The sequence below is a fragment of the Amborella trichopoda genome, chromosome 2 (genome assembly GCF_054954075.1).
Source record: "Amborella trichopoda isolate Santa Cruz 75 chromosome 2, AtrichopodaSantaCruz75HAP2 v2.0, whole genome shotgun sequence".
Classification (NCBI taxonomy): Eukaryota; Viridiplantae; Streptophyta; class Magnoliopsida; order Amborellales; family Amborellaceae; genus Amborella; species Amborella trichopoda.
In genome coordinates this window covers 58,701,491-58,845,669 of record NC_142337.1, presented here as the reverse complement: position 1 = coordinate 58,845,669, position 144,179 = coordinate 58,701,491, and the positions used below count along the sequence as shown (strand labels likewise).

General features: G+C 36.9%; 6 protein-coding genes across 19 annotated transcripts in view; 1 reads left to right on the top strand and 5 right to left on the bottom strand.

The window, feature by feature from the left end:
• The window catches only part of POP1 (ribonuclease Ps), a 7,325-nt gene extending 721 nt beyond the window's left edge, over positions 1 to 6,604 (bottom strand). The window contains exons 1-9 of one of the 2 annotated variants that reach the window (XM_020665663.2): positions 6,403 to 6,604; positions 4,011 to 4,458; positions 3,752 to 3,852; positions 3,409 to 3,516; positions 2,941 to 3,159; positions 1,794 to 1,912; positions 1,139 to 1,690; positions 905 to 1,013; positions 97 to 806 (exon numbers count right to left, since the gene is read on the bottom strand). In XM_020665663.2, coding sequence (XP_020521322.2) covers positions 97 to 806; positions 905 to 1,013; positions 1,139 to 1,690; positions 1,794 to 1,912; positions 2,941 to 3,159; positions 3,409 to 3,492 — 1,793 coding nt within the window. In that variant the 5' untranslated portion in view covers positions 3,493 to 3,516; positions 3,752 to 3,852; positions 4,011 to 4,458; positions 6,403 to 6,604. The remainder of the gene's footprint in view (positions 1 to 96; positions 807 to 904; positions 1,014 to 1,138; positions 1,691 to 1,793; positions 1,913 to 2,940; positions 3,160 to 3,408; positions 3,517 to 3,751; positions 3,853 to 4,010; positions 4,459 to 6,402) is intronic. The other variant, XM_006841367.3, reaches the window with a different exon arrangement.
• Positions 6,605 to 13,614: 7,010 nt separating this feature from the next.
• LOC18431240 (uncharacterized) lies at positions 13,615 to 18,295 on the bottom strand. 4 transcript variants are annotated; one of them, XM_020665652.2, is made up of 4 exons: positions 17,882 to 18,143; positions 17,510 to 17,663; positions 15,605 to 16,654; positions 13,615 to 14,268 (listed from the first exon to the last, which is right to left on the bottom strand). In XM_020665652.2, the coding sequence occupies exons 3-4, from the start codon at positions 16,566 to 16,568 to the stop codon at positions 13,739 to 13,741; spliced, it is 1,494 nt and encodes a 497-aa protein (XP_020521311.2). In that variant the 5' UTR covers positions 16,569 to 16,654; positions 17,510 to 17,663; positions 17,882 to 18,143; the 3' UTR covers positions 13,615 to 13,738. The 4 variants fall into 4 exon arrangements, with proteins under 4 accessions (XP_020521311.2, XP_020521310.2, XP_011622205.2 ...); XM_020665651.2 differs by having other exon boundaries at positions 15,605 to 16,820; positions 17,882 to 18,141; XM_011623903.3 differs by lacking the exon at positions 17,510 to 17,663 and having other exon boundaries at positions 17,882 to 18,295.
• A 3,551-nt stretch (positions 18,296 to 21,846) lies between these two features.
• Positions 21,847 to 30,059, bottom strand: HCF107 (high chlorophyll fluorescent 107). 6 transcript variants are annotated; one of them, XR_016049804.1, is made up of 8 exons: positions 29,404 to 30,059; positions 28,476 to 28,619; positions 27,040 to 27,387; positions 26,835 to 26,894; positions 26,179 to 26,480; positions 24,525 to 24,635; positions 22,981 to 23,157; positions 21,847 to 22,467 (listed from the first exon to the last, which is right to left on the bottom strand). XR_016049804.1 is itself a non-coding variant. In XM_020665653.2 (8 exons), the coding sequence occupies exons 1-8, from the start codon at positions 30,013 to 30,015 to the stop codon at positions 22,072 to 22,074; spliced, it is 2,094 nt and encodes a 697-aa protein (XP_020521312.1). In that variant the 5' UTR covers positions 30,016 to 30,059; the 3' UTR covers positions 21,847 to 22,071. The 6 variants fall into 6 exon arrangements, 4 of the variants coding, with proteins under 4 accessions (XP_020521312.1, XP_006841432.3, XP_088715061.1 ...); XR_016049805.1 differs by having other exon boundaries at positions 27,040 to 27,345; XM_020665653.2 differs by having other exon boundaries at positions 26,179 to 26,424.
• Positions 30,060 to 34,663: 4,604 nt separating this feature from the next.
• On the bottom strand, positions 34,664 to 63,012 carry LOC18431242 (uncharacterized). Of its 2 annotated transcripts, XM_006841370.4 has the most exons (10): positions 61,717 to 63,012; positions 59,270 to 59,523; positions 58,474 to 58,600; positions 58,259 to 58,327; positions 58,035 to 58,139; positions 57,274 to 57,375; positions 57,075 to 57,183; positions 56,859 to 56,901; positions 49,739 to 51,245; positions 34,664 to 35,687 (listed from the first exon to the last, which is right to left on the bottom strand). In XM_006841370.4, the coding sequence occupies exons 1-10, from the start codon at positions 62,395 to 62,397 to the stop codon at positions 35,073 to 35,075; spliced, it is 3,612 nt and encodes a 1,203-aa protein (XP_006841433.1). In that variant the 5' UTR covers positions 62,398 to 63,012; the 3' UTR covers positions 34,664 to 35,072. The 2 variants fall into 2 exon arrangements, with proteins under 2 accessions (XP_006841433.1, XP_088715060.1); XM_088858934.1 differs by lacking the exon at positions 58,035 to 58,139.
• Positions 63,013 to 71,915: 8,903 nt separating this feature from the next.
• Positions 71,916 to 124,780, bottom strand: LOC18431244 (Carbohydrate-binding-like fold). 2 transcript variants are annotated; one of them, XR_016049803.1, is made up of 28 exons: positions 124,516 to 124,780; positions 123,641 to 123,706; positions 123,157 to 123,243; positions 118,553 to 118,609; positions 118,350 to 118,414; positions 118,053 to 118,222; positions 112,460 to 112,521; positions 112,299 to 112,382; positions 111,056 to 111,215; positions 104,345 to 104,460; positions 102,127 to 102,255; positions 96,032 to 96,103; positions 95,787 to 95,882; positions 95,533 to 95,610; positions 93,499 to 93,627; positions 93,090 to 93,266; positions 92,589 to 92,792; positions 92,337 to 92,450; positions 91,958 to 92,208; positions 91,064 to 91,109; positions 90,671 to 90,919; positions 84,031 to 84,261; positions 82,392 to 82,483; positions 77,565 to 77,712; positions 74,193 to 74,421; positions 72,770 to 73,126; positions 72,428 to 72,501; positions 71,916 to 72,331 (listed from the first exon to the last, which is right to left on the bottom strand). XR_016049803.1 is itself a non-coding variant. In XM_011623904.3 (27 exons), exons 1-27 carry the CDS (start codon positions 124,609 to 124,611, stop codon positions 72,223 to 72,225), a joined length of 3,600 nt encoding a protein of 1,199 aa, XP_011622206.1. In that variant the 5' UTR covers positions 124,612 to 124,780; the 3' UTR covers positions 71,916 to 72,222. The 2 variants fall into 2 exon arrangements, 1 of the variants encoding a protein (XP_011622206.1); XM_011623904.3 differs by lacking the exon at positions 77,565 to 77,712.
• Positions 124,781 to 138,403: 13,623 nt separating this feature from the next.
• LOC18431245 (uncharacterized) overlaps positions 138,404 to 144,179 on the top strand; it is a 6,127-nt gene continuing 351 nt past the window's right edge. Inside the window, exons 1-9 of one of the 3 annotated variants that reach the window (XM_006841373.4) lie at positions 138,404 to 139,170; positions 140,159 to 140,686; positions 141,103 to 141,168; positions 141,298 to 141,464; positions 141,792 to 141,984; positions 142,139 to 142,214; positions 142,500 to 142,876; positions 143,086 to 143,190; positions 143,603 to 144,179. The exon at positions 143,603 to 144,179 is cut by the window's right edge and continues 351 nt beyond it. In XM_006841373.4, coding sequence (XP_006841436.1) covers positions 139,051 to 139,170; positions 140,159 to 140,686; positions 141,103 to 141,168; positions 141,298 to 141,464; positions 141,792 to 141,984; positions 142,139 to 142,214; positions 142,500 to 142,876; positions 143,086 to 143,190; positions 143,603 to 143,884 — 1,914 coding nt within the window. In that variant the 5' untranslated portion in view covers positions 138,404 to 139,050 and the 3' untranslated portion in view covers positions 143,885 to 144,179. Of the gene's footprint in view, positions 139,791 to 140,158; positions 140,687 to 140,971; positions 141,169 to 141,297; positions 141,465 to 141,791; positions 141,985 to 142,138; positions 142,215 to 142,499; positions 142,877 to 143,085; positions 143,191 to 143,602 lie in introns of all 3 variants that reach the window. The other 2 variants (XM_088858933.1, XM_088858932.1) reach the window with 2 other exon arrangements.

Below are 144,179 nucleotides of genomic sequence, written 5' to 3'. Positions count from 1 at the left end.
AATTAGAATATAAGGTATCCAAATAAACCAAAATTCCTTAGAAGTTTCTCATTATCAGATGACCGAAATTCAATGCTGATTAACGAGCCAGCTAACCTGGGAGTCCAAAGTGTCAAATCAGTAAGAGTAGGAGCACATACAACAGCTCCATCTTCAAAAGCCCCTTCCTTATGGGCATGGAGAAGAACTCTTAAGAAGAAAGGCTTGCACTTTTTTACTACATCACTAACACCTTTCAACCTCCATCCAAGTTTTCCTCTGCCCATCATATCCAAATACCCCCTCTTACTAATGAAGCTATTTGGATATAGAAGCAAATGACCCCCTTCATTTCTTTTCAAGTGCTCAGCCAACATTCCTGGAGTTCTTGCTGTCACATCTTGAATACAAGAGCTTACTTCTTCAGTTAAAACTGATTCACATAACCCAGAACTAGCAGCTTCTGGGGAGTTGCAAGTGATTGTTTCTTCAGTGTGGGTTTGTATGACAATGGGTCTCTCAGTTTCGCTCTCCAAAAGGGGTCCACTTACTAATGAAACTGATGCACAAGACCCAGAATTTGTAGCTTTTGAGGACTCCCTATAGAATTCTTCGCTGTGTTTTTTAGCCATAGTGGGTCTCTCAGTTTCTCTCTCTTCAAACTGTGCACTTATGCAATCCCATGGAGGAGGTATGGGAACCCTTGGAGCTCTCTTTGAAGGAGGGCGGCGTGAATCTCTCTCCTCACGAGCTTCCGCTTCTTCAGCCATGTAACGCGCGTATGACCCACAATCAGGGAAGTCATAGGGAAAAGATGGTAACCCAACCTGCGAGAAACATAGCAATTCATCATCAAGAACTTATGATTTGAACAGATCCTATTCTTGAAAAACTTGATTGTAGAAACTGATAAGTCATAACTTACATCGCCTGCAATCCAATGTCTCTCTCTTAAGCCAATGGCACGAGCACCGTGAGAAATGAGGGCGATCCAGAAAGCCTTAATCCAACTCAGAGGAAGAATGATTGTCCAACTTCAAGCAATCAACATGTGAAATAGTGAAACCCCATAAGTTGGATACTGAGAGTGTGTGTGTGTGTGTGTGTGTGAGAGAGAGAGAGAGAGAGAGAGAGAGAGAAACTTCTCTCTATGACTTACCCCAAACAAGAACTACCCTGACTGCCATTCTTCAAAAGCAAAATGGGGCAAGATCTTGCGGGTCCAATCTCAGTCTTAGCTCCTCCTAAATTTCTCTGATCAAGACAATAATAACCTAAACGCCTGTTATGCTTTTCTTTGCATAGAAGGCTCTCCTCAACTGGGGGCTCTATTCGAGCATTGTAAGAACCCCAAAGCTCCTTGCTATCTGAAAAAGACAGAGAAGCACATTTTTCCTCAGCCTTCAACCATGGGAGAAAAAGAGCTTCTATATCCTCATTCATGGCTACTTCACTCAAGGCAATGTGTTCTTTGGAATTGGGATTGACCTCTTCCATTTCATGATCTTTCTGAATTGAAGGAAGGACCTCACATATATCTTTGTTTTTCTTAGTAGGTAAATCACGAGGATCACTGACCACCAAAGACAAAATTGAATGCGACGGAATGTGCTCAGCATGTTTAAGAGCAAAAGCCTTTGAAATACGGGATTTGATGGCCCCATCCTTTGAGCATGCTTTCAGTTCAAACCCATTATGACTGTTGTGTGGCCTGTGAGCAACAAAGTTCAAAGTTCAGTGGTGAAATTCTGTGAAAGGTCGCAGTTTCTGAAGATTTTATCTACTAGAAAGAGCTTAAGATATAGTTAACTCACTCTGATACTGCATGCAGTATTTTCTGTAGAACTTGAAGGGCATTGCAACCCATGACGTCCAATCTGCCAAGCTTCCCCTCAAGGTCAAAGCATTTGATAAAAATGCCAGTTTCATCCATCTGTCATGTAAAGAACCAAGAAATCAAATAACTTAATAAATAATAGAATGAAATCCATAAAGAATTTTTTGTTGATGATCAAGAAAAGTAAGACTGGATGCTTTGAAGATAATAATTACCAGGGAACTATATGACAGCTAAGCATAAATGACACCACAGAATCCTCAAGAACACTAAGAAGACTTGATTGCAAACACTGACTGTTACTGGTCCCACAAAGTCACAAACATTTCTTCTTTTTTACTTTATTGAGGATAATTGGTACTGAACCATTTCGCACTACACTCAGGCATACCACCAATGTGTAGTGAGAATTAATCAAGATAACACTAAGAGGGTTTTACAATTAAAGAGAACACAAGGGACCTAAATGCGTTTCAAAAGTAGTAGGGACTTCCATGTCACATGAATTACAAAATATTTTTTGGATAAAAAAATTATTTACAAGAAAAACTTAACACTTGCATGGAGTATTTATGTATATTGTATCACATTTTTCTGGTGACTGCCCTCTCGCCCTCCCTCCCTTCCTCCCTCCCTCCCTTTAACATCCCCACCCCCCAACCCACCCCCCCCCCCCCTTTCCCCCCCCAAACAAAAAAAAAGCCCCTCTCCACTTTTTCCTTTTTTCTTTTTTTTTTTCCTTCTCAACCACTCCCTCTCTGCCCCTTCACCCCCTCCCCCCCACCGAAAAAAAAAACCCACCACCCAAAAGAAATTCATTTACAAAGAAAACTAGGCAAAGTAGGTAATACTAATTAGCTTGGAGCCAGGGAAGCCTCAATAATGTAAAAGCAAAGTAACCAATGAAACATTCCACAAACTCAACTTTAGAAAGGGAAAAACATTAGGGCCTCCACAGCATAATATAAAAATGATGATAACATAAATAACGAAACAGGTGTAATAGACCAAACTATTCTAATATCTAGAAGAAAATTTCAGAATGACATGCTTCATAAAATGATTCAGCATTGAATCTTTTTTGACATACAAAATGATAGAGCATTGACTTGACATGCACAAACCAGTTTTTGGCAAGCAGATGTCAACACATTCAATCCTTCATCAAATGCAGCAGGATGAATTAATATCCAGAGCTGACGGTACTCCTTAAAGCAGTCATTTTCTCCACTGCTCAAATTTGCATCAGATTCTCTACTACTCATGCCCTCTGCCAGGGAGGGGCGCCACATGTAGGTTACTGGTGCAATTGGACGCGAGGTAGGTGTTTCAAAATGATGAAGCTGCAAAAGATGATCTCAAATGAATCAAAGTCTCACAAACGTGTTAAAGAACAAGGATCGATAACTCAATCTCCTCAGCCAATAACCTCAAGCAAGTATCTGCTAATCCAATTGGGTCATCACAGCGAGGAAGAAAGTTAAACAATCAAACATGACATGATCCATCCCTTCCCTCCCTCCCTCCCACCCTCCCCATGGATGGTGATAAAATATTGGATTGTCGAATATTTTCGCTAAAACTAAACTTACCATAGCACTTCCATAAGAAACTCCATGTATAGAAGCTTGAGATGGTTCAGCTGAAGATATTGAAGGGGGTGGAATCATAACCATCGCAAGGACTGTGAAAATAAATTTCTGGCACAAATGATCACAAGGATTGTGAAAATAAATTTCTGGCACAAATGATCACATAATAATTTAGGCAGAGACACTTCCAATAGCAAACAAAAGATAATGATGCATCAAGAATTCATCACAGAGGGAAAAAAAAAAAACCATAAAATATATCAATGAAAATTGCATATGGTTGCACACATTAAATGGCATTTATAACTTTTCAGGTGAACAATTCATGAGAAAATGCTGATACCCGCCTGTGGACCCTCTAATTGGACAACACTATAGTAACTTGCATCATGTACAAGTGCGTTATGCTTCATCCATTTCAAAACCGCTCTTGATCCCCTTCCACTGCATCACAAGTAAAAACTTCTTCCAATGATTTTCAGGTTTTGGAAATAGAAATTTAAACTTGGAAAGATAAAAAAAACCATGACCCTTCCACTGTAACTCTTAATTTATTGACAAAACTGGAAAAGAAAAGGTAATAACCTCAATCTCTCACTTACCCCCCTGCTAATCCTTGAGGAAGATGAAACCCCCACCTCTTCACCATAGAAAATCTTTTCGCATACCATCGATGTGTTCTGAGCCTCTTCGTTCCATCTCCAGAACATCCAAACCCTAACTCTTCATTCCCCTTAAACTCCATGCTCCTCCTTATTCTCCTGCAACTCTTCTTTCCTCCCTCCACTTCCAAAGAAGAATCTCTCTTCCTTTTCTTCGAAGATCGACCAGGGTTAGGGTTGCAGTTTGAAAAGCTAGTGGTTCTGCGCCGTAGATTCCTCAGGCTTCGGAAGTCCAAGCCCACGCGAGCTGAGATAATGGAGTGAAGTGCTTTGAGTTCTGGTTCTCTTGCCTCTGCAAACTTTCGAATGTTTAGAGTTCGAGGAGGGGGTCGAGGCTTAGCAGAAGCTCCGGTTCTTTTCTCTGACATCATTGCTGTAGTAGTCCGGCCTGTTTGGGTAAAAACAAATCGAATAGGTATTATCATGTTTAAGATCAGTATATTTGGATATATACTGTTAGTGGTTTGGCCGACACCATCAAATTCAGAAGCTTAATATTACGTGTTGTTTGGCAGAGGCTTTCACCAAATATACATAAGCCTATTTATACTATAGATGATATATAATCATAAATTATGTTAAACAGGAAATATAAGAACTACCAAGAGTGAAAAAGACCACTAACAAGTAAATTGCAATTAAATAAATAAATAAATCCACAAGAAATTCTAAAGAGATATTAAATAAATTTTAACAGAATGAAGCAACAAGAACATCTGAAAAATATGGTATTTCAATTTGTCCTAGAATGAAAACTTTACTCAAATTCAAAATTCCAACAAAAAAGCAAAAAGATACTCTAAAGATAAAAGGGACCACATTTAATTCTGGAGGAGAAAAAAATTCACATGAAATTAAATGAAAGATAACAACAAACTATAAAGAAAAAACTAAATGAAACTCTAGAGAGAGGTCGCAGACAAAAACCATCATAAATGCTAGAGTCATATACAACATAATGTCATAACCACCAAGTAAAAGCCACCAAGAATACTGAAGTGGCCCCTGTGTCAAGATAAACCAAACGGCTTGCAGGAGTGCAATATATAAGCCTAAAAATCATACTCCAAAACATGTCATGTTTGTTGAATTTTAACATGGACATTTCCAAAGAGAGAGAAACAACCAAAAGTTGCACAGAGCTACAAAATCTATTATAAAATTTCAAGAGGTGAACTTCTCAAGATATCGCTTGAGCTCAACATGGATATTTCCAAAAGCCACACAAAGAGAGAACTGCATATTGTACAAGGTAATTTTAAACTGTATATGCCAATAGAAGATGTTGCATTATTAGAAGACCACAAAAGAATACATTTCAGATAAAGTACACTACACAAGATTACTACAAAGGCAGAACTTGAAGTTTTCTCTCATTGTCAAAATTTTACTATTCAGCAGAAAGAAAAGGTAGAAGAAAGTTAATTCCCTGGAATTTGATAACAAAGGGCATGAAATTATTCTTAAGAATTATAGCCTTAGAAACCGACCACTAAAACTGGTAGCTGGCAGTGCTTTAGTGCTTTAACTAATAACCTTACCATGGTGAGTCATGATACCACTTACATTATAACAGGACCATTGTGGTGCAAATTAGTATAACAGTACAATGTATATGGTACGTGCATGCAAATTGTATAAAAATTTATTGATATATCACGAAGTTTAATGATTGTGCTAACCAAAGTATTATTTATAGAACAATATTATTGTATAGGCACTATTACTGATAACTCAGGAAAAAAACTTACTCAAAAAATTAGTAAATTCTTAACAAAAATGTACTGCTAACAGAAAATTTCTGGTTAACAGTAAATTTTCACAGATGTTCTTTCTAGATGTGTAAAAAATATTTACAGATAAATCAGTAAATGTTTAAGTATTACAGATAAATCAAAATTACTGATTTTTCATTATAACTGAAAACTCAAAAAAAAAACAAACTCACTAAAAAATCTGTAAATTGTGTAATAGAAATATACTGATTAATCAGTAAAAAATTCACTGGCAAATCAATAAATTTAATGATAACAATGAAAAATCAGTATTACAGACAAATCAATGGCCCTGATACTCGACTGATAAATTATCAAGCACTTACGCCAAAAAAAAACCATATATCATTGTCTAACTTAAATTCAGAAATTCAACCTAAATACCATTTATTGCTTTAATCAAAATTTAACTTAACTCAAATCCAATTGATTACTTAAAAATCAGCCATGGTGCCTGAGATAAAGCTAAAGCAATTAAATCTTCAATGCATGGACAAAGTGTTCTGAGCAGGTTAAAAGGAATGAAAAAAGAGGAAAAAAGAAAGGAAACAACATACCAGTAAATTGGGGAGGGTTGATGTACACAGGCAGCTGACACAGAGGACCATGAAATTTGCGAAAGTTGGCCTATTAGTGAGAGAGAGCTCTCCTTTCGGTTGAGAGAGAGGGGCAAGGGTTTGGGTGAGGAGAGGGGCTCCCCTTTATGTTGAGCGAGAGAGAGAGAGCGCTAGGGTTCAGGGGAGGAGAAAGAGAGAGTCACACAGAGATCAGAGGGACTAGGGTTTGGCCATCTGATAGAGAGAGTGAAAGGGGGCTTAGGTGGTCCGAGCGGTGAAAAAGATTGTGATTTTATAGGGTTTATTGGGTGGGGTGGCGGGAGCGACTCCATTCCCCCTGGTTTTTCTTGCACCGTCAATTTGAAATTTTGACTTATATATATGAAAATGAAGGACTATATTATATATATGGGATTTCATATCAAGAGGCCGTTTATTTTTAGGTACAGCCATAATTACTATTTTGTAAAATCCTATTGATTTGGGAGTACATCACCATATTTTTTTACTTTGTGCCCAATTAACACCAGTTCTCAACCGCCCGATTTCACATGTAATAGTCTATAACGAATGTGACCTCGTTATATACAAAAGGAAATAGTCTTATATTGACATTCCTTATTTATTTATCTTATCCAAATTTCATTTCCTTATATATTTATGAAAAATTTTATATAAGGTGTCAATATATATTATTCAAATAAGGTGCACCATCAAAAATCATTTAGGAGAGAGTGTTTTGATTTTTGCAAACCCTCTAATTGATTATTTCAATCCCGAGATATATAAATACGGTAAAAAAGAATTTTAAGTCTAAAAATAGTACATCTTATAACAAGTTATTTGGACTGTTTATTTTCAAATGTTTATAGATTTGTTTGGTCCATACTATTTTTTATATTTTCAAGCCACCATCAACTTTCTCACACCAAAACTACTTCTCCCGATAAAATTTAAAAGTACACATTCCCTCACCCGCAATTATTTGTCAAAAAAATACGATAACTAAGGTAGATGGATAGCCTTCCCTTTTATCCCCCTTTAGATTAAAAGGGAAAGCTCGAAACGTTTTCGAATGGACACATTAAATGCACTTTCCCATTAAAAAAAAGGAAAAGTTCATATAAATATGAGGTTCTAAATAATCAAATTTAAGCCTATATCAAAAATTTCACTAGAAGAGGTTGTTTTGATGCTCAAATATCTTCAAATTGATCATCACGACATAAAGATGCATGGACATGAGAAAAAAATGGATTTCAAGTTTTGAAGATAGTGTATTTTGCAACGCATTTTTAAACCGTCAATTTTCAAGATTTTCAAATGTTCATGGATCTTTCGATCTACACTGTTTTTTAAGCTTTAAACTTTATAAATAAATATAAAAATATATTTTAAGGCTGTCACAAAGATTTCCAATATTGAAACCACATTTCTCGATACTATTTGAAGGTAGGCTCTAATTTGATTGTTTAAAGCCTAGGCTTTATACAATCCGTGCCCTTAAAAAAACCCCTAGGGTGGGTTTGACTACCTCAGCAGTTTTTTTTTGGACTCTCGACTTTCGTCGGATCTGACAAAAAGTGAAAATTGATAGCCATAAAGTTGGGAATCCTATTTGAAAAACTGTGTGGTGCTGCTAATTTTGCCTGTTTGGTAATGTTGATACTGGAAAAGTAGGAAACAATGTCTTTTAACCGTTCATTATGAATTTCCACGATTTGATGTGTGCAATATATATTTTTTAATAAGATTTTCTTGCTGTTACCTATTTAATGCATTTCTTATAATGTATGGTTACGATTGAAATTTAATCTCACATCTATGTAACTTAAAACATAGCCTCAATAAAATTGCAACAAATATAAAGAACCAGAGAGGTGGAGTTAATTACACGGAACCAAGTGAAACTAAAAGTAAGTTCTTAGTCATGATATTTTTGCAATTTTTATGTTATGAGAAATCAACGAGCAAGAGACATAAAAACAAAATGTCGACACTAACAGACCTAAATTGCCTATGAATATTACAAACAAAGAAAAATAACAATTATATGAACTGAGAGGGTCAAAATCATAGGCGCATCACAAATAATTTTACTGCAAGAACAACATCAATAAATTGTATAGCTAAATATACTAATCTCAAAACTTTGAATTCTAGGTGTACAAGCATAACACAACATTGTATGCACCGCATGAGTATTAATAAAGAGAAAATTTCAAAACCAAATCTCAAACAAAACTAAACTAAAACAAACCAAAGCCAGTAAAATGAATTCTATGACAAAAATCCCAATTCAATCTAGAATGATCTTGTCAAATACATAATGAAATAAATATAGTTAAAATTTTCAATTTCATAGCTTTAGCTTTCTATTATCCGGTGAGAGATAATGCCATTTCAACAACAGCTTAACAAAATTAAACCCCAAACCTTGGCAAAGGTAACCAGAAAAACCTAAGAGTATATTATTCTGCAAAGGATATTCCTCCATAAATGTCAAAAACCAAATAACAGAAAACCCACTAGATTATATAAGCAAATGACAATAGAGTGGAACCTAGCTTTATAGATATCAAATCCTATTGCATAATACAACCTTCTAAATAAGGTTTCATCAATAAATAAAAATAATAAAATAATACTTGGATTATTAACTTATAAAACCAAATGAAAATTAATTCATTGACACACCACAAAAAAACACAAGCATTGATAGCTACAATAATCAATTAATCAAACATCTAAAGTCCAAAAGATTTTACATAATAGACACAAAATCAAATTAATCAAACTCTTGAGCCTCAAATAGTAATTTCAATAAACAGAAAACTCACATCAAAATTGATGTGACAAACTGCAAAAAATAAAACGTAAATAATTAAATTTGTGAATATGTGGGTTTTCTTCTTTGTGCATAACCACGAAAAAAAAAACAAAAAATCAAATAAAAAAGCTCTCTGTAGACTTAGGGTTAACCTTGTTTGAGCTTAATAATAATAATAAATAAATAAATAACCTAAATCAAAAATCAAATCTCATTTATATATGGGATTATCTTTTTTGAGCTCTAAAAAATAAATTTTTTTTAGAAAGACTCATTGTAGCTTTCGCTAAGCTCTTAGCTAGGAGCAATGGGGGCGATGAGGGGAAGTAGGGTCCTGCCTTGATTAGTTTTTGCTTTTCTAGCCCCGATGAGTTTTTGCCAGTTAACTTTCCGTGAAAGTAAATTTTCAGAAAAAAAAATTTCTGTGAAAGTTGTAGATCGACTTTTTCAGCAAAACAGTGTTTCAGGGAATGTGGTGGTTCCGACTTTCATCTTTTACTGTTTCCAAACTAGGGGCAGGAGAAAGTTGGGGACTTTCCCAGACATTCACTGATATCAAACGCCCCTCTAAATTTGTATATATCCTTAGAAAAAGATTACTACGGATTTTTCAAGAATAATTTTCATTTATGTAATTTGGACTGGGTTGTTTTTCTGGCATAAAGCATTTTCTCTATTTTGTATCCTTTAGTGTGCATTCAAATGCGATTCAGATAGCAAAGCCTAGTTTTTAGAAAATATTTTTCACAATAAATGTATTATACAGGAAATGGACTTTTCAAACCATGTTTGTGTAGAGAGAGATATTAACGGAATAGGAGAGAGAATATATGATTTATGATGCATTTTTACATTGAAAAAAATACTAAGTATTATTTGAAAATAATAACCTTCAAAATCATGTCCTTCAACGAAAAAAATCTTACCGTCTTGTTGTACAGAGAGAGGTAGTACGTTCAAAAAAGACAGAGGTAGTAGTTTTTATTTGTTCCACATCGAGAATAGAAACCCGAAAGTCGTGTTGAGCTCTTAAAGATGAAAATGACATTTAAATATGATAATACCTTTTACGTTGTCTTATTGTAAATAGCCTGACCCTATGTTAATATGTTGTCGTATTGCAGATAACTTGACCCTAATTAACATTGAAGGTGTTAAATCATCTTATTTAATATTAGGAATCTTATATTTAAATTTCATTTTCCTAAGATACCTTATGAAAATATTTAGTAAAAAAGTAACCAAATTGCTCATGTTTAGGTTGGACAATTGTCAAATCTATACGACCCAACTAAAACAGATGGTATAGAACGTCACAACTTTCTATAAACTAAATTGCCACCTCATACAAACTCCATCTTCCTCCTCAACCGGGTTATGAATGGAAATTGATCCATATTCAATGGGTAATTAAACCTTAGATTAGGGGTGGGAAATGGATTGGGTTGACCCGACCAGGTCCATGACTAGACCCAATGGGTCGGGTCTGGGTCCACTTGGCCTTGATCTGACTTGGGTCGGGACGGGGTCCGAGTCCAACATGGATCCTATCAAGGCAAGTGGTTTGGGTGGGAGTCAACCCAATGAAATTCGACCCAATATATACTAGCATACATTACATATAAACAATATTAAATATGAATTATATAATATATGAAGCCAAAAGATATTATGCTCCCACATGTGGGAGTAAAATTCCCATTTATTCCCTCGAGTAAAACTTCTCTTGGAACTAATTTTAGGCCATATTTTGGATATATAACTCCTTCAATCCCATTTATTAAAATTAATAAAAAATGAGTAATGATCTTATAAGACCCTCCTCCACCCATGTATTTTGGATATATAACTCCTTCAATCCCATTTATTAAGATTAATAAAAAATAAGTAATGATCCTATAAGACCCTCCTCCACCCATGTATTTTGGATATATAACTCCTTCAATCCCATTTATTAAGATTAATAAAAAATGAGTAATGATCCTATAAAACCCTCCTCCACCCATGTGTGTAAGACCCTAAATGATCACCATTAAAGTCGACATGGATTTCTAGAAAAGTTATTACATGGGTGTGGGATTTGACTTTTTCATAAATCCGTACCAAATTTAATGGTGATCCTTTGGGGTCCTACACACATGAGTGGGGGAGGGTCCTATAGGATCATTTCTCATAAAAAAAATCCCTGATTGTACCACTTTTTTCTTCTTTTTTTTTGTTTAAAAAATAATTAAGTTTCATTGAGATAATGAAGAAGTACAACAATAAAAGAAAGAGAAAAAAAAGAATTAAAAAAAAAAGCAAACGTGCTCCCCTAGGAAAAGAGGAAATCAGAGGGAGAATAGAGGAGATAGGTGAGAAGGGAGGAAATGAAAGAGAGCAAGGGTCTAGGATGTTGTGGCCTCCTTGGCTAGTCGACCTGCTTCTCCATTTTGCTCCATGTTTATATATCTGAATATAAATTATCTCCCCCGCAACCCATGTATAATCTTATCCATAATGGAGGTCCAAAACCAAGGCAGGTGTTTAGGATCAATGCAACATACCATGTTCGCATAGTCGCATTCTATAATAAAATGCAAGTGGTTAGGATCTAGCTTGGATACTCAGACCTTTAAAGCCCATAACTCAGCTTCATTAATCCCACAAAAGTGCATATAAGACCACAAAGTAGCTCCATTTGAATCTCACAAGAGGCCACCATAGCCCGCTACTTGCTCCTCCAATCTAACACTGCATCAAATGTTAGCCAAACCCAACTTTCGTGGTGATTTCCAAAAACTTGTTCGAACATGTTCGCCTTCTTTTGAAGAAGAGGATTTCCTTAAAATGAGTAAAGAGAATTTATTTGAGGATAGTCCGGAAAAGAGGTAGAACCTATGTGCAAATTGTGATAGCGTGAAAAACCTAAGCGACATCTCTCATTTTGCCCACAAAAGTTACTAGGTTCCTTTCTTTCCAGAAGACTGCTTTTAGTGGGATCCTCCATATAATTAATCCAGTAGCCATGAAATTATGGGTCCAAATCTGTTCTAGCATTTGGTCTATGCAGCTGGGTTGAATCCAAATCCACCCAGATAAACCACATACCCATCTTAATTGTACTCTCTATACACTTGAAAAGACAATGTCTCGAGATTGTATAGGCACCATCTAATTTTCAGATGGTGAGATCCAAGCATTTGAAAAATCAATTTCATTTGTTTTTTTGAGAATAAACATTTAAGAATGGTAAGTGGTTCCCAAAGTTTCATATTGAAAAAATCCTCCCAAGTGAGTCCTTTGACTGAGGGAGTAGAAGTAAACTATGCCGTTGAGGGAGCATAGTATACATGCCCATATATAAATTAATGTTCTACAATGTTTTATATATTGACAACGACCCCATCGGACTCGGTGGGTAGGAACGATCGATCCAGGTATGTAACTTAGACCTAGTTGGGCAGGGTCAACGACCCCATCGGACGGGGTGGGTAGAAACGATCGATCCAGGTATGTAACTTAGACCTAGTTGGGCAGCGTCCATTCCGGACCCTGCCCAACCCATCCCTAACCTAGCGTGTTGGACCCGGCCCTACCCATCCCCAACCTTGCCTTAGGACCTTAGATAACGAAAGAGAACTCTCAACATAACACTCAAAAAGGTAAAGCCATAAGGGGATACGACAAATCAACAAAAAAGTTCACGCTCCAGACCAATTTTGTGGCAAATGCCTGTGCAAGATAGATTTGAATTCCTTCTCAATAACTCTCGACACCTTAGTTTTGTTTTTATCGATTTATGTAATTTTAATTTTCACATAAATTTGTCCAATCTCCCAAAATCTCTCTCTCGAACTCAAAAAACATTTACAGCCATGTACTGATAAAGATGATCCACTACGCACTCACTCAAAAGCGTTTTTGATAACATGAAGTTAGGGATGAAGTTAGGGGAGGAAGGCAACTCCCGCGTTTGATAAACATAACTTATACAGTAAAGAAGTTCCGCCCAGAACTTCCTAATAAAGAAGTTCCCCGGTACTTCCTAACTCCCTTGTGCTTAAGAAAAAAATTCCATCTATAACAATGGCACTTAAAATATGAACTTTGACCTCGAAGAGGACTTCCTCCTCAAACCTTCTTATGCCTCCCTCCTTATATTTATATAATAGATATTTACAACATTATATATAGTACAAACATATATTAATAATATAAATATAAAATACATTATGTTATATATTATATTATATTATCTTATATATATGTTATATATTTATATTTGTCTTATAAATATATATCTGTATTATATAACATATATTTATGTAATATCCCTACAGGTTGTCAAACACAAGTACCTAGAACCTCTTTAACATTCTAACAAGTTATGACACCCAAACTTCCCAGCAAAGAAGAATTTCCGATTTCAAGGGAATGTTTAGCTTCCAGTTATCAAATGGGTCCTAAGAGGAGCCAATCACAAAAAGAGGACCCAATGCCCCCAGCTCCAAGATAAGCACAGTCTTAACACTCATTAATACAATATGTTCCTTTACCTTCAATTCTAGGCGTTGCGGTCTCGGTAATGTGATGCAGCAAATTTATCTTCTCTTTCTGCCTCTGCAAGCTCCTTAATAGCAACTCAAATTCAGAAAGAGAACCATCATTATAACAATTCAATCCATTAAGGCATCCAAGCATCGTCCCAAACTCTGCCATTTCATTGTTATATGCCATTTCCCAAGCTTCTAACCTTCTGTTTCTGTGAGATTCACTCCTATAAAAAGCCTCCATTAATTCTAAGTTGTTTTTCATTTCATCAGAAGCCAATGAAGAGAGCTCTGCGAGGTTTTTCCTTTGTTCGAGTTCCTCCTCAGCCATCTTCAGATCCTCTTGTACTCTAGCTAACGTCTCCTTTAAAGATAGAACTCGATTTCTTGTGGCTTTATATGTGTTCATATCAGTGTTTGCAGTGTCTTGAGTTTGCATAACTCTGGTGAGAAGTTCCCTCAGGTCTGATTCTCCCACTTCAAAATCCGGGTGCTGCTGAATTTCTGCACAAATGATCAAGATAATGCTTATTGGTGATGGCATGGTTAGAAATTTCAGATTCAAGTGGATTTGAGAGAAAATTCAAGCAAATTTCCTTCACTTAGGTACCTCCTCAACTATTTGTCAAAAATATCAACCTGCCCTATTCAAGATTAGAACCCAGAACAACCAGGGGCATTTAGTAACTTGGTCCAACTTAACTGACCTAGACCAAGTGAAAAACTACCGCAGCTTGTTTAGGGTACCAAACTCCGAACGTGTTTGCATTGCAAGATCTTGTATCAGGCTCCTAAACTTGAACGTACTTTTGTCATTTAGCACAACTTTCTAACCCCCACTTGTTGAGTAGTAGAAACATGGAGCACATTTTCTTTCATTTGAAAAATCTTGCTCCCAGTTCTTAACCCTGAAAAAGACGAGGCAGTTTCCTCATTTGGCTTAGGTGACCTGAGCCAAATTATGAGTCTATACCCCTACGTATACAGGGCTAGGAACACTGAACAAGAGATTTAAAAAAAAAGCATGTTCGGGATCTAAAATCCCAAACCAGAGAGGTAGTCTTGTCATTAGCACAGGCCAATTAAGTTGGGTCAAAATACTATAGTGCCCTTGCTTGTTCCAGATTCCAAATCTTGAACAAGGTAAGTTCAGGCATATCTTATGAAGATAATTGAAGAGGTACCTGAAGGAACTTTATAAAGTAAGCACTTTAGAGTTGACATGCTTATTTTAACTGCCAAAGTGATTTTTTTAGATGGTTTCACCATTTTAATAATATTTTTCCAAATTGAGACACAAGATTTCTTTTCTTTTTAATTATGCATTTCCAGCCTCATTTCACATCACCGAATAACATTGTTCTCCTGCAGCATAATATTTCCTTGTAAAGTTGTTATAATAAGTGAGTAAAAGAATGAGACAGAATCAAGTAATTTCTTTTAAATTTCATGCATGGTGCCTCAAGAGAGAGCAAGGGATGGGGATAGAGGCATTTTAATCATCACTGTCCATTGAATTATGTACAAGGTTGTGCAATATAAGAGATTATTGAACTGTGCTGCATGTGAACTAACTTATAGCAACACTTTTTCTTTTTTTCTGAGTAATGCAACATACAAACCACTAATCTTGTGGAATAGAAGAATATGGTAAAGGATCCTCCCACAAAGCCTTTTTTTGAGGGGTTCTCAGATGGCATAATTTGAAACATGGGTACATAAAAAAAAGAATAATTCTAAGAACCATCATCCATCCTCAACCTAAAATGATTAAAAGAAAAACAAAAAACACCAAAGATAATGCACAAAAGAAGTGGGTCACCATGGATATAGGGGTTACCTTTACAGCTTTTCAACATCTTGTTAAGCTTACAATCTTCCAAGACATGACCTAACCGCTGCTGCAAAGTGGACAAAGGAGTATGCTTACGCGAATGATAGATGTCCAAAACCTCCTTCTGCAACTTCCTAAACCTCTTTCTCTGAGTACCATCCATTACTGCTCTAGCTGACTTAAGATGCATCCTAAACATGCCGGTATCTTTAGAGTTGAAAGCGTCATTTAGTCTCTGACCCCAAAACAAGTCTAAATCATACCTAACACAGCATATTGGGCAGTAGAACTCCCCATCTATGCCGCATTCCTTCACAACCCCGCCGAATCTTCCCTTCTTGATGCATTTTAAATGAAAAATATGATTGCACGAGCATAGCAGATAGAGCCATGTTTTTCTTGGAAAAATTGGAGACTGACAGATGAAGCACATGCAACCTTTACAAAATGGCTCCTTCGTGGTAGTGTGAAAACTTGCACTATGTGATGCTTGTCCTGATGTGGTTTCTCTCTCATCACAAGCACGGTTTTCTTGCTGATCAAACCATTCAATTTTTTTCTCATCAAGCGTTGGTGTAGTGACATTCAAATCAAGACAGTTTATAATATGTTCTCTACCAGTTTCTACCCTGTGATCAGCAAACTCAAGTGTAGAAGATGAAGCCCCAGGTCCATGTATAACCATGGGGCATGGCTCATTGAGGGGGGAAATTTCAGCATTACCATCATTGTTTTGATCGTATTTGAAATGATAGTCTACTCGTATGGATTCTATTGCCTTGCGCACATGCTTCCGAATGACTAAAGAAACTCTGTGCTCCTCAGAAAGGCACCAGAACCTCTTGTTTTTGCACCGCCATTTTGTGCAGAGTTTTATTAGCTCCTTTCTTCCTAGAGCCAGAGGAACATCCTCATTTCTCAATAGAAAAACCAGAGCCTTTAAGATGTTTTCTGGACATTTCTTAACCATTTCTTTTGTTAGTGACTTCAATAGAAACCCACGAATTTCTTCGATTCTGATGTTCGCATTACCACAACTTGCCTTCTGAAGAAAACCTGCATCACCCATCAACCCTCTCAAAAATTCTAATACCCCATTGATTTGGATCTGCTTATCTCCACTGAGGCTATCAACAACTTGACATGGTTCAGGCCCAATTTTTCGCTTGTTTGAAAGTGAATGTCGTAAATGTTCGTCTACATTAGATTCCAACGAATGATCCTTTGACAAAATAAAAGCAGCATGCAATAGTCACCAGCATCAGCATTCTAAATCCGAATACAATCTAACATATCAAAACACCCAATTTCAAGTGTCAATGCATCCTTATTGCAGTGTTCATAGAATTGGACCACACTAGTCATTCTTTCTATATCTCTCATACTCTTGTCAATTGTACATAATCGATCTCATTCATAAATGATTGATCATCCATCATTGATTCTAATGAGTTAAACTAACTGTTTAATGCGTTAGAAAAACCACACGCTTATGTTGATGACTTGATGTTCTTAAGGATCTATAGAAACAATCAAACCCATTTTCCAGGTGAACCAAATCTCCTAATCAAAATACTTATTTTCTATCTTTTGAAAGTTCACAATTATTACTTTACTGATTCGTTTTAGCATCTAATCAAACATGGTATAACCACCTCTAATCAAAAAGGAGGTTGAGAAACTAATATAGAAAAGTCGTAAAATCTAGGCAACTCACGAAGAGAGGGCCCGAATCACCCAACCCTAGGATATAGAGCAGGGATACAAATAAAACCTACATAAAAGGACGGGGATATGCAAAACTAAAGTGCTCTTACAATGATGCACTTCGAATTTTATAGTTAGTTTTTATTCTAAACGAACAAATTCCATACAATTTATGCTTAAGTTCTAAGCAGTAGGAAAGGGTACCCAGTTCCAAGCCCACAATTCGCGGAAACGAACAGCTAACCCGTAGACACTAAATTCCAAGCAAAAGAAAGACGAAGAAGAAGAAATCTAAACCACCGTGATGAGATCCAGCGTGGAACATCCAATCCCAGGATAAATCACCCAAACGAAGAAGCTGAAATCCAAGCAATGGAAACAGTAGATAAAATATGGGGAAAAAAACAGTGGTGCATTTTGTCATCTCAGCATATATAAATAACGTTTTTCTTGTAAACCAAATAAACTACATGAAAAATGAAACATTAAAGCCATAATCATCAGATCAATGGAGCCATTGAAGCGCATGATAGGTATGATGGAGGCATAAACATATTGTGAAGGAACAAAGCTCACCAGATTTTGCATCATCGTTTCAGAAGTCAACTATTAAACAGATCGCCAGGGGAATGAAAAATCCCTGAAAACAAAAGGAATCAGAAAGCGACTGCATGGGAATCGAATCGAGGCAGATAAAGTAATGGACATTTGATCATTAAATATTAGAAAGAGAGCACTAAATAAATGGGCGGGAAGAGGGGGTTACAGAACATGAGAGAGAGAGAGAGAGAACAAGAGAAGGAAAGCGGATCATGGAATAGGACTTTTTGGTGGACGCGTGGCACTGTTACAGTGGGCATCTATTTCAAAACAAATGCGGATTTCTCACACGTCGAGGCGAAATTTCGGATTTGAAATATTCTGTCTTTAAAAATTTCCAATTGGGATTAAAATGAACCCAATGCGAATCAGTTTTCAGAGAACCGGTCCTGTTCCCTCTAAATATCAAGAACTTTTAAGAACCACAAGGTTCCCTTACTACCAACATGCATTCGCCCGTAAACACAACAATTTGCCTATTCCATGTAATTTTGTTTTTTTGTTATAAATCTTATTTGTTATTTTAAAATTTATTTACAAGAGGCCCCATATTTTTCATGTAAATTTTTTATGGGAAAGCTCCCGTTACGACATAGAAGTTCTCTTTGATCAAAAATAAAATATTTTGAGACGTCGGATCTAAAATCAAATGGTGAGTAGCTCTTTTGATAAAAAATAGACGGCTGGATGGTAGGGGGAACATAGAATGCTTTCTCATTTCTTATTTATTATAAATATTTATATTTACTTTTTAAATTTTTATTGCTTAGTGGTTGTGGGGCCATCCACATGAAAATATGAGCCTATGTTATCATCAACATAGCCTTTTGTTAACTAAATGGGGTCGGCTATATGAATCTTGATCCGTTATTTTTTTCTATTATGGGTCATACTCTCAGTGAGGTAAGACTCTCAATATCTTTTCTTACAACTTCCAACCATGTCCTTTTGCCTATAAGCTTTATTCTTTTTTAGCCTTCTATTTAAACTAACTCGTGAAGGGTGTTGCATTGGGTCTGTGTTACATATAGCCGGCCCACCTAAATTAACTTTTTCTCATTTTGCCACCGATTATTGCAACACCTAAATTCTCCCAAATGTACTCATTTCAAAAATAAAAAACTAGAGTTTAAAAGAATTTTAGTAATTTTTTTAATATTTTTTTAAGACAAGATCCAACTGATTCAGTTATCTAGATCACCGATATGACAATCCAAATTAGTTTTCTAGATGGCCGATCTAAGTTGTAGAACCATGTTTTCAAACATTACATTTGAGCAATATTTTCATTCAAATTTAGTGCTAATCCTTCAGATAAATATTTGGACAGATGAGATTACAAAAGCATTATTACTCCCCTAAGGCAAAGGGAAAATTGTTTGATGTGGGCTAGACCACATTTCTACAATATGCGACCCACAGGTATAAGCCATCTATCTTAGAGATGGACGCAAATAGGTGGTCCATTTAAAAACAATGATAACCAACTGTCCAAATATTTTTTAAATACAATTATTATCTTTAATTTTTTATTTTTTTCATATTCATGATCTCCATTTTAAAGATTATATATTCTTTAAAAATTAAGATTAAATTATATTTAAAATATATATTTATTACCAAGCCCGCATTTCTACACTATCGGGCTCCTCATAGAAACGGTCTCCCAAGGCAAAATATCTACTTAACGACGATTGTTTTGTTAGGAACCAAAATATCTACTTAACGACGATTGTTTTGTTAGGAACCAAAGATTGGACATGACAATAAAAATCAAAAACTGAAAACTGTTACGTGCTTACGGGTGGACGCTTATACAAAGCAAAACCTTATATGGGGACTTTTTAGCAATGTTATCGAAATCGTTTTGCTTTGGGGAGGCCGAGATCTTCCGATTTTTGGCTTACATCGAAGCGAAGCGAAGCTCAGCTCCGGTGCATCAGCTTCATGCTGCTTCGGCTCGTTTTGATTGATTCGAACTCTTCGTCTAAAGCACAAAATCGTCTCTTTTAAATACAATTTTGTACTTCAATTAGCTTTGGTCTGATTCAGAATTTTTGACTGAAGCCCATAGTTGTCTTTTTTTTAATTTTAATGTTTTAATATTTTAATATATTTTATATATAAATATGTATTTTATTTATATATATTTAAAAAAAAATTCTGAAGTCCTCCAAATCACACCAAAACCCCACATTGTTTCGTTCTTTCCACCAAACTGAAAAAAGCTTCGAAGTGAATCTAACAATATTGCTTTTTAGACCTCACTATATTTAAGTGTTAAAATCATTATCCTATTTCTAAAATCAATCAATCAAAATTGATCCTCATGATTTCAGGTCAAACAAATCCCACTAAACCGTTAAATTTTTGGGAAAATTGTTAAACCCCTCAAGATGAACGTTTTACCCGCTTTATACCCCACCCAACTTTTTCGAACAACTCCTCCCCAAAAAATGATGTTTTCTAGCTAATACCCTTACACAAAAAGTTTACTTATTTTGGATGAAAATACCCTTTCTTCATGTAACAAATTATTTTCGTTAGAGAGGGCAGTCCGGCAGGCATTTTGAACAACCGGTCTGGATATTTTCTTTTTACTAGGACGTTTCATGGTGGCGGTCCGGAGATTATTTTTTTTCTGAATTGGGAGGTTTGGCATTTGGAAGTTACTGTCCGACATTTTCAACTTGTAGTCCGGCATTTTGAAAGGGCAGTCTGTCGTTTTGATATGGCAGTCCGGAATTTTGTAGGGGCAGTCCGACGTTTTGAAGTACGCCAGACTTAGCAGTCTGGCGATGTACAAATGCGGTTTGACGTTTCTTTTTATTGGGATCGAAAAATGATTTGTCATGTGAAGGGATGGTATTTTCATCAAAAAAGATGTAACCTTTTGAGTTGGGGGTATTAGTTATAAAAGATAGTTTTTGAGAAAAATAAGTAAAATATTTAGAATGTAGGTAGAGTGTCTAAAAAGTATATTTTTGAGAGATTTTAACAACTTTCTTTAAAAAAATTTCATCACACGTATCTCAGCAAGCACGAGGGAGTCGAGCGTAGTTTTTGCTCATGAAACAATATGCTTTAAGCTCCCATATCTCAATGCATGCATTTTGAAATATGCTACTTCTCTTGAACAACAATCCTAGGCCATCATATTTTCACAACGAAATCCTCTGGTTTCCAACCATAGCTCCACTTGAAGGTACTTACGTTATCATATTCTTACAACATAATCTTCCGGTTTCAACTATAGCTCCACTTGAAAGGATTTACGTTGAAAATTTGAATTGGTCAGTTGGGTTCATATTAGTGATTTAAAAAACACTAGGTCCACACGGAATTGTTTGGTCCAATTTGAGAATCAGTGTTCATGCTAGTGATTTAAAAAATGCTAAGTCGGCACGGAATTGTTTGGTCCAATTTGGGCATCAATCACCCATTATGATATTGTGTATGTGTAGGAAAATGAGCAGGTCTCGAAAGGAACCGACGGTTCCACACAATAAAACAGCGATACGAACTGCCGATTCACCAATCCGGCTTTTTGACCGGTTCATTATTTTTTAATGTGTTTTTTCGCTAGTTCACTGTTTTTTCCACACGGTACAACAGCGATTCAGACCACTGATACACCGTTCCAGATTGGTCATTGCTGTGTCCGATCCAGGTCACCGATCTATTTTTTAAATCATACTTCATACCCATTTCAAATAAACAAGTGCCCTTAATCCACAGTTAGTGGGGAATCAGATACCTCGTTTTTTGCCAACTCTATAATACAAAATTAACCATATGGTATGGATTGCGCAGCAACCCCTGCGAAGAAATCCATCTAAACAGTAACATTTGTAACCAAAGACGTGTTGCTAAAATCCAGCTCAAGCTTAATTCTAAAGAAAACTGCCTGAACTCTGCGGTCTCAAAAATGACAAGAGAAGGACCTAAAAACCAAGGAATTGGATTCCCTGACGCTTAATGAGCATGTAATTACAAGTTACATATTCAGAATTTAAAATTGACCCAATTTTCAGGATCATCAAAAAGAAAGTGCAGAAATCGAAATAATCATTCCAGTGTAGCTATTGTACATGTACACTATACATCCAAGTGAAACTGGTAATGATGCACAACCCACCTTCTCTTTATCTCCAGCTTCCATTAGATCATGGTCTCATTAGTTGGTTAGCAACGGTACGCTCTGGTCTGAATATCTTTCTATAATGCTTGGTTTTCTTGGGTTCAAAAGCCACTAACTGATCATCAAGTTTTAATGCATCAAGCGAGAGATTCTCTTTAATGAAGGAATCTAGATCAAAATCATCGCCAATTTTGGATACTCTTTCATCACGTCCTCTAGAGCCATCAACCAGGTTTAAAGGAGGGCTACTCTTTCCCATGGCATCACTATTTCTCATTTCAATGAGTTTCTTGACATCTTCCAGGCTTCTTGGAGAGGGGTTTGGAACAAATTTCAATAGCCTCTTTATGCTGGCCAGTGCTGGGTCGATAATGCCAAGGAAACCCATGACCCATGAGGCGTCATCAACAACTTCAGTTCGCTGCAACAAATAGGGATTTCATGAGTTGATGTCATGCAAAATCACTTTGTGATTCATTCTTACAGTATATGCATGATTAGATAGCACAAGAATACACAAATTTCAGAGTCTTGAGAGAGGAAATGGAGTATTTGTTCTACTGGGAAACAATCCAGCCCGGTGATTCAAGAAATTCAGCAACCAGAAGTCCATTTTTTGCAGAGAATTTTCACAAAAAGAGATGATATTCTTCCTCTAAGCATAGTTCAATTTCCACCTTGCACAAATCAATGTGGTTATATACAAGAACAATCTCTAGGGAAAAAATATATGTAAAAGAACAATCCTCCAATAATTTGAGAGATTAATACAAGGGTTTATAAACTTTAGTCAGAATTTTTTTTTTTTCTTTAAATGGTAGATTCTGTTTTAACTATTGCAAAAATCAAGATAGTTAAGGTGCAAAGCACATAAATGCAGCAAGCTACCAATGAATTTCAAAAACTAGACCGTGTACAGTAACGATGATGTTACCTGTTGGAAATAGAGGTTTCGGATTTCCTCAGCCCTCACAGCATTCCCTTGCTGTTCCTCCAATGACGCCCATGTCATCCACGTAACATAACTTTGAGAATTTATGTTTAGAGATGATCTAAATAGCCTCCTAGCAGCAGATAGATTACCATTCCTCTGTTCTAAAACACCCCATGCCTACAATAAATAATGGGCAAATCAATCCACAAGTTTCTTCAACAAGAAAACAATATTTCACGCCTTCACATGATAATTTCATTTGAAAAGTAGAAAAGGAAACAAATATTCACAACAAGGATTAGATGTGCATGCCCCAAGTTTATTTGACTCCTTAGGTCTTTTAACAAGATAATGAACTTTTGTGTCATTCAAGTGAAACTTCCATTCAAAGGTCAAAAAATAAAACAAAGATGCAATGCAACAATACAAGAGCAGATAGGCACAACTCATAGTATCTATTTCTATTTCTTTTTCTTTTTTATTGTATAAGCCCAGTTTAGGCATTGAATCTAAGATGCTCTTGTCGTTCAAAAAGGTTGTTATGGTTTTAGAGATACATAGGAAAATTCTTCCAAGGCATATTTTATAGAGTTACTAGGCCTTTTGGCTGTTTTTAAAGCTATGAGTAGCTCCTTTTATTTGCTTCATATTCTTGTTTGGCTGCCCAATTCAACTTAACTGAAACTCCTACCACTCTTGCTGCTACTATTACACCTACAGCCATTGCTGCTAGAGTGACAAAAAGCTGCCGCCTCCATAACACACTCCAATTTGTGCTATTTTAAGTCCACTATCAATAGAAACTCCATCCAATTTGTTATCAGAAGCTTGGTTTAGTCCTTGGGGTTCTGGAACAATGTTCGCTGATACAGCCACTGCAATAACATAATAGATTTCCTCTCGATTCAGGGGTTTTGAACAACGATCCTGTATTCACTTACAGATCCATTTTTTTGCAAAATTCCATTGAGCTCAGCACCTTCACTGATTTCGTTGTCTTCTGATTCCAGGGTTTTCAAACTCTTTCCCTCGTTATTTCAAACTTCCATTGTTACACTCTCAATGGAGAGAGAGAGAGAGAGAGAGAGAGAGAGAGGAAGGGAGGGAGGGAGGGACAGAGGGAAAAATGGGTCTGGGGATTAGGATTAGAGCTAGGGTCGTGATAATAATTTGAGTAAGCATGGAGGGACAGGGGAAGAGGGAGGGGTGGGGGAGAGAAGGTGAAAGAAAAGCCCGATAATAAGAAATACTCTTCATCCCAAAGTAATTGAGTTTGTCTTGATTTTTTATGCCGTCTTTGACCCTAACATAGAACTTTTTAAATGGTCACTAAAAACATTTCATTGTCCAAACTGCTTTTAACCATTTTGGTGGAGTTTTCCTACTGATCATTTTGAAAAACTGTGGAGTTTGGGTACACCCAAATGAGTCCGTAGTATCCATTTTAGCATCTGTTCATTGCTTCTTTTTTTTGTCTTTATTATCTATTTCTTTTTCAGGGTCCAAATGCTTTCTATCTATACCCTGAGATAGATGATAAATACCTGAAGGCAGCGTGCAGCACTTTCACTTATCGAGTCAATTGATAATGCTTTCTGGTAGAGTTCTCGTGCTTTGGATATGTTCCCCTCTTTCCACTCCATCCAACCCCAAGCCTGCAATGAAACTACTGCATCATATGATATCAAGACATATAAAAAGGGAAATGTAGCACCCATATAATTGATACCTCCTACACAGAAACAAGTAAATTTCAAAGCATAATATAGAAACTGTAGAAAGCTTTTAACAGTTTCAACATCAGAGATTGCAATCAATCATGGCCTTATCGATTATCTTGTGGCATATAGGACAGTAATCTAAAGAAAACTAATTAGAGACCCCAGCAATATGAAACTAAAACTGCCAAACCAGCGGTAATAAATTCCATGACAAAGAGAGGGAAGAAACCCTGAACCCCTTGAGTTGAAATGAATATCAATCCAGTTCTTGAGCTCTCAATGCAGATTACCCTTGATGACACCACAAACATCCGTTGCTTCTTCAGATCAATTCAGCAAAGCCTTTTTAAACTTCAAAAAAAAAAAAAAAAAAGGAAAAAAGCAAAGCCCTCTAGAGAGGCCTGATGGATACGCATCAATGATCGATCCTTCCCTAAGACGGACACTAGGACACTCTTAATTATAAACTCTAGCCCTATGTTTAAGCACAAAACGAGCTGCAATACATGTTGAAGCCCAGTAAGTTAAACATGAATCCACACAACATTCTTATTTGTTAGGGGCCACTCACCAACCTGTTTCTAATATTGCTAAACTTTATCGGGTATGATTTAAATGAAACTTGGTGACTCCCCGAACTGTAAGATGCCATTAAACGTGGAGGGGGTGCAGTCTGAATAACATATTTCATTTGTTGAAAATCTCAATATTTCCGTAATATTGGGCTAAGTTTTCTAATGAGGAATTTTGTTTACTTGTTCTTATATAATATCTTTTCTTTATGGGGTGCTTTCTTCGTTAACAATTTGATTCCCTCTTTATGTTTTCTCATTTCCTCAGACAACTATGTCAAATAATAATTCCCTGGTCACACAAGGATACATGCACTCCTTACTGTCAATTGTTTTGTAGTGAAGAACTACTTCATCCACAAAACTAATTATCAATTAGTCTCTGAAAGCTAAGGTACTTATAACGTAATTAAATGATACCACTTCACTAGTTCCTCAGGCTGGTTTAGGGGTCACCTGAACTTTTAGGAGGATCTAGAATACTAGGAAAGAAGATATAGAGGTGGACAAGATGACCCTGACAGAATTCACACGTGCATTACTCAACTATTTTACAAATAGGATAGATAAAGGACAGAAGGGAATATTCTCCTACCATTAAATCAAGGGAAATTTATCAAAATACATCTCACTTTTCAACTATTTAACATTTGACCCTTTTTTACGTATTCTAAAAATCATCTGTATTTTGATGCTCATTTTGAAATTAAATCAAAATAGACAAGTAAAATATTTAATAGTTAATATTTACTTGTAAACATACTGTCCACCCAACATTAAACGGGCTGTTACCACGATCATGATTCATTTGATAAAGAAACACCTCACATGCCAAGGAAGTATCTAACAAAGACACATATAAATTTAATGAAATAACATGAAATATATGGAGAACGTCATCTTACAATCCATACTGGCTGGTGCCTTGGGTCCAATTCAGCAGCTCTTCGGAACATAATTCGAGCAACATTTGCAGATGAATGCTTGTATTCCAATAAACCAAGCGACTGAAGAATAACAGGGTCCCTAGGGTTAAGTGCATGGCCTATCTTTAGAAGCTTCCTTCCTTTCTCAATGTCACCTTGATTGGCCTCAAAGAGTCCCCATACATGCCAGGCATACCTGTTCTTTGGACTGGCTTGGACTGCTTTCTGAATAAGCATGAAAATGCAGGATTTGTAAAGAGATAACCCATACGTACATGGCACTGCATGCAGGACGAGAAGCACATGAACCACACATAGTTATAAACCCCTTCTTCAACGCGTTCATTATTACTAAAAGATATGTTCAGTGCACGTTCGGTGTCATTTTTGTTTACTTCTTTGTCTATAGAATGTCTCATATCTAATTAATGTCCAAGATTCAAATGCCATGTTTGCCATCTCCTTAATCATATTTGTTTGCTATCTCCTTAAATAATATTTGTGTGAAATTTCACAATTATGTTTCATTAATCCTAATGCTCATTTCAACCAAAAAGGGAAGAAATAAACCTAAGTGGTTCTAGCAAATCACAGGAACTTATGGTGCTACAACAACCAGAAGAGCAGTTATGCACCTCAAACAGTTTCCTGGCAGCTTCACTATTCTCCTGCTGCACCTCTAGCTGCGCCCATGACTGTTTCATAAGAATTGCACAAAAAAAAAAGTCTCTTAAGTCATTCCCATGAAAGTACGAGATTTAAACAATAACCAAGAATTGGGTTTAACATCAAAAAATTCAATAAATGGGTGGAATACATGGATTTAAGCAATATACTTACAAGCCAACTAGCACAGCTCTTGGGGTTATAAAGTGTAGCCTGTCGGAATAAGTAACGGGCTTGTTCCACTCGGTTAGATTTGGCTTCAAGCAAAGCAAGTGTTTGGTATATGTATTCATTTCCACCATGATACTTTAGTCCTTTCCCAAGAAGATCCCTGGCCTTTTTTATATTGCCTTGATTAAGCTCTAAGACTGCCCATCCATGCCAGGCTGCAACATGTCGTTTATCAGCTACTGTGGCAGCATCAAATAGTTCTCTTGCCTTCCTGATGTTCCCAACCTTATTTTCTAAAACAGCCCAACACTGTCCAGTCAAGAATGTAAGCCTCAGCACTCCTCTAGAATCCTTACATTAGAGGATGGCAAGCATTGAAATGACAATAATAATATAATAAAAAAGCTCAACATAAAAAACATTTCTATAAAGCAGAGTACTATAATGGTTCCTTGGATTTGAATAGAATCAAAGATAACCGCATGCCGCCACATGTCATCTGATGAAACAGACAGTGCAGGACGCGCCGACACTGACATGGTGTCAGTGCATCCTGTGCCATCTGTTTTCACCAGACAGCACAGAAGCATGCGGCTGAGGATGTATAATATAGCTAAATTTTTGGCATTGATGATTCAACTTAAAATTTAAGACTAAATGACCACATATGAACAAAGCGTACATCTCACAACCACAGAATCATCATAGAATGAAAAATGACAAGAAAAAATATTCTATAGTGTGACACGTCTGTTATTACTGCTTTCACTGCACCAGTAGTAGTGGTGGTTTTACTGCTAGATGTAGTGGTAATTTATCCTTAAGTCGTGCCCTCTCTGGAAATGATATCCTATTGATACAGCTAAAAGAAGGGAAAAGTTTATATAGAGCTGAGGCTCTAAACAATCAAATTTGAGCCTACCTCAAAACTTTCACTCCAAGATGTTGTTTTGATACCCAAATATCCTCAAATTAATCATCTCGACATCAAGATGCATGGGCATGAAAGAAAAATGGATTTCAAGATTAGGAAATAGTGTATTTTGTAATGCATTTTTTAAACGTCAATTTTCAAGATTTTTAAGTTTTAATAGATCTGTCGATCTACGCTATTTTTAAAGCTTTAAACATTATAAATAAAGATGAAAATATATTTTAAGGCTGTCACAAAAATTTCCAATATTGAAACTGCATTTCTCGACACTATTTGAAGGTAGGCTCTAATTGATTGTTTAGAGCCTTGGCTCTATACAAACCGCACCCATAAAAGAAAATAGAGATCTCCACTCTCTATGAAGAACACAAGGTCTTGAATGGGCATTATATATTTAAACTAGCTCTAACATCCTAAGCCTCAAAAGAACAAGAGGTTACTTTTATCCTTAGAATGTTCATTTTAGAGAACAGAAAAGCATCTTGCAATCTCCAATGAGCTACACCTGCCATATGTAGGGATTCTCTCCTTGAGTTGCTTGGCAGCCCTTCTCATAGACCGACCTAGCATCAGCAAATCGAGATTGCTTACTTAGGATCTTCCCAAGTGCCACATAAGGACGTCCATCTTCTGGCCAAAATGATATACACTGAAAAAAAAAAGTTAACAGATATTAGTACGTGGTTTGGTTGCCAAATTCTTATAAGAAATTTCCTTAAAATAGAAGCGAATAATATGGAATCCATCGAAAGGGAAAATTTCTTAGAAATTAAACATCATATATTTTCGTGAAAATGGATTGTTCTTCAAACAGCCACATTGAGTCAAGTCAAACTGCTTAATTGAAACAGAAATTAAACATAAAGTGACATAGGCAACGGGCATAATTTCCAATGAAGTTCTTGATAGCTTTGCTGTGTGGGCCAATTGGCTATATTAATAATTGGGTAGAGTGCTTGTTCTATCAGTGGATAGGTAATAGTTTTTCTCAATACCTTTGCTTTGTAGGCCAATTTTCTATGATAAGAATGGCTTTGTGGGCTAATTTGCTATAATAAGTATTGCGCAGAATGTTTGTTATATTGGTTACTAGATTGAAAGCATGCCATCAATCCATTTATGTACTTTCCATATTCTTCAGTTGCGATAAGACTATAGGCACATGAAATTGGAAGTTAGATGACATAATCAACACACCCCACACAATCAATAGAGAAAAAACTGAAAAAATCAGTTCAGAGCTCAAATGGTAGTTGTGCTTTTACATGGGTAGTACAGTATTTGTTTTATCAAAGAAGATGCAGATTTCAAAACCCACATTTTTCCAAATTTCACAATTCCAAAAGAAAATGAACAATAGGAGATTGGACAAATCACAACTGGGGAGAATAACTGTAAAAGGGAAAAGACTCAATGTTTCCACTGAGAATCACCTGCCTAAAAACCTTCTCAGCATCTTCGTACTGATAATTCCTGGACAAAATCTTTGCCCTATAAAGGGCAAGCTCCAAATTAATTGGCAATGGTCTCTCTGCAAACTCACTGGTCCTCTCAGGCTCAAACAATGACACCTTTCTCGCGATCTCTGATAAACCCAAATCCAAACCAGATGAATCAGAAACATCCCCTTCCTCTTTCTCTTTGACTTCTTTAGAAGACATGGCTTCCTCATCTTCCCTCAAAGACTCCATCGCAGGTCTCCTAACAACAAGAAGGTCCGCACCATTACCAGAGTCATTTTCCGGCGAGCCCATGCCAGAAAATTCATCAGAAAATCTCTCTTCATCGCTAGATTCTGGTGAAAAAATGCTTTCTTGAAGAGGAGAATTGGGTTGACTAACAGCGCAAGAATGGAGGAGATTCAGAGGAGGAGTGAAAAAGAAAGAGAAATGGCTTCCGAAGATAAATTTAGGATTGAATTTGAAGGAAGCTTTGGTGGAGGAAGAGCGGGAAGCAGAGTTCTCAGACATGGAGAGGGTGTGAATTAGGGGTGAGTGGAAATTAGGGTTAGGGTTGTGAGAGTTGAAGCAGGAAATAGCCTGCATTTTTTCTCTACTGCGTTAGTGGAAGAGGCATGCATCTCACCAACTCTCTCTCCAACGGTAAGCCAAGCTAAGTTAAACAGAAGAACGTACGGTTTTGAACGCGGGAGAGCGGGGTAGTGGCCGAAAACGAGCCACGTGGCTATTACATCGGACGGTCCAAATTCCCTCTTACGTTGATGATCCTGACTCGGGACTCGCAAGCCATATCTCACACACCGAGTTTCGTAGCAATTTTCCTTGACACCACCTTGCCCTTTTCTAAGCACTCGAACCCGCGGTGACTTTGTGTTTTTTATGGCCACAATTTATTTTATTTTTTTTGAACAAATTTAAATTATTTAAAATTTTGAGGGTATTGATTCAAATTTTTTTTGTATTTTTTTTAAAATATTTTTATTAGATAAGTCTTAACAAGAAGAGTTAGTTGCTTCAAATTTTAAATAATTCAAATTTATATAAAAATATAAATCTAAAACAGAATCGTACCGTCATATTGGTCCAAATCCAATCGTAATTGCTGAATGTATATATTGCATCAGCCCATGGGTGCACAGAAGTTACACCTTTTTTGTAACATTACCTTTTTAGAAATTTTAAAGTACAAGACAATGGCCACAATTGTTTTTAATCATTTGATGTGATAGCTTGGGTATTTTTTATAATTAAAAAAAAATTATTTTGAACTTTATGTCCAATCAACCACACTCCTGCGACCATCTGATTTTACATTTAAAGATCAATGATAATTTTGATTTCTTTATTAATTTTTTTATTTTATTTTTGTAATTCAATACCAAGAATCAAATTTGAGATGGAGCTTCAACCGCATTCAATAATGATTAACCTCATTTATTTTTTTTGGATAGTTCAAGGTAGGAACCACGAGGTCAATAATGATTTTGACCTCCTTGTTCGAACTCAACTCGTGATTGTGACCTCATCGAAGATCTATACTCCATGGACTTCCCTATTTTTCTAAGGTCTCGGTTTGAGTGAGATGGCTCACTCGTCTATCCAAGTGAGTCTTTCCTTCAATGTTCTTGAGGATTTATGATCTTTGTAACAGGGATCGTGAATATGAAGTGATAAATTAATTTCAAAAATTTGAAGTACATTTTTTAATTTAAAACGAGTAGTTTTTTTGGAGCATTAGTGTTAAAGGTTTTTAATGGTCCTTCTGATAATTTTCCCCCTTTAAATTTGATACTTTTACGTCTTTTCCACGGGGAGATTATCTAGGAAAATTGTTTCATGCAGGCTGGACCGTATTTCTACATATGTGGTCCACAAAGTGTAAAGCATCCATCTTAAAGATAGATGCAAGTAGGTGTTCCATCTAAAAACAATGCAAACTCCAAATGTTTTCTTAGTAGAATTATTATTTTTAGTTTTTAAAATTTTCATTTAAAAACAATGGAAACTAAAGATTCAAATGTTTTCTTAGTAGAATTATTATTTCTAGTTTTTAAAATATATTTTTTTCTCCATGTTAAAACATTACATATCCTTGAAAATTAAATCTTAAAATCCATCTAAAAAATAAATTTATTAAAAGCCTCACATTACTACATATGCGGGTGCTGGGTCCTTATCAAAAGGACCCAAAAAGATGAACTATCAAACATTTCACAATATTTTTTATTTAATTTCAAAAAGCCATAAAACTACATTGAGTTGAAGGTGAAAATAGTAAAACTTTGTCTTGTTGATAAACTAAGTATATATTAATAGATTTTCCATTTATGGACTTGTTAGTAGTTAACAACTCCTCAAGAGCGGTTAAATGACAGGATGAGAGGGATGAGTCCAATAAAGTCATTCATTTTTTTTGTTTTAAAATTTTTTTTTTATAAATATCTTAATCATTAAGTAATGAGATATTTAGAATTATTTATAAATTTCCAATAATATTTTGGAAAGGAATGGTACTTTATTAATACATTAGACTTGTTTAATAGAAATTTCAGTTGTATTTTTATTAAATGACAAAAATACCTCTGATCTTTTAACGAGTTACACATATTTAATAAAAGAAAAATTTTATATAACGTCGCAACCTTAAAATGTAAAACTACGGATACACCTCAAAAATCCATCGGAAAATATTGTTTTAATATTGAAAAACCCTCTAATTGAGCATCTCGACATCGAGATGTAAGATTATAAAAGAAAAAATAATTTTGAGTCCAAAAAATAATACGTCTTACAAAACATTATCCAGACCATCCATTTTTTAAATTTTCATATGTTTATGGATTTACTTGCTTTTAACCATTTTTAGAGTTTAAAATTTTATAATTAGATATGAAAATAGATTTTGAGATAATCCTAAAAATATTTTACATCAAAATTATATGTTATGAACAAATTTGAAAGTGCGCCTTAATTGGATTGTTTAAAGTTACCTTTAATAAATCTCGTACTCAAAACCCAATCTAACATCAACCTTTGTAAAGGTTTGTTAATTTCTAGATTATTACGGAGTTGCACGACTACCAATGTCAACATTGAGGAGACGAGGAGGAGCTTCTTTACTCAAATCAAAGATAACCACATTGCTGAAGCCGAGGGCCGTCCATTATTGACATCGGATGGTACAGGGACCTATTTATATCCATGAACATTTTAAACTTGACCTTCCTTCCTTTTCTTCTTGATATCAGGATTTATGAGTTGTACACTATGCTCTATATATCAGGGAAATAGTAAGTTGATATGGGTCATCACCATTGAATTTATGATCGATGGAGAGTGAGCACAGGACGTGAAAAGTTCTTGATGGGATCACAATGATCACCATCACTATATTGTTGATATGTATCATAATAAACTTAGGGATTGTATACAATGAGACAATTTCTTTTGATACGAAGAGGTCAAAATTATTTATAACCATCCGATATGAAATCTAATAGCTTGGTTGTGTCACAAAGTTAGAAAAAAAAAAATCTTTTGAAGTTTGTACAATGTTAATGGAATAAATACAACCGTCTAATTTTACATCCAATGATCAAGATTAATTGTGACACCTTGTATCAACTTATCCTTGAGTACAAAAAATGTCCATCTCCATCGTCTATACCTAACAACAAGCGGTGGAGATTAGCCACTTATCTTTGCTTCCACTGTTGTCCACTAAAATCGAGGACACTAGTATCTACCTTCCATTGTTAAGTAATGAACAGTTGTGACATGTATTTCATAGTTAGTATGGTTGGTTAAAAACATTATAATAAGGGTATGGTTTGTATAAAGTTGCAACATTTGGACCTCTAAATTTTGTAATGAGATATATTGGTGTAAAAAATTCTTAAGATGGTGTGAGAATGTAATAAAATGTTAAACTCCAAAAATGATTCAAATCAAGCAGATCTATAAACACATGAAAATCATAAAACGTGATGGTCTAGATAATGTGTTGCAAGAAATACTATTTTTAGGACATGAAATCTATTTATTTTTCCATATTTATGCACTTGATGTCGAGCCCACCGGTTACCCACTACTTTAATGTCTTTTAAAGCAATAAAACCCGACCCAAGAGAACTGACAAGCCAGATTGAAGCTGGCATAGTGGGTTCGATTCAATTGGTGACAGTTCGAGCACTGTGGCAAAAAAGACTGATTCAACATATCTGCATTAAGATTTAAAACTTGTCATCCACTTCCAAGAAATGTTCCGAACAAATAACTTACAATAATACAATGCTGCATTCTCCAAAGATTGAGGAACAAGAAGAGATCTATTAAGAGAGATTTATCCGAGAAAAAATCTTAACAGTTGCATCTAATTACAAACTACAAGAAAGTTGTCCCTTTTTCTTTTTAGGAAAAAGTTTATATAAGATTGTAACTTTAAAATGTAGCAATAAAGATGCACCTCAAAAATCTATCGGATTTTTTTTTTAATGTTAAAAAACCCTCTAATTTGTCATCTCGATATAGAGATGTATGAATATAAAAAAAAAAAGGATTTTGAATCCTAGAACTAGTATATCTTGCAACATATTACCTAAATCGTCCATTTTCAAGTTTTTCATGTCTATAAATCTACTTGATTTTAACTATTTTTAAAGTTTAAAATTTTATAATTAGGTATGAAAATAGATTTCAGATAATCCTAAAATTGTTTTACTCTAAAATTACAAGTGAAAATTTGAAGATCGCCTAAATTGGATTGTTAAAGGTTGCAACCTTATAGAAACCACACCCTTCTTTTTATACCCACTTATAAGTGACAGGTTCCTAGCTTGGCTTGGTATGCCACCATTCAGGGTTGGCCCAACTTACCCAGCATAACACCATTTAAAACATGTATCTCGATAAAGAAAAAGTATTTTTCCTCTACTCTACAAGATGGGACAATTATGTTGGAGAAGACTAGAGCTTTCCAGAATTGCCCATAATGGTAAGCAAGGCTATTTCCTTCAATATGAGATTAGCATGTCCAAAGGCCGCAAACAGGGCCTAAACTGTTATCATGTGGTTCTTTGCCTGCTGAAAACCTGACCCCCATACTAAATAATTCTCCCCTTAAACAAAAAGGAAATGATAATATATGAAGTCCCTTGAACTAGGCAATGTAGGGTTCCCTCTCCAACTATTTATTAGTTTTGAAGCAGTGGGATGACAGTTACTTCAGTAGTCATTGGTACTCAACGAATTTTTCATGTAATGACCAAATAACCAAATACCGTAGAACTACACGATCATTTTCCATGTAACATCCACACACAGAGTACAGTTTCCATCAACAGATTTCAACTGAGGAAATTCAAATAATGAAATGAATGAACAATGTTTTAAGGACAAAGACTAATAAAGATGCCTCAATTAAGTAATACATACCTCACAGGATGAATCCTCAAAGAAAAGCCAATCTGCTTTGCTTGCAAATGGTACCTTGTGAATGGCCGAATAATGTCTAAATAAATCTATGACTAAACTCACGTCCTTTCATTTTTCTCTTTGTTTTGTTTGTTTTATTGTTACTATTATTATTGGAAAGGCACTGGAGAAGGATGAGCAGGTATTGTGCACCCACTTCTTCTTTAACTCTAATTGCCACACCATCGCCTTTTACGTTGAGGTCTCTGGCCTTTAACTTCAGTTTCTTCGACCTGAATACTGACAGATGGGGCGTTTGAGATTTTTTCAGGCTCCTTATTGGAAACAATAGGCTCCTTAAAACGCTCTTTCCTTTTCTCCATCTTTGCCATGGTCTCGAGTATTCGTTCATTATTGATTTTGGTGACCATCTTGTTGTTGTCATTAGCACCCTTCTGATGTGCTTTTTCGTTCATAGAACCTGAAAACCTTTCTTTAATTATTGAACTTGGTGTGGTTCTCTTAGACACTTTCTTCTTCACAGTTTTAGTAACCTCAATCTTTTTGGGCTCTTCCACTTTAGCATCCTTTTTCTGCTGCCCAGAACCATCTTCTTTATTTTGGGTGATTGGAAACTTGTCAAGCCATTTATCGTCACTGTGGTCAGAAGAGGACTCCTTGTTTCGATGGCTTACTCTTTCAATCTTTGAATTAATGTTTTGCCGATGATTATCTTGGACCACACGAGGCCCGATCTCTCCTCCCCTTTGCAGTTGATCTGAATCCGGAAAATCTGCCATTTCATCCTCAGGTATATGACGTGCACCAGTGGATCTTCTTGGTTGCTGCAAAGAAAGTTGGAAGAATTCTGTAAGCAAATAGATTTACATTGTGAAGCAGTTCAATAATCTAACTGGGAATCATGACAATTTTAAGATGAAGGTAGATCTCAAATGAAAGGAATGTTGGACCAAAAGCAATATAAGCAAATTTACTTATACGGTGAAATTCTTCAGTGACGAGCATATATGGGAGACTCCAAAGCCTAAAGTAACACACCATTAAAGGGCATTTGACACCCTGGAGGAGTGATGGTTCACAATCTTGACTTGCATCTGTCAAAGAGGGAAGTTGTTTATTTTATTTTATTAGATATATAAGTCGGTTTGACTTGCATCTAATAAATCCTGAAATTTGAAATGGTAAAAATACACAAAGCCAAGCTCGTTCTTCTAGCATGTGAAATCATAAACAATATCAAGTGAAGGTTAACGAGATAGAATCCCCAGGTGACAAGCCCCATAGCTTCTGAAGAAAGTCTATGCAATACCAGCCAATTAAAGCCATCAAATGTGCAGGTTAGTAGTCCACTGACTTGAAGTAATCAAGTTAAAATGGGCAATATGCCATCTGTAGGTAGATCTTTGCTATGACCATGTGCTCACTGCACACTGTAGAATCCTAGGACACATGAACCACAGCTATCCATTTAAAATCCGGCATCCAATTCCAAAATCAACATTTCTAAACAACACTGATAAGATTTTAGTGCTATCATAACGGAACTTCATCCATAGGGAAATATAAGATAAAATAAACAATAAGGAAATAATATAATTATTATTCTTGTTGTCTCAACAATAGTAAGAACTACAATGTTGTCGAGTCTGCTATTCTTGTGACTCCATAACTATTTCGTATTTTAAAGATGACCTATAACCACTCTTTAAATGCTCCCCAGAATTCCTTCCTAAGTAATGCTCAGGCAGTGATAAGAGTCCTTAATTTGCTTTAGAAGAGCTGAATTGTATTGTCCAAACAAGTTTGAAAATTAGTTCTGCTCCCTTCGAATGCCACTAAATATAGAGGCCGCACTTAATGCCCAAAGACTGTGACCTCTAGTTGGTAACTTAAGGACCACAACCGACAAAGCACCAAACTAAATAAAGCAAGAAATCCAACTTCTAGATCAACATAGATAGCTCTTGCCAATTTGTAATGAATCAAGAGATAAGTTGTTTTCTCTGCTTCCTTCCTTGCACATGATGCATGTATTTGGAATTTGGAGGTCCGGATGCTCGAAGGGGACCACTATAAGAAGGGTGTGGTTTGTATAAGGCAGAGACCCTAACCAATCAAAGTAAAGGGCACCTTCAAATAGTGCTGAAACATGTTTCAGTATCAGAAATCTTTGTGATGGCCTGCAAATTTATTTTCATCTCTAATTCTAAAATTTAAATACATAAACATAGTGTAGATCGAGCAGATCTATAAACACTTAAAAATTGACTGTCTAAATCAGACATTACAAGATGAACTATTTCCAAGACATTTTTTTGGATAATGTTAACATTGTATTTATGGAGCGAGAACGCAAACAGATACAAAAATGCCCAAAGGGCAGTTACCGAGAATGATGACTAAATTTAAAATAAAGACAACTTCAAAAGAACAACAACCAAAAAAGGAACAACACTCATAAAGGTTAAAACTCCGCCTGACTTCGACTGCCGCTAAGGTCCTGAGAATGCTCCCTGTTTAGCTAGGTTGTCGGCTACTGTGTTGGCTCCCTCTAGGTATGAATCCATGAGACTCGAATATGCTTGGAAAGTTCATAAATTTCATCGAATAAGTGCCAAAGTTTCCATGGTGGATAAGCCTCGCGAGAGGCCCACGAGATCACATTTTTGGAGGCCCCTTTGATGAGGAGGTGGGAGGCCCGGGAATGGTTCAACAGTCTAAGGCTTTGAAGTAGGGCTCTGGCCTCGGCCTCGATTGAGTCCGTCGACCTGATGAATTGGGAGAAAGTGAGGATGGACACACCCTCATGGTTGCGAAAGATGCCCCCTATGCCTGCTGGGCCAGGAATGCCAAGTGAGAAGCCATCAAAGTTGAGTTTGATGCAGCCCACGTCAGGGGGTCACCAAAGGGCAGAGCGGGACACCTTCCTTGGATTGAAGGAGAGGACGTGGCTCCAATTGAGATAGACATGGGCAGGCAGACCTTTGAAGAGGTTATGATTGGTGGCCCAGAATATAATCTGGGATTTGATCTTATCCTTGATCTTGTGGAAGGGAGCCACAGTGCCTTGGAAGATTCTGCTATTTCGTTCCTTCCAAATGGACCACAAGGTAGCCGCCACAGTGGCTTTCCAAGGCAACGCTCCCAATTTGGCCCATGGTCAAAAGGTTGCAAGCTTGAGGAGATCGGGTACCGATTGAGGGGGGTAACCCATTGCCAGTTGAAGGTGATAGGGCTTTGCCCCATAGTTCAGCTGCTAAAGGACAGTGAATGAATAAATGGTCATTTGATTCCTCCGCTTCAAGACACATTACACATCTGTTGGGAATCTGAACCCCTCTTCTCTGGAGTTGGTCGACAGTAAGCACTCTTTTCCACAAGGCTATCCAGGTGAAGAACTATTTCCAAGACTTGAAATCTATTTTTTTTCATGTCCATACATCTTAATGCCGAGACGAACGAATTGAGGGTTTTTCAGTATCAAAACGACCTCTTCTAGTGAATTTTTGAGGTGCGCCTTAATTTTATAGTTCAGGGCCTCACCCTCATATAAACTTTTTCCTCAAAAAAATACCATCCAAACAAACTAGCTACCCAATGTTACGAAGCCTGGACAAAGTAAGAAGAATTCATGAAAGCTTGGCCGGGTAAAAATATATCCATGACTGACATTAAAACACGGCAAAAAGATTTCATTGGGTGAGGAGGGGGGGGGGGGGGGACGGGGGAAGGAAAAACAAAGCTCTAAAATCATAGGTCAATCAGCATGTCCATACTTTTCCCCAAAATGAGAAATGTGTTCAACATGCTTCACAATCAGTCGAAGTCCTCAACCACCACTATCAGATCCCTATGAAAAATATTGGCTCCAAATCACCATGCCCCTGAGAATCCCTGGTAGTATAACACATCAGCATGAGCAATAGGTCAACATCAACCCTCCAAGGGATAGAAAAATTAGTCCCTAGAAAGAAATCCTCTTAAGTACCATATGCTAAAAACTTTGAACCATCTAGAACTCACTACAAACTCTTCTAATGCCTTTCCAAGAACTTGATCCCTTACTGTGTCCCTTCACCTCATTGACAACATGCATGAGTTTGTTGAGCCCATATCTGCTGCCTTTGACATCTTTCCAAGGCTCATCTAGCAACCCTCCAGAACAAAAGTGCCACTTACCTAGCAGTCATATTGGACCCATTTGTGTTTTCAAACGCCTAACCCACCATCCTTCTAAGGCGTACAAACATCTAGCCGCATCTACCTGTGAAGATAAATGGAACATGTGTTTATTACTACTATGATGCCATAAGAACTCTCTGAGTACCTTCTAGCTAAGCAAATGTGTTAGCTGGAATTGGAAAAGTGGCAAAAATTACACTGGGGAATTGGAAAGAATAGCCTCCATAAACTTTATCCTAAACCAGAGGAATGATGGTTGACATTCTAAAGCCAGCAGATTGCTTACAAGTAAACCATTTTTTTTTAATTCTACCCAACCTTTCTTCCCATTAATGCTTATTTGCTTTTCAGTTTTTTTCCTTAATGAACCATAACTTCTTTAAGAAACAGAAACAAGCTTCAAACTTCCCCCTGGCAAGGTACTCATGGCAATCTTACATGATCCAATACATAATTCTAATTGAAGTGGACCGCACATTACGTGCCAACAGAAATGATCTCAAGCAAGTCACAAAACATCAGAGGAGGGTCTCCCACTAATGTGGAAACATTGGGAGAGAATGGAACAAGAGACAGACCCATTGCTGACACTGCTGAATCATGTACAGGAGAGAAATGTTTTTCCAAAACACCTCTCTCTAGCAAGGAGAGACGTTCCCCAATCGTCAGCGACAGCAGATGTATAGGGTGCACCTCGACCATTCCCATCAGATGCATCCGCCAGATCAAATGGCTCAGATGCCTATGAACATGATGAGAAGCCATGAGACCATGAAGTGTGATACTCATGTAAGTGGCATGTACCCTCTACACCCTTCCCCTGCTTCCTGTATAATTTCAAACCACCTCTCTGTCTGCCAATGGTACTATCATACTCGTCTGGTAGTAGTTTGGGAAGACCAAAGCCAATGTAATCTCCAATAACTTCTGCACATTCTCACCAGAGCCCAAGTGGCTCCTCTACAGGGTGCTCAAACCCCCCCAGTCATAGCGCATCAAAGTTGGATGATAGAGTCATCTCAAGCCCTTTCACTGAGATTGATCGGTTGGGACAGTAGAAGGGCGGGTTCATGATATGCCCAGCATGATGATGTATTGCTTTTCATACTGCGAGGATATTGAGGAACATATAAACCAGCAGAGAAACGGAAATAGTGATAACACTACGGACCAACTTTTGAATTTCACATTAGAGAAATGGATGAAGATATGTGAAGCCTTGGAGCAAAGACAAGAGGAGGAACCAAGGGGTGAGGCAGGGGAAGATAGTCCAATAACAAGGTATACCGAGGGGCAGAGAGCTAAGAAATCTGCACTTGGGGATTAATTATGACAAAGGAATGGGGGAGCAAAGAAGCCAAATACCATAAAATCAGAGGCATGGAATGGCCTGCTTTCAACCCATCTCCACGAAAATCGTATTGTGAAATGTTTGAGTGCCTAGCAAAGGCCTGAATAGTGAAGGACTTTATTAATGATGACAGAGTAGACAATCTTAATCTAAGTATCAAAGCTTGAAAATGTCGTATACAAAGACATTAGATCAATATGAGGGAAGGCGAAGGTCGGGCTAAGTGGCTTTGGCAGGTGCATCTGAAGGGCCCATTGTGACTTGGGAAGGCAGCCGCTTCATGAAACTAGAGGGGATTGCAAGGAATTACCCAATTTTCAGTTCCATTAAAACCAGTTGAAGATGGTTTCAAATGGATGCTCACAGCAGGATATGGATCTAATGATCATAGTAGAATAGAGGAATTCTGGAGAGAGCTGGATGTTATACATAGAAAAAGGAATTAACCATGGTGTGTATGAGAGGATTTCAATCTGAATCACTTCTCATATGAGAAGAAGCGAGAAAGCAGAACTACATCTATGATTAATTTCTCTGAGTTTGCTAGTGGGAATGGGCTCATTGACATGCGAACGGAAGATTGTAAGTTTACCTGGTAATCGAATCCAACACTTACTAGAAGCAATAGATATCTTATTTAAAAGTGGGGATTGCGAATCATTTACCAGGTGAAACAAAGAGGCCTACTAATTTTTATTGACATTAGCCTGGTGGGGAGGAACCAATCCCTTACAGATTTGAGTTGATGTGGATGGACTGTTGGAGTATCTGGGGTTTAAGAAGATGATTGTCTCGTGGTGGGGAATTTTTTTTGAGTACTCACGGACAGGAGAGCGCTAAATCCTGAGGAAAGCCACAAATGATGGAAGCCAAGATAAAAGCTTGGCATCATGAAGTTTTTAGTGATGTTGAAGGATATAAAAGGGGGAAACCAGAGGAAATTCAAGGTCTGGACCAGAAGTAAGAGCTTAATCTCCTATCAACTGAAAAAAGAGACTCTCAAGAATCATTAAAATAAGGTACCGAGATATGGTGCGAATGTAAGAGATAAAAATGGCACCAAAGATTTTAGGGTCAAGTGGCTAAAGGAAGGGGACAAAAATACTGCCTACTTTCACAAGATGTTTTTTTTTAATATTGTTGACTGTTGTATTGAAAGAGGAGAAAAAGTACAGGGGTCCAAAGAGATCGCCCACATACCGCGCCTCTCGGCAAAAAATAAGCTAACCTTAGTCAAGTGAGCCAATACAAAAGATGAGAGGGGCTTATAACATTTTCCGTTACAACGATGTACAAAAAAGGATAAAGAAAGGGGTTCATCAAGGATAAAAGTACAAAAACCCAGATGTACAAAAAAAGAAGAACGCGGTCATGCGAGGGCGGGACCCGAGTACTTCTAAGGATCCCCGACCTGTGCAAGAGCTCCTTCCTTAGACAACTGGTCCGCCAGGCCGTTTGATTCCCTCCAAATATGCGTCCATGAGATGGATGTATCCCTGCAAAGGTGTGAAATCTCATCGTAAATAGAAGCAAGGTACCAAGGTAGTGTTGCATGGCCAGCAGCCCAGGTAATGATATTCCAGGCATCTCCCTCCACTAAAAGAGGTTGACCCCACTCAGGGTCTAACATTTTGAGTCCCGTGAGAAGCGCCATGAACTCGGCAACCTGGGAATCGGCGTGGCCAATGTACTTGGAAAAAGAGGCCAGGATGTTCCCTTGGTGATCTCTGAAAACCCCGCCAATACCTGCCGGTCCAGGGTTCCCAGGGAGCACCAATGGAAGTTGAACTTGATTAGACCTGCTGGTGGAGAGGACCAGCAGCCAGCTCGCGCAGCCCGAAGAGGTTGGACAAGGAGGACTTGTTCCCAACTAAGTTGGAAGGAAAAAGTTGAAATGCCTTTGAAGGCCTTGTGATTAGAGGCCCAGAAGGTAACCAGGGTATGAATCTTGTGAAAGAGAGCTAAGACTTCACACTTGACTCCTCGGAAGATCCTTGAGGTCCTTTCCGTCAAGATTACCCAAATCGTTGACGCTATGGATGCCTTCCATAAGAGCCTGCCCGCCTTGGGCCAGAGGGGGTCCTTGACGAGTTTGAAGAGAGCTGGAATGGAGGCTGGTGTAACCCAGGACAAACCAAAGAGCCACAGAAGTCTGCTCCACAGGTTAAGAGCTAAATTGCAGTGAATGAAGAGGTGAGGATTGTTCTCTTCTTCACAAAGGCACATGACACAACGGTTAGGGATAAGAATCCCCCCACGTTGGAGTTGGTCCACTATGAGAGCTCTTTTAGAACCCGTAAGCCAATTGAAATCTTGCACTTTCTGAGGGCCTATCGTGGACCAAACCTTAGAAACCACAGAGTTCAGGCAAAGGGGGAAGGTTGGGGGTTGCAGAAGTCTATTGTAGAAGGACGCCACAGTAAAAGAGCCCGAGGGAGAAGGAGTCCAAATGCTACTGTCAGGTCCAGAAAGGGCGAGAAATGTTTCATGCAAGAGGGATGAGAGTGAGATGAATTCGAGAAATTCAGCATCTGAGAGAAAGCATCTAAAGGAAGGGTCCCAAGCCCTAGTGCTGCCTGCGACTGGGATCTCTTCCGCAATCAAGGAGGAAGTATTGGTAGCCAGAGAAAACAGTGAAGAACTTATCCTTGAGGGGGGTGTCCCAACCAAAGGTTAGACCAGAAGTAAACCCTAAGGCATTACTTTGGATGAAACCGAATGTTTTGCGTGAATATAGAAAGAGCAGACAAGAAGGATTTTCAGGCCCCAGAAGTCTTGTTCGGTGTGCTGCCCTCTGGAAGCCAGGCATCGATGGGGATTCTATATGTGCAACAGAGCACTTGGGTCCAAAGCAGATTGTTATTGTTCGCCATGCGCCACCACCATATGCCGAGCAGAGTTGTGATCTATTTTCTGAAGATCCGAATCCCTAGTCCTCCCAAGTGCTTCGGTTGGCAGACTTTATCCTAGGCAATGAGGTGGAATTTTTTTATTCTGAATCCCCTGACCAAAGAAAATTCGTCAGCCGATTGGCTATCGCTGCAGGCATATGGAAGAGTGACCTGAGATAGACAGGTGTATTGGACAAGGTTGCCTTTATGTGGGTTTTTCTACCTGCAAAAGACAAGAACCTGCCTTTCCAGCCTGCTAACCGACGGTCAACTTTGTCTATGACGTTAGACCATTGCCTCTTCTTGGGTTTTCCAATACCCAAAGGCATCCCAAGATAGCTAGTTAGAAGGTCCTCCACTTTACACTTCCAATCTAGAATGAGGGCTCTAGTTTCCGATGGGGAGAGTGCCACCCCTATCATTGTGGATTTTTCCATGTTAACTTTGAAGCCAGTGGCATACTCAAAGCACCTGAGGAAGAGGCGAAGTCACTCAATATCCTCCGGGGTGGCATCAATGAACACCGGAGCATCGTCCGCATATTGAAGGTGGGATACCGTGGGACCTCTGGTATTGCTTTTGAACCCAGAGATTACAAAGGGAAGAACCTCTGTCAACCTCGAGGCCAACACTTTGAATAGTATCTTAAAGGTTGAGTTGACCAAGCTGATAGGTCTAAAATCCTTCAATTCCTCTGCCCCTTCAACTCTAGGAACTAGGGCACATGATTGTGAGTGCAAGAAGAAGAACTAATCAAATCAAGTCTATAAGAGTGAATGGTAATCGGTGGAGTGGGAACCAGAGGTTAGTAAAGCCATTATATATTTCTACAGGCACCTACACGAAGCAAATGGAAATTGGATACTGCAAAATGAGGACTTGGTTTTTAATAGAATATTGGGTGGTGCTAGGGAGGATCTAGAAAGACATTCATAATAGTCAAGATCGATGATGCCTTTTTGGAGTTTGGAAAGGGATTAGAGCCTTTGGGCCTGATGGTTTTAACATGGAATTTATTCAAGAAAATTGTGAAATATTTCCGAATGACTTATTGGATATGTTCTACAAATTCCATTCACAAGATATTCTTGAAAGTCTGCCAAATGCTACTTTTATACCTAAGGTGAAGGGCGACGATGATGTAAAAGACTTCAGTAACTATTAGCTTGGTAGGTAGTGTATACAAGATACTTGCAAAGGTGGTGTACGATTAAAAGGATGGGAAAAAGGTTGGCTCCTTGGAGCAGACACAGAGGCAATTTCTATGGCAATGAAACAACGCCACATAGAAATTTTATTTAGTCAAGTGAGAAAATGTTTATAAGCCTAAACAAGCAGGTGATCTAGTGTTAAACCACTTGAAATGAATGAACAAAAACATTGATTGGATAGTGGCATTGGTTTTGGTTATGTTGACAGTCACTTTGGAGAAGGGTAATTAATAACAAATGAGCATGAAATCACAAGCACCAAGAGTCAGTAAATGCTATATGACAAAGCCCCTCAAAGGGTTGTGTGGGCCCCAACCTTTCGATGAAACTTTGATAATGTAGAGACTGAGGAACTATGTGCACTCTTGGACTGTTTGAACTCGATTTATGTACCAAGTCAGGGCCTTGATGGATTATGTGGCGACAAGACTCTAAAAGGGAATTCTCAGAGCAATTATACGCTCGCACCCTACCCCAAAGGTTTTAGGCCCCCTCCAAAGGACGATTGGCATGGGACACAATCCTGCCTCACCTCTAGTGGTATGATTTGGATGGCAGGTAGTCTCAGACAAAGTTCTCTTGAAAGATCACTTGAAGCAATAAGTATACAATTCCCAAATATGTCTTATGTGCAGAGAAGATAAAGAGACAGTGTGTCACTTATTTATTCATTGCTCTTTGGCTGGACTATTTGGTCTTAGTATGGGATCACTCTGGCATCCAAGGGGTTGTCCCTTGATCTAATGCAGAGGTGCTATCGAGATGGAGATTTGGTCCTTTCTCACAAAAGAGGGCTACTTTGTGGAAACATAGCTTTGCCCATCCTAAAAGGGAATAGAAGGATTTTATAGGGCAAACACTCTAGAGCCACAACTGTAGGGAATCGAGTTAGAAACATGATTATTTCATGGTCTTTAATAAGAAAGGAATTCAAAGGTCTCCTGGTTTGGGGTTTGGCAAGAGGACGGAAGGAAGTGGTGAGTAGTTTTGGGTGTCGAAGAACCGTATTCATGTCTCATGGAGCAAGCATCCAGTTGGATTTCTCAAGCATAATTTTGATGGGAGCCTGTTGGGCAACCTGGGCCCATCAGATGTTGGGGAGAAGTAAGATATCATATGGGAGAGACTTTCTTTACTTACACAGGGGCTGCAGGGATTCGGTGCTAGGGCCTCAGCCATAGAACTTATCACAGGATTGCTCATATTCTTTCAGTCGATTCCTTAAATGTCATTCGATGGGCACGAAGGGAAAACACACCATCATGGTAATGAGTAGACACTTTGTAGTAGATATGACATGTGCCAAGATCAGCAGGTGAGATTTCAGCATGTCCCAAAATTGGTTGATGATCTCGCTAATTCATTAGCTCGCACAGGCAACCAAAGTAGGGAACTCATTCTAAGTCCGAGTCCCCACCAATTTGATTTTTTGTTCTCCTCCCTCTCTCTGTCGAATTTTGTGAGCTCAGGCTTCTAGAAATAATTATACGACATAAGTTCCATTATCTAAGAATCATAAGTAGACAACATAAGCAGTTTCAGTTTCTAAGCATAATCAAAGATATCTATGAATTATGAAAACAAATAAAAAGCATTAGCAAACTCCATAACTAACATCCACCTCCAAGTGATTACAAACACAGATTCATCTCTCTCTCTCTCTCTCTCTCTCTCTCTCTCTCTCTCTCTCTCTCTCTCTCTCTCTCTCTCTCTCTCTCTCTGTGTGCAAGTAACTAATATGCCCTATCATAATAAAGAAATAACAAGCCAAAACATGACAGTCAGCCAAGGAAATAACTGTGACATATCCAAAGTTCAAATGTATCTAACTGAAAACAAGAAAAAATGTCAAATCCAAGTCAACAATGAAGTCAGTATGTCATCAACAAACAGAAAAAATCCAGAACTGGTATGATTATGGGGGTTGATATTTGCCCAACACTGAGATGGTGCCTTAAAAAAAGAATTTAGGTAAACATATGCACAAGCACACCAGTGTTGATACACGCCGAAGTCCAGTACAGTGCCCAAGAAAAGAAACAAAGTAACACAGATGCAAGCACTCATACATGTACAAATAAAGATACATACACGCACATATGATCAAAAGAAAACCACCAAATGTACCTCTGTAATATGGCAGGACTAATATTTTTCAGCATATTTTAACCTTTTATACAAGAGAGTTAGGTTACAGACACGCAACAAACATGGTGGGCGCCCCCATAAGCTGCAAAAAGGTCATGATTTTCAATGAAAAGACAGAGGCCACTCATTTCACAATTCTTCAAACATTGCCCAAATTTACCAGATAACCGTGAAATTATAATGAGTTAAAGACCATGATAAAAAAGAACTGATTCAAAATGCTATTACCTTAGCAAAGATAACATATTAAGAGATACTGATTGTGCATGCATCGACCTAAATTGAGGTCAAATTCAAACAACAGTGAAAAGTAATCTACATTCTATATTTTAAGGAAATCAACTTTTTTCAAAAGGGAAGTAGCTTCAAGGCTGCATTGTTAACCCCTATAACCAACCAACCACATCCAATAGAATTCATTATAGTATGATTCTGTGGAATTAAGAAATGATTTGATTCTTCAGAATGCCAATCATGATGCATAATCTTGTATAAGAGAGAGAAAAACCTCCCCATGTCTTCATGCAAAGAATGGCATTCCAGAAAACAGACACGTAAAAATCTAACAAACTGCTTTGATAGGCTAGGAACTCACAAACAACACAACAATCCACACTGCATATAAAATTTCAACACAAGTAGTTCACAATTGTTATCATTATGATATAATCAGAAAGGTATCTTGGCAGCAAATGGTTAAGGAATTATCCTTATGGCCATGCCTTCAGGAATGTTATCAAATTAGCTATTAAAAAAAACAGTTGTACCTGCGTTATTTATACACATTAATTTCACTATAAATAAAACTCAATTTTTGCTTTGACTTGACGTTTGGTTAGACATTTCACTTTAACAGAAAGTAAAATTGTTAAACTGAATGTAACAAATTTATAGTTCATGAAGAATAAAATAGAGTAGACTTAGGTGGGCTGGCCATGTGTGGCGCAAGCCCAATACAACGCCTGTTAGGAGGTGCGAGTTAGTTAAAGTGGAAGGCTCAAAAAAGGCAAAGGGTAGGCCCAAAAGAACATGACTGGAAGTAGTAAAAAAAAATATGGGAATTCATGGTCTCACTGAGGGTATAGCTCTTAATCGAGCAAAATGGCGGACCAAGATTCATGTAGCCGACCCCAATTAGTTGGAAAAAGGCTTTGACGATGATGATGATGAGAGGGTAAAGCATATACCAGTGTTACATCCTAGCAACTATTAAAATGATAGTTTATCGAATACATAACTTCAGGGAAGTAAACCGTATTATACACAAACTATAAAATGTTACTAGTAATGCACTTCAATGGGGCAATAAAGCTATCACTAAGGCTCGGCATAATGAGTCACAGGTCTCCCTAAGATTAATTACAGACCCTTGCTCCACTCAGACGATACCAAGTAGACAGAAATACAAACAACAGTAAAAAGAATTGACTCACATAATAATTTTTGTATGAAAAATGACATCCTTGATGGAATCATTGACAAGCACATTTCAACAGTGACAACAATCTGCTAATTATTGGTTGCCATAAGCCTAATGCCTCAGTTAGTCACAATGCCCAAATACAATCATGAGTAAATATACATATATGATATGGAAATGATTTTTAATGTATAAATAAAATGAAACACTGATACGTCTCAATATGAACCATTCAGTTTAACTGGATGGACCAGGAACATCAATTCTTAGTGAGTATTACGATCGTTCTCCACCAGCCTCCTACTTTCCGCACCACCAGCCAACACTCCCACCACACATCACCATCACAAAATTGTCGCTGACAAAAACACCGATGTGTGAGGTGGGGGGGGGGGGGGTAGATTGTTGGGTGTGTGTGAGAGAGAGAAAGGGAGAAAGGGAACATATTGCCCAATAATCCATTCCTTGGAGAGAAAAAGAGAAGGAAAAAGAGAGAGAGATAGAGAGAGGGGGGGGAAGATATTACATGATTGAAAACATCACACTACATCTTGTTTTGAGAACACATCCAAATTTAATGACACTAACACCATAAGCTAGAACATATTGCCCAAGAATCCATGCAATCCACCATCTACTATGGCATCACTGATATCTATCAAGAAATTTGGCGATGGATCAACAAAACACAATCAATCAGTGTAATTTCGTGATCAACTAAACAAACACTAGAGGGACTTGCAAAACCATCTGAAAGATTACAAAGGAACTGATGCATCCTACAAGCAAGATAGATATGCAAAGGCATCATTTCCATGTTTAGTGAAAAAGTTGGGATTGGAACCTTAGTCCTTGCAGCCTTATGGTCAAAATACTAAGCGCAAGAGGAAAGCCCATATAAGATTCACAATATATTTCCAGATCTTGATTGATGTATGGTAATATTGTGGAATAGAGATTTTATAGAAAATATATGAAATTTTGGGGCCAGTGCTTGAGAAGTTCTCCTTATTCTCAGAGCTATATGATAAAGACAAATTGCAAAATCAAAAGAAACCTATCCAAAACAAGATGATCAGCTAAAGAATTAAAATTTCAAACATATTTTCTTATCCTTGTCCACGAAAACTAGTACTGCATTAATTGCATATTGATAGCATTATTGAAATAACAAGACCAAAAATCCATTTTCTGAAGAAACCACTGACAATCAAGAAGAGTTTCATATATAGAATAGCAAACATCATATAATCTTGGACATGAGATTTAGATTATTAGAAGCCCCACATAATCAGATACTAAGGGACATATTTTGTTAGAGGCCATCCTCCGAATGTGAGAGGGAGAACTTCTTTTGGAAATCTGCATATAAATTTAACACAATGTATTCTTTTGACACCTGGCTTGAATTTTCAAAGGACTAAATCAATTTACCAGATGTATCCATCAGGGAAAGTGACCTCTTTAGTATACTTGTAAATATGACCTCTTGGAGTTAATTGCAGTGAAATGATAAAACACAAGTAAAAAGGCTCTACAAAAGACATGCATTGACCACATATCCACAAAGCATGAAAAACAAACCTCTGCTCCACTTGGAAAAGGGGCACCTCTACATGATATTATACAACTAAGAGATACAAGGTACTACACTCAGTTTCCCCAACATTACCTTTCCTTCCCAACCAATCATATGGAAGTTAACTGATTCTTTGCAGCATGTGGCTGTCTGGCCATGCTTCTTATCTATGTCATACACATTAGAAATAGAACTGATTCTGTTACAAAGCTCTGATACTCTACTCTTTCCAGTCAACCCATTTTTAACCTTATCAAATCTTTGGTCTTCTACAAATTTCCTAACATGAGAAGAATCATAATCACCACGTTCATGATAATTTTGTGAGGCCCTTCCATATATTTGCGAGGCCTCTTGGGTGGGTGGTCCATCTCGTTCTTGATGTCTTCGTTTCTCATCAAAGACATCTTTATAGGATGGCCAGCCTATTTCCTCTCTGTGATTCTTATAGTAGGCACTTCCATAATCAAACTCTCTTTGATACTCTTCTTCAATTTCCCTACCGGCCCAAGAATCCTCCAGGAAAGTCCCTCGCGAAGTGCCACTATGTATTCGATGTGGGCTGACTAAACCCACAACCTTCTTGGAGTCCAGAGACCGATGATAAGGTGGTCTCGAGAAAGCTTCAACCCTCTTTGAACCCAACGAATCAAAAGGATCAGTCTGTGCCCCATTACTATGCAAGCCTTCAAGTTTTCTAGCAGAGTATGTTTCATTCCAACCATGCTCTTCTCTGACTGATTTCTTTCTGTATCTTTGCTCTTGAATGTACTCATTCTCCTCTGATCTCTTTCTATCTCCAACATAATGTACCATCCTTCTTCTCTGATAAGCATAGCTTCCCCTTTCTTTGTGAACAGGAAAATAGTCCAGACTTGATCTCATACAATCCACATAGGGAGACCTGTTTGGATCCCGGACATGCTTCTCTTCTCTCTCATGAAAGTAACACTTATTGTCAATACCCCTTGAAGCAGCCCTCTCTTCAAAGTATGATTCCCTCTCAAACCAGTGTTCTCTCGTTTCTGGTCCCAGCTCTCTATGTGCTGGAACTCCTTTCTGGTGAGAATATTTATTATATGAACTTCGACCAATCCATTTGCCCAACCGTCTGTTGTGAGTATCATATCTAACAGTTTCTCTATAAAATGAGGACTCTTCTCCTCCATTGAAGGTTTCATGTACTCCTCTCAAGACCTCACGAGATAGTAACATATCATGCCCACAAAATGAATCTTTATCATGCTGGAGAAGGGAAGCTTCTTCATAGTCCATGGATTTCTTTAGCTCAGCCACACTTCGGAGCCTTGTTCCAGTGTTGTATTTCCAGTCTTCTTGTTTCATAAGTTGGTTCTCACAAGAATCCAAGTCACTTCCAAGTTCACAATTGCTTACATCATGTTTGGAGCTTTTACATATCCCTTTTGCAGAAGGATCTGCATCTTTCTTTGAATCACTAACATCCCTGGCCTCAGAATTGGAAGAAGAATTGTCTCTGTTCTCTCCATCTAATGTTATTGCATTCTGTCTGACTCCTGTACTTCCCTCCAATTTTTCATGGCCATGTATATCTTTAGCAGCAAGTGAAGCATTATAGTGCCTGACAGTAGGATGCAGAAAAACATTTATCAACTAATAGTCCATTGGCCAAAACAAGAAAATACAACATTAAGATTAATTCCAGACAATCTAAAAAGAATGCTCTTTAAACAGGAAACTTCAGAAAATTAAAAGGAAAATAATAACAGCATAAGGGATATTCAATACAAACTACTCCTACAAGACCATCTTACAAGTTACACCTTGGATATCCAATTGAAATCCTATCAATAGGAGCAGGGGCTAGACTGGGTATAGTAATAAAACTAGGTAGATGGATAAAGGTTTTGGCATTCCTATGGGGTGTTGGAATAGGCGTTAAATGTTTACTGGTGTAACTTATTATGGACCCCTTGAGCTCCAGCCTTATTCGGTACCTGAAGTCAACCATGGAAGAAAAACATTGATATAAAACTTATTTAAACAAGAATTTCATAGGTTAGTTGTTTTTTAGCAGCTTGGAAGTTATTCTACTTTTAGGGTATTTCAGGTTATTTCAGTATTTTCCCTTACCATATGATGTTCAAAAAGACAAAACTCACCTACATACAATTTGAGAGCCATCGCCAACTCTCATAATTGGATAGAGTTAGTAGTTATGTTTAGATAAAGCACATCTTAGGAGCCTTGTTAGGACAAGGTTCATCATAGTTCTTCTATATGATAGGGAAGAGGGTCCACGTTGGGTATACCTAAAACATTACTCATGTCCAAGGTGATAAAGATGAAATGCATAGATGATTGGAATAGGAGATCAGAGAACAGCTTTGCACTCATGAATAGAATAGTGTTATCTCTCATTCAAGTGTCTACAAATAGTGGGAGACAAAAGTTAAAAGTGTAGAGAATTAAAAGTGGAGAGAGAAGGCAATTCTTGGCAAATGTGTTGAATAAAAAAATGAGATAAAATATTCTCTTTAGAATTCTTCGTGCTATATTCTCAATGATTTACGTTCTCCTATTAACAATACTTGTTGTGCACATGAATCTTTGTTGCGTGGCTCAACAAGTGGCATCAGAGCGAGTTTCATATTTTAGGCACTTCGCTTGAGAGATTAGAGAGTCGGAACTGAAGAAAATACAAACATGGCAGAGCATGTAGTTTGTTGATAGGAATCGAGAAGCTCGACAACCACAACTACATTGATTGGTGATCCCACATGAAATCATGCCTACAATGGCAAGATCCTTCGGAGACTGTGAAAGGGAACAACATTATCGCATTGGCAACAAAAGTTGCAAATGGAGAAGCTTTGCATAAGTAGAAAATTGGACTGTGCAACCTTGATATAGAAGGAGCTGATGGACCACATAAGAAAGGTAATGCCGCCGAGGAAGGAATGGGATGCACTTTCATCCTTATTCTCACAATCGAACAATTACACCAGCAGCTGTTGGAGAACAAGCTTGCCTCATTGACACAAGGTTCGCTCACAGTCTCTTAGTTATTCATGAAAGTGAGAAACTTGTGCATCAAGATCTCACAACTTGATGATGAATTCAAGTGCAATGAGAGAGGAAAAGCAAAAATTCAGCCCCTAAGCTAGACCCTTCCAAAAATGAGCAGCAACGACAGTTTGCAGGATAAGCAACAATGAAGATGTTGCCATTGTTGAGGAAAGCTAGGCCACTTTGTGGAGTAGTACAGAATGCCAAAGAAGATAGAGACATGAATGTTGTAACAAATGAAGCACAAGAAGAGTAAAAAGGTGACAATGGTGAATGGGATGTGTAGGCTGGGTTTATGCAGGACATGGATGTAGACAGGAGGGGTGATTACCATGAGGGGACACTTCCCTCGCTTTCACCAAGTCCGAGTTGGATGTAGCCAAGCCTTACGAGAGAAAGGTTGTGGATTACACAAAAGGTTGGTTGAAGAGTCAAATTGTTTGCACCACATGACGGGCAACTGCAAAGAGGTTGTGTGGATGCAGAAGTGCGAGAGCAATTGTGTCGTAGTGACGATTGACAACCTCATCCATCCTCTAGTTAATATGGGTAACGTACATATTACAGGCCGGTCAGATGGGGGATACTATCCTAAAGGAAGTGTATCATATTCTAGGTATGGTGAAGAATTTGGTGTCATTTCTGCAAATCATTGATGCAACTTGCAAGACGCTATGTGGTGCTTGGAAAGGATATGTGACAGCATTTGAGAAGGTGAATATTGTGGGCAACCCAATCATGCACCTGGGGGCAAATCCATGACGTATACATCCTAACCACGAGGCCTCCATATGTTGATAAGACCCACTGAAGTGATACATTTGATTAGTGGCATTCATCCCATGCTTATGTTGCAAATTAATGCAAAGCGACAACTCATGAGGTCTTTATGCAGCTAGAGGATTTTGGTGTTCCACAGTGTGAGCAAACTGTCAATATGGGACAGTGCACCCGCAACTGTGCACTTCATCAAAGCCCTTCTCGAAGGAGCCACTGGTGGAAGTCCACTCCAATGTTTGCGGGGTGATGGAGCACCAGACTATTGGAGCCTTGGAGGTAACCACAACACCCTCATTTTTATGGGTGTTAACTCATGTTGCACATGATTGTATCTCTCAAGAGTGAAGTCCGATGTGTTTGCAAGGTTTAAGGAGTTCTGTAAATGTAATGAGGGAAAGAAAGGTTGTACAATTTTTTGCTTGTGGACTGATAACAGTGGCAAGTATGTATCTAAGGCGTCTGAAGCATATTTGAAGACGCACAAATATGGCAGCAACTTACGTGTGCATAAAGCTCTGCAGCAACACGGAGCTGCGAAATGGAAAAATCGACTTGTTGCTGAGATGACGCAAAGCATGATGCACAGGAGGAACATAAGGCCCCACTATTGGGTTCTGCACATTCTCAATACAGTATATGTAATCAATCGCACACAGCAGCCACAGTTGGCGTATACATTTGCATATGACAGGCTCACAAGGAGATTGAAAGTGAGCCACCTTAAGGTCATATGTTGCGTAGGCAATGCGATGGTGCCAAAGTTGCAGCAAACCAGGTCGGTGAAGCAGTATGAGCAATGTTTATAGCCTAAGATGTGCAAAAGAAGGGATGATGATGTATGGATCCTTCTACTGGGTAGAATATATGTCTCAAGAGATGATGTCATCGATGAAGCCTCGACGTGGTCATCAGCTAAAGATGTTGCTATGTCGGACTCTACTTGTCTTGCAGGCAAGATAGAAAAGTTAAAAATGGTTGCTCTTCTCTTGGATGTTGCGGATGGCGCTGCAGATGGTGTTGTTGGCGAAGTCTAAGGCGATGGGTTCGCAGACACAACTATGAACAGGTTGAGTCATAGTGGAGTGAACAATATGAGGACTAGTAACTGTCACTCATGTTGTCGGTTGATGGAACCTCCATGAGCACCTCACATAGTAGTTAGTGCATGGGGGACAGAGCAAACAATCGGTTTGCAATGTGGCGAGTAAGTCGCAAGTCACTCCTACACCGAAGAGTTGCAACCATCACAACTAAATGATCTCGAAGAGAGTGAAGTCAGTTGATCGCAGCCATGACGTTCCTCATGGGTATGCAAACTGAATCTAAAGTATGCAGATGATGCAGCATATGCACAAGAGGTGTCTCACGTGCGCCTTTGCTGATTTTGAAGTTAAAAGAATTGTTTGATGAAGCGAAGGATGTCTCTGAATGGCGAGATGCAGTGCGACAGGAGATTGATGCTCTCAACAAGAATGAGACGTGGGACTCAGTCCCATTAATAACTAATGTGCAGCATGTCATTGAAATGGGTATAAAAAGTCAAGTGACAAACAAATGGGACCGTTGATTGCAACAGGGCGCGACTGATTTCTTGAAAATTTGCATTTTCAAAGTTCGCAAAGTTCAGGTGACAACTTGGCATCATAAGCAGAGAGTCAATGATGAGGGGGACTGTTGAGAGTCATCACTAGCTCTCAAAATAATGTGTGGTTGAAAGGAGATTCTAGGTTGGCCTCTTGGTTAATTGGTTAAGGAAAGGGCAAGCATTAAGGAGAACATGTTCTAGACTCATGGAAACAAAGTTGGGAATCAGGAGCACCACCATGGGTACATACATGAATGGCACTAAAACATGTCTACTAAGGTGTCAAACAGCCTAGACTTAAAAACCAACAATTGGAGATGCACTGTTAGTAACTTAGTACAAATACTATACTCAGAAAAATGTCAAAAGGAAAAATTAAAAGAGAAACTTAATAATATTCTTGGGAGGAATAAATTTTGATAGTATGTGTTCCCTCTCCACACTGAAAAGATCTAAAAAAATAAAAGAAATCTTCCTATTTCTTATCTCTTCACATATAAAAGATAAACAAAGAGGTTGGATTATAAAAGACTCCCAAATCTTATGGTTTCATGGGGTAAAGACTTACGGTGGACCCCGCCTAGACAGGTCCTAAAAATTTACTTGTTGGACAGTAGAAGGAGGCCTAAAAATAAAAATAACGACCCGTCTGGCCAGGACGGTCATGTCCGGGCCTGGCCCCATCGATTCTTGGACCCAAGCTCAGCCTGCCGTCAAAATGTAGGAGCTTGTCCCGGTCCAACTTGGGCCAGGCCAGTCCGCTTTCCCATTGCCACCCATGTAAGGAAAGATAACAGAACTTCATAGTTACAGATTAAAAAACTATTAAACAAATAACATTGCCTTGACACCTCATATCAAGGTGCCAATACAACTTTTTTCATCTCCATGCAGTCGACACGTACTCAAAGCATGTTGAAACGCTGTCGAGAAGTGTTGACACAGATTGATACACAATACCAGCCCAAAGATTAGGTGCCTCGGCAACACTGGGTACCACCATAAGTACTAAAAGCATGCAATTAAATCCCTTGTATCACACCAAATTATCACCTACACTCCTGAGCAATAAGAATCGATGAGACCCCCATCCATTGACAAGAGACCACAGCAATATATGGTGGTCCCACTAAAATTTTTGAGGAAAGGTGATGCATGATATCGTGTCAATGTTTTATATCCAGAACCTCATAGTTTGCCTTGTCAATGCCTAAACTGCATGCCAAAACAAGTCCATATTATAAAGAGTCCATCTTACTGTTATAGCCTATTGAATTAATTCAATTCACTATAACCGTCACACCCCAAACGTTTTCGAATGCAAAAATGATCGATGTCTAACATGGAATCTATTACACTATAAAAAGCCAAAATGGCTGCTATATATGTCGGCACCACTCCATGTAGAGTTTGGTGCAGAGACAAAAAATACAGATCTTGGCACCAATTGTATTGAAGTCACTGCTCTGCTTACCAGCAGTGGAGGCAGAACCCTAGAACGGATGTTTCGACTTTGTCACAAGTAAAGTGGTTTTGTGTGGCATTGTACATAAGAGTACCTTTTTCTTTTGTTATTATTCAAAAAAAAGAAAACAAATAAGAAAGGGAGGGGGGGGAGAGAGAGAGAGAGGCATTTGGTTCCAAAATTATGCATCACACAAAAATGAAGTGGCAGACACTAAAATAGTCGATCCAATCTAAGGACATCCATGATAAGACAAATGAAAGATAACAGAAAGAATTTTCTTTTCTTTTTCTTTTTTTTTTTAATGTAAATGAACTTTCACTCTTGCTCCTAACCTTTTAGTGGGATCTACTCCAGTTTTATCAGAATAAATAGCACCTGCAAAAGAAAAACGAAACCATAAATTGCCAAAAAAGAAACGGAAAAATATAAAAAATGAAGCAAAGACTCCCAATGAAAAGATGAGATCTAAGATCTCATTATACTTCTATAAATCGTTATAAAAGGCTGTCCATGTCTGCCAGAACCAAAAAGATCAAACTCTTCATTACCTTCGGATTCAGATTTCTCCTCATGTTCTTCTTTTACTACATTTGCATTAATATTGCCTGATTTTCCAGATCCAGGCGAGGAATGAGCCATATCATCCTGCAATGCAATCTGCTCCCACCACCAAATTAAGCACATATGATCAAAGAAGAACAAACATAAAGACAATGTTAGAGAAGCATAAGGAAGATACATTGTCACCTGTATCACAACATTGGAATCTCTAAGCCGTGATCTTCTCATATCTACAGAAGGACGCCTTTCAGTGAAGCCATCTTCAACTGGGATCACTCTGCCTTTCACCTGAAAAAGAATAAAAACAATCATGATACAATTTTCTCTAAACAAAAGAATAAAATGATTATTGGTGAAAGAATTTCAATTTAACAATTATCCTATTGAAATACTAAAATAGCACCAATTCTGCATATATGCATAAGTAGCACCAGTTCTAAAAAAGATTGGCAAAACAGGGTGAGGATATCGAAAGTAGACAAAGATTACACTGAATCTTTTCTGAAATCAATCATAGAACAGGCGAAACTGAAGATTCATTCTTCAGTGGGGAAAACAAACAAAAGCATAAAACCTAACTGCAGCCCTGCAAAAGAGAGCTGAAGACCCGGAAATCCCATGCAACAGCAGAAAAGGGAAAGGAGGATGGGGCGGCAATCACTGCTCAATCCTTCCATGGCATTCATCTTTGTAGGATAACACAGGATTATAAGAAATCATTAAAAGAAATATTGGATCATATTGCCATTTTTCCAGAAGAATAAGGTAGTTCTGTAATCTTGTCAAAACCAACCTCGATTTGGCATTTTTATCTAAACCAGCAGAAATTTCAAAAAATTTGTTTTCCAGTACTTTATCAAAATAATTACAGCCTTGAAAAAGCATTAATGCAACACATTGGCCTCAAACAGTGTAACCTGAAACCCAAAATGACCTAAATCTCTCACCATATTTTCAGTAAATGAAATCCTCTCCCCAGTTCTAACTTGATCAAGCTTATCTGCCGTAGCTTGAGCAGCTACTTCTTTGTCAAAGAAGTCAGGTTCATGTGCCTAATGCATTGACAAAAATGAAGCGAAACAAGAAAGAGCTGAAAATGAGCTTCATACCCATGGTTAGTTAATATGAGAAAATTTTCTACAAATTTTTGCTAACTGACATCACTACACACCTGAGAAGTCCTTCCAGATTCGTAAACAGGAATTTTGGTTTGCATCATTGCTTGTTGCCGATGTTGTTCCTGAAATTTCCAAAGCGAGTTGATACCTTCTCTCCTAATATCCTCACTCAACAATTTAACCACCAAAGTAAATTCAAATAATGCAACGATTCTATGTTTGTAAGCAGTGAAATACACAAGGAAATTTTTTATATGCTTTTCTGTACCAGACACTTGCAATATTCCTTCCAGCTCTCCTCATTGAAACCAAAATTGAAAAAATCTGTAATATCCACTCCAGGATGCCTCCATGGCTTCATCTCAAATCTTTCAATATTAATATCTAGTATCGTCCTACAAGGAAATACGTAGTTACTCACCAGAGAAACCACAAAATAAAAGGAAAAAAGATCAAAATTACTTGGTTTACAATTGATGAAAAAGGATCATCCTTCCATCAATACCATGGATGAAACACCAAGAATCAAGAAAAGCATGTGAAGATAAACGCGGCGAGTAAAATAAGCATATAAAACAATCATATGTATCATAACCACACTTGATTAGGAAAAGTATATTATAATCCCATTGGATAAGGGGAAGCCGCTGGGGTTATCAGTGCCCAATGAAATGTTGGATGATGCATAGAGAATGGGACCCAGCAAGGGGTCATGAGTGTCATATCTTCTCTTGGTGTGATCCACTCCCTCTCCATCACTAGCTATCATTTCATTGGACAGGAATGTTCCCAATGGACTATGATGGTACAACAGTCCATTAGATTAGAGTCTACTTTCATATATACATGTTCTGGAATACTACTGTGCAGTCAGGAACAGACTATTCAACAAATTATGTATGTTACTTCTTCTATAACGCAGCAAACAAAAAGTAGCTGCATGGGTAAAAATATAAAGCAATGAGATAAAATATTACTATGTTGTCAGAAATAGATTTTTTTTTTAAATACATATGCTAATGAGCTAGTTGCTTGAATTAAAAAAAAAAAGGCTAGCTGCTTACTTATAACGGGGAAGGGAAAACTCAAAACCATTATGTTTTGGTGCTGAGATGCCAGAGTTATAGGAGGAGATAAATCCTGAACACAGAACCACCTGCTGATCACCACTGTTTGCAACCAAATCACCACTAGGAGATGATTGTGCTGACATTGGTCCACCATATCCATGCGATTTGACATTGGGGAAAAGCAATCCAGCTTGATTATGTAATGATCCATGCTTACTTGCGACTGATGTTGTGTGCGGTCTAACATACTGTGCAAACAACAGCAAACTGATCAGAAACAACAACCTCAAGGGGAAAGTTCTAAGCAGGCACTCAAAGGCCTATTCCATCACTACAATATCCATACAAGGGTAGAGTTATTTTATTCATTTCATGGAACGGCCACCTGATTTGATAAAGTTAATACCACGAAAATACAATTCATTTCCCAAAATTGCCTAGCCTATATAAATACATATACATATACGTATATATAGTGGTTTGCATAAGGTTGCAACCTTAAACAATCTAAGTAAGACACACCTCCAAATTTTGTCATGAGATGCAATTTTGGTGTCAAAAATTCTAAGGATAGTTCAAGAATCTATTTGCATCTCTAATTATTAAATTTTAAGCTCCAAAAATGATCCAAACCAAGCAAATCTATAAATGCATGAAAGTCTTGAAAATGGACAGCACAAAAATGTGTTGTAAGATGGACTATTTTTAGGACTTGAAATCTCTTTTTTTCTCTATATCTATACATCTCGATGTCAAGATGATCAATTAGATGTTTTTCCATATCTATACATCTCGATGTCAAGATGATCAATTGAAAATGGACAGCCTTAATTGGATTGCAACCTCAAAAATTCCAATTAAGGCGCACCTTCAAATTTTATCATAACATATAATTTTGATGTAAAATATTATTAGGATTATCTCAAAATCTATTTTCATATCTAATTATAAAATTTAAACTCCAAAAATAGTTAAAATCAAATAGATCTATAAACATATGAAAATCATGAAAATGGACGGTCTAGATAATGTGTTGTAAGATGCACTACTTATGGGACTCAAAATCCTTTTTTTTCACAGTCATACATCTCGTTGTGGAGATGATTAATTAGTGGGTTTTTCAAAATTAAAACGATCTTTCCCGATGGATTTTTTAGATGCATCTGTAGTTCTACATTTTAAGGTTGCAACCTTATATACACTTTTTCCTATATATATATATATATATATATATGACAGCTGCGAGCTATAGCACTGAATGTTAGGCGGACAAACAACAATATACCACAGAATGAGTGTAACGAAGATGAGGATGTTGAGATGGATAAGTGACAAGACAATAAGGGATAGAATTCGAAATGAGTCCATTCGAGAGAATTTAAGTGTGGCACCAATAGGCAATAAGATGAGAGAGAGTAGACTTAGGTGGGCTGGCCATGTGTGGTGCCCACCAAGTACAGCACCTGTTAGGAGGTGTGATTTAGTTCAAGAGGAAGGACTTAAAAGGGAGGTAGACACAAAAGGACGTAGTTGGAAGTAGTTCGAAAAGATATAGCGACTTATGGCCTCACTGAGGGTATGGCCTTTAATAGATCAGAATAACGGACCAGAATTTGTGTAGCCGACCACAATTAATTGGAAAAAAGCTATAATGATGATGATGCTGATGCTAATGATGATGATGATGATATATATATATATATATATATATATATATATATATATAGAGAGAGAGAGAGAGATAGAGAAGGCTATGATGATGATGATGATATATATATATATATATGTGTGTGTGTGTGTGTGTATGTGTGTATATGTGTGCGTGTGTGTGAAATTCATTTTAGTCTAATAAGGGTGAGGACCTTAAACTTTCCCTTAACCCATCCCAAGCCGAGGTAAAAGAAATGGGTTGCATTAGGTAGACAGCCAGCATAAAACTTTGCCACAATCTGATCATGAATCATGAATGTATGATCTATAGAATGAAGAAACAAGATTCATGTAGCTGATGCAAAATATTTGTGATAAGGCTTGGATGATTACAATGATGATGATGATGATGATGATATGAAATGCATTTCCCAATTTGGAAATACTTAAATAACCACAACTAAAGCAGAAATAGTCAGTAGCCAAATAGAAAACAATAAAATGAACAGGCATCAACAATGCTCTTGCATTGGAACCAAACCAAACACATACTACTGTTAATTCACACAATGAGACGGAATGACCAATTACAAAAGCAACAAGCCACAGTATAAGAAAGCATTTCACCACTGTATAAATTCCATTCACTATGAACCTACATAAAAAAAATATGAGGCTTGTACAGAGAAATAAATCATATGTAACCAATAAACACTAAAAAAAAGTGTACCCATATCTATCAATAATGAATATAATGTAGCCATATAAAAGAAAATCAGCTGGACCCCTACCTTGAATTGGGAATATTGTGAACCATAATACTGATTTGAGGAGTTTCCATTGCCCCCCTTTAGCAAATTCCCCTTCTCACTGGTGGAACCAACTGCACATTGCTCTGAGAAATCATTTGGGAGTTGTGATTCATCAACCCATGTTCGATCCTTAGTGGGATGGTTGGCCACTATCACTAAATCATCATCTTCATCATCGCTCCATTCTCCCAATTCATAATGCTGAGATGTTGCAGCAACAAAAGGGGGGAAAACCCCACTTTCCTCATTCAAAACAATGTGAAGATCATCTTCACTCTCACTACCATGGCTTGGGTTCCATTCTCCATCTTCTTTCTCCTCCTCTGAATCTTCCTCATCTTCCTCATAGTTTTCTTCAGCAACTGCGTTATTAGAACCACCCAAACAATGGTCCCCTTCCATTTTCACGTCACATTGTTGGGGTTTTTCATCCGATTCCCCCTCTTCCCCAATACCATATAGTAACAATTCATCAGTGCCAGTACCACTTATCTCTATTTTATCAGAATTTTCAGGAAATTCAACACAAGTTTTCCCAGTCTCTGCAAAAAGTAGGGGAACTACTGATGTTGAATGAGCTTCTGATGTTGAATGAGCTTCTGGGTTTACGTTACTTTCAAAGACAGCATAGAGATCCCCAAAATCATCAGTCTCTTCCATTTTTAGACAACAATGAGAGCACTATAACAACAGTTAGCTTCTCACTTTACCAGAATAACATGGAAATAGTGAAATGAGTCCTCCAAAATCACACGTTTCTTCCATTTTGAAAATTGAAAAAAACCCTAATCGAAACCGGAGCACAAGTACAACAACGGGTTCCTCGTTTTACCAGGATAACATGCAAGGAACGCCACGGGTTCTCCAAAAGCATCGCTTTCTACTATTTTCCAGAATGAGGAAGCTCTAATCCGAACCTGAGCACTATAACAACCTAAATTTTCCAGTATTAGCATGACAGCAAACAAGAGACGCCATCGTTGTTGCTTTAATAAGCTTAAAACGTAAAAGAAAGCCAAGGAACTACTGAACTTCACGGATTGGATGAGACAAACAAGAGACAGAGCAAGAGTTTTCCAAGTTTGATCACAGGCAATGGAGTATTGCTTTCTGTTTCTTGCCCGCAGGAAGGCCAGAGCCCATTTTAGCCGGGCAACCTCCTGAACATTTCATCTTGAAAGAGAGAAGACCTATCCCTAAGAATTATTGCCAGTCTTTCTCTCTGTTAGGTTTGGAGATTTTTTTTCCCGCTCTCTCCCTCTTGGCAAAGCCCGTATTCGACCCTTGTCTCTTGCCTCTAAAAATTTTGGGAGTAAATGATCCTGAGACCCTTGGGTGTAGAAGTCCAAAATGATCCCCACTAAGTTTGGTTTGTAATGATCTTGAGACCCTTGGGTGTAGAAGTCCAAATGACCACCATTAACTTTGGTTTAAATCTCTATAAAAGTTATTAGATGCACATGAGGTTTAATTTTATTTAAATTTTATGGCAAATTTAATGGTGATCCTTGAAGATCCTGCACATATGAGTGTGGAAGGGTCTTATTGGATCATTATTCAAATTTGAGAGCACGTACAATGTATATACTCCCGATCTAACTAGGTGGACGGTCTAACATTTTGGTGGGCCTCGTTTAAAGCAAAAACCACACCAACATGCCAGAATGAGCCTTTGTCCCTTGTCTTTATATGGCTAGGCTAGGCTCGACCGTAGCCAATTAGGGTGGGACAGGGCTGGGCTAGGTAAAATCAAATAAAAAATTAAAAAACAAGACAAAAAAAAAAAGCCAGACCAAGCTGTCCTGGGCTGCGACTAGCTTTGGCCCAATATTTTCTTTTAATTTAGGGCCAGGACAACCAAGCAAGGTCAAGCTACTAGCCCATTGCCCTAGGAGAACTTAATTTATTTTAATACAAACAAAATTAAATTTTGGCCAACACGGAGAATATTTTTCTCTTTTATTTTTATTTAAAACTTATGTACTTTAAAAAATAAATTGTCTATAAAGAGACAGGACCATTTATCTTTGGGTGCAGTTTGTATAGAGTCAAGGCTCTAAACAATCAAAATAAAAAACACCTTCAAATAATGTCGAGAAATGTAATTTCAATACCATAAATCTTTTTTATAGCCTTAAAATATATTTTCATATTCAATTATAAAATTTCAAGCTTCAAAAATAATGTAGATCGAGCAAATCTATAAAAACTTTTAAAACTTGAAAATTGACAATAAGCACTATTTTCAAAACTTGAAATCATCTTAATGTCGAGATGATCAATTTGAGGATATTTAGGCATCAAGACAACCTCTTTCAATGAAAATTTTTAGGCGGGCTCTAATTTGATTGTTTAGATCATCGGCTCTATAAAAACTTTTTCCTTTAACTTTTGTGTACGGAGATCACAATTATTATGGTTCTTTAAATTTCAAAACGGGTGGTTGTAAGAGTGTGATTGAATAGACACAAAGTTCCAAACAAAAATTATCAATCTTCTTGACTAACCCCAAGCCTAATTTGATATCTAATGAGTTAAAATGTTTATGACCTCCAAGTACAAAAGATAAATAGTCTCTTTATAGACAACCCCTTTAAAAATTGGCCCAAACAGTTTGACATGCAATGATTGGACCAAGCCTCTATCTAGTTGAGTGATGACACAATCTTCTATGTACACTGGTGCCTCAAGTAGCATCCACTCTTAAAAAGAGTATATTCTCCATCTTAAATTTTGGTGTCTATTTTACAATACCTGTCTTAGAAAAGAAAATTGGATTCTTAGGTTCTAAATAGACCATCCAAAATTTTTGGCACATAGAGAACCCGTGTTGGAAGTTTTTTTTTTTTTTTTAAACAAATGTTAACAAATTATATTAAAAAGAGAGAGTTACAATGAAGAATTACAACATTAGAGATTAAAAGAAAAGGCAATGAGGCACCCTCTTAACGAAATGAGGCACCCTCTTAACGAGAGAGTCGACAAAAAAGAATTAGCCTCTCTAAACACATAAAGGAACAAGACATTCGACTGTGTTAGAAGGATTTAAGTTGATCCTGGTTGAAGTATCCCTAGACCTCTAGAGAACTAGAGCCAGGGTTTCAACAAAAACATATACCCTAGGGACTATATAGTCTATTAGCATGGTCTCTCTAGGCCAGTTTATATCGCGCTCCACATATTACAAAACCTAACTACGCCTATTAGTTCTCATTTTCATACTATTTTTGTTTTTCAGTTTTGTGATATGTTTCCTACGCAGCTTCTCTAACCTTCCCATTCCTCCCCCATCTATTTGAAGTTCGCCTTCCCCATTCCTTCCCTATCTCTTTGAAGTTTGACATGTTGTTGTCAGGATCGGACTGGTGCTTGGACCGGTAAAGAGTTGGTCAAGTTAAAATCGGTCATTCTCAGTATTGGAAAAATCAAATCAGAATGGTTAAGTGGACATTGGCCCAGAAGTGGTTCAACCGGCTGAACCGGTAAATTGGTCGGTTCAACTTTTCTAACCGGACAAATCCCATGGAGTTAAAAAAGTATTAAAAAATACAAAAAAAATTATAATAAAATATAAAAAATAGATTTAAAAATGATTAAACAAATTACATCCAAATGAAATTGAAACTTAATAAATAAAAAAATGAATTTTAAATAATTGATTTGTGCTTAGAGATATTTTTGAAATTTTTTAAAATATAAAAAAATGTAAAAATAAATATTAATGCCCAAAATAATTTCCAATTTTTGCAATAATGATGGAAAACATTTAAAAATACATTAAAAACAAAATCCCTTATTATTTGGGATTTTATATAATTTTTTGAAGCAATTTTTAACAAATTCCCGGCCGGTCACCAAAACCTGCCATCGAAACTAACCAATGGTTGGTTCCGATCTAACCGGGTGGTTACAAGTTAGAATGGCCTATTTTTCCAACAATGGTCTCGCTAGCGGTCAATTGGTATGTTTATGTTTATTTTCAATATGGAAAATTAGAAAATGTAATAAATTATCAAAAGTTCAGTAAAAAAACGAACGCAAAATTACATAAATATTCGTTTTAGCTTCCGTTATTATCAAAATACCAAATACTTTATGTTATTACTGATATGTCCGTTTTTTGGGCTTCATAACAATTTTTTTTAAAAAGACGCAATTAGCCATTTTCGGTTTTTCCAATAACTCAAATGAGGCCAATTTCGGTTTTCGAAAAACAGAAAATTTTAAATTATTTTTGATTTTTCAAAAATCAATTTTTTTTCTCTCATGTGGGTATTCTGCGTATTATCTCTCTACCCCTCTCTCTCTCTCCCACTATCAATTGGGTCAATGAAATCCTTGGCCTATATTTTATTTTCATGGTTTGCAAATTTTATATAACTTATAGCCTATAAAATTTAAAGTTTTAAAGCAGGAATGAGAAAAAAAAAAAGGTATAAAATTGAGAAAAATAAAAACCCTGCGATAATTTCCACATTTATTTTTCTATCTATGCCAAATTTTTCCTAAAATAAAATCAACAACACAAGAAGCTTGAAAGAAGCAACAAAAGTAAGAAGAGAGAGATACAAGGATCGCTTATTTAGAGTGGTTTCTTCATTGCCTAACCACACATACCTTGAGAACTCCATGAAAAGAGGCTAAGTTTGTAGGCCCAAAAACTTCGACTCGATTCCCAATCAAGTCCCCAACCGAGTTTCGAAATGGGCTTTATTCACACTTTCCTCATATCATATGCATAGGATTCGCCCAATTCATAAATAAATGTCTCCCCAACCAAAATGAATGGGTTTTATAGGCCAACCCTTGAAACAATCTCTGTATTTTGTGTATTACACGGTAACCCCAGAAGTAATCTCTGCATTTTTCATCAATAAAGAACTCTTTTGTACCGCCAAGATCAAAATTTTGAGCTTCAACTAGAGCGTTATCATCGTTTAGGACCAAGATTTTGATCTTTCAGTCTCTGTAATTACTAATTAGTTTTAACCAGAGAAACGATCATCCAACTTTACAATCCTGGAGTATTCCACAGGCCATGAAAATAAAATATAGGTTGAGGATTTCACTCATCTAGAGGACTCACAAGAGAGAAAAAAAAATTTGGTTCTTGAAAACTCTAAAATTTAAAATTTTTGGTTATTCAAAAACCAAAATTAGCCTGACTTCGGTTTTTGAAAAACAAAAACGGGTAGTTCATCTTTTTTGAAAAAATTGTTATGAAGTCTTAAAAAATGACATATCAGTAATAATGGAAAGTACTCGATATTTGGTAATAACAAAAAGTAAAACAAATATTTTTCCCAAAAAAGAAAGCAAGATATAATTTATGATTTTTCAATAAAATGTTTGGCAATAAAAAGTTCCTATGCAATCAAAATGAAAAACTTGGAAAGAAAGAATAGAATCCTATAAAATTTTGGTAAGAAATTTGAAAAGTGTGGAATTAGGTTCACCTTTCCCAAAACTAGATGGTCCAATCGAACCAATACAATCGACGATCGAAGTAGTTCAACTGATTAAATGCCGAGTTTGGCCAGTTGCTTAAATCATGGTTCAAGGCTTCCATCAAACCAGACAAGATTCCAAACGGCAATTAATCCTTTTACCAAACTTTGGTTTGAAATGGTGGGTAAAAATTCGAATTTGTCCCTTCTCGTCCATTGTATCTCTTTAAGAAGTCCTCTTTACCCTCTTTTAGGATCAATGTTAGTTTCCAACTTTTGGTGGGCTAGTAGAATTGGATAGGGGATTGTTTATAAAGTGACTAACGGATGTTACAACTATTCTCACTCATTAGATGTCAAATTGGATGGTTTGGGGTGAGTTACGCAGTCTGATAATATTTTTTTGGAATTTTGTGTCTATTCAATGACACTCTTACAATCATCCATTTTGAAATTTAAAGAACAAGAATAATTATAACCTCCTTGTACAAAAAGTAAGTGGTTTCTTTATAGACAATCCCATTAGATAGATAGCCATTGTAACATCTGTTTATTTTATTTTTTCATTTATGAAAATTACCATCCAATATCTCCTTAGAAGACACACCTAGAATGAAAGAAAGATGGTCCATATGAGAACCATAAACAAATCCAACAAATGCACACGCTTGTATCCACAAAATCGAATTACTATCTTTTTAAAAAGGTAAACATTGGGATGAGTACGAATAGAACTCAAGAAGTCACATTTTGGCACCTTGCTCACTTAACCAACTATGCCTTGAGCATGTTCTTATATTTTCAAATTAGGGCTTGTACTCATTGTCACTGATAATTTATTATTCAATAAAATCAATTAGAATAATAAATTATAAGGATTTTTAAGAATTTATTCCCATCCAAATAGTCGCAGCTGAAGAACCAATGGGGAGTATCTTTGCTATAAAACCCTTTCTATCAACTCCATATTTACCCAAAATAACCTACTGCTATATGTGCTAGGTGTTTTGGCGTAACCTCCACCGCCATTTAGTTAAGCTAGCCTCATTCATTGGTTTCAACTTACGAATTCCCAAACCCCCTTCTCTCTTTGGCAAATAAACTTTCGCTCGTTTAATGCTAATCAAACTTTCTCCACAAGAAATTTCACATTAGAGCATCCAAATTTGTAATAAGATGTGTTAGACCTCTATAAAGAGAGAAATAGTAAATATGAATGGTAGAAAGAGTAAGCTTTTGATGAGTGTGATCCATCCTCCTCATGACAAATACCTACACTTCCAACACCCAAGTTGTATTGGAATCATTCGATTATAGAGTCCCAAGCTAAACAGGGTAGCCTGCCACCAGTAAGAGGAATGTCCAAATACTTAGCCGGGATATTATCAGCACTATTGTCACTCAACTCTTATTCTAAACTCCATAGAGACACTTTTGTATAAACCAGCTATTGTCCCTTCCGTTAGATCCCAACTTCACAATAAATCATCATTTGTATATGCATGCATGCTTTCTCCATTCTTTTTATTTTCTGAATTTTTTTTTTTTTGGATGATCTAAATACCCCTAATGTGATAATAATATCTACATGAACATTTTTTTTAGTGTAATATTCTTCAAAAACCATCCGTTGGAATATGAAAGCTTCACGAGGCATGGGTTTGAAGAGAAAACTATGGTATTCTAGCCTCTCTCCTCAACCATACTGCATCCATCACTCTTAAAATCTAAGAGGTGCCTTATCACAAGCTTGGCTAGGTCAATATGAAAACAATTGTTGCCTAGCCTGATGCCTACACTATTTTCTTTCTATTTATCTCACGTAATAACCATTGAAGTGCTTCTTTCATTGCAGTGAATCTGCTCAATAATTGGATGATTTTTATCATCTCTATTGTGATCATCGTTATTGTGGTTGTCCATCTATTTTCCATGCTCATTGTTGGTGGATAATAGTTTGAGACGTGTTCCCTCTTATTGCCTGGGTCATTCATATGTTAATGAAATATATTTAAGGGAAAATAAGGAGGACGTATAGTTTTTGGCATACTTTCGTAGTTTGAAGAGCTGTTTTGGATGTTATTTGCATACTAATTTTGACATTGTAAGTGCATAACATTATATGCAGCCTACGTGATTAATGGTGTTCTTAAGTAGTTTTTGTTAGATAAATCTCATTTCATGTCTTGGTTTGCTGAATTTTCTCGTTGTAGCCATCTCATATCGGTCCTAACACCTTATTCATTGAGGGTGCTGTTTGTATAGAGCCGAGGCTTTAAACAATCAAAGTAAAATGCACTTTCAGATAGTGTCAAGAAATGTGATTTCAATACTGAAAATTTTTGTGATAGCCTTAAACTATATTTTTATTTTTAATTTTAAAATTTAAAGCTTTAAAAATAGTGTAGATCGAGCAGATTTATGAAAATTTGAAAATCTTGAAAATTGACGGTCCAAAGATACATTACAAGATGCACTATTTCCAAAACTTAAAATTCCTTTTTTTCTAATGTCCATGCATTTGATGTCGAGATGATCAATTTGAGGATATTTGGACATCAAAACAACCTCTTCTAGTGAAAATTTTGAGGTAGGCTCTAATTTGATTGTTTAGAGTCTCGGCTCTGTATAAACTTTTTCCTTCATTGAAAGGCAAATGTGATTTATAAGGGCAAGAAAGGAAGCAAAATTCTTGTCTATTGCACAAGTTCTAAAGAATAACCAAAGGAAATCCCAATAAATACTTCAGAATAATAGCAGTCTCACAATGGTGTCATCCCAATCAATCTAGCCTTTCTCGAGCAGAAACGGTAGATCTATCGAGCAAAAAATGCTAGGTCACTAGTTTATGAGGCACAAAACAAGAATGCAGGTGTAGGAATCGGGTTGGGTTGACCCATTGGTTTGATCTGAATAGGGTCTGGGTCTAAGACTGCATCTATATTTTTGACATGGCGGGTCAGGTCTGGATCTGGAATGAACCCTATCGGGTTGGTTAGGTCTGGATCTGGAATGAACCCTATCGGGTTGGTCAGGTCCATGTCCTGGTCGACCTAACCAAGTATAAAATATATAAAATATGCTTACTAAATAATATATTCATAAATTTTTCATTTGGTTTAATTTCTAGACCCAAGTTCAGGTCCAGCCGAGACCAAGGCCAGGGCCAAATGACACCTAGGTGGCTTGAGGTCGATCCAGACCTAATCCTACCGGTTGCCAACCTTACAAAACTCCGGTTGGATCCAAGTCCCCTAACGCATGCTCATGCGGTTTTCAGACACAAAATCAAGTGCTGTGTGGGATGGTGACCGGTTCAATCAATCGGCTATAGCAGGTCACCCTGTTGAAACTTGGGTCCAAAACCAGAGCATACTTTTAACATGTCCACGCTCCTGTAGTAAAACGTCTCATCATTACCCGATTTTTTGCCCATCACAAAAGTAATAACTGAGGAGAACCTAGTTTACATAAAAAAATTCCACTTTTTTTTCGCCCATCACAAAAGTAATAACTGAGAAGAACCTAGTTTTCATCAAAAAAATTCCACATTTGAACCACCCAAATTATATAGGATTTGCAGTTTGGACAAGCTTTCTATGCTTCCCCTACAGCATAAAACTTGTATACCTCCCCTTATCCAACCGTCCATTCTGAATGGAGGGCTAAAATTACCCCAATCACAATACCACATCTCTACATTATTTTATTTTTAATTTTTTTCTATAAACTTCTTTGACACCAAATTTTGGACGTCCAATCCTCTATTAAACTTGCACTAGTTATAAATATTTTAAAAACATTTCTAATAAAATAAAATGACCAAAATACCTATAAAAGTTTTCAAGAGGTATTTTGGTCCATATATTTTATCAAAAAATTATTTTTAATATTTTTTATAAGTGCGCCCCAATAAGAAGATGGCACATACCAAATTTCATATTCATACCATTTGTATAAAGAAAACTAAAACTAATATACTTTAAGACGTCAGATCTAAGATCAAACCAAGAGTGGCTCTCTTGATCAAAATTGGATGACTGGATGGTAAGAGAAGCATAGATCTTCTACGTTGTAGAAGTATAGCAATATTTCCCTTGTAGTTTTGCATCTTTATACTGCCCTTATTGTCTCATAGTCACAACAAGCAACGTTTACAAAATCGAACTGGAACAATTAACCGGACATGGGGCCAAAAGAGGTTTATCCGGCCTAACCGGTAAACCGACCGATTCAACCATTCTAACAGGGCAAATCCCGGGCAGCCAAAAATTGTTGAAAAAAATTAAAAAATACAAAAAAAAATCTACTTAAGTTTGAAAAACATATAAAGAATGATTAAAACAAAACACATTCAAATGTAGTTGAAAATTAATGAAAAAATGGATTTTAAAAGTGAGTATTAATTATCAAAACAATTTTTAATATTTACCGTAATATAAAAAATGTTAAAAAATATATTACAAATCAAATTCCTTATTTTTGGGATTTTATAGACAATCGATCACCAAAACCGCCCGAAACTGGAACCGACAAGGGGCCAGTTCTGATCTAACCAGGTGGTTACCGGTTAAATCGGGCAGCTTTTCAACAATGCAGCCAAGTTATATACATACCTGCACCTCTTTAAGGATTTAGCATGAAATCTTTCACACTTTCATAAATTCTTATGAGAAATTAGAAAACCATACCATCACGTTCCATAATCACAAACAACAGATACTAAGAACATTTTAAGAAGCAGCATGGCATTTTCAGATTATCAACTGCCCATTACATTGATCAAAATCTGAACAGTCCATTTGTAGTTCGAAGAAACCCTACATACTTCAAGTGAGGGCTTCTATTTGAACAGAAACGCTCCTCTTCCTCGTACACAAATTAACTGCCACCCTGTTTCTTAGAGAGAAACAATCTCCAACTCCAAAGGTTAACAGGCTGAAACTACCCCGCTTTCTGGAGAGAGGACAATCTCCAACAGCAAAGGCCTCTTGCTGATCAACCGGACTTCAAAGTCCAAATCACAATTTCAAATATTTCAGTAAGTCCTCTTTCTAATAATTGGCTTTCGCACTTCCTTCTTTGGTGCAGTAGCTAAAGATCCTGAAGGTGCTATTCCTGCTGCCCACTGGTAAAGATCCTTCAATCTGCAAGTGGTGGCAGAGTATGATGGCCATTAAACAACTAATGTCAAATCCAAACATTGATTAAAAGGACAAGACCAGAATAAAATATATTGGCACCTTGGCATGCTAATAAAGAGAGCAATTACAGCCATCCCAACAATGAGAGGGAATGCAGGAGCTGGTGTTACTTCCTGGGCAAAGAAAGAAGAAACTGATTCCCGTAAACTATTTACAAAAAAATCATAAGCAATAGTCCAAACCTTGAAAAAAATAAAAAAAGGAAATTAAATTGATTGGAATCACTTATTTCAAGAAGAGAATATGTGAACTCTCTCTCTCTCTCTCTCTCTCTCTCTCTATCTATCTATCTATCTATCTATCTCTATCTCTCCGATTTTCAATAAATATTCCCATGAAAATGGAGCCAAGTTTGATCGTGAGTGTCAAGCAGCGACTTACTGTTTTGTAATTACGTTCATCCAGTTTATAGGTTAGTGGGCCAACATGGATTTGGGTATGTTTTTCCAAGTCAAATTCAAAAATCTCTGATTTGAACACATAAGCACTCGATGAAAGTCCAGAGATAAGCTGCACAAGATGCCTTCCCTTTGGCAAATCACGTATTTGGAAGTAGAAGGAAAGCGGCAAGGGGAGTACTGCCACAACCACAGAAGGATCAGTGGCTGACTTCACTTGCACAGAAAGATGAGGTTGTAACTCCTCAAGGCCGACTCCTTTTACATGGCCACTTAAGATAGTCATTTCCGGTTGTTCAAAGATGATAAAATCCACACCCTTGACATCCTCATATCCAACCTACAAACGCCAAACATTTATTACACAAAATGATTAATTAACGAATTTGCATTGTTTTAGAACATGGTAAACAACAAAGGACAATAAGCTAAACAACTGGAATATTAATAGAGGCATGGAAGATATAAGACAGAATATAAGCGAAGGACAAAATAGTTCCAGACATGAAACTGAAGATCACAGACAAAAACTGTAAGTTACTTTGCAATTTATAGAACATACATAATAGTGCTCAGAAATTATTAGTCCAGCTTATTTTTGGAAAGGAATCAGCAGTTTGGGCAATTGAAAGAAAGACTAGGTAAGTTATATTTCCACAAAATGGAAATAGTAGAAGACTCTTGAAAAGCATGGAAGTTCAAATAGAAATTAAAAACAGATAACATGATTGTGGATACTTTTATACAGAGAAATAAAAAGTCACCCCAAGTTTAAGGGACAAAAACCTTAAGAATGGCAAAGAAAACAAAGATGATGTAGTTTAAACATAAAATCAGGGTAAAGGAAGAGCCTCCAATCTAAATTCTCCAGTTGCCTCCTCAGAAAGGGAATCCACCTCAGAAAGATTCTCAACATATATAAGAAAAGGATTAGATTCCCCTCTCAAAATGATAGGTACTCTTTGGTCAGCTTTAGAGAATTAGAGTACGGATTGCTAGCTTTGGAAAAGAATATCCCAGCTAGTGTGGTAAACATATGAGAGTATGAGAAACATGTATGCCATTTGCATGTATGGTGTTGGCATTCCTGTAGATAATCTCTTGCAAGGTCGCTAATAGAAATTCAGCTGCTGAGTTATTTAACATCTTCAGTTTATCCAAAGAAGTCAAACAACTTGAAGACCAACAAGCAAATATATCACAGAAACGCATTGCACTCAAAACTCAAGAAAACAGAAAGCATGAGAAGACAAATCGAAATTACAAAAGTTCAGATAACTGCTAACGAATGAACAATGAAAGACATTTGAAGTAATCACCACCTTCCAGCTAACCAAGTCCAGACAAAATCACAAAAAAAGGATGTGTAAAAAACCCAGCAGCTTTAAGAAAAAAGACAGGATCACCTCGATAGCAACACCATCTGGAGATGCACGCTCGATTCTAATGCCCCCGGGATCTTCTTTTGCCACTACCTTAATCATATAGGTGGTGTTGGGGAGAAGTCCTCTAAGACGATAAAACCCCAAGGAGTCTGATGATGTTACTTCATAATAGCCTTTTGACTGAGATTTGGCTTCAACAAAAACTCCTTCCTTCGGCTGGCCAGAGAGGAATGAAACAGTACCCATTGCACTAGAAGAAGTAAATATTGTTTGAAAATCAGATACTGTAGCTGTACCTGTAACAGCTCAATCTTTCCCAAGTCTGATGCTAAAGAAACATTCAGTATGACCATAAAGAAACAGTCTAAGTCCAAGCAGACAACTATATTCCCAAACCTTATAGCAAGAGAATGGTAACAAGTGACTCTCAAGGTGTAAAGTAGGTCGGGAAGCTAGCACAACAGTGTAAGCATAAAACAGACAGGATTATATATTCAAATTAGCAAAAACAAGAGTGAAAAAAACGTAGGGATAAGAATGAGAATCAAAGGGTCTTGGTGAAGGATGACGAGGTCAACGAAACATAGAGAGTATTTTCAAAAATTATTAAATGACGAATACAATCAGGACATAGTGGTAGAAGGGACTGTTGGTACAAATGACAACGGAGGTCATAGATACATTCGTAGAATTAGGATGTCCGAAGTGAAAAAAGCTTTGAAAATGATGAAGATAGGAAAGACTTTAGATCCAGATAGTATCACGATAGAGGTTTGAAAGTGAATGGGGGAAATTGGCATTGACTGGCTGATGAAGTTGTTCAACAAGGTGTTGAGAACAAAGAAAATTCCAAAGGAAAAGTATTGTGGCACCTATTTACAAGAACAAATAAGACATATAATTGTGCAAACTACTGAGGAATCAAGCTTATGAGTCATACTATGAAGCTCTGAGAGAGAGTCATTGAGCAACGACTAAGGCATGAAACGAGTGTATCTGAAAACCAATTTGGTTTTATGTCAAAAGGTCAACAATCGAGGCTATTTTCCTAATTAGGCAATTGATTGAGAAGTTTAGGGCAAAGGGAAAAGACCTCCGCATGGTCTTTATTGATCTAGAGAAGCTTATGATAAAGTACCTCTAGATTTGATTTGGTTAGTGTTAGAAAAGAAATGCGTCTCTAGACACTACATCGACTTAGTAAGAGATATGTACAATCGAGCACTAACTAGTGTACAAACAACTAGTGGAGAGATGAGTGAGTTTTCAGTGACCATAGGTCTACATCAAGGGTCAGCATTGAGATCGCACCTCTTTGTCTTAGTTATGGACGACTTAACTAGGCCCCTACAGAATGAGGTAACGTGGTGAATGTTGTTCGCATATGACATAGTTTTGATTGATAAGACCCGAAACAGCATCAACACAAAGTGAGAACTTTTGAGGGATGCTCTGGAATCCAAAGGTTTTAAAATTAGTCGGATTAAGACAGAGTATATGGGGTGCAAGTTTAGTAATAATAAGACTAGAGACGAAGAAGTAGTTAAGATTCACCGTCATAAAGTACAAAAAAGACTGCACTTTCAATATTTTGGGTCAATAATCCAAAAAAATGGAGATCGAGGAAGATGTCGCACACATAATTAGAGCTGGGTGAGTAAAGTAGAGATGTGCAACTGGAATTTTAAATGATCGTTGCATACCAGTGCAGCCAAAAGCGGTGGGGGGAGCGATGTGGCGATGCCGTCTGGATGCGAGTGCATCGCGACGACGCGGTCCGGATGCGGGTGCATCACGTCGATGCGGTCAATAAATGTAAAAAAAATCTAAAAAATATAAAAAAATAGGTTAATACATAGAAAAAAAAATATGGAGGTTATATATGTGATCGTAGGTTTAAAGATTAACTCCAAAATTATTAGTTGTCGGAGATTCTGTATCCACTATCCCCAATTTTAGTGCTCAATTTCTTCACGGCCTCTGAAACCCCTAATTTCTTGTCACAAATTCACCTAAACTTTCTCAAATCAACAATCAAAAGGTTCTAATCAATATCCAAGTATCAAACAATCCCCAAATCCAAGATCTGGATGAAAAAGATTCCGCTTAAATTTTTTTTTTGCTCGATTTGATCCCAAAAAAGCCAAGAGAGTGGCTGTAAATGATCGTTTAGGGGGTTTAATACCTTCCCAAACTGTTTCCCCCAATGTTTGATGGTCAAAAAGACCATTTTGCCCCTCCTGAAGGGGCACAATCGAATTTTTTTTTTGCAGAAAACGGTGTGGCCAGATGCGGCGAATAACTAAAAACCGCATATGCAGTATGTGCAGATGTGGTGCCCACCACACACCGCATGATGCGGCAGCTTATGTGGCCATGCGGCCGCATTTTAAAACACTGATGCATAGCAATGAGGCTAAAAGACAAGTTCTATAGGATAGCGGTGAAACTAGCTTTGCTCTATGGGGCGGAATGTTGGGCGGACAAAAAACAATATACCCATAGAACTAGTGTAGAGGAGATGAAGATGTTGAGATGAATGAGTGACAGAACAAGAAGGGATAGAATTCGAAATGAATCTATTCGAGAGAATTTAGGCGTGGCACTAATAGGCGATAAAAGCACTAATAAGCGATAAAATGAGAGAGAGTAGACTTAGGTCGGCCGGTCATATGTGGCACCGACCAAGTATAACACCTGTTAGGAGGTGCGAGTTAATTCAAGTGGAAGGACTGAAAAGGACAAGGGGTAAGCCCAAAAGGACGTGGTTGGAAGCAGTCTAAAAAGATATGGGAACTTATGGCCTCACAGAGGATATGACCTCTAATAGAGAAGAATGGAAAGCCACGATTCATGTAGCCGACCCAATTAATTGGGAAAAAGCTAAAGTGATGATGATGATGATGATGATGATGACATTCATGTACCAAATAAAGATACTCAATACAATTCTACTTCGCAAAGGCAATTAAAGATGAAAAACTGACTCTGTATCATATATGCAGACACAAACACAAATAAAATCGAACATGCATGCATGCATGAACACATTCAAGCATAGATGTTTCTTACATGTTTCTTACATGCCGCAGCTCAAATCTCCACAAGAATTACCAGTTTAATTATTATAAAAATGACCGGTCAAGACTAGATTTCCTAACGATTTGTGTAACCAGTCCTAGATGCAAAGATAGAAGCGAATAAACATGTATATGTTTGTTGATTCATGGAACAACAAGCTCAAGAACAGAAGAATATTTAAATCACAAGTTCGCAAGGGTTTCATTTCCATAATTATAAGATAACAACAGTGATGGCATCAAGAATTTGGAATAGGACTTTATAAACAGTACAAGCAGAAAGAGAAGGTAAAAGAAGATGGCATTGAGATACCAGAGCAGGCAGGTGTCCAGACCATCTTATCACACCCCATTCTCGAGATGAATTGTGTCCGAAAGGTCCAGCAAGGAAACAAGTTCAAGAATCTCTGAATCTATAGAGCTGCACCCAATGGATCTTGATCCTTGTTTTGGCCGAAAAACTGTATATTACAGATGAACTCCTCATGAGATGAACTGACCACTTTCCAAACTCCAGAGGCAGATCAACTGACAAAACCATATGAAAGAAAACTGGAACAGTCAAACCCAGAGCATTATTTGACGACTGGTTGCTATAAGTGGCTTTCCTGGTTTGTAAAGCACCATGACCAATTGACCACTTTCCAAGGAACAAATAGTGTTGTTTTACATTCCTGAGTTTTCTAATGCCCAAATGGCCATTTCTCTTTGTTTGACAAACAATATCCTACTTCACCATGCAGAATTTTGTTTGCCACCAACACCGGAGCATAAGAAACCTCTTATAAGTCGTTTGAGGTGGTTGACAAAAGCGTGGACATTCTAAAGAAGAACATCTGGTAAACAGGGAATTAGAGACTGTGGCTTTAATTAGAATGATTCTGCCATCTGGAGATATAAATCTGCATTTCGAAGCAAAAACACAGCCTTCGTAGCACCCAACTATGGAGTTCCATTGGGGCTTTCAGAGCCTACCAATGCATAGGGAAGACCCAAGTACTTGTGGGGAAAGACATAGGCATCATACCCCAAACTTTTAGCAAACCCCAAGACTGGACAAGGGTCTAGTCCGACCCTGAACAATATGATTTTATCATATTGACCTTGAGCCCTATTGAGACTTCAAAGAAACTTAAAAACAGCCAAAGGTTGTCCATAATTTGGGAGTTGGTGTCACAGAAAACCAGCGTGCCATCTGCATATTGTATATGGGAGTATAAGGACCCCATGGGGATGATTTAAATCCCAGGAGCAGATAACTATCAAACAGATTTGAGGTCTATTTTTTTTTTTTTAAACAGATTTGAGCTCTATTTGCTGAAGATCTCAGCCATGGCAGCGAACCAGGAAGAAGCCAGGGGTGTCCTTGACGGAGACCTCTTGAAGCAGGGAAGAAACCCTCAGGAGATCTGTTGAAGAGCACTGCGAGTGATTCAGGCCCTTCATCTGCTATGAAGCCCATCAAGTGCAACACTTGATCAAGAATGCCCTAGTTGACGTGGTCATAGGCCTTTTCCAGATGCAACCCCTGATCCAGGTCCTCCATTTGCCACCGAAGCCCATCAAGTGCAAACTTGATTAGGAATTTCCTAATCAAAATGGTCACACGCTTGTTATCAATCCAGTTTAAGGACAAGAACCGGGGTCTTGGCATGGTACTCAGTGTGGATGCACTTGTGTGCTATCAGCGGACCATGTAAAATTGTCGATCTTGAACTAAAGCTCCATGAGTGGAAGAAATGATATGGGAAGAAATGATATGGGTATGCACCTTTTGCAGGAGTGAAGCAAGCACTACTGGAAAGGATTTTGTATGCACTATTGTGCACGCCCATTAGCCTAAAATCCTTTAGTTCCTTGGCTTCTTCCAACTTTGGGACCAGAGCTATGAACATACGCGCATCGAGTCCTCTACTAATGATGCTTCTGCGGAGCAATAGTGTCTCAGAATTTTTGGAACCGGGCAACAGGGTAGCATCCAGAACTGGGGCCTTGTCTTGTCCAAGGTCTGTCACAACCCTGAGAATGTTGTCTGCCAGAAAAGGTTCTCTAACCACTATGCCCATTAATTATGGAGGGATACAAAAAGGGAGTTGGCAATTTTAGGCCTAACCTAGATAGGAGCAGAGGAAAGAGTTTTGAAATATCTAGTGATGACCCTAGTGAAACGGATGGCTCCTCAAGGATCTTCTCTACCTCTTTGAATTGGAGGATTGAGTTAGCCCTTCTACAACAGCTTGCCACGTTACCAAGATCTTCCAAATATGTGGCAATTTCGCTCTGGGATCTCGCTCCCGCGCTACATGAAAGGGATCTCGATTTCTAAATTTTGGGATCCCGATCCCTACTATTAAGGATCCCCATTCCCACTATTAGAGATCTTGATCCCAACCTTAAGGACAAAGACAACAACCAAATTGATAATTTTCTTTCGAGGAATGGTCCTGTGTATTTTAAATACATAGTGTTGTGGCATATTGGCCTTTTTATGCCCTTTCTTTCCTTTTCTTGAATCTTTTTATGCCTTTTCTTTTCATATATGCCTTCTAACCCTTTTTTCTTTCCTTGTACCTTTGCATGTGGAATACCCAAAAACCCTGCACTCTCAGCATCCTCAAAGCCACTGATCTTGCACTCTATCCCCTCCTCCTCTCTAATGAAAACTAACACATATCCAATTTGTCACTTCCTTTAATTACATTCATTCACCATCCCTCTCACCTCTTTAGTTGCAAAGATTACAACTTCGCTCAAACCCAACAATAAATACCCAAACTCCATCAATCCAATCCAAGTTCTGGACCATTTGAGCTCCCAAGGCCTTCCAAATTCCCTATAGTTGCCGCACCAGTAAGGCTCAATGGAGGTGGATGACTTGTGCACTCTATATTTGCTCTGAGTTTTTTCCTCTCAGCTGTTTTGTTGAGAGAGAATATCCTTCCCATTGCATAGCCTTCTCATTGGCCTTCCTAATTTGGATGTTCCTTTCTACAGATTTACTTTTGCAAAAGTATCAAGCATTTTTAGGTTTTGGATCCATCTAATTTTAGGGCAAACTAAAAATACAATCATCTCTCTTGAAATCTTGTTTGATCTCTTCAATGCATTATGATCAATTTATCCCCTCGAACAATAGATTGTCTTTTTTCTGGTTTATGACGTATTTCTCCTGTTTTCTCTGTCCTGAAATTCTAGGTTATCTTCTTCTAGCTGTTTGATCTATCTACCTCCAAGAGGGTAAATCAATGAATGCGGTCTATCTCATCAACAGCTTGGAAAGAACTAAGTTCAGTTCAAATTCTTGGTTCATTAATGGGGAAGATGCTCCATGGTTCAACTTATTGGGTTTAGGGCCGGTGTTGTGGTGGATGCTGGTGTTTTTGTGACTATTGGCAGCACCATGAAGCTCTATGCATCACTAGGAATAGTGGTCTTTTGTTAGTTCTTATGCTCATCCTGTGCTCTTTGATATGCTGAGTTTGTGGGGAAGGGGGAGGGAGAGATTGCTGGGAAAGAGGGGGGAGAGAGTTCGCTAGGAAAGTGAGCAGACAGAAATGGGAGGGTTTCAACTGGGGAAAGACAGGGGGGAAAGGGGGGGGGCGGCGGTAAAAATGGTTGGAGAAGAAAACTCTTGGCAGTTACCCAGGTTAATTGGCTTTGAGATTTTTTTAATCGAGAAAATGGACAGTTCAAAAACCCCAATACACTCTAACAAAACGTATTGAAAATATATGTATGATCATTCCCCCTTTTCTTTATTAATATTCAGTTAGCAACACAACTATAGTTTTAATACAGTTGCATTGTTTGCTGGCTATAAATTAAGAGATACCTACTTTAAAGAGTGTATATATATATATATATATATATATATATATATATATATATATATATATATATATATATGGGAAAAGTTTATATAAGGTTGTGACCTTAAAATGTAGAATCACAGATGCACCTCAAAAATTCATCGAAAATGTTGTTTTAATGTTGAAAAAGCCCTCTAATCACATCTTGATATCGAGATCTATGAATATGAAAAAAAAAAAAGTTTTTGAATCTCAGAAATAGTGCATCTTGCAATACATTATCTAGACCGTCCATTTTCAAGATTTTCATATATTTATAAATCTACTTGATTTTAATCATTTTTGGAATTTAAAATTTTCTAATTAGGTATGAAAACAGATTTTAAGATAATACTAAGAATTTTTTACAACAAAATTACATGTTATGACAAAATTTTAAGGTGCGCTTTAATTGGATTGTTTAAGGTTGCAACCTTATAGAAACCGCACCCTATATATATATATATATACCAGATCCCGAAAGGTTGGATCAAGATCCCAAAAGGTGAAGGATCAAGATCCCCAAAAAGGTGGGATCTCAATCCCTAACATTTGGGGATCTTCACCCCTAACCTATGCATTGTATGGACAACATTCCCAACCATAGGGATCTTCTAGTATTTCACGATCCCACGCTCCCAATCCCGATTCCGCTCCCGGTCCCCAGAACCCAACAACCATGGCCTGCCATTTTATGGAAAAGAGCAATTTTCCTATCTCCTTCTTTGAACCTGCTGATCCTAGATCCACGGTGCCAATAGGTCTCAAGTTTTAGCGATTTCCATAATTCCACCTTAGCCTCAAACCTCCTAGCTCTTCTACTGGTGTAAGATCTCTCAATTCTTCTATAGATTTCACGCAGTTTAGCTTCTTTTCTATCCCAAATGTTCCCCAAATTTGTGCCATATGTTGCTTAATCCTTACATTAAAACATAGACCTCAATGTTTCAAAAGACAGCTACGAAACTTACATCATGAAATCCTAGAAATAAAGAAATCAATAAGAAAACAACTTGTAGTGAGGAGTCATCTTGTAGGAAACAGCAAAAGTTTTTGTGTCCGGGTCAATGGGACCACTTTAGCAACAGTGACAGAGGATTTTCTTCTTTACTACAGCATTCCAGGGACCATGGAATGCAGACCCATGTTCCTCGTATTCTCTCTTATATCAGGATATGAAATACTAATTCAACTTTCCAGAAAAGTTACTTAATAAACATCAGTGCCCTTTTATGAATGTGATACGCAACATAAATATGATGATGCCTTAGAGTGGAAGATTAGATGCATACCTGTATGCAACACGGTTAGCATGAAAGAACACCTCCCTAGACTCACCAGATCCAAGTTCTATGGCTTGTGCTGCAGGTGAAAAGGAATACTCCTATCGCATAGAGAATGGCCATTCATAGTCAGATATGAAAATAAAAAGACAAAAAATTAAGAATCATCAGGTCAACAATGTGAGAAACTAGATACTCGCTTCATAGAAATCTAGACAGGATTTATCGGCAAGTGACCTTTAAAAAAAACATAAAAAAATCAGTAAGAGTGGCACTTTAGAGGACCGGTTGTATTTGATCAACAAATGCAGTTGCACCTTGGACTAACTATTTGCATTCCATAATGTCTGAATAGTTTTTCACTAGCTACAGATCACTCATTAGTCCCTGAGAAAACATTCCATAATGGTGAAGGTCATGTAAAAATCGTAACAGAATCCTATTAAACAACCACCTCAGAAAACAATCATCAAGAAAAGTGTGAAATCATCAACACTTCCTCTCCATGTACAAGAAAGATTTACTACAAAGGACACAAACTCACCAAACCATACAAGAAAGCCTTCCTCCATACAATATTTACCAAATTTCTTCAGCACATTTATTTATGAAACGATACTAAGCTACATTGTATTATTATGCATGCATGATATATTCAGAACATAGTTATTAGAGGCAGAAGCGGGATCACGCGGAAAGCCGAACTGCCATAGGGTGGAAGCCCCCTTGTGTTAGGATCGACACCCATACATTCAATAATTTAAGGAGCTAGAGCCTAGGATGCTTGGGAATGAGATCCCATCTCACCGGGATCGAGGTTTTGACTTGGGGGGATCTAAGCTCAACTATCATAAAAAGAAACCAATTAATAGCATATGACAATCGAGCCAATGCTTGCTCGATCCATTATCATACACCTTAGCTTATCACCAACAGCATAGTTATAGTACTCCAATTTACTACAAAAATACAGTTTAATAATATCATAAATAGGCAAACTATGATATCAAATTGTACTTTTTTTTAGTACCATAGTTACCACGATGTGGTATGCACCACAATTTAACATATTCTACAAAATAAACCTATAATACTATGGAGACGAGCAGTAGTTCGATTAATAGTATAGCTCCTCTACCTTGGAGGGATCCTACAACCATGTAGACCGAGATCCTACTTTATAGGGTGCGAGATCCCTATTTCTATAAACCTAGTTCCCTCTAAGATCCCTTAAGAGGAACCAAGGGATCGAGGCCTTACCCCAAGGTTCTTGCAAATATGATTCAAAACATAACTGCAGGCAATGCATATTGTACATGATCAATGGAAGTATATCTCTCTTCATTGCAAACTTTTTAAAAGCATGCAATCCAGTGCTCATTACAATCTTTAGCAGTTGTGTTTTCAAGAAATCCAAACTAAGCTCATAATTATCTTCGCATAATCAAATCTAAAGTTGCCATAACATACCTAGCAATTTTGATATAGAAAGCCTAACTAGTTTGAACAATGACCAACTTAGTATATGGATTCCTCAAAGGCCTGCAAAAGTGACCTCCATGATGATCCATGCAATATACATTCTTACTTACTCATTCCAGGGAAAATCCCCATTCCTATTGAAATAAAAAAAGAATGAGACGATCACCTTTAATAATGGTCGCAAGTAAAAACTTCCAGGAAACAGGTTCTCAAAGATGAACAGGCCGCCAGCACCAGAAATTGAATTGTTCCTGTAACCATCTTCCCCGCTCAACGACAACAGAACAGGTGGGAATAGCTCTGTATTTTCTTCCCCAGAATTTATATGGACAACAATTTGACTGAGCTTCTGACATGAAAATGAGTGTGGTCCAACTTGTTTAAGATGATAACCAGACTGCATAAGAAATCATCAATATCAAAAGACGTTATCAAAGAATGAACCTAGTCAAACTAGATTCAGAACGACAGACACATTGCCTATTATATAACTAATAAAAAATCTAACCAATCCAAATCGATTATAAAAGGCACCTGCAGTAAGAGAACCAGTCATTCAATATGGATTTATTCAATAAGAAAAAAATCATTAGAATTTATTCCCCAACCCACAAAACAACGAAATACAACAAGTCTAGTAAAGAGTATGACAAGCCAGGCATTATAAAACTAACACTCACATGACAATAAAAAGGAATTCAAGATACCCTTTTTTTATGAGATTAATGCGACTGAAAAACACATTAAGAAAGACTAAAATATAGGGTGTAAAAGAGTTAAGACTAAATGTTCTAAAGGCATGCAGCATGAACTCAGCCAAGTCTAGAACTAGTACAGGCAAACATATTATGATGCATGACAAGCAGATGTCTCCCAAGTGGACCACTCTCGCAATCCATCATCATTATGCCTTCTGTGTGTATTGGTTTTGGAAAAAAAATGCAACTTACAGAAGAAAAGCAGTTCAACGAGACCATCAGAAAGACTACATTCAGCAAGCACATTCATTACCTTTATGGGGTCCCCACAAGCATGTTGGTCACCTTTACAGGGCCCCTATTTGAGCTCCATGTAACCATCATGAAAATGGGAGAAAAAAAATAACAACATGATATCAATTCAGGGAAGTGAAGAGACAAGAAAACGACGAATAGCATGAGGAGGTATATTTCTACTTGTGGAAAATTCTTGAAAAATGATGCAGGTGCATCAATTCATATGCAGGCCACATATACATATGTGCAAAAAGTTTATATAAGGTTAATATCTTAAAATGTAAAATTAAGGTGCATCTCTAAAATCCCTCGAAAAAGGTTGTTTTGAGGTCAGAAAAACATCCAATCGATCATCTCGATATTGAGATGTATGGATATGGAGAAAAGAAAGATTTGAAGTCTAAAAAATAGTACATATTGCAACACATTATCTAGATCGTCTATTTTCAAGATTTTCATGCATTTATAGATTTGGTTGATTTGAACTATTTTGGGGGTTTAAAATTTTATAATTAGATATGAAAATAGATTCTCGCACCATCCTGAGAATTTCCAACACAAAATTGCATCTTGACAAAGTTTAGAGGTGCACCTTACTTTGATTGTTTAAGGTTACAACCATATGCGAACCACACCCTACATACACACACACTCTTAAATTATTATAATATAACGAATAAAACAAATACGTAATTATATGATAGTGGGCGTTTCAATTCAGTAACTATCTCTAATATAAACATTGTCTCAATTGCTGAAAGAATAATAAAAGCATTTTTTATCTCTAAAATAAATAGCAAGTAAAATCTTTTTACTTTTTGATGAACAGCATATTAAATGATCCAGTCCTGTCATAAAATTTACTAAAAAACAAAGGTATGAAAACATAGCATACCAAGCACTTAAGTAAAAACACATAGTATGATACGACCAAAAGAAATCAGAAAGTAACAACTACAGCATATAGTGAAATACCCAGAACTTGGAAAATAGAACTAAAAACCGAGTTCTAGGCCAAAAGTCGAAAACTTGATATTGTGTGACTGAAATCCTTCTAAAGTAAGCACAAAGTCAACTACAAAGGCTGCCAAAAAAATTTGTATCAATTTTGCACATTAAATTGAAAACTTGTCGGATTAACTCACCTTAGAACCAAAAATATTTGATTCAAAGGGTTTCACCTTTGATATTATATGAGAATCTCACAATGACAAAAACAATCAAGAATGATCAGAAACTGCAAAGGCTAGGCAATTTAGATCACTACCCTATAAACTGCCATAATTAAACTCCATCCTAATCAAATGAACATAAATTTAAACAGGGATCCACCTAGCAACTTTCTACTTTCAATACTTCGTGGATTCCATAACCGCCAAATACCAATTGGATCCCTTTCAGCAGGATTTAGTGGTATTGCATGTTTTTCAAATATTGTTTCTTGAAAAATCCTATGTTCTATCTAACTTGATCTCTTGCAATAGCATCACATCACAAAGTTGTTTCTCATCTGATTCCAAGTATAGATCGTTCTAATTGGAGCAATTACGTCCCAAATACAAGAAATCCAGGTAAGAGCCCCTCACCCTTTCCCCCCCAGACAAATTCCCAACTTCCCTTTTTCATTTGTTGAAGTCTTGATTATAATCTAGAAAAGACATTAATTTGGGCAATCTCTTGATTGGTCCAGTGTTGTAAAATGCAGCCACATCATGGGCTATGCGCTGGGCACCACATAAAAAATGACCGCAAATGCAGTTGGGCGATAAATATGCTCTATGGAAATACTTACATGGGTGGTATTTTTCGGCAAAAAGAACACTTAGCTGGTACTTATGGGAATGTAAGAGCATGTCCACAAGCTACCGACGAGATAAAAAGGGAGATTAGAGAATACATGAATAGCTTGAAAAATTTTAAAAGAGAAGAAAACAAAAAAAAGAAAATAATTACTTGATGATGATATTGATGATGATGAAGATATATCAGAAGTTGCAATGAGGCAAAGGGTATGCCAATTTCAAGAGAGAGGGTTGTAAATATTGGTGGTAGTGTTGAAAAAAGAACACCTCTCTCTAAGGGGCCAATAGATGTTTTTTTCACCCCTAGCCCCGAAATTGTGGTTCAGGAGAGCAAGAAAAAAACAAAACAAACCACAATTGAAAATCGATACAAGAAGTAATAGAGGAAGTCGGTATGTAAGTATATTGCAAAGTGGCTTTACATGGCCGACATTCCATTTAATACTATAACCCTCGATAGTTTTGCATGTATGGTCCAGGCAATTGGGCAATATGGCCCAATACTTGTTCCTCCTTCACTACATGAGGTTAGGGAGCCCTTATTGAAGGATGTTGTATTCGATGTTAACAAAATTTTGATTTCTCAAAGAGAAGGGTGGGAAAGATATGGGGCCACTATTATGTGTGATGGTTGGTCCGATGGAAAGTTGAATGCATTCATTAATTTTTTGGTTAACTGTCCAACAGGTACTTTTTTTGTTAAGTCTGTTGATGCATCAGACAAGTCACATGATGCTACATACTTATGTGGCTTGATGGATGAGATTGTAGAGTTTGTTGGAGAGAAAAATGTGGTACAAATTGTCACTGACAATGGTGCCAATTATACTACAGCTGGGTATTTTTTGACTTTGAAGAGGACGCATATGTTTTGGACTCCTTGCGCAACTCATTGTGTTAATCTTGTGCTTAAGGAAATGGGTCCAACATCTTTATTTAATGGGGTGATTTCAAGAGCCATGTTTGTTGTTGGATTTGTTTACAATCACACCATGGTCCTAAGCATGATGAGGACTTTTACAAAGAAGAGACAATTTGTGAGACCGGGTATCACTAGATTTGCCACGTCATTTCACACTCTTCGAAGACCAAGCAAAAAAGTTCCTTGAGGATCATGTTTGCTTCAGAGCAATGAAGTCAAAGTAAATGGTTAAAGCATCGGGATGGGAGAAAGATTAAACAAATTATTCCGAATACATCTTTTTGGAGTCAAATAATTCTTGAATTAGAGGTGGCTCGCCCTTTAGTGAGAGTGCTTCGACTGGTTGATGATGATGTGAAGCCCGCCATGGGCTACATACATGAGACAATGACTAGGGCAAGGCCAAAGATACAAATGTTTTAAAGGATGATGAAAATAAATGCAAGGCTATACTTGAAATTATTGATAGGAGATGGGATACCCAGCTTCACAAGAACTTCCATTCAGCCAATTAATTTTTAAATCCATCTCTTCACTACAAGCACCCATCCATTGAATCAAATTGTGCAATAAATGGTGGGTTCTTAGATGTGCTTGAGAGAGGTTGGTGCCTGACAAAGATATCCAAGATGAGATCTAGAGCCATGAATTGATTAAGTTCAAGTTAGGCTTGGGAAACTTTGGGAGAGCGACTGCTACTTGAAATAGGAACACTACAAATCCAGGTAAAGGCCAAAAGTATCCTTACTTGTCTATGACTTGATGTATAGATCCATTGTTTACCCTTAATTTTTATCTATAATCTAAAATATTATACAGCTGCATGGTGGGCATTATATGGAAACAAGACACCAAATCTACATCTCGCTATTTGATTGTTGAATCTCACATGTAGCTCATCTGATTGTGACATCTGATTGTGAACGCAATTGTAGTGCATTTGAGCATGTAAATTCTTATTCCTTAATCCTTATTTCTTGGATTTCAATTTTCTAAAATCTAATTTATCTAATTTCAATTTTCTATCACAGCTCCTTACTAAAAAGAGAAATAGGTTGGGGCAAAAGAAGTTGAACGATTTGGTTTATGTGCGGTATAATGAGCGGCTTAAGGACAGGTATCAAAAGCGCATGCAGCTCAACCCTATTCAATTGTATAAAGATGATGGCGATTCCACAAGTGAGTGGACGACAGATATTCCACAAGTGAGTGGACCACGGATCTGACACTAGAGCGTGTGTTTGAGGGTGAGGATCTTACATGGCTTGATGTCGAGCTAGCAACAGGGGCTAATGAAGAAGAATGACCTAACACTAGAGCACAAGGAGTAGAGCTGGGTCTAGTCGCACACACACATCAGCTCCAGAGGTCGAGGAGGAAGCGACTGACTCAGAGGAGTCTGAGGAAGAAGAATACATGGAGGTCGCCGAGGATGATATTGATGATGATGCAGATGAAGACTCTCAAGATGACTTCTCTGATTAGTATTTGAAAAATTGAAATTTAGAATCTCTCTCTAGACTTGAGAAATGATGATGAATGGATGATTGTATTAACTCTTCTTGAGCTTGACTTCAAAACTCTTTAATCTTCATGGAGACATGGACTTTTAGTTTGTAGTATCACTATTTTGTAACTTTAAAGTTTGTGCTTGCATATCTGTGCTTATGGTTGTTGATTGTTAAATGTTTTATGAAGCTAGTTTCAAGTTTCTAATTTCTATCAGGGCATAGTAGATACAGAATCTCTGACAGCTAATACTTTTGGAGTTCATAAATAAACTAAAATACCTAGTATCACATATGTCACCTCCATATTTTTTTCTATACATTAACCTATTTTCTTAGAATTTTTAGAATTTTTTATATTTATTGACTGCATCGCCGCAATGCACCCGCATCCGGACCGCATTAAGCCACATCACCGCATTGGCCCCCCCACCGCTTTCAGCTGCATCCTGCTTTTTAAAACACTGAATTGGTCTACCCTTTTACCCTTCTTTATGCGTCTGCAATTTGACAAGCATCTAAGTTCTAAGGCTGTTCTAGAGTATGCTTTCTCCCTTACCGACTCTGACCTACCACATCAGCTAGTCAGACAATTTTTAGTGAAGGACACTCTAGTTTCATTATTTCCTCCATGGCAAGGTGGAAGGATCCACACAATAAATATAAGAAAGTAAATATTTAAAACATAAGATAAAAAAAGGAATCACAAGTATTGGAAGCTTGAGTTCTTCTTTGAACTTCATCAACAATGAAAACTTTACCCAGTCTTTAGGTGGCCAAATTTTTGTGATACAATTGTAGCTCTCAGAATGAAGCCCAACAAAGGAGAGAGGGGATTCCTTAGCAACATCAGTGGAATTAGTTGCATACGAAGAAGACAAGGACCGCATTCCCAAGAGAATAGGTATGTCCTCTCACTCTCTAATTGAGGAACCGCATGTTACAAGAGTAGGAGTGCACCTTACATGGAATATCGCAATAATATTGATTTGATCAAATGGTAAGCGAGCTTGCAATAGCTATTCCAAAAGATTGTCCCTCTCAACCACCAAGGAGGCCACAAGGATTTTGCATTTTCTGTTATAATGACAGCTGAGTTACATGTTGAAGTGTGTGAACTCCAACACGAAACTCATGGTAGTTTAACTCTGAAATGGAACCCGCTTAATAGAAACTCAAGCCAACTCAGAGCAGGACACTTTTTCGTGTACAATAGATTACGATCAAGAGAATGAATCGTGAAACACGAAGATCATTAGGCAGCTCTTATAAGTTCTAACCAAATCAGCCAGTCATAAGCAGATGAACTCAAAGAAACTTGATCAAGTTTTAAGAGCATTAGAAAGAAAATGCCCAAAACATAACAAAAAACATTAGTCCCAACAGAATGATATCCACTATATGATTTTACATTATCAAATAGAATGCAAAACAGATCTTGGTGCATATGCTCAAGAGTTGAGACTACAAAATTTCTAAAACATGCAGAACTATAATTATATGCCTACATTATATTACAAATTATCATTGTAATCACACTGAATTTTATTAAATTTGCATATTTCTACAAGTTACTAACCCTTGAAGCCTCAATGACATAACTTGTATCATCATATAAAGGCCCTGCAGAGAACAAACCATCTGATCCTGTTGAAGTTTCAAGAGCTAACTCCCCCTTCTGAAGAGGAGTATTGCTGCTATCACCTGATGCTATTATTCTGATATTAACCCCAAGAATAGGGGGAGAAACTGATCCTTCAATGTATAAACCCAACCGACCCACAAAAGGAGCAATAGCCGTTTGACAACCATCAGTTGCAACAGTAACCTAGTTATAAACAACAAAACAAATAATAAAAATCTCCTCACAAATACAGATGATGAAACAAGCCAACGATTTTTTTTCTTTCAATCTTAAAAGCAAAACAATCAACATGCAAGAAAAGCTCCTCTGTTGTTTAGAGATACTCACATGGCTTTTTCTCGGATAAAACAAGAATTTCTTTTCGATGTTGTTGCTGCAACAAATGACTGAAAATCAGTGAAGAAAGACACCACAGAGAAAATCGATATAAAATTAAATTCTGTTTTCCAATGATAACGAATACTTACTAGCTCAGAAAAAAATGAAAACATTCAGCATGAGGAAGAGGAAAATAATAGTTATCAAGGCAAAAAAGCCACAATATGTAGTCAATTTGGTAATCTAGGGTAAAATGGGTTTTGAGTACATTTCATTTGACATACTTTGGGATACAACACTGGCACAAAATAGTCACGACAAAGGTATGACATGCATAACATGGATGCGACAAAGAAACCATCAGGAGTGGGACATTTGTACAAATGTCTAGGTTAGGTGTATGTCTTTAATATGAATGAATGTCATTTCAGATCAGTAAAATGTCATACTGACAACAATCAAGATCATTCTTATACGCATTATTGCACTAAAATGAAGGACCAGACCGCAATAGATAACACACAGCCAACAACATGATGTAACAAAATGAAATAATCATAAATTATTACATAATCATCAATTAGTACTTCTTTTTACAACTACTATCATAAAGAATATGCGGAAAGTATAGATGTACTGTGTACAAAAGAATTTTGGATTACAATCTGATCGATACTTCAATCATTCATACTGTCCAAAAACAAAAAAGCTTCTATCAATTATAGCATTCCTAAACAACATTGGCAAATTGTTTTTCCTGTTTTACCTATACTTAAGTCATTTTTAAATTTTTCCAAATTTTTCTGTTTAATTTTATTTTGAGCATTCTTTTTTTCTAATAAGAAACTCACTCCTACAACCAGAAAAGTAAACATAAGAATATTTTCAGCCAATCCATTATACCTTGCATCCCGTGGAGAAAAGATAAGCTCGTCCCCAAGATTAGCCCACACTGAGTATTCATACAGTGCATAACTCCCAGATTCATCTTCATTAGATACATGCCTAACATGACTAACATCAACAACTGCATCATCCCTTCTCAATATGTCCACAATGAATCTTTCACTTAACTCAAAAGCCCCAGGGCACAAAGTTGGATCAACTTGGATCTCTCCTCTTACAAGGTACTTCTGCGCTGTTAGATATATAGGCTGCAAGAAAACATGAAACTAAATTGTTAAAATCAAATTAGAAGGCACATGCCTTGGTAAGAAAAACGCAGTAGGCTGGCAATCAAGAAATAGGTAAACGAAAAATAGAAGGGAAAATTTAACTTTACCAACGGTTTCAATGTGTCAAACTTCAATGATGAGATCCCAAAATGAATGCACGAGTTAACAAAATGAAGCTCATGCAGCCCGGGAGATTCTACACAAATCTGCTGTGAACCTTTCTGCAATACCAGGTATAATAAAAAAGTTAACATGATTTAAATGTGAATATGATGCAAAGAACATTATACGCCACTTAAATAATTTTCTTAAGAGCAAACGAGCTAAATGTTAAGCATTTCTTTCAGAAATTAAAATACCTGGATGTGTAAATTTAGTGGGGAAGTTTCAGGCTGGAGTATGTAGGAATCAACTTCATGGGTGGACATTATATTTATCAGGTAACCTTTCTGGACAAACACAATGCCTTTCTGATCTTCAGTTCCCACTTCCACATCAATAGTTTGCTGATCCCAGCACCAATCATCCTCCTTTTGCATATCAGATGAAGATTCATGTTTTACCTTGATGTATAACACAGATATTAGCAAAAGAAAAACCAGGGGAAACTCCAAAATATACATAAAGGAAACTCTGCAAATTTGTATCTCTACGCTATGTAGCAATTACGATTATTAATGCCCTAGAGGAACAAGGCAGTATCCGCATTGCTCGTGGATGGCAGATAGACAATCAATGCATATAGATAACTCATGCATCCTACAATATTCCTCAATGGACTCAAAAGGGAAGAGAAACAGATTCTGAAATAAAGAGCAGGAAAAATCAAATGGAAACGACAAGCACAGATATAATAGTACCTCAAGATGATACTTGCCAGGCAAAACTTTGGGGAACATGAAATTGCTACTCTCATCACCCAAGAATATTGTCTTTCTTTCGCCTGAATTTCTACCTCCCACGCTTACAAGTGAAATAAAAACTCTTGGCCTGCATTTCTCTTTGCAAACCACAGTGCCATGAATGTTGACCTGTGCCTTGAGTAGTAAAAACAAAATATAAGGGAGCCACTATAACTGCAAAGATGACGTTCAAATTCAGTAAAAAAGGCAGCAAAATAATCAAACCGGTTATGCAAAATACATTTTATAGCAGTTGAAGGAACCACAAGCTATGTGAGAGAAAGCAAGCACAACTCAAACACAGAAGACGAGCACCATAAAAAAATAAATCCAGGGGCAAGCATTTTAGTAGTGATATGGTACTTACCTGGGAAAATTCAACGTCAAGCAAAGGCATATCAACCACAACATCAATGTGAGGAGGCACAAAATGAATTCCAGAACTACTTTCTGATGCAATCGCCAGCGCAGATAGCCGATATTCACCAGGCAGAACCTACAGTAGAACGTAGTAATAAATCTGAGTAAAAGCATTAAACAGTCCAGCACAAATTGGGTGACCAAAAACATTACCAAGGGACATCAGAAAAGGTTAAAAAACAAAAGAAGGCAGCATATTTTTATAGTACATCCGTACGTCACAAATTAAAGAGTATACAGTATTTTTCCCCCCTTTGAATGTTAAAGAGTGTACAGGGTTAGTAAGGGCCAAAATGTACCATATGGATCATTTGAACCCTTTTACAATGATGTACAAACTGGACCTGTCTAGCTGGTTTGAACCACAAAACGGTGCCAAGTCAGGTCCAATCAGGTACCCGGACTAGTTGGTCCAACAAACCAGTCATGGACCAGCGGACCAGCCAGTCCACCGGTCCGGCTGGTCACTAAAAGGTCCATTTTCTTTTTTGTTGTCTAAAAGGTCCATTTTTTACTTTTCTATAGTTTCAGTAAAAAGGAGTTCTAAGGGAGATTTTCCTTTGACCTTTTTGGTTTTCTATGTGGGGCGTTTTGATAAAAGGGATTAGGGACTCAGTGGGGTATTAAAAGAAAAAGACTTTTAGAGAGACAAAGGATTCGACGATGTTCTCTCTCTCTCTCTCTCTCAACCTAAAGAACCATGGAGCTAAGGGCAAAATCCAGCCACTTTTTTTATCAAAATCCTGTCAAAAGGAGGAAATCTTCAACCCCGAAATAAGTGTTTGTGATATATTTAAGGTTTTTCTACTTTGAGTTAAAGACAATCAACAGATAAGGAAAAAAATTGGTTTTTGGATTTAGTGATTTCACATAAAACTGTTTAGCACACTCGTTTTGATTTATTGTCTATTGAAGGGATTTTACAATATGTAAAAGCCCTTAATTGTAAAACTGAAAATGCACAAAAAGAAAATAGAAAATTTTTTGTACAATTTTTTCAATTATGGCTTTTATATTTTAAGGGGTTTAGCAATTTGAAAAAACCTTAAAATAAAGAAAATGAAAAAGAAAAAAAGGCAGAAATTTATTTCATGCAATTATTTTTTTGCAGTTTTTATTTTGGAATATTAAGAGCTTTTTACAATTTCTAAAAGCCCTAAAAATATAAACCCGTAAATACAAAAATAATAAAACAGAAATTTATTGTTTGCAATTTTTCACTCACACAAAATACCTAAAGAAAGATCAGTGTCCATATAAATCAACCAATATATAAAATGCATTTGTGATTTAACTGGTTGTCAAAAGTCAAGCATATGCCCATTCCCATTCTAAACCACATGACTTAGTGAACCGCATGACTTAGGGTTCGATCTCCTGCCCTGAAAAACTTGAGGCCCATTTACTTGCCTATGCTTCTAAGGTCAAGATATAAGGGGAAAACTTGGGCCCAGTTTCACATTTTGTCAATTCTTTAGCATATGTGGTTTCACATTTTGCATAATAAGGGCCATATAAGAGAATCCTGATCATATGCTTAATGCAACTGTTTATCATCTTATGACCAAGATACTTGTGGCGTACACAAAATTGAAAATCAGGAACCAACTTCTTTTATAAAATAGCATTCATCATCATCATCATCATTATCAGAGCCTTTTTCCAACCATTTTGGGTCGGCTACACAAATCCTTATCCGTCGTTCTATTCTATCAAGGGCATACCCTCAATGAGGCCATAAGGCCCCATATCTTTTCTCATTACTTTCAACCATATCCTTTTTAGACTACCCACTGCCCTTTGAAAAATAGTATTGAAAGCAAAAAATTATCTCTAGCTTCATTATCCCAAGTTTGTAGAAGTTACATGTTTTTGACGCCATTGCCCAGAGACCAGACAAACCATAATCTTGGGAAACAAGCATTGCACTACTAAGTAGAAAATTAGACAATTATATCAAGATCAACACAAATTAGCAAACCTCAAAGCAAAAATTTCCATTCTCATCCATTTGTTTGACTTGAGGCTTGACATTTGCTGGCCCATGTGTCAATGCCACCTGGCAGTTATCAAAATAGATCAGGCTGGGTGGAGTAACTGAATGGAAGCAAGACAGCCAACCCATAATTTACTGAGCTAGACAAAGCATCAGTAGGGCACCCTTGCGCACAAAACACACACACACACACATGTAAAATAGAAAGAGAGATGATAGAATAATATATAACTTCTCACCTTTGCTTTGTAATCTGCATTAACCAATCTAACCATGCCGCATAGATCATAGTGGGTTGCTTTGATATCTGGAAGTGATGCCATATTTGGCAAAACCTAAGAAGTAGCACAAAACGATTTTTTTAATGAAGAAAAAGACAATGAATATTAAGAAACACCAAAGAGAACAATATTTCTAGCAAATTTTCTTGTGCAGGATAAATCAAATAATTTATAGCAGTTCTAAGAAACAACAAAATAGTTACCTTGATACTCTCCAAACCATTGAACTTGCAGTGATTCTTTTCTGCTGTAATTGTGTAATGCGTAGATGTAACCTGGCAAACCACAACAAAGGAGTCGTAAGTAGAGATTTTACTAAAAGAACATCTAAAAGTGCCCTAATAATGTATGGGATCCATATCCTTCATTCATGAATGCCAGCCTCAGCTAGCAACTGCCTTATCCACAAATCCTTTTAAAATCAGAAAGCAACAGCCAAACTGGGACTGGCCACACCAATCATTTTCAAACATATAATGAATGCATTTGTTTCAAGAGTGAGGGACATGAGAAATATTGGCACATATTGCATGAGCAATGTTAAAAAATTCAGTCACCCTAATATAGGCCTAGGTGGATGCCTTAGGCGGACGTGATTCAAGGCGCCCACCAAGCCAAGGTGGGTGCGTAGTGCCACCCCATTATAAAAATAAATAAATAAATAAAAGAGTAAAGCCCCTTTAGAATGATTAACTCAAGTGTTTGATACAAATAAAGCGAAGCAGAAAAAGATGATGGCCTCTAAATGTTCAATACAAAACCTATCTCTCTCACGCATACACACAGACACACATGGAACCATATGGTCTCTCTAATCATATAAGAAGAAATAGAACAAGATGACTCGCAAGTGTTCGATACGAAACCTCTCTCTCTCTCTCTCTCTCTCTCTCTCTCTCTCTCTCTCTCTCTCTCCACATATAAGATAAGAAAAAGAAGATGACCCTTTAGGTGTTTGATGCGAACCCTCGCACACTATATATATATATATATATATATATATATATATATATATATATATATATATATATATATATCATAACCTTCTCCCCACTATTTAGTACCAGCTACACGAATCCTGGTCCGCCATTTTGCGTTATCAAGGGTTATACCCATAGTGAGAACATAAGTCTCCATATCTTTTCTCACTACTTCCAACCATGTCTTTTTGGGCCTACCCCTTGCCCTTTTTAAGCCTTCCACTTTAATTAACTCGCACATCCTAATAGGTGTTGTACTGGGCCTGCACTACACATGACCAGCCTACCTAATTCTACTTATCCTCATCTTATTGCCTATTGGAGCCACACCTAAGTTCTCCCGAATGTATTTATTTCGAATTCTATCCCTTCTTGTCTTGTCACTCATCCATCTCAACATCCTCATCTCAGCTACACTCATCCTATGATTATGTTGCTTCTTGGCCGCCCAACATTATGCCTCCTAAAGCAAAGTTGGCCTCACAATTGTCCTATAGAACATGCCCTTAGCTTCATTGGTATGCGGCGATCACATAAAACTCTGATTATTAATCTCTACTTTGCCCACCCAACTCTAATTCTATGTGTGACATCTTCCTCAATCTCTCCATTTTCTTAGTATAATCCCAAGATATCGAAAGTTCGCTCTTTTTTGGTATTTCGTGGTCGTCAATCTCAACTACTTCGTCTCTATTCCTATTATTACTAAACTTGCATTCCATATACTATTTCTTAGTTTAGCTAATTTTAAAACCTTTTAATATTCTAACGCGTCTCTCCAAAGTTCTAACTTGGTATTGATGCCACTTCGGGTCTCATTGATCAAAACTATGTCATCCGCGAACAATATCACCACACTACCTCTTCTTGGAGGTGCGTAGTTATGTCGCCCATAACTAAGACAAGAGAAATGGGCTCAACACTGACCCCTGATGTAAACTTATTCTCATTGAAAACTCACTCATCTCTCCACTAGTCATTCGCGCGCTAACTAGCGGTCCCTCGTACATCTCTCACCAAGTCGATGTAGTATTTGGAAACTCATTTATTTTCCAACACCCACCAACTTTACATCTCGAGGTACTCTATCATAAACTTTTTCTAGATCACTAAAGATGTGGAGGTCTTTCCCCTTCGCTCTAAACTTCCCAATAAGTTGCCTCAGTAAGAAAATAACCTCAATTATTGAGCTTCCTAGCATAAAACAGAATTGGTTTTATGATACACTCATTTCATACTTTAGTCGTTGCTCAATCACTCTCTCTGATAGCTTTATAGTGCGGCTTATAAGTTTGATCCTTCGATAGTTCGCACAAATATGTATGTCTTCTTTGTTCTTATAAATAGGTACCACAATACTTTTCCTCCATTCATCTAGCATTTTCTTTGTTCTCAATACCTAATTGAACATCTTGGTTAGCCAATCAATACCAAACTCCCCTATGTACTTCCAAATTACTATCTGGTCCTAAAGCCTTTGATCATCTTCAAAGATTTTTTCACTTATCCTATGAATGCATCTATGACCTCCGCCCACATTTACGCCAAAGGTGCCTTTTACCGTTGTGTTCTCATTATGTTCATTATTTAATAATTTTTTAAAATAAATTCTCCACCTTTCGTTGACATCTTCATTCTTCACCAAGACCCTTTGATCATCACTCTTAATGCATTTAATATGGTTTAAATCCTTACATTTTTTTCTTTCTCATTTTTACTAATTTGAAGATATCTTTTTGACCTTTTCTTGTACGTAGTTTACTGTATAGATTATCATATGCCTTAAGTTTAACCTTACTTACTATTTACATAGCATATTTATATTCTTCTAAATTTTGATCATTTCTGTACATTGCCCATTTTTATAACACGATTGTTTATCACTAATTGCCTTCTGAACCTCGTACTCCACTTCCAAGTTCCCTTATAGGAATTTCTTTCCCTCTAGTTTCTCCTAAAACTTCTTTTGCATTGTCTCAATACAGTCATCCATCTCATTTCACATAATGTTGACCTCAAGTATAGAGTTCAATTTTTCTTTTTTAACTAATTTATCCCTAAATAAGTTTATTTTCGCATTTTTTAAATTCCACCACCGAGTTTTTGGACACCTATTAATTTCATCCCTTCTCTTCCATCTTTTGGTGCAGATGTCTATAACCACGAGTCTATGTTGCGTGGTCAAACTATCTCTTGGGATAACATTGCAATCTTTCCATAATGGTCAATCTACCTTCTTAACTAGGAAGAAGTCTATATGGCATTTATACAATCCACTTTTATAGGTTATTAAATGTTCATCTCGCTTTTTAAAGTAAATGTTTGTTATTGCAAGGCCATAGGCCATAACAAAATTTAGAATAGCCTTACTTATATCATTTCTTTCACCAAACCCATATCCCCCGTGTACCCCTTCATATCCTCTACTATCCTTCCCTACATGACCATTTAAGCCCCCTTCTAAAATAGTCCTCTCTCCATCTAGTATGCCTTAGATTAGTCTATCCAAGTCCTCCCAAAATTGTCTCTTAATTGTATCATCTAGTCCTACTTGTGGTGAATACACACTAGTTATGTTAATTATCTATCCCCCCAATACAAGTTTAATTAATAGAAGCATACCATCAACTCTCTCGACATTAACAACTTTATCTTCTAAATCCTTGTCTGCTATTATACCTAAGGCATTTTTTTATTATTATCCTTTCTTATATACCAAAGTTTATAACCATCTAATTTTTTAAGCTTTTTTCCTTTCCGCTTAGTTTCATATAGACAAGCTATGTTTATTCTCCTTCGTCTCATTGTATCCACTAACTCTATACTCTTACCTGTAAGCGTCCCTACATTCCATGTGGCTAGACAAATCCTATTTGCTTAGACTAGCTTCTTTACCTGTGCTCGTCCATACTCTTACCTGTAAGAGTTCCAGATGCTTAGATCTACACCTTAGAAGGATATTTTTCCTTTCCAAAAGTTTTAACTAGCTTTATTATCATTAAATTAACAATGTTAAAAAAAGGAACAAATTGATTTTGAATTCGTAAAGGCTTAGATCTTGAAATTCACCAAATGGAGGGTCTAAATTCATTGTTGCAGGGGACTCATTTTGACTATATCTAAGGTGCAAATTGAATTTAATTTTTGTTTTGGGGGAGTGATTAATTTTGCAGGGGACTCATTTTGACTATGTATGCAAATTATGGGGCCACACAAATGCCATAAACGTGGTGTTCTAGAAGTGTGGTTTCATTATATTTTAATGACACAGTGACATGAGATAATTTCTCCTCATTTCATGCAACAGTTCTATAATAATATAATAAAACAATCTAAAAAAACCACCTTAGGGCCATTTGTTTGACCTCAAGTTTTAAATATACTCTTTTCATTCTAATGAACAATTACATAAAAAGCAAAATCTGAAAACACATACTAAAAAGTGCTTTTTAGCCACATTAATATAGACTGCCCATTTTAATGAGATGCTTAGATCTAGGGCCAAGAAGGATTTTTTTCAACTCCAAAATTTTTAGATATAACTAGATTAACAATGTTAAAAAGCAAAAAAAATTGATTCTGAATTCGTAAAGGCCTAGATCTTGAAATTCACCAAATGGATGGTCGAGATTCATTGTTTGGAGGGCACTCATTTTAACCATATCTGGAGTGCAAATGGAATTTACTTTCTAGGGATCGATTATTGGGATGAAGACGGTGTGTGTGCAAATTTTGGGGTCATACAAATGCCACAAACATGGTTTTTTATAAGTATGGTTTCACTATATTACAATGACATGCATATATATATATATATATATATATATATATATATATATATATATATATATATATATATATATATATATAGGGAAAATATATCATGTCATCATATCATTTTAATATAATGAAATCACACTTCTAGAAAACCATGTTTGTGGGTTTTGTATGACCCCACACCCCCCCCAAACCCCGGACGTCTTCGGCCACCCAATTATATGGGTGACCGGTTAGACTAGCAGGACCCTTGGCCGCCTAGACGGTCGCCTCTGCCTTTTTTAACATCATGCATGAGCTATTAATTACTCATGAGTGATGGATTCAAGCCATAGAAGGTGGAGCTTGAATACAAAGTGAATAATGTGAGGGCTTCTAAGCATGTGAACTAGGTAACTGTGGCCCATAGACATGGCAATGTGGGTTTGACAGCAAGTGGAGAAGGTGGATGGGGTAGGGACACTCGTGTGTCATGCATTACTTTCTTAAATTTGGTGACAAAGGTCCAACATTCATTTGGGACTCAAAGAGGGAGAGTGTAAGCTGTCTTAACTTGTCCCATATCATTTTTCATCATAAAAGATACACCTTCTCTGTAGTTCCTAGAGAAACCCTTAAATGATCCCTCTGCTTCCTAGCATCAATTTTGAACCCTTTCTCATTCTGAGCCAATTCCCAGAAATTTAGCCTCTTTGACTGTAGAGCTCCACCATATTTGGAACACCCAGATCCTAAGCATCACCAAGAAGGCAAGACTAAACAAAAAGAATTGTTTGTGACCCAACAATCTTTGTCTAGAGTTGCTAAGAGCAACTCAGAAAGTTTCGACCAAGAGAAGGTTATAAATACATGAAAGTTCAGGACTGGAAATATGAGGAAGAATAAAGTTGAACTGAGATTTCTTTTTGAAAGAAAGACAACTATTATAACAGGAAGAATATTCAAGCTTCCGATAGCAGGAACATTTTTCTGTAAAGCCAGGACAATATTATGAACACAGTCATTGAGAGTTCATAAGAATCCAAATGCCCACAAACACATCTATGTTGCATTGGTATTTGAAATTGGCATCTGTGTCCAATCGTTTGAGAATTGTGAAAAACAGATTTAGTTTTTCTTCTCAAAAAAAGGGAAATTTATCAAGACACCCATGAGAAATGCATTATTTAACATTTTATACATTTGTAACTATTCCAACTAATGATCATGTGCCTTTTCATAGGTATTTTGAAATAAAATCAAACTGTGGGGTAACATATTAAATAATTTATCTCTTATAAATTTTTATACATTTGTAACGATTCCAACTCATGATCATGTGCCTTTTGATAGGTATTTTGAAATAAAATCAAACTATGTTGGGTAAACTTATTAAAAAATTTATCTCTTATAGGTATTTGATAAATTTGTCAAAAAGAAAAAAAAAAAGGGAAAAGCAGATGTAGAGTGGTGGCCACTGTATATCCATATCCATGCCCCATAGGGACATCTATAATGACATCCATGGACTAATATTTTATAATAAAATTAACCAACTCTACCTGATCAAGTTTATAATAGCCCTGAGCATCTGTGATACACTTTTCATGACCATCAACAATTATTTTGACAGCTTCAACCCCAATTCCCTTGTGATCCACAACACGTCCACCAATTGAAAATCCAGTAACCTGACAAAGAAAAGTACAAGGAGAAAAGGTATGCTTGTAAGATTAACTTCAATGACATGCACAAATAATATAAGAGGGTTGTAAGTGTGAGGATTAAAGAATAGATCTTCTAACCATAAAAATAGAAGAATATAAAAATTTCAGCAGAGAGGTGCCACACAAAACAGCATATTTGCAGCTCATTTTTTTCATAATATCAGATAGATCATTTTTTGTCTTGAAGTACAGCAACCAAGTTGACAATCACTGTTTATGCGCAACCTCTATTCACAAGTTAAAGTTGAATATATCTAGATGCGCACAAGCAGGGATTTTCGCATTTGCATGTGCAGAATAGAGTCACATGCACACTTTGCACATGTAAATCATAGCATTTGATTATTTGCTGTCTTTTGATGAATTAATGAGAGTTTGTCAAAATCATGAAGAGTTGAGTTATATTTTAGAAATGGTAACCTGTGCTGTAAGCACAGGACCAATAGAAAGAACTTACATAACAATAGAAAGTCGGGAATGTGTTTTTGGAAAGTATTAACTGTCGAGGAAGTCGGGAATGTTGAGTTTGTTATCCAACATGCAAAGCCGAAATTTCCAGACCCTTATCAAAAGAACATAGCCATGTATATGATTGAAAATTAAACCTCTACATAACATTCAACAAGATGTATATAACATGCAGAAGTTTGTATCTTTTTTTCTGTTTTTTGATAGGTAACTTCAGTTATGGTGGACTGGCAGATTGGGACCTACCAAGGCAGTTAGTTAATATGAACAGGAGACACAACCCGAGGACTTTCTTGTTGCAATATTCAAAGCTGATGCACAGCTCCCAAACTTAACTATTTCTAGGAATTTTGGTCTATATGGGTGTGTGCTTAACTTTGGAAACAGTATACGTATTTCTAGAGCATTATGTTCAATTGGAAGTTGCATTGAAGCATTGGGAGCATGCGTTTTGGGTAATTGGGTTGAAACATGGGGGGCAGGCATTTTGGGGAATTACTGCATGTGTTTTGGGTTTGCATGGGCAGATTTCTTCCTCATGAATTGGAAAAGACCAACATTCCAATAAGTTCGGTTTTCATTTTAGTAAAAAGAAAGCTTGGAGAGACAGTCTGGAGGGTCTTATCCAAGGGGCTTTATGGAAGGACGAATTTGCAGTTTTGAGTTGATTATTAAACGACCGTAAGAGGCAGAAAGCATCTTTTGAGCTCCCTCCTAGTCATTGATTGCTCTCTCTATGGTTTTCAACAATCTCTTTTTGGATTTTTTGGCATTATTTCATTTCCATGTTGAACTCTTTCTACCAGTTAGTTTTTTCTTTTCGGGTGAATTTCTACCATTTAGTTACTATTACCAAGGTGTTAACTGACTTTAGAGAGAGTAAGTCTTGCGCTATTGTTGGTTTACATCAAAAGCAGTCTCACAGGATTTGGAAAACATATATGTTGACCCTGACCAAATCCAACTAATGAAAAAAAAAAAGAGAGACCTGCACTGGCAATTCTAGAAGGTTGTTTTTTTTTCTGAAACTAAAGGATGGCAAATAAAAACGTACTAGAAACACAAGGAGATTGCTTAGATCATGTCTGTGAAGGAAGAATACAATAATAGATAGAAAGTCAGCCTTATCTAGTAAACTCTGCATTCGCACATGAGTGCAAAAATAAACTACATAGAATTTTTGTGATTGCAGACCTTTTCAATAGCAGAAAAAGCTTTCGCTTTTCTCATCTTTCCTTTATAGAGAGAATGCTAAATGAAATTTTGAATGGGTTCTAATCATTTGGCTGCAAACAGCCTTCAATTATATATGAAGCAAAAAACCTCACAATGATTTGGATGATAAGATTTGAAAGTATGCAATCTGAATGCCATGCAGTACAAACTTACTCCCCCACAATAGAGAGAAAAAAGGAATTCAGATTTCAAATAATGACTATTTTTCAGCAAGGAAAATCCTCCAACAAAAAAGAGAAAAAAAGACAGTTTCCAAACATGGACCATTGTACAACAAATCTACTATTAGTTTGCAACCTCACAAAACCATGCTGCTTACCTGGAATTTTGTTTTTTGAGAGATGCTTACCTGGAATTTTTGGGGAACAGTAACATGAAAATGATCAACAGTTACATCTATGGAAGGAGGCGAGACAGCAAACACTGTATTCTCTCCCTTGTAGTAGGGCAAAAGCTTGTAAACCCCTGCATACATGTGTACAGTACTTTGACATGAAAATGGTGATAGATAGAATTTAACCTAACCAAACGCATGTTTTTATTATTATTATTATTCGTTTTGAGTAGCTGAAAGCTTGCAATTGACCGAGTAAATAAAGCCCAGCGATACAATATGCAGAGAGTGTTCTGATTTGATAATTGTAATAATTAATCCATCACAAAGGCAAGTTGTCATTAAAATGAAATTTAATTATGAACATTCTCAGTGTTCCTGTACATGGAAAACATAAAAGACCATAAATGAACAATATAAATCAAATAATACTAGTGGAAACCTTTGCAACAGAATTCTAGCTGTCAAAGTATCCCAATTCTGCAGTAATTGAATTCTAAATCTCAAAGACTTAAAATAGCGAAGTTTTTGTAACCAAAGTATATGATTGGAATACTGTGATTGAATGATAAGGTCCACAGTTGGACATAGATTAGGAGACTTCTGCCTATTTTAATAATTTCTTCTTTTTTTTAGTAATATATTTTTCTTATTTAGATTCTCAAACATTCTAACTAGAAAGGACCAGATTTCTTTCTTTGAATTGAGTTAATTTGTTGGCCACGTATTACTGATTTGTCACCCAAATTAGTAAAGGCCCTAGGACAGATTTATTGCTAAGAATGAAATAACAGTGGATATTTTGACCTATACTTGTGTTGATTACAATACGAGGTGTTGATTCCTCTCTTTCGTGGTGTTGAAGCCATTATTTCTTACGTATTAACTTTCGATTCTTAGAAAGATCAAAATCCTGTAATTCCAGGTACTTTATCCACTTCCCCATCTTCTATCATTTTATTTCTTCAACCCACGCCACTTTATATCCCCTCTCTGTCATCTCTTCTTGTTACCCTCCCTTTCCCATCCAACAACCCACAACTCGTAAAGCAAGGACCTACTCATCCCTCTTCTCAAGCTATCTTCTCCTTTTTCTTTTCTTTTTTTCTGAGCTTAGAAGTTTAGCTTGTACTACCATAGTAAATATTATGAACAATAGGTATCGAAGTATTTAGAGAACAGGTATGTAGTTTGTTGGATGGGAAAGGGAGGGTAACAAGAAGAGATGACAGAGAGGGGATATAAAGTGGCGTGGGTTGAAGAAATAAAATGGTAGAAGATGGGAAGGAGGCCTCGCAGTATTTAGAGAACGGGTAGTAGAGAACACAGATCGTAGTAGAGAACACAGATCATGTCACTAAATAAAATGATAGAAGCCTTCAATCATTTGGCTGCAAACAGCCTTCAGGTGCTCAAAGTGACATGATCTGTGTGCAAAATGGGAAGGAGGCCTCGCAGTATTTAGAGAACAGGTAGTAGAGAGAAGAGAATCTGTTCACCCTCAGTCAAAAAAGAGTAGATCAACAGAATGGTTCACCCTTCGTCCAAAAAAAGTAGGTGAACCTCCTTAGCAGCCCATCCCTCAAAAAGTATCCATGGCAACTAGTGCTGTGTGAAGCTTGTGCTAGTGGCACCCTCTCTTGTGCATTGGCAGCAGAGTTCCCTGCAGCCTGCTGTGATAGAAGCTGCTTGGAAAGGCCCGCATATATGAAAGATGTGATAAAAAATCCATTCAAGTCAGAAAAACATCGTGACTGTCCCCCTCGCCAATTAATGGTGATCCTGAGGATGCATCACATCTGTTGAGACGTTCTAGGAGTAATGCATAGCCTGGACCATTGTCGAGTCAGAAAAGCCGAGGGGGGCAGAGGAGGTAATGTTTTGGCCCACTGAATTTCTGAGTAGCCCACCTTAATCTGCGCAACATGGAATACCCAAAGAACACCCATATATATTAAGCTTTATGGCTCCTGTTTGGGGTGGTCGCCATAGAGAGGATCTGATGATTCTCAATGTCCATGAGAATAGGATGGATTTCCCGTTTGTCACAAAATCCAAACTTGTGAAACCAATGTTTCGTTTCGTACCTAAGACCAGAAGATGGTTCAGGAACTAAATCTTTCCTTGATTGCCTTCACCAATTCTTCTTTTCCTTCGAAAATATGACAGTTGTATTGAAGCCAGGTGGACCAAATGCTCCCCATTATCAACACTCTCCATAATAGGCCTGTCTTTGGGCAGAGTGGTAAGTAGAAGGCATAAAGGGTTGGTCTACACTGTGAGAGGTCACCCATGGCTATTTAAACGACTTCAGCACTGAGGCCCATTGCTATAAACAGCAGGCAGAGCTAAAGGGAATAGTAGAACAAGGATACCAAGAAAATCCCACTGCAGGTTGTTTACCAGAACATCCATTCTGCCGCATATTTGACTAAGAATTTGTAGTGTAGTGCCCAGCAGCACGGCAAATTCTTGTTGTTTCTTGGTCTGTTAGGGCCCTTCTGAAGATTGGATTCCATACTAAAGTTCCTCCAAGACCCTCATATGCCTGGTCAATCTTGCCTCTCGCAAGTTTATCAGATTGTAGAGGCCCGGAAATTGTTCAAGAAGTTTTTGTCACCCAAACATAGGTACTCCTAGAAGTGTAGCTTATCTCATTCTCTCGGGATGATTCTCATATTGCCTCAAGAATTTCTAGTGGCTAATTCAGAGGCTTTGCCAGCCCCAAAGAACAGCTGCTGGGATATCTCTTAAGGAACCAACCTGAGTCATTCAACGCGTGTTTCTGTTGATACGCTCTCGGCATAGCAGCCCATGCTTATTCTTCAAAGGAAAATTGTTTCATGCGGGCCAGACCGCATTTCTACATATGCGGTCCAGAAAGTGTAAAGCATCCATCTTTAAGATGGATGCAAGTAGGTGTTCCATCTAAAAACAATGGAAACTAATGGTCCAAATGTTTTCTTACTAGCCTTATTATTTCTAGCTTTCAAAATTTATTTATTTTTTCATATTCATGATCTCCATGTTAGAGATTACATGTCCTTAAAAATTAAGTCTTAAAATCCATCTCAAAAATGGATTTATTAAGAGGCCCGCATTTCTACATATGCAGGCTTGGCAGCATAGAAACCGGGTCCTTCTCCAAATACCCTAGTTTAGAGAGTTGCTGGCCTGAGATATCCAACAGATATTCACCAATGGGGTACCCCAACTGATACCTTTCAAACATCCAATTTTTTTCAGTAATCTAAATAGCCTACAACATATTCTATGGCCTATTCCAATCCCACTCAAACACATGATTTCCACCATTAGATCCATTTTCTGTTTGCCTAAAAAATCCAGCAAGAACTCCTTTTGCTGAGCCGTAAACTACCTATGATTCATCTCATCTTCAAACCCAACCTTAACCTCCAATAACTCTCCCAGGCCATAATCATATTTTCCTAGACAGAGAAATCTTACACAAAATTTTGCCCACTCCAGTCACCGAAAACCATCCCAAGTTCAAACCCTTCGACCACCTGGCCTTTGTTCTATCAGATTATATCATCGATTCCAGGAACCCTTTATGAAAATAATCACAAACCCTGCTCGGCGAGCAAATCCAGCAAGTTTGTGTAACTTACCAGCCTTGCAAAAACTTCCCCAATCTAGTTGCAAAATTGCCATAACCTCTACCTTAAACCCCACATCAGTACTGTATCCAAAGCTTAGTTAGCAGGAGCTCCAGGAACACAATCCCACAGTCCCAGAGTAGTACTGCAGACTGGCTGTGATCCTATGTTGGGGGAGCACAATCCCAAGCCAATAGGAGTTGGTCAACCGGTTAACACACCCATATTATGATATCTTTAAAAGGAAAAGAAGCAATAAATACTCCTGTCCAAAAACAAACCACTAAATGCACGTCTATCAAAAAAAAAAAACCTAAATAATTGCATCTAAATAAAAAAGAAAGAAATAATAATTCAAATCCATGTTCCGCAAAATTTTCAAAGGAAATTCTTAAATCCACTTCAATGCCAAAGAAAAAGTTTTAAGTCCAATGCACTTAAAATTGCATTTAATGTAGGGAATGTTGGTCCACCACATACCACAAATGATTGTTGGATTTTTAACCATCATCTTTTTAAAATGCATACAAGAGGGATTGATCTCTCTGCCGTCACTATCTCTCTCTCTTTTGCTATTTCTAGTTTTATTTGCTCCATCTACCTCATGCTTTAGCTTTTATATATCTTTTCCAAATTGAAATGAATCAGATTATGTGATGAAAAGGGTAAGACTTGCATGTGATTTAACCAAAATACTGTACATTACTATAATTTACAATGTAAGATCAAATAAATTTATTTAGTATATTATTCTTTTTCTTTATTTCTTGGATTTCACTAGATACAATCCTAATTGCTTGATCATTTAGATCACTTGGAATTTTATCCAATTCGTTGAAGGTCGTCTGGGCTTTTCCTGGGAGTATGGCATGGGTTACTTCAGTGCCGTAGCGCCTGGTACTCGGACATTGGCTTGAGGCAAGACTCAAGTAAATAAATATGAATAACTACTCTACAATAAGTATAGTTGAAGATAATTCTAATATATCAAATTTGTGTCTAAACATTTTTCAAAAGAATATTAATTGATCTTTTATTTTTTATAACTAATCCAGGTTTGTATATTTCTTGTATGCAAGCCCTAATGGCAATACCAAACTAGGGAACTCGTAGCAAGCAAGAATCCCCAACTCCCGCTCATGTTCCCACTTCCAACAACTATGATTCCAAGTTCACACTTCATCATCATATCCACCTCCCAAACCCCTAGAAACCAGGACCCCAACCCTGCAACTATTTTATCCACACTAAACCTCCACTCTAGCCTGATTGTCACTCATGTGGGAGACAAGAGACTTGGTCCTACATCAATGTAAGTCTCAAGGCCTCTACAATTTTTTTTTCCCGAAAATCAAACCCTCAAACCATTATTAACATAAATCTCATATTAAATTTTCGTTTCAAAATCTTTTAGAAGCTATGAGACTGTTTTTTGTTTGGTTCCAACAATAAAGGAGAATTAAAGTGAACATTTTGGAGTTTGTAACAAGATTCTATTTATTTCATCACATTCAAGACGTAGCAATAATGGGGAGTATGACTTTGTTAAACATCAACAGCACATCATGTGCCCAATCAGCCAATGGATATGAGCGGATGATGAATTGTAGTTACCAATATGACCATGATCAACTGCCACCAATCCAAGAATTGGGTCAACATGAGATTTTAAGGATTTCATTTCAGGGATAGAATTTGGGAAAGCCAATGTTCATAATGAATCAAGTATGCATGTTAGGTTGCAACACCCAAATTCAATCTAATATCATAAACTAGATCTTTTTTGATGTTGAAGTAAGCCCTCAATGATATCCCAAGAAGATTATGCCCGTTGCTTATTTGGTTTTATAACATATGCACATGTTAAGGATTGTAGGAGCTGCCATATTTTTATGTTTCTCCTCTCCCATCTCCTCTCTCTGTTCCATCTTACTTTCGCTTCCCGCCCTCACTCGAGGCATATGTTCAGTAACCTGGCGCTGATCCCGCCTAAGCTGGGTCCCGGGAGGGGTGGGCTGGAAACGGTCCTAACCTTTGGCTTATGCACAGAGTGGCCGCTCTCAGGACTCGAACGCGCACGCTTGCGCTGGCTTGCCCAAGCCTTTTACCGTCACACCAAGTGACAGCCCCTTACTCGAGGCATATGTCCCTGTTTATAATTTTATATGTAGCCCGATGAGTACTGATGTGCATCTCTCACCTTCTTTATACAATGTTAATTATCAAAAAAGAAGTAATATCAATACGAGAAAATTTCAGCAAATAGTATAGCAAGTAGGCAGTCAGAGGAAGTCTTTAAAGGATCGTATTTCCTTTTACCTCACTTTTAGGATAAATTAATAGCAAACAGTTTTATAGTTTTAAGATGTTATCACATACAAAACTAAAGAAAGAACATACATCACATGCACACAACATAACAGCGGCCTCGAGAGATTTATAAACTCTTAGGTTCAAACTATGGTTTTAATTTAATAAATTTAAGAAACTTCAGCAACAGGGTCGTTTCTACTTCTTCATGCATCTATTGGATTCATTTATATACTTTGAACACATTGTATCAATACAAGTCAACCAAAAGACATGAATTTACAAATACATATTGTTTTTTTTTTTTTGACATGGTTACATAGGAATTGAATTTGAGGCATCGGGCTATGAAAACCTAGCCTCTATCGTCTCGACACAAGCCCGTTTCCTTCAAATATATATCGGTTGTGCAAATGCCATTGGCAAGAATAGGTGCTTTGTATGAAACAGATTCATGCATTTCAGACAGTACAATGTACAAAACAAATATGTTATAAGACATGTACTGTACAAAAGTCTCCCCAAACGTGCAAAATTTTTTACTAAATGTTGTCACCTTTCATCAATCGACATTTTTGTTGTTTTATTTCATAGAAGCCTCTACTTCTGTCATACACTACCAATCAGTATCTATGGGGAACCAACAAGTCATTGTAGAATAAGTTGTGGTAGAAACAACACAGGAATGTGGGAGAGTCCTTTTATAGATAATATCCATAAGAGTAATAGAGAGATAAAGAGGGGACAGAGGGAGAGGTGGGGGTGGGAAGGGAAAGAGAGAGAGATAGAGATTTACCACAAGGTAAAAAATTAAATGTGAACCTGCCATTTTTATCAGATACAGCATGGCAGAGTGCATTCTTTGGCCAAGGAGCATCACCAGAACCCTGGGGACAACTCACCTCCAAAACATCATCTGAATGTAAATAAATGTGTACTCCTAAAATTGGATTACCCTGCAAAAAGAGAAAGTGATATACTTCAGGGTCATGTGCAACCATGAATAAGAACTGCAGCTTCAATAAGTATTAGCACAAATTAAAATTTCTTCTTTCAAGTACTAGCTACCAAAAGGCAGACAAATCATTCAATAAGACATACCAAGAAATCTCTCAAATGGTGCGCGATAACATAACTGTTTCTTTTTTTGTAAGTTAACTTTATATTAAATTAAAAAAAAAGCCACTGACCTGTAACCTGAAAAAAAAAGCCACAGAACTGTAACCTACAGAAGAGTACAAGTGACACAAAACTAAGCGAATACTAACAGCATTTCCAATACATAATGTTTCACTACACAGGACTTTTCTAGCCCCTTGTATCAGTAGCATCATTCGCGTCCCTTAAACAAAGGAGCTACCCAAGGGATTAGTTTATCTCATGGATTTTTCCAAAACATCTGCTTTCCTCCAAGATGTTGCTGCCTCCCATCTCGCAAATCTAATCACCCATTATTTGCAACTTCAGGGCTCAGACACAAAAGCAGCTCAATTAGAAGAGCACTCACTTCTGCCTTATCATATATTGATTAAGACATTGACATCCATGAAAGATAGCAGACCCAATGAGTAGGAATTAGTAAAGCACAATATATATTATTGGCTCACCACATAATCAAGTAAGGAACCAAGCTGTCTCAAGTAACCTTCACTCTAACTTAGGCAGTATCCTTCAAAAAAAGACTAAAAGAGAATTCGCTTTACAAAATAGGTAGCAAAATGCCATCAGATCTGTTGCACAAGTATTTTTGTGATAAAGAGTAAGAGCTTATTATGTGATTACATACAAACCCCAGTAAGCATGAATGGTCAAGTTCGAGAAAGGAAAAATATATATTTACAAAATTGGTAGCAAAATGCCATCAGATCTGTTGCACAAGTATTTTTTTTGATAAAGAGGAAGAGCTTATTATGTGATTGCATACAAACCCAGTAAGTATGAACGTTCAAGTTTGAGAAAGGAAAAAAAATAAAATAAATAAATATATATATAACTTGTACATTCCAATGCAACAGGATAGATCTCAAAATGCATATTACCTGAGCAACAACAAAACCATTTAAAACATATCCACGAGCAAAGAAGATATCATCGACTTTCCCATTTCCAAACCCCAACTCTACCTGCACCAAAAATGGAAGTCACATGAGAAACATTAGCTTAATGCTTTCCTAGAGATCTGACAGGAGAAGTATTCAACCTCTGCAGATCCTCTGACTTCAAGCTCCAAATCTGGATGAGAAGCACGGAGTTGATAATTTCCTGCATCCACACCCCCAAGATTAAATAATAAAAAAAGAAAAGTATGAACAAACTCAAAAGCAAATGACAGCGATCACAAGTAAAGGAAATCAACAAGAAATATGATTGAAAAAATATATCATGATTCTAAAAATTGAATGCACAGGACCATCTTCCAACCAACAAGGTAGGCCAGTTAAGTACACAATCAACAACAGAAAATCTCCCAGTCAGATGCAAGAAATAATAACAAGCCTAACAAACTATCCTAATAAAAGCTCTAGGAGTCTGTCAGCTGTTTGTCATTTATATAAGTGGAAAACCTCAACTGTGACTCATGACAAAGCTATGCCAGAATGCTTTTTATCTCCCAATACAACAACAAAGTGCTTGGAAGCCACCAGACACTCCAACAGTTCCAACCATCTCTCACAAAGGGAAAAAACTACCAGCTCAAAGTTTCAAAAAGTCATATGTAGTTACAAACAAAATTTCAAATTTAACATAATCATAGCTCTCCAATGAGTGCCAGATAAAGACAAGAACATTCAAAAAATATGTAAGTTTGAAAAACATGATAGTAAAATCTTGAAAACCATCTTCTAAAAAATTTTAAGAGGAAAAACATAACTTTTTTTCATTTGGTTAAGCGAGTGAAACACCCATTTGCTAGCGTATAACAGTTCCAAAAAGTCTCAAATTAAGTTTACAATTACTCTGAAACAATTTAAAACAGACACAGCTTTGGAGCTCAAAAATACCCCAAATCAAAATCTGCTCCAAGACTGAATCGAGATTCTGGACCATAATATTATAATTGGTATCAGATCTAGGGAAGTTGGAGATAAAAATCATTTTCCTTTTTTTTTCTTTTTTAAAAAAATTGATCTAACGATACATCAAATTATTTTGAAAAGATTTCGGTCACACGAATTCCTCTAACTAGGCGTTTTCCCCGTGGGACCAAATCTATTAGTTGATCCTGCAAAATTACCACATAAGCCACCTTTAAAAAAGTTACAAGTTAAAAAGCACCTTAGGAAGAAGTTGAAATACAGTAATTAAAAATTTGTTGAAATCAGGTCATCAAGTTAATTTGCTCCAACAAATTTGGCATAACCAATCATTTTGGGCCCTTAAACAAAATGATGAATACACCACCGCTCTCACCCTTCTTTCTCACAAAATCCTTTGCAGCAAAACTATGTTCATTGCGGCTAAGTAGCCAAAGAAATATATTTATCGAAAATCAGCCAAATTTTGGAAAGCTGCCCAAAACAAAACCAATCGCAAGCATCAAAGAACCCATGAGCCCTATCTTATATCAGAGAATTGCATTCAATGAATGAAAAGAAGCTTAAAAGTTTATACAAATTTTGCAAAATGTTGGAATTCACCAAAGGCATGTTTATTCCCACCCCATGGGAAAACTCTTTCATATCTAAATAGGTATGAAATTGATTTCTCACCAAAACGCATTGAGCATCTCTTTAGGCAGATGTGATACACTTTACCATGAAACAAACATGGGAAAGCGGTAATCCAGTAAGAAAAAACTTTCTCAAGGAGTTAATTCCCTCGAAACAGATGGACCCCTAGTGATTCCTAATTTCTCAATGTAACTCGAACTGCAGTACATATAGTCCCATGGAACCATTTCCCTTCACATTCCAAAATCAAGAAAGAGTTAAATTCATAAAAGCAATATTTCATAGCTCCTTCAAAAAGAAAAAAGGGAGCTATACTTCACAGTTACATGAATGAAACTACATGTTTTATATGAAGTAAGACTTAATCACACTGGAAGGGAACTCCATTGAAAAAACATTTTCTAGAAATATGCATAGTTACTGGGATCAGGATTGCTGTTAGAGAGACGCACGAAGATAGGCGGGACAGGGTTCGAGATCCGTACACCATGAGTTTCAGGGTTCGTGATCCCACAATGAAAGGAGTGTTATCCAAATTTGTCCAAGATCGAATGATAAAGTATATGGGATAGAGGCCCATCCAGTGTAGAATCGAGGTTCCCTAATAAGAGAACTTAACTCGCACCTGGCTCGGGAACAAAGTCCGTTACTCATATTCATCTATCCCTATCCCATAGGTACAAATGTTTGAATCAATAGATAACCTTTTCTTCTGTATGAATCGATATTATTACATTACAAGTCCTTCCCGATATCTCAATTGAATCCCAAATTGACAAGTTAGCAAGAGTTTATCCATGCGGTTATGCAATCCTCAAATAGGAATCAATTTTCAGAAAGATCCTGGCTTTCGTGCTTTGGTTGGTCGTCCAAGATCCTTTCGATGACCTATGTTGAAGGGATATATATGATCCAATTGACTGCATAAGGTCCCCCGGTAGCAACGGAACCAAGGAAAGTTCTTTTCTATTATATTTAGTATGTGATCCCGGCTCAGTGAGTCCTTTCTTCTGTGATGAACTGCTGGCAGTAGTCCTACATTTTGTCTCTGTGGGCAAAGGATAGAAAGGGGGGGCTAAGTGGGAAGAGGATTGTACCATGAGAGGACAAGGAGGTCAACCTGATTCAAATATACATACATGATTTATTTATTTATTTTGTTAAATTCAAAAACCTAAGTATCATTAAATACAAATATTCTTGTTTTTAAAATATTTTCTAAACTTTTTGTTATCATCGAAGTGTGTTTCATAAGTGAAAAGTGAAACAAAAAACCCAAAATAATGATTCAAATTTCAATCCTCAGGCATGAAAGAAGCTCTATAGTTTGATGAAAATTCAGTGTCCTTGTTTTCCCTTGTTCGGGTCCTTTCACTTACATGCGATTGGGCGTTCAACTAGTCAAATGCTCTCTAGAATCACTAGTCAAAATAGGGTCTAGGGGCAAAGAAAGGGTCAACCTATAAAGGTCTCTGTAGAGGTGTATATCGTCAACGAGAGGGCATCAGAGACAGATTAATCTAATAAACAGTATAGAGCTTCCAGTAAGTGAAATGAAAAGGATTTAGGGTAGGAGATGGTGAAGCTTTAGCTTTGCAACTATTCTCCTTCATCTATGGGTTCCATATAACATAATATGGTGGCACCTTGGGGTGTTTATTTCTGTGACTTACAACTCCAAGCTTCAAACCCTGGCTGATGTTTTGGGCATTCAGATTGTTTCTCAACTGGTTGATCAGATTTCAGAAATTTTACAGAAATATGCTCCTACAGAGAGAGAGAGAGAGAGAGAGAGAGAGAGGAGAGAGAGGGAGATCATGGGCTAGGTAGTTAGAGAGAAGATGGTTGGGGGAAGAGGAGGGTTATCAGTGCATGAGACTCAAAATGTGCTGGTCATCTTCGATACCAATGCAAAAGAAACTCAATTCCACATTGATAGAGGCATGATTCCACTTACTCATGGACCTATGATTTGGGACCTGGGTTCCATTAACCAGGGATCTAGATCCCCAATTTTGCAAATCGAGATTTCTAAATTCAAAAAGCGTCTAGAACTGAGATGCCTTATTCCAGAGCTCAAGATCGAGCTTCTGGAACTAGAGCGACCACCTCTTGGGCAATCCTGGACTCCTGGTAACTACAGAAATATATAAAGCATAGTCAAATGTAACAAGGTGACACCCCCACAAAGTTTCAACCAACAAAAAGAATAACATATACTATGAAACAAGAGAGGGCAAAATAGGATATAGGAGAAGATAAACAAGATTTTGAATGGAAAGCATATTTACCACCCTCATAATCAACAAATTCATAGGTCAGGAAGGGAAAGAAAAGGTAGAGTATGATAATATCACCATAGTTAGAGGAAAGACATTGGAAGCATCAGTAAGAGCCGGAATGAGAGCATAGTTGATATCCATTGGAGGTTGCCTAGGAAGTGCCTAGGCTTTGGGGAGTCAACAGAGAGACCTAAGGCCTATAAAATTTGTTCCCCATAACCCACACAGTTCCCAACCTATCATTAAAAGGATCCTAATAAGTAAGATATATGGCAATTGGCTGCTTTATGTACAACACAGCAATTTCATTTCTTTATTCTGCGAGGTTTATTTTATGAATGATGCTGTATGCCCATCATATGCAGCTATAGCCTTTTCATTCTTCTCAGCCACTGTCAACCTAAAGGGAAAAAATTTAACAATCTAGAAAAAGATGAACGCTAGCATAGCTTCAAGGAGTTCAAGGGCAAGTAAATTGGTAAGGGAAGAACCTAAAACTTGTGTCGTATACTGCCTTAGAAGTTAAAAAATACCTAAAAAATGTTAAGTAAACATTTCATTCTAAGAATCTTATGGTGTTAATTAAGAGATGGGGCTAGACTGTGCAAGTTGACTTCTCACCTATAATGTCATTCACCAACAAACCATACTATGGTGAATAAATAAGACAGGGTGTTCCCTAAAGTAGCAGTAAAATTTAAAAAGTCTGAAACTAACAAGCCAAACAAAATCTAAAATCTAGAAACACAAAGAAATGTAAAAGCCTACACTGTTGGAATTAAATTTAATAAGGTATTAGGCAAACTGAAAGATATTAGCAAGACCCAATGTAAACAAAATTTCAGCAAATTTTATCACGAAAGTTTGGAACAAATTTTATCACGCAGCAAGGTTCATAACACCAAGCACCCTCAATATGATGTTTTCCATGACGATAAAGCTGGGATTGGCATCTTTACATCAGTTAGCATGAAGTAAAGTGACACATGTTGAGTTCTTTTTGAACCAGTGATGGAAAAGTAAAATTGGGTTTATAAAGTCCTCTACGCAGCAGATCACAAGGAAAAGATATTCTATAGAAAAAAGTAAAAAGGTGTCCACCCATACAACCAACTAGAGATGAAGTGCACCAAGATAGATGAAGCAGCTTCAAAATGCACAGATGGGGTAAAACTTTTCTGTTTTTTCCTTTTTATTGATCCAATCTTCTTTTCTAGCCCATTGTCTGGATAGATAGCAGGTTAACAAAAGAAATTGTCAATTCCATTAGCGGACTATATAACCCGATTGCTTAGTATGCAATTCAAAGACAATGTGGACGGGCGCAAAAATATGTAAAATGTGGAACACCAGTAGGACGTGGCATTCCTACAGTATTTTGATATCAGCTTACAAAAAAATGAAAAACCTCTCATGTACTAAGGCAAAACTTAAGTACAAGGTTATTGTTTCTTCATTAACATATTTTTCAAAAGGAGAAGATGTTTAGTCGTGCTACGATCTATTTTCCTCTTTATTTTGAAAAAAAACTTTCCACATGGATGTTTGACTCACAGAGTATGCTATTTACCTAAGCATTCTGACTAACACAATAGTTCTTATTCCGAAAGGAGAGGGAGCAAAGGATAGCAATGATCAGGAACTGCACAATTTATAAGGAAAGCTGGCACAAGTCCAATCTCTTTTAGCATGTAGAAGGCAATGCTATTGAAAATTCCTATTCAAGGAGATGCATGCAATAAGAATTCAAAATTAAAAAAAAAAAAAAAGTGCATGCAAGGGATGATCGGGAATGAGAAAATTCATTCCACAACACCGAACACTGGATAGCACTAGGTACCTGGAGTGATATTTGTGAAACAGTACCCTCCTGTTGATGATGTGAAAGCAACAGATACAGTATCACCATCAGGCGATAGCAGTTCAACTTTCACATTAGAAGGTGCCCCATTTTTTGACGAGCAGCTTTCTCCTCCCACAGCTCCAACCACTCTTCCAGAAAGGGTAAACCTAGAAAGCAATAATTCCATTACAAGTTGTGAAAGACCAGTGAATACAACCAGTCCAATAACAAATAGCAATTTCTTTGTATATGATCCAAGGAACCTATCACAAAGAAAAAAGGAATGAAGAAAACCCTGTGAGCTGGAAATTGATATCAACATTTGAATTGCAGCCATTATGATCGACAACAACAGGGACCTGCAAGTGTACCATGTTATAGACTTGCCAAATCCAAATATATACTGCATGCATGCATATTTAGAGAATTACTACGAGATGTAGTGGGAAAGAGGTAGCAAGGTAAGATGCATGATCCAAGAAAATTGACAAACCTACTTTATCTGGCTCCCAAGACCATCCATCGGGCCCTTTTATATTGATGACAAAATTACCCTGTCAGCGGTGAAACACCAGGCGTGCCAAATATCAGCAGTAGACTAAATTAGGAAAGAGTAAAGATGAGAAGGGAACAAATGAAGATGTTGCAAGCAATAGCAGCTACAACAATGAAAGAACCATTAATATTTAATAGTACCAGAAACCAAATTCCAGCATAGAGAAAATAAATAAAGGACTCAAAAGTAAGTATGGCCTATAGAACTTATCCGAAATAAACATATATATATGAGAAGTATAACAAATCAGGGCGCAAAAAGCAGTTTGTAAAACAAATCAGGTACAGCAAATAGTTCTTTTACAATCAATTAAGCACATTATATGGAAAACAAATAACAGGTACAAACCAGCGATAATCCATCGTAGTTAAACCTCAGTTTGCTAGGTTATATGCCATCAAATGGGTTTATGATATATATAAATCACAGAATCTAAGGACATAAGCCACTCTTCCATTTAAATAAACAAATACAAAAATAGATAGAAGAAGGAAACTTAGTAACTCCCCAATGAAACTCTAGGCCAATGAATAGCTTAATGATATTTATTACCAAAATAAAAGAACGACAGGGAAACCCACCTGCCAAGATCCAAAAAATCCAGTGTTTCAAAAAGCACTAGGCGGCACCAAGACAGTCTGGGGGTTCCAGGCCGCCCGGCCCAGTAGAAAAAAATAATTAGGGTTTTCTCTCGCTAAAATAGCCTCCAATGGGCTTTAGGTTTCAAATGAACCTAAAACCCACAATTTTGCCTCTTTAGTATTAAAAAAATATCCCAAAAATACCCTCAAAGAGCCGCATTTCTACCCCTAGACGGGGCACAGGCCCTGGGCGGGTTCCCGAGCACCTAGGCAGGCATCCAGGGAGATCCGCCTAATTTGGCCACTTAGGCCTGGGCGATGCGCGAAGGCTTTTTGGCCGCCTTGACAACCGCCCAAGCGCTGAGCGGACTGCTTTTTAAAACACTGAAAAAATTCACCACAGGAGCATCAACAGCCACCCACACCTAATCAACAAGAAAAAGTGGCCAACATAACATTTTTGAATATCGACCTTCCTGCGGCAGATAACCCTTCAAGGATATGTTCATATGGAAATCTCTGTGAACTCTCACTAATGTAGGTCTTTGATATCAACCACACACCGCCACTCCCCCCATCCCCAAAAAAAAAAAAGAAAAAAAAAAGTATTAGTTGGAAGCTACCCATACTGAAAGATGTCTATAGGGCCTTAGACACATAAAGCTGCCCATCTTTGTGAAGTTGAATAGTTCTCACCACTTCAAAATCACATTCCTAATCAAAATAATCATTCTTTCTTAACTAATTTGTCCACCAATTATATCAAGTTTATTTTATTCACGACCAGTTATGCGATGTAATTAGGGTGCTTATTTTTTTATTTTTAGGATATTGAAATTTAGGTTTAGATTATTTTGGGTTTCTAGTTTTCTTCAGGGGTACTTGTGTCTTTTTCAATAGTAGGGAATTGAGGGGTCAAATTAAACTTGTTTCATAAAGATGAAGGGTTGGGATTTAGTTAGGGTTTCTTAGGGAACAAGTTAAGTTTTTAGGATTGTTTTCTTATATAAATATATAACTCTTGGATCAAAAAAAAATAGAGAGGATAGGAATTTACTTTGGGTTTTGTGACAAGAACTTCTTAGGGTAGACTCCCTTGCAGACCTTAGAGAGGGTATATTATCTCATCCTCTACTTTTATATTTTATTTTTCTGATTTATTTATTTTCTTTTCCCTTTTCCCTGCTTCAATTGGTTTCAGATCTTTACAAAATCCATTCATTACAATGCTACCAAAACCTACTCCTGCGATCAATGATCCATAGCCACAAATTATAGAAGTTATGAGACCACAATTTGAAAAGAGCATAAGGAGCCTATATTAATCCATAAAGGGTATTTGAGTAGAGATTAGTGGAATGAATCAACGGTTGAAACGGTTGGAAAACACCTTTCACAGAGAAGATGATGCTTGCAATCATATAGATCAGGTGCCAACTTTCACCTTAGAGACAAATGTACCTCCACAATCGATTATGGATTCTCCTCCTATATGTACTGAGCAAATTGTGATGAAAGGACCACGATATGAGGAACATTTACATGATCTAGATATCAAGGTCCTTCTTCCAAAGTTACACGAGGAGCTCAAACAAGAAATCAAAATTATGGTTGACATCCTAAAGTTCCTTCTAAGTTGCACATCAAGTATTTGATAAACGCGTTGGGTTCATTTAATTAAATAAAGTACCCAGACGGATGGTGGGACTTCATCACCAACTATTGGAAAGACTATCAAAGAATATGATGAATTCAACAAGCTCGAGATCAAGTTTCTCCTAACCCCAAGAGAATGATGCAATTAAGGTTTTATCATTTTATTTCATTACTTTTAGGAGATTGAAATTTTGGCTTGGATTATTTTGGGCTTCTAGTTTTCTTTAGAGGTACTTTTGTCTTTTTTAGTTTGAGGAGTGAAATTGGAGCTTTACTTTTTTAAAAGATGAAGGGTTGGGATTTAGTTAAGGTTTCTTAAGGAACAATTTTTAGGTTTTAAGGTTGCTTTCTTTTATAAATATGTAACTCTTGAATCAGAAAAATTGAGAGAAGAGGAGAAGAATTATTTTAGGTCTTGTGAAGAGACATTTTAGGGGTAGACGCCTTTGCAAACAAAGAAATATTTTTAAGTCTTGTGAAGAGACCTTTTAGGGGTAGACTCCTTTGCAGACGCTGAGAGATCGTATATTTCCTCATCCTTTATTTTATCTTTTATTTATTTATCTATTTATTTTCTTCCCCTTGTCCCTACTTCGTTATGTGTGGCTCTCCTTTGAGTTTATTAACATTAAGGCAGTCTAGGCAACAAACAACCTCCGCCATAATCATGCATGCTTTGATGGTTACAGATCTTGCGTGGGAGAGGTTTTATGTTGTTGGAATGCTTACCCCTTGGATTCACATCGCCTTGCAGCAGAAACAATTGATCAGCTGGACGGGAACTAGGAACTGAACTGTAAGCTTAGCAACTATGGCTTTGGTAGGCCCGGTTGGTTACAAGACAAGAGCTTGCTGCTCTTGGGCCTCTGTACCAGTAGTAAGTTAGGTTGCTACTTTCAATAAAAAAAGGAAGATTGAGCAACGCAAAGTATAAAGAAGTGAGCTAACCAGCCACCAGTCACATAGAGCACGCTGCCGGTCACCTTCGATCCAGACGTGACATAAAAAAGGAATGTTGCTTCCCGGATGAGGTAGTTTTCATAGGTTTCATTCTATTATGCAGCCATTCACAAAAATTTTATAAATGAATGAATCACCTAGGTGAAATACTAATTACTAGCAAAATACCTAACTTCAATTTCTACATTCTTAAGATTTAGTACACAATGAAAATTCGTCAAGTCTTAGCACCTCAGTCTGTACTTTTTAGAAGGGATTAAGGTTGCCGCATTCATAAGTTTGTCCTTCACTTGAGGTGCTCTTAGTGATGTGGCACAACGTATACATCCAAGTTGAACTTCAAAAGCGTATAGGAAAACAGAGACTAACATCGGGGAGATAGAGAAACTCTGATAAGAGAAGCAACCTTATAATATCAATTGGAAATTCTAATAAGAGAAGCAACCTTCCAATGTACCATTGATGGCAAGGAGAGTAAAAGGCATAAGACAATAAATGAACAACTAAAGAGTTTGAAGGACGATAAAAGTAATGGCTGTCGATTTCATGTAGTAGGATTTATCAAAAAATAAAAAAGTTACACGGAGTAAGTCTTTGTGGCTTGCATTGAAGCCAGTAACTGTTGTATGTCGTCATGGGGTGGGTCAGGAAAAGGTTCAACAGAGAGGACCGGTACTTTTATATTGCCAAAGAGCCTTTTGAAGAGGAGTAGATAAGAAAGAAAGTAGGGAGAGAAGCATCGAGAATGCTCCCTCAGGGGAACCCCCATTAAGGGCTTGGATTAGAGAAAAACATTAGGAAGTACTTCACTTTTCAGGGAGATGCAACTGAAACTGCTAAGCGGCAAGAGGGCTTCTCGATGGAAATTTTGAGGATAAGAATGGACTTTTCAAAGTAAAGAGAAAAGGAGACCCCATCAGGAGGAGTAAGATGAGATTTCCATACAAGAATAGGGAAGAAGATATAACCCATAAGCGCACCCAATGCAGGATTATATGATGGAAAAAGAAGAGGACCAAAAACTCGGGTCTGCCATTGTAAACAAAAAGAGAAAAACAAAGGGAACTTCCTATCAAATTAAATAACAAATAGTGTCACTTGTTGTAGCTAGCCAATGCCTCAATGCTCAGGAGAAAAACATTACATGCTTCATATAAGCACAAGAGGAATATGGGAACAGTCAGCATACATCTAAGGATCAGAACTCCCTATCTTGGAATAAGATAAAAACTATTGTTAGTCCTTAATACAATTTGCTGTTGTGTAACAACTACTAATGTCTATATATCACATAAGAAGCTTAAGTCACCTACGCATGAAAAATGAAGTTACAGCTTACATGTCTCACCTTGTCATAAACTGGGATGAAATAATAACCATTTGGAGCACATTGTGTCCTGTCCTTTACTAATCCATCAATAGTGAGAAGCTCAACCTGTAATATTTTCAACAAGAAAATGGATAATGTAGATAATAATGTGGAAAGTAGAAGTTATTGTCTGTAAAATACTATAATCATGTTTCTCACTGTAGGACAAGTGGAAGCAAAATGAGAGAAACACATGATACTGACTGAAGCATGGCTGCAAAGTTTGCAACCATATGAGGGTCAGGTTGTGAAAGAAAATGGAGATTATTTGCATAAGCTTAATAAATAAGTAAAAGATATTATGAAGCACATAACAAAATTACAAACACTCATCAGGTGTTTAGTAAAGTTGTAAGAATAAGGAATTTGATGAGTAAATTAGCCAGAAACTAAGTTTAATGAACTATAACGGTTAAAACAATACAAACGAAAATATAATAGAAACAGGATTACAAGACCATACAGTGATATGTGAATAATCCAATTTCCCATCAGATAGCTTCCTCGACTTTATCAATGAAGAATGCGCCTGAGATAACAGCATCCACATGTTACCCATCAGTAATGCAAAGCAAGTATAACATACATAAGACAAATACAATGTACGATAATTGCAAAGTTTTTAGCAAATCTATCAGAAACATTAACAAGTGCACCATACAAACACTGAACATACATATACAAAAAAGAAAAACCCTAAATACAGTCTAACTGTATACAGCATTGAGCAGTTCCAAGTTGCCAGAAGCAGTGATGCAGGGAACACAGTCTAATTGTATAGAATGTTATCAAGCCATGAAACAAACTAGAAGGTCAGTGAACCAGTAAAAAAAAAAATGGTGCACTTGACAGTTAACGTGACGCGAGAGAAACGACATTATGAATAATAAGCTGAGGAAGAGAGAATATTCAACCACTATCGAACCCAGGAAATCAGTTCCAAGTTGCCAGAAGCAGTGATGCAGGGAACACAGTCTAATTGTATAGAATGTTATCAAGCCATGAAACAAACTAGAAGGTCAGTAAACCAGTAAAAAAAATGGTGCACTTGACAGTTACTGTGACGAGAGAGAAACTACATTATGAGTGAGGGAGGGACCACGTAACGTGATGAATGACGAATTACGTCACCAGATCAAAATAAAGAACGAGCTGGGAACAGGGGAGAGAGACAGAGAGAGAGAGTACGAAACTGAAACAGGTAATTGTTAAAACCAGAAACCAGTGCAAATGGAAATAGAGATGGAGAGAGAGATTACAGCACTATAGTGGATGAATTTTAAACAACAAATTAAGAGAGACAGTGCGATGATGTAGAGAGAGAGAGATTTACAGTACCTCGACAAATCCACCACATCCTTGGATAGAATCTGCAGTAACGAAAGATACAGAAATTGCAAAAATGAAGCAGCATAAGAAAACCCTAAAAACCATACTGGTGCTACTCCTCCACTGCAATTTTGCCACGATTTTAAGTAACAGATCTAATATAAACTATAGAATTAAACCCTAATTTACAGATCCATTCATCAGCAATTGAAGAACGGCTTGAGCACATTTAAGTGCAGGCACGGCGGTCTCTAAAACTTCTAGCGCTCCTCGCACTATAAATTTCGGCGCGTTTCATTTATATCTCGTCCGATATTACATTCCCGCCCCGGCCCGGCCTTCACTGCGACAAGACGAGACTGTGCTTAAGTTTTCGCGTCTTTTTCGAAATTTCGATGAGATCCCTTCGACTTTTGGTTTTGGAAATTGGAAAGTTTTTTTTTTTTTTTTGGAAATTTAAGAAAATTCTTATATATAAACGATAAGAGTATACAACGATATCAAGGTCACCGTCACTTTTGTCCATTAGATTTTAAAATAGGTGGTTTCAAAGGGCTATGATTTTATGCATCAGTTGTATAGTAATATAATGCAACAACTTTAAAAAAAAATCATATTAAGGCAATTTGTTAGATTTAAATTTCAAAATATACACTCTTTTCATTCTAATTAATAATCACAAAAAATTAAAAATTAAAAATACAACCTAGAAAATAAAATTTAGCTCAATTAATATACGTTGTTTATTTTAGTGAGATGCTTAGATCTAGGCCTTAAAATGATATTTTTTCTTTCCAACATTTTTAGATAATTTTATTATCATTAGATTAACAATATTAAAAATAAAAAAATATTTTTAATTCATGAAAACCTAGATCTTGAAATTCATCAAATTGACGGTTTAGATTCATTGTTTGAGATGACTCATTTTGACCATATATAGGGTGCAAATTAGTTTTCTTTTTTCTAGATTGATTATTGAGATGAAGAAAGCGTGTGTGCAAAAAATTTGGTCATGCAAATACCACTGGTTTTTTAGAAGTGTAGTTGCATTATACTATAATACAACCGTTGCATGAAATCCTTGGCCGATTTTAAGTGTCATTGACTAGACTCAGCATTTTAAAAAATTATCAAACACATCGTAAGCTATCCAATTTGACATCTAATGTTTATGAGTCATTGTGACGTCCCCATAATAATGATAAATGGTCGTACAACCTACAATCCCTTAGCACATTACCCCTTTTCAACTATTCCAAGTCAAGATCACATGGGTATCTTGAAACTAAATCTATAAATATGAATAGATTATTAAATTAGGAAAAAGTTTATATAAGGTTGCAACCTTAAAATGTAGAATTAAGATTGCACCAAAAAAATCCAATGGAAAATATTGATTTGGTGTTGAAAAATCCTCTATTAATCATCTTGACATCAATATGTATGAATATGTGAAAAATAAAGATTTCGAGTATCAAAAATAGTGCTTCTTACAACACATTATCTAGACCACCCATTTTCACAATTTTCATGTGTTTGTATATCTACATGATTTGAACCATTTTTTTAGTTTAAAAATTCATAATTAGGGATAAAAATGGATTTATAAGGTCATTCTAAGAATTTTTTAAACTAAAATTATATGATATGATAAAATTTGAAGGTGTACCTTATTTGGATTGTTTACAGTTGCAACCTTATACAAACCACACCCATTATATTATTAGTCAAGTCTAGGTTGGGTCTAACTTTTGGATCCAAAAGTTGAGTTGGATCTAGAAATATTGAACTCAAGAGTCTTGTTAGGTTCCAAAGATTACCAAACATCATTGGTCTGGTCTTGACCATACCTAATATTTTCTATATAAAGATACAAATTTTACGGTTGATCTAAAAAGGGTGAGAACCTTAAACTTTTCATTAACCTATCCTAAGCCCGGGTAAAAGGATGAGTTGTGTTAGGTAGGTAATCAACATAAAATTTTGCCAAAACTTATTCCAAATCAGATATAGATTTTACATTATAATATAGCATGTAATAGGAATTTTAATTTTTTGTATTTTAACCTGAACGTACCTCGACCCAAATTGATGGGTAAGGTCTAAGTCTGACATACCTCAATCCCCCAATATAAAATGCTTTTCCTGGGGAGAGAAAAATTTATGAATATGGGTTGTCTATTTTTAAGAAAAATATTATGTTAAATCAAGGCATTGTTGACAGCCTATGCTTATCTAGTATAAAAATATTGCGACAGTCTTTTTATTTTTATGTGGGTTATTTAGTAAGGGCAAGAGGAAATGTGTGCAAATGTCTCGAGATCCATGAAACTAAAAACATAGACCAATGTGATAATATCACATTTGGGCTGGAATGTTGGGAGGTCAAGAAACAACATCTTTATAAGATAAGTATAGCTGCGATGAGGATGTTGAGATGGATGAGTGACAAGATAATAATAGATAGAATTCTAAATGAATACATTTTAGAGAATTTAGGTGTAGCTCTAATAGGTGATATGATAAAAAAAAGTAAACTTAGGTGGGTTGGACGTGTACAGTGCATACCCAGTATTGTAAGTACAGTTCCTATTAGGAGGTGTGAGTTAGTTTAAGTGTAATGCTAAAAAATGACAATGTGTAGGACCAAAAACCATGGTTGAAAGTAGTTAGAAAATATATAGGGGCTTAAAGCTTCATTGATGGTACGACCCTCGATAGGAAAAAATGGCGGATAGGATTCATATAGCCGACCCCAAATAGTTGGGAAAAAGACAATGATGATGATGATGAACAGAGCAATGTGACCATATACAAGCAACAAAATATTTTCCCAAAATGGAATGGGTGTATAGAGATTGGTTGGTGACAAGCTAGGCTCCGCTAGGCCACAGCATTGGATCTCCACTGAGATCCATCGGGGTACCTTCAAGGCAAGCCCTAGCTCTGTCCAAGCCACATTGAGCCAATTAAACTCAAAAGGAAAAGTGAAAAAAAGAAAAATAGGGAGAAAAAGTTATTGCATTGGACCTGGGCCATATTTAATGGCTTAGGTTCTAGCAATTAGGGTTGGGCCTTCTGAGCACCCAGCCCATTGCCTAATACTTTATAGAAGCTCATGACATATAACAGAGAACAAAAAAAATACGGTATAGAAGCTCATGATAAAACAAGGAACAAAAGAAAAAAAAATAAAATGATACTTTTTTTTAGGGTGAGTCAGTGGGTAGAGGGCCCCTACCCTTGCTAGGAATTAAGCCTAGAATGGAGCTTTGCAAATCGTCAAGTGCTAACCAATTAAGTCCAAGCTATTTTCCTGAAAAAGATACTTAAATAGTGCTTTTACACACATCCAACTGATGAACATGTGGTAAAAGAAAGCAATGCATGATGGGGTTGAGCCAAGGGCACCGCAGGAAAGTGGGTTGGAGTTTACGAAAAATGGGCTTTTAAGTTACAAAGTGGATAGGACGTGGTTAGCAAGCCTGCACATGTAGAAATACGGGCCCCTTAATGAATTTATTTTTAGAGAATTGTAATAGAATTCAATCTTAAATTTTAGAGAATATATAATATTTAAGATGGAGATCATGAATTTGAAAAAATAAATTAACTTTGAAAACTATAATTAATAATTCGATCAAAAAAACATTTGGACCATTAGTTTCAATTGTTTTTAGATAGATTACCTATTTGCATCCATCTTAAATATGCTTTATACCTTTGGACCACATATTATACAAATACAATCCAACCTGCATGAAACAATTGTTCGAGTGGATATTGAGATACCATGATTGAATGTGTGCACCAAATTAAAAAGGCGGGGGTAGAGGACTTGGAAAATTAGGAAGCAACACATTAATATTTTATAAGTATTTTTATAGAAATTATTACTTTATTTTAAAATTTTAAAATAGTCACATTATTTCAATACTACACTCGAATCTCACAAATGGATATGCCGGATAAAGTAGTCTTCGGTTTACTTGTGCAATGGGCCGAGGCCTAGGGCGGGTTGCTGCTGCCCCTAACCTGGGCGATTGAGCCAAAAATGCCTCGGCCCAAGCTCCGCACTACCCCTATTAGGTCCGGAATGGGCCAAATAAAATTGTAAAAAAAAAATAAAAATAAAAAAAAAGAGGGTTGGGCCGGGATGAACCGGCCAATCTTGGGCCATGCCCAGGGGCCCGACCTTATGCTCGTGGCCGTAGTTACCCGGCATTGGCCCTGCTCTTGGGCCACAGTTCGTGGCCCAAGTCCTAATTATTTGGGCTGGGCCAGTCCACCCAGCCCATTGCCACCCAAGTTTAAATTCTAACACAGGTAGATTTCTGATGACCCGTGCAGTGGCATGGGTTACAACAAAAAAATGGGCAATTTAATGAGGAAGACAGGCTTGCATGCTTTTTCAAGTAGATTACGAGTTAGTTTATTGAAGATATAAGTGGTGTGGTGTTAATGGTGGGAATAAAAACCACAACGTGATGACTAAGGTGTGGAATGTTACTATCACGACCATAAGTAGGTGCATACAACAATCATTTTTTCAGATTATAGCTGTCAGGTATCCCGTTGTACGTTTTTTGAGTAATTCAATGGGGATAACGAGCCCTAAGTTTTTCAAAGTCTATATAAACCCCGACGCCAACCCTTTGAAGGGCATTGTAGTGCGTATTCGTTAATGTGGATAAAACAATAAGCTTGGCTGCCAGAACACCTTTGACTTTGGAAGCAAAGAGTTCGAGGTTTTTATAGTGTTTATGTGTTTGATACCCTGAAGTGCTATAATAGGAGGCTTGTCATGGTCCATGCCACTTATGGAAGATTGAAGTTTGAAATTTACTGATGGATTGCCGTATCATTTTCAAATTTGTTTTTTATACATTTTTTTATTTTTATCTTTATAAAATTTGTATATAAATGAATTTTGGATATTTTTTATGAGGGATGCATTGTTTTTATAAATAAGAAAATGACTCGAGCAAATAAAAAATAAAAAAAATACCACTCAAAGCATCGAGGGTATTTTGAAAATTCTATTTTCAAGATATTTTGTTTTATATTTTTTTGGAGGTGCATGAGGGGTAGGAGAATAAATGCCCCAAACTTACCAGAAAAAAAAGATAAAAGTTAGGATGGTTTAAATGTTTTCAAGTGAGCTATAGTGTCAGCCATCTAGTCATTTTAAAAATGTTAGCCTTATATTCATCCATTGTTATTATTTTCTTAATATTATTATATCAAGGTGAAATTTGGTATTTCTGCAAAAAAAAGTAAAAAATAATTTAAACAAAATAAGATGGCTACCATAGCCCTTAAAAATTAAGGGGCCTTCTAGCCATCTTATTTTTTGAAATATTTATTTGATACTTTTTAGGAGTGCATGAAGTTGATAAGTATGGATGCCTCATATTTTTACTCAATGTAATATATATATATAGGCAATGATCCAATGCAACTGTTGTATCATATTATAATGCAACAACACTTCTAAAAAACTATATTTGTGGTATTTGTATGATCCCAAATTTTGGACACACATTATCTTCATCTCAATAATCAATCCCCTCTAAAAAAAGGGTTCAAGTTAGAGCCTAGATATGGTCAAAATGAGTCCCCTCCAAAAACAAATTTACCATTCATTTTGTGAATTTCAAGATCTTAGCCTTTATAAACTCAAAATCATTTTTTTATTTTTAACATTGTTCATCTAATGATAATAAACTCATCCAAAAAATTTGGAAATGGAAAAATCCTTCAAAGGCCTAGATCTAAACATCTCACCAAAATGAACAGCCTATGTTAATTGGGTTAAAAAAATACTTTCTAGGTTGTGTTTTCAATTTTTTATTTTTTTGTGATTGTTCATTAAAATGAAAAAAGTATATCTTTCAAAATTTGGATCAAACAAAAAGCCATAAGATGGTTTTTTAAGGTTGTTACATTATATTACTATATAACGGTTGTATGAAATCATTGCCATATATATATATATATATATATATATATATATATATATATATATATATATATATATATATAATTTGAGACAACCTATGGCTTTTATTCCATTGCGTGATGACCTACAACCCTATTATTCCATGAATGACTTATGGCTTTATAGTGTCCATCGTTGAACAAATATCACCATCCCATGATAAGAACTTTAATAAATGGTAAAAAATAGGTATTTTTCCAAATATCCAAGTCCTAAAATAGCATATTTAATAAAAAGTGAGGTGTATAAGGTTGAGGCACTCCTTCAATATAGAGTTAAAAGATAACATTTCAATACCGAAAATCTTTACGATGGTCTGAAAAGTTATTTTCATCCCTAATTGTAAAATTTAAAGCTTCAAAAAAGTATAAATCAAGAAGATCTATGAATATTTGAAAATTGATGATCTAGATAATGCACCACAACATGCACTATTTCCAAATTTGAAGTCTCACTTTTTTTTTTATATCAATGCATCTCAGGTTGAAATGATCAAAATCGATGGTTCTTGGCATCAAGACAACTTATTTCAATGATTTTTTTAAGTGCGCCTTAGTTTGATTGTTTAGGGCCGCAACTTTATATAAATTTTTTCCTTTAATAAAATACATAATCGCAAATTGCATAGAACTCTAGACAGGCCATTAAACACAATATTTGTCAATTCTAGACATCAAAATAGTCGACTTCTAGATGTTAAAAATTCCCGCTTCCCAAAAAAAGTTATAATTTTCAATTACCAAACAGGACCTAGCACCTAGATGTCTCTTGTGCATGTCGTGCGAACATGAGTGACGCCCATGAAACTTCTCTCGAAGAAGCTTGACTTAAGCACCAAGGCTGCCGAATTACCAAACAAGAAACAACCCATTCACTCAAAACAATCCTTAACACTAGTCATTTACTGAGAAAAAAAAAAAAAAAGGAGTATATGATATGCTCCTTCGAGAGTATAATTTACTTATACTCCCTCGATCAGAAAACCTATTTGCGAGGATTTTTGACATTTTGAAATTTTGGGAATTACTTAAGAATTACTAAATGACTATGCTAAAGCAAAAAAAATGAAATTTGAGTTTTCTATTACTCTCACCATCTAAAAATTGGACAGTCGCTATTGAATCTCGAGACATTATGTTCTTCAAGTGCACATAGGGTACAATTGGGAAGTTATTTTTATGGAGGTTAATCTATAGGTTGCAGAGGTTACATCCCTTTGGCATTCTAAGGGGGTTTGGGGTTTCACCCAAGTGAGTAAATGAATATTGTACCCCCTATGAATAGAATATATTTTGGTAAAAAAGAGATAAAAGAGTATATTTCCAGGTATAGTGCAGAGAGATAAAAAGAGATGTAGCTCTCTCGTGACTCAGTGGATCCCAACCCTGAGTTTGTTGCAGATCGAGTGCAAAGTGTTGTCACTCTTCACTACTTGTAGCCAAAAATCATGGATGAAGGGGAGATATAGGAAGAGAGAGAGAACAGTGGAGAAAGAACTTGTGGATCCCATCTCGAGCTTATGAATATCCGAGTGGGTGATAGTTAAGTACCAGCGTCTAGTCTGGAAAAGGGGTGGGGTCATGGCGGTAGCACCCTACACCCTAGTCAGTATGTTGTGGTTTTCGTTTTTACTGATATTGTCTCACCAATATATTAAAAAAACTTACTCCTAAATTATTTGAAAAAACGGGCAGCACCTGTCTTCCACATGGAATTACCCAAAAAAGGAAAAAAAAAAAAGTACTGGGCACCTAGATCCTATTTCCACGGAGCACAAAATACACTTATTCCCTTGGTTACAAGACCTACTTAGGGCACGTCTGGTGCACATTAAAATACTTATGTGAAAGTTTCACATGAAATAGCTCCCACATGTGAATAGGGTTGGGAGTAATTTTTACACTAATTAGGTTTCCAATTGGTGTGAAAAAATGCGTTGGGACCAATTAGTTCGAAAAACTCTTGTATCTAATCAGATAGGGGAGTTCTTTCATTTGATAATACTTTCATGAATGTATTTTTACGCCTAGTAATAAATTTTGACGTGGATTCTATGAGTTATAGGACTCATGTAGATAATGGATTTTGAATTTAAATTTTTGGTACGAAATAAAATTAAATTTAGAAAGCTAAAAATGATATTTTATGGAGAAAAAGTTTAATCACAAGGTTACATTGTCTTAAAGATAAATGTTTTGACACCTTGGGCGACGTAAATGTAGAAATGAGTCCCCTGACACATAGACTGCTTTTCGGAAAGATGTCCGTCTCCAAATTTTGGGATCGCCCAAAAATAACAATGTATTTTAAAAGCTTAAGAATTGTTTTTGAGATACTTAAAAATTAAACGATCTTCGTTCAAAGACGTTCTTCACATTCTAAACAACACATGAAATATCATATGATTTTCTTGAGGTTACTTATCCAAAGTCTAGGCTCCTAGTAATTTGCATAGGCTGTGAATGGGTTGAAAATGTAGCCCGGCCCTGTCCCTATAAGGCCCGCACAAGCCCAGCATAGCTTGGTTCGAGTTGAAGACACCCTAATCTAAGTCTGACTCTGGCCTTGTTAGGATCGAGCTAACCAGGCCAAATATCATTAAACAAATAAATAATAAGAAAAAAAAAAAAAGGTCCGGTTAGGTCAAGTGGAGGCCATGGTGTCCTCAGCCCGTTTTTTGTAGCCCAAGTCCTAGTTTTGTAGGCATGAGCTGATTGGGCTGCCCGACGTGGTAGCTTATAATCTTTGTAGCCTTTAGTATTTTGGGAAAGGTTTCTATACTTCCCTTACAGCATAGAAGATCTATGCTTCCCCTACCATCTAGCCGTCCAATTTTGATCAAGATAGTCACTCATTGTTTGATCTTAGATCCAAAGTCTCAAAGTATTTTATTTTTAGGTTTTTTTACACAAATTGTATTAATATGAAATTTTGTACGTGCCATTTTCTCATTGGGGTGCACCTATAAAAAATATTTAAAATAAAATTATAATAAAATATAATGACTAAAATACTTTTTGAAACTTTCAAAGGCATTTTGATCATTTTATTTTAATATAAATATTTTTTGCTAGTGAGAATTTAATAGAGGATTGAACGTACAAAATTTAATGTCAAAATAGTTTATAAAAAAAATATAATAATACAGAAAGGTAATATTGTGATTGGAACATTCTTAACCCTCCATTCAGAATTAACACTTGCTTAATAGGAAATTTATAAGTTTTATGTTACAAGAGAAACATACAAAGCTTGCCCTAATCTTTTAGTCAGTCTTTTTTTTTTTTTTTCCTTTTTTTATACACACTTTCCTATAAACCACCAAACCAGCAAGTTAGACACACTTCCCTGTGCACATCAAAAGAAAGTCTTGTCCCTTTTACCCCAACCCAAAAACATTTCAAAATCCCACCCACCTCCGTAGATATGAGGGCCATCATTCCTAATAAAAACCCTCTCCACAGACAAGGAATACACATTTCTAGATGCATAAAGGGAAAAGTTTATATAAGGTTGCAATTTTAAAATGTAGAAGTATAAATACATTTCAAAAATTCATTAGAAAAGGTTGTTTTAATGTTGAAAGACCCTCTAATTGATCATCTCGACATCGAGATGTATGAATGTGTAAAAGGAAAGTTTTTTAGTTGCAAAAATAGTGCACATTACAACACATTATCTAGACCGTCAATTTTCAAGATTTTCACATGTTTATTGATCTACATTATTTTAACTATTTTTAGATTTTAAATTTTTATAATTAGATATAAAAATATATTTTTAGATAATACTAATAATTTTTTACACCAAAATTACATATTATAATAAAATTTGGAGGTGCGCTTTAATTGGATTGTTTAAGGTTCCAACTTTATTGAAACCATACCCAAGAAAGAATCAGCCCTTCTAAATTTCTATTATACTAAGTGTCTCTCAACTTAAGCTTTCTCTTGATACATCCGATGCATGAGTAAAAGGTCCGAGTTGTATTAGATAGACAACCAACATAAAATTTTATTAAAACTTATCATGAATCTCGTTGTGAATAGACATACATATCAAATTATCAGTAGTATAATAGAGTTACGACATAAATAAAGAAATACCCCTAAGTCTCATCAAGGTCTCTAAGCGGAAATTTTGTCCAAAATGTACTGCGAAATTAAGGGTAACTTAACGAAACATTGGGCCACCTGTGTACCCTGATGGGTCAGGTCACTAGTGCTTGTGCGCTCATGTGGGAGATAAGGTTATAACTACATGTAGTAAAAGTATATAAAGAGGCTATTTACTTTCGGTAAAACAACGTCACAATCACTCATATCCGTCAATTTTTAAATCGGGTGATTATAAGAGCGCGGCATTGGCTAGACTCAAAATTTAAAATTAATGACACATTGCAAGCCATTCAATTTAATGTCTAAGACTATAACTAATTATGATCATTTTGTAACAAATATATATAATCTCGTAGTATACAATCAATTACATATAACATATGATTATTCAGGTTTTTTTTTTTTTTAAAAAAAACTTTCAATTACTCAGGTTTCTCTCACGAGTATGCGGTTTCCTTTGTACAGTATACGACCCTCTCTCGTCTCTCTAAATGCAAACTCGATTGTTTGGAAGTATATGATAACTGTCTGTCTCTCTCTACTAGGAATCAGCTCTCCTCGTGTACGTTTTCCATCTATTTTGTAATATTATGTGGGGTCGGGTTCAATGAGTTGTTGCTCTTTCTCTCTCTGATAACAACAACCAATCTTTCTGGCAACATGCAACCCAAACAAATGTAGTTTTTGTTGGACATGTCCATCTCTATCACTCCCACCATTCCCCCATCCCTCATCACACATCTCTCTCTCTCTAAATGTATGGCATTTCATCTGGCTTTCTCTCTCTAAATGCATATCATTTGATTCGGCTTTGGGTGGACAGGTACATTGGTCCACCTCCCCTAGGATTTTTAGGTTGTTCATTTTGCTTTAAATTTGTCATGTACAGGCTCCAATGAAGAAGAAAACAAAAATAACATATTGTAAAATAAATTATAGGGACTCGATGACCCGTTGCTTTCATTGGGACCTAGATAGAACTTTTTATGAACTCAAAATCAATTTTTTTTATTTAAATTGTTTATAAATTTGTAGTTAGAAAAATTTATTCAAAGCCTTGCCCTAAAACAATGTTTCCTTTCTAAACTGGATTAACCATATTTCATTACAACATTTCTTCCTCCTAAAAAACGATTTATAGGAATTCTTCTCATGGTTTTTTTTTCTTGGGGCCAAGAGAATGTGTGTGCTAAATTAGGTGAAACAAATGACCGATAATGATGATAGAATCATGAAATGGCTCTAAAGCCCTTAAAAGGATGGATGGTAGAATAGTGCCACTCCTAAAGTAAGGGTATGGATACTATTGTGATCCATCCATTGGTGGACCACATGCTTTTCAGAAAATCTATCAAGTTGTACTATATAACATTACATGATAAGTGTGATTTGGTAAAATTACAATACTCAAATGGATGTGTTATTTGATGGGTTATTTGAAATTTACCTAAAATTTTTTTAACAATGATCTACTGTTTTGAAATTGCAAAAAATAAAAAAAGAAAGATAAGATGTTAAATAGTTCCAACGATGATTTAATAGGGTATTTGAACTTTTATCAAAATAAATAAAATTTAATCTATTACTGAAAATTAGACAAGAAGAAAGGGTTCAATTAGAAGGATTGTATACTATGTAATGTTGTTCACTTCGGAGTTTTCTTCAATTTGCTGAAAAAATGAAGCAATTCGGTGTTTCGGTCGATTCGAGGAAAGACTTCGGACTTTTTTTAAAATGTAATATAAATAAATTAGATATTTATAATATAAAAATATATAAAAGAATGAAAAAATTAAAATAAAGTTTTCAAATAAAAAAGCTTTTATATGAATGTTTATTAGCTTCGGCCGAATCTGCCCAAAACAAACCCGAAGCTGACCGAAGTGGCCCAAAACTGACCAAAGCGGCAACATCAAGCTTCACTTGGCTTTGGTCTAGGGCTAAAATTGGAAGGGTGGCCGAAGCGAAACGAGTTTGACAATACTGATACTACGAGATCATTCGTTTTTGGTACAAAGAGGTCAATCACTTATAGCCATTGAATATGAAATCCAATAGATGAGCGTGTGTGAGAAACTTTATTTTATATTTTGTGCCCAAACAATGACACGTCTTTAACCACCCGATTTCAAATATAATGGTCAGTAACAATTGTGATCTCCTTATATCAAAAGTAAATAATATCGTTGTGTATATTTTTTAAAAAAATAACATGTAAAATAGCTCCAATAATAATTTAATAACGCCTCTCTCTCTCTCTCTCTCGAGTTTCCACTCTTACTGTACAGGGGAACTCTTCTAGATTCCATATGTCCTTTTTGTCAATGCCACGATGATAATATTTTACATCTTTTATTTCATTGTACTTATTCATAAACGATTTGGAAATCGATTGCTTGGAGATGTGGCAAGAAATTTCACTTAGATTCATCTGTAGAATCTATTCTCAGAAGAAGAATGTCTTTCAAATTCAAATCAAATGGTTTATTGGCCGTTTGGCTCTCTTATCTTCACTATTACCTGGTTCCTATAAAAAGAATGGAACCATCAAGTTTTTTAGGGGAGAGTGTCCAAACTATAACATCTTCTCAGGAGGATCGTCTCCTATGTCAATGAGCTATTAGATGCTACGGGTTGGTCTTTCCAAAGGCCACATGGCGTTGGCAGCAACATAAGGCATCCATCCCTATTGCATGGTCTTTCCTTCACCCCATCCCTTAAAGTTCAACGTAGATGGTATTTCCTTTCATAACCCTGGGGTTGCAGGAATAGGCGGTTCTTATCAACGCTAATGATGGGTCATTTATTGTGGCTCTTGCGAATCTTCCAGGATAGGCATCTAACAATTATTGAGAGTTACATGCTTTTCAAGTTGGTATAAATTTTTCATTTAGCTAGGCTATTTTTTTGTACAAATTGAGAGCGCTTCATCTCTACTTGTTAATACCATCCATAATCAATGTAAAATGCCATGGTCTCTTAATATCATAACTATTAATTGCCGGCATAAGCTCAACAACCAAATATGATCTCTATCTCATATCTACTATAAGGCCAATATAGTGGTTGCCTGGAATATACTGGTTGACTCGCTTGTCAAGAAAGCTACAATTTCTTCCGATGCCATTGTCCGACACCCTAGACTGCCATATTTTCTTAATCTTCATATACTTTTTGATGTTGCACAAGTTCTATACAGCTGGGTTGTTAAATTATGAGTTGTAATTTATCTTATTTTTTATTATTATTTTTTGATGCCATGTACTTTGTCTTATTCTTATCGATAAAAAACGGCCAGAGAGCCTTCACACCCACGGACTTACTCGACCAAAAAAAAAAAAAAATCCACTTAACATCACCATTTTAAAAGGGGCTATCTTTAACGTCGTTTGCAAAACGGGGCGACTTTTCCTAAACCGAACATCGAAGAAAACATGTGATTTGGTGGACCTTTTCACTAACGTTGAATAGATAAGGGCTAAATGGTAATATTAATAATTTTCGTTGTTAAAGTCAAATCGTTGTAGGGAATTCGAAGGGTATTTCAGAAATTCCTTAAAAATCGGAGGGCTCATTAGTACCGAAACTGTTAACAAATTAAGTCCTCGAAAAGCTAAATATTTCTAGATTATGATATAGATTGGCATCATTTCCCATGACCCAACAGTGATCTCTCTCTCTCTCTAGCTTTCTCTCTCTAAAATGATCTCCCTCTGTACTTTCTCTTTCTAAAATGACGACCTTTCTCTCTTTAAAATGCAAGCACAAACACATACTCACACTCTCTCTCATCATATTCAGTTAGACAAAGCAAGAGAGGGAAAGAGCCCACATTCCCATAAACTCAGCAGTCCACAACACTAACAGTCAACCTCCCATGATTTTACATCACCCTCTCTCCTCTTTCTCTCTCTAACTCTAGTTCTCCTTCCTCACCAGCCATCAAATCCAACCATCACCAGCAACCTGTCAATCCCATTGCAGGACCCCAACATTTCACCACCCCCCAGTCTAGCATGTTTCCTCTACAGTACTTTTGAAAGCACCCATCTTATCTGTCAACCCACCTCATCCTCTCTCTGCTGGGGCGTGGCTTCAAAATTTTGAAGCTTCTCTCCCTACCCAACTTTTTACCCCCCGCTCTCTCTAAGTTTGGGTTCTTTTCTGATTTTCGAGGTTTCTGGCCTTGAAATTAGTCTCTTACTCTGTCAAGTAACCATTATACTCTTTACATGATGATGCTTTTGAAAATTGACGCTTTTTCTTTCTACCCAATTTGCTCTACCTTTTTAGACCTCTATTGCTCTCTATGTAATTTTCTGTTGTAATTTAACTCTTCTCTATTTTTGAGGTCATTGGTCTCTCTCTCTGTTATTTTACTCTAAAAGAGGGAAGTATTTTGAAATTTGAAGGTTTTGATACATGGGTGGAGGGGTTGTGAAGAAGCCAATGTGGTTATATCCGAGGGTTTTGGGGTTTAATCCATCTGAGAGATGGGGGCACTCTGCTTGTTATTCCGATGGGGTTCTTTATGTTTTTGGGGTAAGTTTGTGTATATCATTTTCTTTCAAATTATATGCGCTGTATAATTTTTATTATCCTTATTTCGTGATTTATTTTGTTGGTTTTATTTTATTTTAATTTTTTTTATATGTTTATAACCGTGCATGATGAAGATTTGAAATCCCAGCTGTTTTTTCCTTGCATGTAAATTTCTAAATTTTCTGGTTTTGAGCTTTAGGTGATTGTTTGGTGCTGGATTCTTTTCTTTTGTTGAATTATTTTGTAATGATTTTTATTGTAGTAATTTGGCCCTGTTTGTTGTGGTTTATTTTCCTTAATTATTTTTGGGGTCTATGGTATGCCTCTGCTTTTCTGAATGATTACTATTTTTGTATCTTTTTAATAGAGAAAGGGGTCTTACTTTTTAAATCGTTGCCATGTTCATGTTCTTTCGCAATCACAACTTGGTGCCTTAAATAGTTCATAGTTCTGGTCTTTCGAATTCCCTCAATTGTTTTTTTTATTTTTAAAGCTATGCGATTTCGTAATGTCGGTTATCATAATCTGTAGTGGGAAAAGAAATTGTTATTCTGATTTCAGCTTGCAAAGTTTTGACTTCACAATTTTCTCCATGTGTTTGAGGAGCTTGTTCTCCTGAGGTTCCCTTCTTTATTCTTTCCTTCCTTTCCTTTTCTTCCTATTCCCTCTAGTCATGGTGCCCATTACTACTGAAATCACTCTATTACTTCAATGCTGAGTGTTTTCCATTCCTAATTCAATCTTAAAAGCTTGAGCAATTGCTTTCTTCTGTTTAGTTTTGACTTTTTCCTTCCCTTGTTTGTAATTCAGAGAGAGAGAGAGAGATAGATTTCTTTTGAGTTTCTTAATGACACTGTTACCATCCTTTTGCTTTTCTTTCCTGGTCTGGTTATTAACTTCATGGCTCTGTGCTTAACTACTTGTAAATAACCAGCTCCAACAATCTCTCTCTCAACTGATCTACTTAATCTCTTACTCTTTTACTCAGGGATGTTGCGGTGGGCTACATTTCAGTGATGTTCTCACTCTAGATTTGAAGACCATGGTATGGAGCTCCCTAGTAACCACTGGCCATCAACCAGGGACTAGAGATAGCCACAGTTCAGTCCTCACAGGGCATAAAATGATAGTATTTGGGGGTACAAATGGTTCAAAAAAGATCAATGATCTCCATATGTTGGACTTGAGGACTAAGGAATGGAGCAAGCCCATTGTCGAAGGGAACCCACCTTCTCCTCGAGAGAGCCACACTGCCACTATTGTAAATGACGATAAATTGGTGATATTTGGAGGGAGTGGAGAAGGGGAAGGAAATTACTTAAATGATGTGCATATCCTTGATTTGAAGAACATGAGATGGATTTCTCCTGAGGTGAAGGGTGATCTCCCTGCCCCTCGAGATAGCCATACAGCGGTTGCGATAGATAACAGGCTAATTGTTTATGGAGGAGACTGTGGTGATCACTATCTTGGTGATGTTGATGTTCTTGATATGGACACAATGATTTGGTCAAGGGTATGATCTCATCTATCTTATCATCGATTCAATTTTGTTCTGTCTTATGTATGTGTTTCTTGATTTACAATGACATTCAATCGTGTAATTGGCAATTGCTTAATTTGGGCATTTTTGGGTCCTAAAGGAAAAAGTGGCATCGCCACCTTAGTGGGATATGAAGCCCTTAAATGCCATTTGAGTATCCTGAAGTGAGATTTGTTCTTTAAGGTTCCCTTTTTAATTCTCTAACAGCAGTGTTAGATTGATGTTTATGTAATAGATCAATTTGATGATGAATTGCAGATTTTGAAAATAGTAAAATGTCATAGCAACCATAAATTGCACAATAAATCTGGGTTATTTTATGGTACTTTAGACATTTTAACAAAGCCATTCAGCCTTTGTTCATTTTTGGAGCTATTCTCTTCCGACAGTTGGTAGTTCAAGGATATTCTCCTGGAGTTAGAGCAGGTCATGCATCTGTAAAAATTGGCTCAAAGGTGAGTTTTTGGTTTCTCAGGTTGTGTAGTTCTCGAAGTGTATGATTTTTCCTATTTCCTCTATCAAAATTAGTAAATAACAAATTAACTTCAATAGTCTCACTGCTGTTTTTCTCTTTTATTTTACAGGTATTTATCATTGCTGGAGTTGGAGATAGGCAGTACTATAAAGATGTTTGGGTCCTTGACATGAACACTTGCTCATGGACTCAGTTTGATATCCGGGGCCAACAGCCCCAAGGGCGGTTTTCTCATAGTGCCGCTGTTGCAGAATCAGATATAGCCATCTATGGAGGGTAACTTTCTTAAACATTTAACGTTCTCCAAGTACAAGCTCTGTAGTGGTTAGCTGGTAAAAAATATATTCTTTTCCTCTGTAGCTCGCACGAATATAAGGGTTCTTAATCTAGAGCACGGGATTAATACTGTTCCTTTTCCCTTTCTATGTTTATAGTGTCCCTTACTTTTAACTTTCATCAAGTGGTAGAGAAGGCCCAACGTTCTTTTGCAAAACAGTAATAAGAAAATAAATGAATGATGAAGATCTTAACTAATATAAAAAAAATAGAATTGGGTTTGAGCAAAGTATACTATACTTCTTTCTGCGGTGCTTGAATCTGCAGGTGTGGAGAGGATGAAAGGCCATTAGATGAATTGCTTATACTCCATTTGGGAGCAGACCACCCAAATGGCCGTTACAATGTTTCCATGTGCAAGGTATTTGGGAAACAATGGCACCAAGAGAAGCCAAAGGTCTCAAGTTTTTGTAAAGGGGAAGGCCCTGAGAAACCAGTGAATGACGCCAAACCAGTTGATGTAAGTAAAAATATCTGTGCAATCTTTATGTTTTGAATTTATTTTGATGGGAAGTTGGAAAATAGGCAAAAATTTGGTCCTACATATGGGAGAGAGTGTTGGCAGTTCTTGTGTTTTGCTCATGCAGTCATGACCTTGTGAATTTTTGTCTCAGCTGTGGAGAGAGGAGTCTAATCTGAGAGGCAGTGATGCTGAGGGGGAATGTAGGCATCAATTTTTGCGTAGTTCAGGTGTGTTGATTCATACCATGTGTAGAATAGGTAATGCTCATAGTTTGAGAAACATTATAATGTTAGTTCTTCTGTGTGTGTGTGTGTGTGTGAGAGAGAGAGAGAGAGAGAGAGAGAGAGAGAGAGTTCTGTGAATATATTTGAATGTCATACTATCTTGCGGAAAAATCCACGAAGTTCAATGGTGTATTCTTCCGATTTGTTCATAATCTTCGTTTCCCAACATTCCTGAGGTCCAATATTTGGTTACTAAAGTTTTTAAGGGCTGCATTTCATATTCTGCAGATAATATGCAGGCAAAGAGGAGAAAATCGTCTCAGCAAAGATTAATTGACATAGAATCCGAGCAAGAAGAGCATTCCCATTCCCTCTCTCAACATTCGTCACCATCTCAGTCAGATCAAGAACAGACCATAGCTCCCCCAGGTCTCTCCTCTCCAACCCCCCATAGATCCCTGCCCTCTCCACCATTAAACCTGTTTGAGACCACCAAAAACCAGAGCCAACCTAGTGGCCTTTCGAATTACCAAACCCATCAGAGAAACGGGACACAGAAACCCATTAGAGAAGTGAAGCCTGAGCAATTTGTTCGGGTATTTTCAACAAGAAAACCTGAAGCCCAACCAATGGAGTCCACTGGGATTGTCGCTGTACCGAATTTGGTAATTCATCCACTGTTTTGTGTGTGTGTGTGAGAGAGAGAGAGAGAATCGCTGCTCCTCTGGCACACCCTAGCCTAGCGGTCCTCGCCTGCACAAGTCTCCTCTGGCGTGCCCTAGCCTAGCGGTCCTCGCCTGCACAAGCTGATTAGCTAGAGAGAGAGATGAGTTGATGGCATACATTTAATTTTGTCTCCCTTTTTTCTGTACAGCTGGGAGCCGAGGTACGGGGCACAGTAGATGGTGCCTTTGACTCAGGGTACCTAATGACTGCAAATGTGAATGGTCAGATCTTCAGAGGCATCTTATTCAGCCCTGTAAACCTCTAAAACCTCCTCTCACTATGAATCGCGCATTGAATTTCTCTGCCCATGTACAAATTTACAGTCATGGCATCTATTAGCAATTTATCAATAATTGCAGCCATGACCTGTTTGTTTCAGTGGCGTCTTATTCATGCATGTACCCTCAAGAGTACCTTCATTTACCCCAATTCTGTAATAAATTTGTTTGGTCTATGCAATTTCAGTCACAGTATATATGCACATGGTGTGAATACCCTGTGTGTGTTATTTTGTGTGTTTCATCGGCGTCTTATTCAGCCAGGTCTGTGTCACAGAGTACATTTACACTACATTGCACAATCAATTTGTCTGGCCGTGTACATTACAGTCACAAGATATTTACACTAAACTATCTCTCTGTAACCAATCCGATTCCCTTTTTCAGGGACCTAGCATCACAACGAGAGAAGCAGTGGTCTCACACCCCACTCCATTAACTGGCTCACTAGGGACGGCACCATCTGTGCAAGTCCTTCGACCAGCTACAATCTTGTCGGAATCGAGAGAGGAGATGCAAAGGCAATGCCGGAATCCGACCACAAGGCCAACAGAATCTGGCAACTGGGGCTGGCGTTCCCCTCCTTTGGCAGCGAGGCCTGACCTTCATGGAGTTGTTCTCTCTCTAGGAGGCCCCGGTTCTGGTTATGGTGGGACTACACAGAACTGAGCGCCTACACAGAACTGGGAGCTTGTTTCATTGATTATGTGAATAAGAGTTGGGTTTTGTGGAGAGAGAGAGAGAGAGAGAGAGAGAGAGAGAGAGAGAAAAAAAGAGGGGCTTGGGGTTGTATAAAGGAGGAGTAGAAGTTTGGGTATTTAGAGGAGGGTGTTATTTGGGTTTTGGGGATTGAGATTGGAGAGTGTGAGGCCATGGGGAGTTGATGTAAGGATTCCTTGTTGGTTCCCATGGGTAGTTTTGAAGTGGAAGCTAACTGAATGTATGATATGATATGAAGGAAAAT

Excerpts from the sequence above, each read along its gene's own strand:
- LOC18431240 (XM_020665650.2), bottom strand. Across the intron at positions 14,269-15,604 it reads GATGTTGAAAAGCTGTAAAG|AAATTCAGCAGCACCCGGAT; the intron begins GTAACCCCTATA and ends TCATTTGTGCAG.
- HCF107 (XM_020665653.2), bottom strand. The coding sequence starts at position 30,015 with ATGCAGGCTATTTCCTGCTTCAACTCTCACAACCCTAACCCTAATTTC. Across the intron at positions 23,158-24,524 it reads GTGCTGCACGCTGCCTTCAG|GCATGGGGTGTTTTAGAACA; the intron begins GTATTTATCATC and ends TATTTATTGTAG. Across the intron at positions 22,468-22,980 it reads GAAACCTCTATTTCCAACAG|CGAACTGAAGTTGTTGATGA; the intron begins GTAACATCATCG and ends TATTTGTTGCAG.
- LOC18431242 (XM_006841370.4), bottom strand. The coding sequence starts at position 62,397 with ATGGAAGAGACTGATGATTTTGGGGATCTCTATGCTGTCTTTGAAAGT. Across the intron at positions 58,140-58,258 it reads AATCTGGAAGGACTTCTCAG|GCACATGAACCTGACTTCTT; the intron begins GTGTGTAGTGAT and ends TCAATGCATTAG. Across the intron at positions 57,376-58,034 it reads TTTCATTTACTGAAAATATG|GTGAAAGGCAGAGTGATCCC; the intron begins GTGAGAGATTTA and ends ATTCTTTTTCAG.
- LOC18431244 (XM_011623904.3), bottom strand. The coding sequence starts at position 124,611 with ATGGTTTTTAGGGTTTTCTTATGCTGCTTCATTTTTGCAATTTCTGTA. Across the intron at positions 90,920-91,063 it reads TTTATCCGAGAAAAAGCCAT|GTTACTGTTGCAACTGATGG; the intron begins GTGAGTATCTCT and ends GTTTATAACTAG. Across the intron at positions 73,127-74,192 it reads CAGATGGTGTTGCTATCGAG|GTTGGATATGAGGATGTCAA; the intron begins GTGATCCTGTCT and ends TGGCGTTTGTAG.